At 32.7% G+C, this 126,251-nt stretch overlaps 3 protein-coding genes across 4 annotated transcripts; 1 reads left to right on the top strand and 2 right to left on the bottom strand.

Moving 5' to 3' along the window:
- Nucleotides 1-6,578: 6,578 nt before the first annotated feature.
- On the top strand, nucleotides 6,579-51,890 carry LOC143911992 (uncharacterized). Its single transcript, XM_077431097.1, has 17 exons — nucleotides 6,579-6,867; nucleotides 16,907-16,990; nucleotides 39,225-39,390; nucleotides 39,474-39,744; nucleotides 39,820-40,103; nucleotides 40,185-40,977; nucleotides 41,066-41,257; nucleotides 41,342-41,458; nucleotides 46,124-46,281; nucleotides 46,625-46,751; nucleotides 46,818-46,961; nucleotides 49,398-49,661; nucleotides 49,744-50,059; nucleotides 51,062-51,209; nucleotides 51,282-51,426; nucleotides 51,496-51,687; nucleotides 51,760-51,890. The coding sequence occupies exons 3-17, from the start codon at nucleotides 39,310-39,312 to the stop codon at nucleotides 51,888-51,890; spliced, it is 3,363 nt and encodes a 1,120-aa protein (XP_077287223.1). The 5' UTR covers nucleotides 6,579-6,867; nucleotides 16,907-16,990; nucleotides 39,225-39,309.
- A 66-nt stretch (nucleotides 51,891-51,956) lies between these two features.
- LOC143912164 (cytochrome P450 4g15-like) lies at nucleotides 51,957-57,520 on the bottom strand. Of its 2 annotated transcripts, none has more exons than XM_077431396.1 (10): nucleotides 57,044-57,520; nucleotides 56,779-56,976; nucleotides 56,525-56,707; nucleotides 53,696-53,765; nucleotides 53,482-53,608; nucleotides 53,235-53,412; nucleotides 53,054-53,166; nucleotides 52,720-52,957; nucleotides 52,454-52,639; nucleotides 51,957-52,379 (listed from the first exon to the last, which is right to left on the bottom strand). In XM_077431396.1, the coding sequence occupies exons 1-10, from the start codon at nucleotides 57,249-57,251 to the stop codon at nucleotides 52,201-52,203; spliced, it is 1,680 nt and encodes a 559-aa protein (XP_077287522.1). In that variant the 5' UTR covers nucleotides 57,252-57,520; the 3' UTR covers nucleotides 51,957-52,200. The 2 variants fall into 2 exon arrangements, with proteins under 2 accessions (XP_077287522.1, XP_077287523.1); XM_077431397.1 differs by having other exon boundaries at nucleotides 56,779-56,974; nucleotides 57,033-57,247.
- A 13,651-nt stretch (nucleotides 57,521-71,171) lies between these two features.
- On the bottom strand, nucleotides 71,172-104,034 carry LOC143911832 (uncharacterized). The gene is made up of 2 exons (XM_077430891.1): nucleotides 102,877-104,034; nucleotides 71,172-71,339 (listed from the first exon to the last, which is right to left on the bottom strand). Exon 1 carries the CDS (start codon nucleotides 104,032-104,034, stop codon nucleotides 102,880-102,882), a length of 1,155 nt encoding a protein of 384 aa, XP_077287017.1. The 3' UTR covers nucleotides 71,172-71,339; nucleotides 102,877-102,879.
- Nucleotides 104,035-126,251: the final 22,217 nt, after the last annotated feature.

Here is a 126,251-nt window from a genome sequence, read left to right as displayed (position 1 = left end):
ATAAAATTCTTTTCTGAGACCGGATTCAGGTGGGGCAAGCCGGGCATTTGCCTGGAGCGGCAGATTTGGCGGCAAAAATAAAGATGAATGGAAAATTCGGATGTGACCACGACTTTATCTATGTATTTGAGGAATATAAGAAGTATAAAAAACAAAATTAGATAATGAAACATACATACACGTTCTCACATAACGGCTATGAGAGCATTTTCGATATAAATTGAGCCCAATTGTAGGGAACTTACACACGACAAAAGTTCTACTTCCGGTTGTTGGATTTTTTTTTAAATTTGTTTATTACTTAACATCATTATAAATGTTATAAACATAAAATATCAAGAAGATTGAAATAATTTAAAAGGTAATAATGAAATATTGAAATATTGTTTTTAAAAGAAATACTTCTTCCGGTTAATGAATTCTAACCGAAACCTAATCAACTCTAAGTTAGTACATAAATAATAGAAATATAAATTTTCAGCTTGATACGTTCAGTGGTGTGGAAAAAATCACCTGTTCACAGCATCTTTGACCTTTATAATGCTGCGTACGCACCAAACCAACGAACGGCCCCCAGGCCAACTTTTTAAACCAGTAGAAATAAATAAATAAAATTCTTTGATTTTTTTTACTAACCTCTTATTCGATCTTAGTGCGTATCTTAGTAAGTCAAAACATCGAGAAATACCCGTATGTGATTGTTGATGATCTAATTTTAGCTCAATCTCGAAAATTTATTTAAATTGTGTATGTTCTGTTTTAACTTTCAATATTTTATTTTGATATTTGAATTTAATTTTAATATAATAATAATAGTTTTAATTTTGATATTTAATTTAATTTTTATTTCGATATTTTGTACGCTACTGGTTTAAAAAGTTGGCCTGGGGGCCGTTCGTTGGTTTGGTGCGTACGCAGCATAGGAGGAAGAAATCCCACTTCCGGTTTATTAAATTTTGTAATTTTTTTTTTATTTTCATTACATTGATACAAGGATTATACTTGAATTTTTTCGTGAAAAGCACACAAACTTAAAGGGTTGAAAAAAATAGTGGAAGATAAATCGAATAAGAGTAAACTGCCACTTTCGATTAACGGGTGTTCACCAAATTTTATATATACATAACTTGGTATTAAGCTTAAATTTCCAGATATGAAATTTCAGTTCAATATACTGAAAGGTTTATGAAAAAAACATAAAAATCCTCGATTATCTACAGTAAAAGATTTTATATACGTATAAAAAAATTTCAGTTGTGGAGTGGTTTGGGAGATAATTAAATCCATAAACTTGACAAACAAAAAAGATGACACCTATAAGGGGAGGTGCTATTTCCGGTGTACTTTAAATATGAAAAAGTTTTTTCTTTTTAAAAATACACAAAAATTCTTTGTCAAAAAATTATGTTTTAAAATAATAATAAATAAAGAGCGGCTAAAATAGTTTTTGCCCGGGGCGGCGAAAGAGCTGGATCGGGGCCTGTTCTTTTCGAATCAACACATTAATTTATTCTATACGAAATTTGTACGTTGGGAAAGTTTACTGCGTCATCTATTGAATAAATTTGTAACACATTTGAAAAAGAACTGGATACATTTAGAAAAGCAGAGAATGTGTTTTGCACCACAACATCGTCTTAATTCGTTACTTGTACCAGTGAAATTCTTTTTTTGGGATTAAATTTGGTACATAATTCTCTTTCAGGCTATCATTCACCTTCGGATGCCTGTAAAACAAAGCCTTTTATAAATAAATATTGCAACTCAGTTAATGTTTATTATAATTAAGTATTCAATAATTGACGACTCCCTGGGATCTATTTGTATGTTGTGATCCCACTCGAAATTGCGAACCATGGTTTAACCCCTTTGATTTAAGTAATATATGTATGTACGTACAAATGTACAATACATTTGTAAATATTCCAATTTGTATATGAAAATTTTAGCGCCTGATGTTATGTAAAATGTGTAATAAATAATAGTTTTTCAAAATTTTACATAGATGTCGCAATAAAAAAAACTGCTTTATCATTACAATTGGTAAAACAGGAAACTGTGTGCATATGTACATATTAGTGACCAAAATTATTTTATAAATAACGATATTTTTAAAATAATTTAAATATTAATGAATTAATGAATTGAATATTAATGAATTGGCCCAGTTTTTGATGTAATTTTTAGTGATGAATTGGGAACATAGTAACGGCACGCTCAGCACCTATTTATTCCCTGTTAGAAAGAGATAGAAACCAAAACAACGCGTGCTGGACAGCTGGGCATCCAACCAGTTGTCAACAACATATGGAAATCGAACTAAAGACAATTTCAATTTAGTATTGAAAATTGAACCTTGGATATAAAATGTGCAATGACAGTTTTTTAGTATTCAAATAATTTTTCTTCTAATTCTAATTGATTCATTATTAATTAATTAATTATTACGTTGATTCGCTTCAGTCGATCACATATTGCTATTCAAGGATTAACACTTGTTTGCAGACAACTCTCTCAGATTGAAAATGGAGGTTACCTAATTTATTTGTAAAAAAATAACAGTTTATATCAAATATATTTAAAAAAATATTAAATGAACACTTTTATGGTAAAGCGGTATACTAAACTTTAAATCAGTTCGGTGTTTAATATTTTTAGTACTTTAGTTTGCTTAGACTTTTGCTTATCAGATAACAAGCACACCTATGATCAAATAAGATTTTGTACATTTTAACATTTAAAAGGGACATTTTAACCTTTTGCATGGCGTAAAATGTATACACTTCCAATTCCGATTATATGTATACCAAATTTATGAGATATTATATAGATATTATATATACCTTGAGGTATAACCTCTCTATACTTTTTATTTAATATTTTAATTAAACTACTTTTTTTCGTTCAGATTGTATTTTTCAATTTGAATGTTATTATTGATATAATTTCTAATATTTTAGTAAATATGAATCTCATTTGATATTGATATTTTTTCAATTTCAATATTAAGTTTAGAGTTAAAACATTAAAAAATTCAACTGCGTAAATAAAAAAAAGTTGTTTCGATGGAATGAAACGTCATTCAATCCCTCGTTAGCAAAAATAATAACATTAACATGGAACAATTCAATATTGGTCCAAAATAAAGCCAGTAAGCTCAACGAGGAATATTTTTGCAATTAATTAGAAAAATATTGTAATCAATTACATACATATTCGATTATGAAAAATTTCAATTAAACAATTGCATTTGTCACAATACGACACTGACTTATGTTGACAATTTATTGGAGTAAATCGAACAATGATAATTCGAATATATGTAATATATGAGAATTTATATCGATATAAGAAAATCCCATTTTCTCAGTAAATAATAAGTATTAAACGCTTGAATTTTTTAGAAACACGTTATCGTATATTAAAACGAGATAAAAATGAATAATTTGGTGCCGTGCCTTATCCGTGCCTCTCTTCCAATCAATATCCCGGACAATCGAGAGCACACTCCATATGTTATAGAGCACTTTTTAAGCTATTAAATGAAACAGTACACAGTCCTCATGTTTTTAATAAATTTAAGTTTTATGCACTTAGTAAGTTCAGGGACCTGAGGAATTGTGATTTGTCTTCTCCATTTCCAATATATTGAGAGATATGTATGTCTGCTCAACCGGCCTGCTGGTGAAATTGACCTCTTCAATGTAAACTGTGCTAAACTGGTTGAGTAGTCGTTGAGCAACGCCAGTGGTTGATTTGATCTATATATACATATATAAAATTGAATGTCTGTTTGTCTGTCTGTCTCCTATAGGCTCCTAAACCACTCAACCGATTACGATGGAACTTTCAGGATTTCAGGATTTCAGGATTTGAAGCTTACTGTGAAAAAAAACAGGAGAATACCTCTTAATGATAATATTCGTAATTAAGATTTTACCAACGCGAAAGTTTGAAGTGCCATTGTGTAGTCAAGGAAATATGTTCGTTGGTAACCACGTTACCAGTTGGTTTATGACGACATGGCTTTGAAGAGACACGAGTTGAGCTCCAACCATCACTTGAAACGGGAACGGGAATTGCATGTCTTATTCTGGCATTGCAACGCATGCCAGGTCCAGCTAGTAATAATATAATATTTGATTAAACGTATCACAATACCATTGCTAGGAGTGAGCTAGTTTAAAAAAACAACCTTTTATTTTATATTCGCGTAAAAGATCTGTGTCTGTGCAAGTCTGGATTTGATTATCTTTGAAAATAAGATTTTTTATAAATAGAAAGTGAGATTGTGCTCTAGCGTTCACAAATTTCAATTCACAAACGGGAACGAGAACGGGAATTGCATGCGTTATTGTGGCATTGCAACGCATGCCGGGCTCAGCTAGTCAATTATAAATGTCAATGATTTTTCCATCAAGATATAACGGGTAGTTATTATTCTAATAATAATAATAATAATAATAGCATTTATTCCAGAGAATAGTACAATCCCCGTATTTACGGGAGAATAGTGCAATCCCCAACGCCCATATAAATAATATATAGATAATAAAAATAGTATTGACAAATAGTAAACAAAAATAAATAAATAAATAAATACGTAAATATATAAATATTACTAATAATAAATAATAATAATAATAATAAATAATAATAATAAATAATAATAATAAATAATAATAATAATAAATAATAATAATAAATAATAATAATAAATAATAATAATAAATAAATAATAAGTCTAATAATAATAAATAATAATAATTTAATGTCTATTTAAGGTGGTCGGTGGAGTAGTATTATGATTAAGGTTATTATTATTATGACGTTATGATTAAAAAGCGGACCAACAGTGCGCCGTTCATTGTTCATTGTTCGCCGTGCTTTGTTCATTTTTATGATGAACCTTTTTTTATGCTCTCTAGCTTTGTAGTTTGCCCTGTTTCCTGGAAAAAGCACGCTTTCGGTCCTACCTCTAGTTATGATTAGAGGTAGGACCAGAAGCGTGCCGTTTATTGTTCAATTGTTGTAAATCCTTTGTAAAAAAGGTTCGGCAATCCTTTCACAATGCATTTACAACATTTGAACAATAAACAGCCCCCTCATGGTCCCCGCATTAGTTATGATTAGAGCCCGGAATCTGAAGGGGCTGTTTATTGTTCAAAGATTGTAAATGCATTGTTAAAGGTTTGCCGAACCTTTTTTACAAAGCATTTACAACAATTGAACAATAGGCGGCACGTTTCCGGCCCCTTCAGACTCCGACCTCTAGTTATTTATTTATTTATTTATTTTAAACAGACCATTGTGGCATAACAGGAATTCCTAAAGCGCCACAATGGTCAAAAAATATAACACAAAAAAGAAAAAAAACAAAATAACAATTAAACATAAACATAAATACATTCATACATAAACATAAAAAATAGCATTTAATAATAACAGATAAAGTAAAAATATCAAATAAAATATAGCATAAGGAATGCCTTGCACCTACAGCCAGTTTCAATAAATATGTAAGAAACAACTACAAATACAAAACATCCCTGTAAGGCCCAAATGGAAGAGAGTTAATCAAAATTTCACTCATAAATCACAATCAATCATGAAAACAATGATGAGCGCAGACTACCAGATAAATGGGTTAGAGTAATTTCCGACAATTTACGCTTACTAAGGTGGAAAATATCACATTCAGTCTCGGCAGCAACGATTTCATTAAGAAGTCGGATAGCTCTTGGAATAGGAGCCATTCGAAAAAGGAGCCATTCTGTGCGGGCAGGAGGTACAGCCAGCAAATGATGATGTCTACCACGCACATAGTGATTAGGGACATAAAGTCCCAACTGCTCCAGCAACAACGGGCATGACGTATTACCACGTAAGAGCAGGAGAACGAAACGAATTAATGAGAAGTTTCTCCGAAGTTCAAGGGAATTATACCCAAGCATGCCCAAAAGGAAAGGAGTGGGGTAGAGATATGGGTAATACCCATATTCTTTCCTATATAGGAAACGAAGAAATGCTTTTTGCACTTTCTCAATCATCAGAGAGTAATTTGCTTCATGCGGATTCCACACAATCGCATTATACTCTAGCTTACTTCTCACAAGCGAATTGAAAAGCAAGCGAGAAGACAAAGGATTGGAGAATAATCTTGCATATCTCAAAACAAATCCAAGTCGACGAAAGGAAACGTCAGCGACTTTCTTGATATGGTTGTGAAAGGTGAGCTGAGGATCAAAAGTGATACCCAAATCGACAATAGATTCCACACGCTTCAACAAGTTATGATCGTATGCCTGGCCACAGTGACGCGTTAGAGCTCTCTGTAATGCACTGTTGCCAATATGTTAATAATAAATAAAATAAATATAACGTAACCAATCGAAGGGGAAGCTGACCGAGGAGAAGTCCTTTTTTTTGTCGAAAAATGTAAAAAGGGAGCAAAGGAGGTGGGATGGGGGGAGGGGGAGTGGGAGGGTGAGGGGGAGTGGTCGGGTGCATCGTAGGTGCACGTGGGTTCAATAAAAGGTTGACGACCCCTTAAGCACGCCGATGTGGTTTTGTGCAGTGAGTGGTGAGTGTTGGACAAGAGACAGTTAACGCAGATATGGCTGAGGGTGCGGGCTGCCCGTTCGACTCCACAGCTCTTCGCAAATCGCAACTTCTCCAGCTGGAGGTGTGGTCGGGAGTCGGAGCCGGAGTCGGAGTCGGAGTCGGAGTCGGAGTCGGAGCCGGAGCCGGAGTCGCGCAGCTGCATCACGATCTCAGGTGAAATTCGCCAACAGATCGCCAAATCCAAGCCAGCCATTATCGATCGATCGAGCGCCGCACTAGGCCGTTGCACGCCCATACATACATGTAAATATACAACACATTTTCCTTTCGATTTTCATCTCCGAATTTTCTGCCGTCGAATCAGCGAAACGCCCCACTCTCGATCTGTCCGATGTTGTGTTTCAAATTGAGTCGCTTCATTTGAGGAAAAGCGCCTTTTTATGTTTCGATGCAGTCTTTCCATTGGCAATGGAAGATTTTCATTTTCTATACTTATTGTTTAATTTTATAACAAAATTATTTTTTTAGTACATTCACATTGATATAGTAAACTGGTGGTCTTAACCAGCTTCGCTCGGTGTTTGTAATATAAACCGTTTAAAACATGGCTAATATAATAGTAAACATTTGATTAAATTTATTATATGAATAGTTTTATTTTCTTTAAATTTATTTGAATATTCATTTGTTTTTTATTAATTTGAACCATACAAACAAAGTCTCTTTCGAAATTATATGTATACATACTAGCGGTTTTACTCGGTTTCGCTCGGTATTTGAAATATAAACCGCTTAAAACATGGCTAATCTATTAGTAAACATTTGATTAAATTTATATGAATAGTTTTGTTTTATTTAAATTTATTTGAATATTCATTTGTTTTTTAATTAATTTGAACCATACAGAAAAACATACAAAGTCTCTTTCGAAATTATATGTATACATACTAGTGGTGTTACTCGGTTTCGCACGGTATTTGAAATATAAACCGCTTAAAACATGGCTAATCTAATAGTAAACGTTTGATTAAATTTAATTGAATAGTTTTATTTTCTTTAAATTTATTTGAATATTCATTTTTTTTATTAATTTAAACCATACAAAAAAACATACAAACAAAGTCTCTTTCAAAATTATATGTATACATACTAGTGGTTTTACTCGGTATTTTTTAATATAAACCAATTAAACATGGCTAATCTAATAGTAAACGTTTGATTAAATTTACTTGAATAGTTTTATTTCATTTAAATTTATTTGAATATTCATTTGTTTTTTTATTAATCTGATCCATACAAAAAAACATACAAAGTCTCTTTCGAAATTATATGTATACATACTAGCGGTTTTACTCGGTTTCGCTCGGTATTTGAAATATAAACCGCTTAAAACATGGCTAATCTAATAGTAAACATTTGATTAAATTTACTTGAATAGTTTTATTTTATTTCAATATTCATTTGTTTTTTTTTATTAATTTCAATCAAACAAACAAACATACACACAAAGTCTCTTTCGAAATTATATATTAGATAAGCTAATAAGTGATTGAAATATTAAAAGTTTTGATGCAACGAGAATTTGACGCACGATGACAAAATTAAACGATTTTTGGAACTTTTTGAAATAAAACTGATATCTTTATATACGGGAATAGTCATAATATTATTTTTTAAATTAAAATGCTGCAGCAGAAAGGCTGAAATTATGTATTTGAGCTTTATATACAGTCAACCCTACTATATTATTGTATATATAATCTGTTCCGATATGATGTATTCCGCAAGATAACGAAAAACAAGTAAAGGGCGAAAAGAAAAATGATGAAATTATAGCAAAACATGATACAGGATATTACGCCCATTTATATTTTCATTTATTTAAAATAATCTATTATTTTATTACATTTCTTAAGCCTTCTTGTCGAACCGATTCAGCGCGTTATACATTGAAGGGTTGACCGTATACATGTTTTTCTCCTGAAGTAGGTATGCGTATATTGTATTTGATTTGTTTATGTCATTATGTGTATTATTCGTCTATTTATTTATTTATTTATACTCAGTAGTAGTCGTGGAATCTCGATTTACGACAGTTCGGTCAACGCAAAGACGCTTTTATCCGTTTCGAAGTCTCGTTCGAGCCAAATCTTCCCGCTTTACGTAAAATATTTACGCCATTATGTACCGAAACTAAAAATAAAGCCTATATTCGTGATCGAATATGTTTTTTCTAGGTAAATTTAACAAAATTATTCGTTTTGTTCAATCGTGAAGTGTTCTGCCAGTTTATTAGATTGTACATACACACATATGTAGTTGGAAAATAAAGCACTCGAATGCTTATACGCTTTTATCAAGTGTAGATAATCATTATCATGAATATGTGTGTGTTTTTTTTCATTATTCTGTTTTTACGGTTGGAAGTTTATTGCTGTAATATTCAGTCGATCGATCTTCATAACGAAAATTCGGCTTTTTTTATAACTTTTCTCCGATGCACTGTCTTTATTAGTTTCAAAATTGTTTTTATATATTTTTATATCAAACCTGAGAAGCAGCTTAATGATTCGACGACCTAAAAAATATTTATCAAAAATTTCGTGACCGTCTGCCATCACGTTCATATAATGCTCTATAATGGGACTTCAGTGGAAATTTCCATTGGAGCAGGAATTCTAGGTTGTTTGTATAATATTTGTAATAAATTTTATTTTATTTATTACTTTTCGTGTTTCTATTTATACACGTGTATAAATAAGTGGATTCTTAATACAAAATTTGAATAACGAATATTTATTTATAATAAAAAATAAATAAAGTAAAAGCATCTGTAGTTGAGATGTTATTTTTTTTAAGACAAAATTAAATAAATTTATTATATTCGTAATGTACGTGCAATTGCAACGTTGAACGTTTACACGAATGCATAATAAAGTTCTTTGTATAGTAACTTGCACTTTCAGACAAAGAGCTTCCAACAAACGGAAAGGTTTTGGAAGCATTTGGCAACGTTTCAAAGGAAACTCTCAATATAACTAAACTTGCACGTGGAATTTCTCCGAATCTAATTTCGAAGAATATTCTTCACTCATAGGAGACCGAATCGATTTTGCTTCCAAATTTACAAAATCAACAGAACGAGCGAGAACATCGTACCGTCATTATGCAAATTTCATAAAACAAACATAGCATATTTAATTTTCATCTATGTACATCAAATTTAGAATGCAAGTCCTTATGCAATTTTATCTCATTCCATTACTCTTGCTATATAAATCGAATCAAAAGTAACCTCTACATGTAGACAAATAAGCTACACAAGTACATCGACGAGACTAGACTTCCGTTTCCAAGGAAATAGTGGACGTGCAATGTGGACTGTGACCTCAAGAGTCGATGGCCATGGTCAATCCTAGTCTTTGTCTCCTCTCACACACACATCACATGTATCCTACGGCTAAAAATCGATTTTTTACTCGAACAAGTATCGTCGGCATTCAATTAAAACTAGTTAAAGTATGTCACAGTACATACCAGTTAGCTGGCAGTACTGCTAATGTGACATTTTATGTGTGCGAATGGGTTTTAATGGTCAGTATTTATGTGCGATGGTTGTTGAGAGCAATTCCACTAATAAGGCTTCTGATGAATTGCAATTATTAGTTCTGAGAACATTGTCTAGCTTGGCTGTTTCGTATGCATCAGTTGCTATCAGACTTTATTTTTATAGTGAGAGTTGTGGTGTGATCGCATCGAACAAACTGTAAATCAACTCAGCCTTGCCATTTATTAAATATTTAATAACTTATTCAGTCGAAAAGAGGCGATTTTTTACATTACACGTAACATCCCTATATTAAATATTTATATAAAAGGCGATTCTGTATAGTGATGGGATAAAACAAGATGTAAATCAATTCATAGAATGCCGTTCATCAGCTATTTATTGACCTTGAAATACAGCATAGAGGCTTTGGTACAATTTTCAAACATCCGAGCGCATTTATTCCCCACATAACATCCCCACTTTAGTACAAATATTTATACGACAGTTGCCAACCAATTCTTGCTTAGAAGAGCTTAATTAAATAGTTTCAGTACATATTTGGAGTTAGGGGTTCCAAAAAACCGCCCAAAAGAAAAAGCCGGTTTTCGGTTTTTTACAAATTAAATCCGGTTGACCGGCTTTCACCGGTTTTTTTAAGTATTAAATTTTTATATCGAAAAAAAGTATGTAAATATACATATGTACATATAAATATCAGGCAAAAAAATAATTGCTTATAAATTAAATTGAGTTATAAACATTATGAACTTTCATAAGATCATTATTATATTACAGATAATAAAATTTGTATTATATATCACAGCCGTAAAATTGTAGATCCTGAATACGTACAAATAATTAAATGATTTAATTAAGTTACTACCAAGAAAATATTACAAAAAATAATGTCTTACCCCGTAGAAAAACTGTAATCGTGGAATCGTGAATAAGAACACTGCTGAGATGAATGTGTTCGAAAACGTAATGAACTATGAAATATTTCCATCTTTCAAACTTATTTTACGCATCTGTTTCAGCTTAAAACAACAACGAATCCTTACTTACGATAACGTTTTCTATACTTTTATACATGAACACGCAAAAACTATAAATGATGAAAAACCGAATATGCCGAAATTTTGAAAGTCCTTGTGTTGTAGGTTATTGAAACTACTATCAATAATATTTTATTGGTTTATGACCTGGTCTTCGTTCAATACTAAATCTCAAAGCCACCGCTAAGTGCTGTACCGTTTTTTGTTGTTCAAAGAAATATACGCCTATTCCCGAAGAAAGTTTGGATATACAAATTAATTGTTAGCTTTGAGGAAATATCATTAATTAAAGAAAAGCTGGTTGATCGAGCTATAAAAGCCGGTTTTCGGTTTTTTGAAAAATGGTCCAAAAGCCGGTTTTTCAGTTTCGGTTTAAACCGGCTTGGAAGCCCTACTTTGGAGTAATTTTGACTAAAGTAATTTCTTATGGGGTGATAATTTGAAAAATTTCCATTGTTTGACGTTCGTCCCACTTTCACTGTTTCTATGACGCGTGCCAGCTTGACGTCATTCTCAATTTGTTCACTTATCAACAGTTCCGATTTAAATTTCATATCAAGACGACGATTCAACGCCATTTTGCGAAAGTCATATCAACAGTGGCCGTATAATCGTTTTCCCCGGAAACCGCAATTCGAAATGCAATCCGCTGCAATTGCAATTCCACGCACCCGTCTATGCGATGGTGTAATCGACGATGTTAATTGATTCGTTCAATAGTGCGTGACATATTCTAATGAGATTGCAATAGTATAATCAATGCGTTCCAACATACATACATAATTACCCGACGACAGATTGGATTTCTCCGCAATTGACTAATTGTACAATTAAGTCAATCGGACCGAACACTTGACAGCTCCTCTGGGAGACGTAAAGTTGAGCTTTCGTCGAGACGTTTGCGTTTAAAAATGAGTGAAGCTTAATGAGGTTTTAACTTTGGGTGTTTTCGAGTTGAAAGATGAGCTCGATTTGCGTATTAAATCACTTAGTAATGAGGGGGCGCTATTTATCAGTTAAGGTTGAGATGATGAGTTTGAAAAATTATGCGATAAAGTCGTCCATAGATAGAGAGATTTGACGATAGATCTGTTGGTGATTTAACCTCCACAAATTCGTATAGACTTGTAAAGCTTAGATAGAGTTGGAGGCTTATTTGTTAAAAAAAAATCAAGAGATTAAATAGCGGAGCGAAAACTAATCAATCTTTATTAGGTTTGAGCCATTGAATTCGAATATGAAAATAATTTTTGTTGGCTTACTCTCATTGCAGAGGTACCAGCGTTTAAAAAAATGTGCAATTTTTATAGATTTTTGGCTTTTGCAATCTTTAATTCAAAATCTAGCATGTTTGCGCCAAAAGTGAGTATTATAATCAATAGCCAAATGTATTTTCTATTGATTGTAAATTATTATTGCTTTAAAATACGTATAATTAATTATCTAGCGAATTTTCAAAGTCAAAAATATATTTCAATAGTTGGATAGTTTTTGTATATTTTTTAATGTATATATTATAATTTATGCAATTTTTTTGTTTTATAATCTTTCACAAAACCTTTGTAATTAACTTTTTTTTATTAATATGACCTCATCTGTATATCATTGAAACTATAGATAAGCGTACCGCACCACATAGCATCCCCTTTCTAAATAATTTACATGTAATAGCCTTGCAAATGTACAGTACGTTTTTTATTATCACAGATTGAACAGCCTTACTAAATTATATATTATAATATTAAGAAAATGTATCATATATACTTATCCAAGTTGGATTAGATGCTAGGGTTGCGGTTAGCTCGCAAATCAGAGGAATACTACAACATCGCATATAATTTCCTCTAAAGAGCAACGTGAACTATAAATGGCATTTATTTATACGTAAAACATTCCGCTTATGAATTGAAAATGTCATTCGAATGCATATCATAATATACTAGTACTTTTCGAGGAATATAAAGGGATTGTAATGAAGTCAAGTCATTGATTACACCATTTGATGGCTTGAAAGGCGATAAATGTTTTATTGGTGTCATTTTGATAGTAGTACAATAAAATCGATAATGATACCCATGTATGGACGACGATCGATGCATTTTCGTTTCGTTGTCTGTTTTCTGATGTTTTATGATAATACAGCCTTGACATGGTTACGCTCTAACCTTTTCCTCGTCGATTCGCAAATGTGAGTGTTTGGTTTATTGACCTCGGCGAGTGTAGGCGCTATGCCAAAATTTGATGTATGTATGATTTGCAAAAGGAACAAAGCGAAAATGCAACAGGTCGTCTAGCCGTTGCGTGCACTCGAGTGGCCTCTGGCAAATTTGAAACATGATGGCAACAAGTGTTAATTTTGCGGATTCGCCAATCGCACGCAAACAACGGGAATTCTCTGAAAACACGTGCACATGCCGTGCGGCAGAGAAACCTGACGGTTTTCAAATTTAAATAATACAAAGAAAATTCTTTTGTTTTTAATAATTATTTATATCAACTATAGCTAAATAGCTTTCAATTGATATATTGATTGCGAAATGTAATGCTTTTATTTCAGAATTATTGCAGCGGCTTATTTATATTATGCATATATCAGCGCACATACACAGATCATACATATCACTTAGCAGATTGTACATATATGTAAAAAAAAATGCTAAAATGATTGTGCATACAAAATGCCTTCCGGTATTGTGCAAATGGTGCAAATTTAAAAAAAAATGCTGCTAGATACATTGCAATAACTTAAGCATGTATTCACATATCACTAGCGGATCCAGATAATGATCAAGGAGGAAAAATAATCGTGCAGTTATGTATATAAAATTTAATTACATATTTTATGTATGTCACATATTTTAAAAGTGATGTGTATGGATTTCAATACCGGTTTACCGGTAAATAGGTAAAATTTCGCCATCGGCAAATACCGGTAAATTTTACGGTAAAATTTGCCTTTATTTACCGTAAACCATTTAATAGTGAATTTACTACAAATACAGGAATACTATTGCATAACATTACATTAAAAATCGATACAAATGGCGTATTGTTAAATTATATTGATTAGGTGGCCTGGAATTTGTTTATTTTTGGTATTAAATGTGTCAATTTCAAATTGATAAATCCACTATCCAATAACACAGACCAATCAAATAGTAATAAATGCGATCAGACGGATGTTTCAATTACAATCGAAACTTTCAAATGGTCACGATTGGTTGTAAATGAAAAAAAAAATTATATTATTATTAAGAATTTACTTACTTACAATACATTTATTACATGAATGCATTTATTTTTATCTATTTACGATTCAATCAAAGTTAACGTTTTTAGTAATAGTAACCGCATACAGTTATTATTCATAGTAAATTGCTATCCCTACTCATTTTCATAAATTCTTAACTACATTCATATATATTTATTTAAATATTTTATTTTATTTTACATAGATATATACCAGGAAGGCCTAGCAGGTAGACCCAATGCGCCTTCCTATACAACTAAATACAAATATTGCAGTATGTTTTTATTACATAAATCGCTGTATTTCGAGAGGCTGAAGAAATTAAATAATTAATTAATTCATTGAGACATCTATGGTTTTAGACTTGAGACATATTGTACATAAATCAAATTCAGATATGTGTGACATAGCGGGTACCGTTTCAGATAAATTGGCAAACTCTGATAAGAAACGATCGACTTGGAGTCATAAATATCCAAGTCTGACCAGCAGTATTAAAGATTAGCGCGGGATCGAACCTAGTAGCCTCTCGGTGCTAAACATAAACGCAACCACCGAGACATACTGCTGGCTATTTATTTATTTTATTTATTTATTGAAAAATAAATTCATAAATTCAAATATGTATGTATATGCTGTAATTTTACTTTCAATTGCGAATATATTCGTAATAATATGCAATACATATGTATAACACAAGTAAACATTTCATGGATCACTCACTACCTAATTTCATAACATAATACCTGCACATCACATCATAATAAACCGGAAAGAATAAATTTGCACTTGACTGATTTTCAGCTAATGCTTTAATATATGCATCAAAATGCACATTCTGCTAGTGATTTAAATAAATTTACGATATTACCTTTTATTATTATTAATTAATTTATTGAAAAATCAACAGGCCTCAGATGTAGAAATTCATAAAAATAAAGGATAAATATAACAAAATAACATCTGAGCTCAATTATAGATTGCTTAAATACATAATACATATATCTAGTACGGTATACGGTATAGACGTGGTCGATAATTTTGTCTATCTGGGGTCACTCATATCTAACAACGGCGGCAGCGAATTGGAAATACGGCGCCGGATTACATTAGCAAAATCGGCAATGTCACAACTAACGAAGATTTGGAAGAATAGAGCCATTACAACTGCTGTCAAAATCTGTCTCGTGAAGAGTCTCGTTTTTTCTGTCTGCATTTATGGTGTCGAGACGTGGACCATGAAGGCGGCGGATAGACGGAGAATCGATGCCTTCGAGATGTGGTCCTGGAGACGGCTACTGCGCGTGCCTTGGACCGACAAACGCACGAATGTGTCTATTCTTGAAGAATTAAAAATCAAGGATAGACTGTCAACAATATGCTTGATACGTATATTGCAGTTCTTCGGCCACATTAGCAAGTAGCAAGTCTTCGCCTGACCGAATTTAGAACTGAATGGAGGCAGCTGGTTGACCGGACATCATAGTCACGATCCTCAGTGATGAGGGAACCGACAGCAATATATATCTAGTACATATAGACAAACAAATGAAAAATAAATAAATAAAAACTAAAATATGACTAAATAGGAAAATGCATAATCAAACATAAATTGATATAATATAATTGGATAAAGAATATATAATAGAAATAGAAATGGATCAATCAATGAAGACTCTCCTGATGGCAGTCCTGAATTGATATAAGGAAATACCGAATAGATCAACGTCATTCAGCTCCCTGTTAAGCATACGATAAAAACGCTGTATGTATGTAGATAGGAATATTTTAGGGAATTGGTTTTGAAAGGATTAAGTGAAAAGAGTGCAACGTGTCTAGAATACCTAACTGGGATCCTGAAACCAACCTCACTCAGTAAATCGGAACAATCAAGGAAACCATTTAGGAGCTTTAATAAGAATGTAGCATCAGTGAGTCGTCGCCTGACAGAAAGATTGTTAAAGGATAGGATAGTTTGTTACAGGTAGGAAAACGGTAGCGTAAGGATTTAATAAATTTTAGTTGGGACTTTTTCAATACATTTAATATGGGATAAATAAAAAGGTGACCATACTATATTTTAGTCTTGTACGTATGTATGTTGAGTTTCAAAATGTAAAATGTACATCTAATCGACCGAATGTAGACCAGAATTCAACGAATTTTAACGTGTTTACACAAATGGTGAAAATATCGCACAGGTATGGGGACGTTTTACAAAACGATACGGCTCACTTGGCACGTACAATATTGATTCAGAGAGGTCGTGTTTCAAAAGTTACCTGACTCACCAATGCCATTGTGTTTCGTAACAAAATTGTATAGAAAAAGTTACCATTTTTTTCGTCACATCTGGATTAGTTTGGCACAATCTCGCAAAACCGGTCGGATGCCGGTTTTGCACTCACTCTTCCACCACGTGCTCCTCGCCCACACCGTTACCATGCCAAACTACAAAACTTAACATGCTTGCTTTTATTGTTCCAGCGGTTTCCAAAGTCCCTGCCAAACACACGTATATATGGAGAAGCGAAGCTGATGCGTTCCAGAAGAAGTGGATGAGCTGCTGAGGTGGGTCTCTTTTGCAATTTCACGACATTCGATGATCTCAGACATTTGATGATCACTAAACCCGTTGAATTTAAATTGATCATTTCAGTATTTGTACGTGCATCCTCAATAACTCATCTTTTATTTAGCATTCGTATTACAGTTTTTAAACTTCAAATTCGTCATTTTACATATCAAATTCGTCATTTTACAAATCAAATTCGTCATTTTACAAATCAAATTTGTGGTTTTCAAAACGAATTCGTCGTTTTACAAATCAAATTCGTCGTTTTACAAATCAAATTCGTCGTTTTACAAATCAAATTCGTCATGTTGTAAATGAAATGAAACAATTGGATGTATTTTTTTAATATTCATTTTATTATCTTTTATTTAGCATTTGTATTACAGTTTTTAAACTTCAAATTCGTCATTTTACAAATCAAATTTGTGGTTTTCAAAACGAATTCGTCGTTTTACAAATCAAATTCGACATGTTGCAAATGAAATTAAACAATTCGATGTATTTTTTTAATATTCATTTTTTATCTTTTATTTAGCATTTGTATTACAGTTTTTAAACTTCAAATTCGTCATTTTACAAATCAAATTTGTGGTTTTCAAAACGAATTCGTCGTTTTACAAATCAAATTCGACATGTTGCAAATGAAATTAAACAATTCGATGTATTTTTTTAATATTCATTTTTTATCTTTTATTTAGCATTTGTATTACAGTTTTTAAACTTCAAATTCGTCATTTTACAAATCAAATTTGTGGTTTTCAAAACGAATTCGTCGTTTTACAAATCAAATTCGTCGTTTTACAAATCAAATTCGTCATGTTGTAAATGAAATGAAACAATTGGATGTATTTTTTTAATATTCATTTTATTATCTTTTATTTAGCATTTGTATTACAGTTTTTAAACTTCAAATTCGTCATTTTACAAATCAAATTTGTGGTTTTCAAAACGAATTCGTCGTTTTACAAATCAAATTCGACATGTTGCAAATGAAATTAAACAATTCGATGTATTTTTTTAATATTCATTTTTTATCTTTTATTTAGCATTTGTATTACAGTTTTTAAACTTCAAATTCGTCATTTTACAAATCAAATTTGTGGTTTTCAAAACGAATTCGTCGTTTTACAAATCAAATTCGACATGTTGCAAATGAAATTAAACAATTCGATGTATTTTTTTAATATTCATTTTTTATCTTTTATTTAGCATTTGTATTACAGTTTTTAAACTTCAAATTCGTCATTTTACAAATCAAATTTGTGGTTTTCAAAACGAATTCGTCGTTTTACAAATCAAATTCGTCGTTTTACAAATCAAATTCGTCATGTTGTAAATGAAATGAAACAATTGGATGTATTTTTTTAATATTCATTTTATTATCTTTTATTTAGCATTTGTATTACAGTTTTTAAACTTCAAATTCGTCATTTTACAAATCAAATTTGTGGTTTTCAAAACGAATTCGTCGTTTTACAAATCAAATTCGACATGTTGCAAATGAAATTAAACAATTCGATGTATTTTTTTAATATTCATTTTTTATCTTTTATTTAGCATTTGTATTACAGTTTTTAAACTTCAAATTCGTCATTTTACAAATCAAATTTGTGGTTTTCAAAACGAATTCGTCGTTTTACAAATCAAATTCGACATGTTGCAAATGAAATTAAACAATTCGATGTATTTTTTTAATATTCATTTTTTATCTTTTATTTAGCATTTGTATTACAGTTTTTAAACTTCAAATTCGTCATTTTACTAATCAAATTTGTGGTTTTCAAAACGAATTCGTCGTTTTACAAATCAAATTCGTCATGTTGTAAATGAAATTAAACAATTCGATGTATTTTTTTAATATTCATTTTTTATCTTTTATTTAGCATTTGTATTACAGTTTTTAAACTTCAAATTCGTCATTTTACAAATCGAATTTGTGGTTTTACAAATCGAATTCGTCGTTTTACAAATCAAATTCGTCATTTTACAAACAAAATTCGTCATATTGCAAATGAAATTAAACAGTTTATTTTATTATACATAGATAACTTTATAGAGAATATTATAGAGGATCCGCCAGCAATGGCGTTCTCTAACATTCTCTATGTATAATATACTAGCTGTATTACCCGGCTTCGCTCGGTATTTGTGATATAAACCGCTTAAAAATGACTAATCTAATAGTAAACATTTTATTAAATTTATTTGAATGGTTTTATTTTATTTGAATACTCAATTGATTTTTTTATTAAATTGACTGTCACGAACAAACAAACATATATAGTAGGTCTCTTATAAAAATATATATGTACACCCCCGGCGTCTGCGTTCCCTAGGGGGGCGGAGCCCTAGGGCTTCGTTCTCGGCGCCTACGCCCCCGGGGACTTCGAATCCTTTGAATAGGAAAAAAGCGAATTATTTGTTCGATGACCTCTTGGATTTCTACGAACGAAGGATACATACATATGTATATACAAAGTCTCTTTCCAAATTATATATTAGATTCTCTATACATACATATTGTATTAAATATTTTCTCTATACATAATATTCTCTATAAAGTTCTTTATGTACATATATAATAAAATTAATATTGAAAAAATACATCCAATTGTTTAATTAGATTTGCAACATGACGAATTTGATTTGTAAAATGATGAATTTGATTTGTAAAACGACGAATTCGATTTGTAAAACGACGAATTTGATTTGTAAAATGACGAATTTGAAGTTTTAAAACTGTACACATGATGGCTATCGTTTGCATCTGTATTGAAATGAATTTTAATGACGACCTTACGCTATTTTTTTTTTCAAAACTTGCTAATCAAATGTTTCGTAAACATCCAAAGTATGCGTATTGTATTATGTATTTATTTATCATATGGTTTGAAATTGGTATTTTCGATTGGACGGTCGTCGAAGCGTTTAAGTAGATATTAGCACATTGGACGATACGAAAAGTCAATGTTTACCATTTTGAGGGTAATTTCGCGTGTAAAATCGGTCACAAGGTACGTCACCACATAAAAAACATTTGCATTGCAAATTGTGTGTGCCATTAACTTACATAACCTATCTATGTGTCTATGCATACATCGATAACTTGTTATTGAATTAATTTTTGTTACTTTTCTATGTACGTAGTAACAATAGATGTTTGTGATCGTGCGAAAATTCGAGAAAAAAACTCGAGATTTTGACGGATTCGAACTCAGAATCGATCACTGATCGCGTGTTCATGATCTAGAAAAAGTGTGTATGTGTATTTTGGGGATTTTTTGAACACCGTTAGTCACATCGAACTGAAACTTAGTATCGGTGTCTGAAAAGCTAATCGATAATCGATACAATGTAATATTTTTTTTAAATTTTTAAGTTGACCGGAAATGGTACCCCTCCTTATACATAGGTGTCGTCTTTTTTTTAAGTTTTTGGATTCAATTATATCCCAAACGGCTTAACGAATTCGACTGAATTTTTTTACATGTAATAGAAATTATAAATTGTTTACAATTATAATTTTTAATTATTTTTACCTCAACCGGAAGTAGTACTTTTACTCTAGAGAAACGAGGTTTTTTATGTTTTCCTTAGAAACTGTTTGGTGTATTGAACTAAAATTTCAGATCTAGAAGTTTTAGCTTAATACCAAGTTATATATAAAATTTGGTGAGCATCCGTCAACCGGAAGTGGCAGTTTACTCTTGTTCGATTTTTTTTCCACTATTTTTTTCGACCCTTTTAACATGTGTGCCCTTCCCGAGAAAATTTGAGTATAATTCTTGTATTAATTTGATGTAAATAAAAAAAATGATTAAATTTAATAAACCGGAAGTCGGATTTTTTAGGATTTTATTAAACCGGAAGTTCGGATATTTGTCTTAAGAAAAGTCATAAATGTTTTGACTTTTGACCCTGAACGTATCAAGCTGAAAATTTATATTTGTATTTTTTAGGTGCTAATTTAGAGTTGATAAAGTTTTGGTCAGAATTCATAACCCGGAAGTTACATTTTTTTTAAAACAATATTTTATTATTTTATTTTGATCTTTTAAATTATTTCTATCGCCTTGATATGTTATCTTTATAATATTTATACTAATGTCAAGTAATTAAAAAAAATTTCACAAAATCTGACAACCGGAAGTAGAACTTTTATCTTGTGTAAGTTTCCCTACATTTGCGCTCAATTTGTATTGAACATGCATTCATAGTCGGTATGTGTGAAAGTGTATGTACGTATGATTCATTCTCGAATTTTGTATTTTCTACTTCTTTTATTCCTCAAATATATAAACACATGGGCTGCTCGCATCCGAATCTTTTTGCGTGAGATTAGAATTTTGGTTGAGTTTGCGTTGGTCGTGTTAAAAACAGCACACTTTTGATACGAAAATAGAACGTTTCAAATTGAAAATGGGCACTGTGGAAAATAAACATAAAATTGACATTGAAATGATAAAGAGGTCGTAAATATAACATTGTACATTTTTCTATGCCAAATTTTACGTTTTGCGATTTTATGTTGTTTTATACTGTATGAGAGTTTGTATAATGGGAACTAATGCTACTGCCACCACATGATTATTTTTGTAATTAAAGAATGACTAAATGTGAAAGAAGAATAATTAAGTAGTTTATTGGTTAATCGATATATGTATGTATACTTTACAAGGTTTACAATAAATTTAAATAATCTAATATAGTGATAAAATGAATGACAATGCAATATTCAAATATGAAGGCTCAAAAAATTACCGAATATTACTCTCTTTTTGTTGAGATTTTGTTGAATCATTAGATTTAGATTTTGAAGCGAATATGCAAATAGAATGTTCAGTTTTGGCAGTTTAGCATAATTTTCAATCTCAAATACTATGTAATACAATTTAAAGCATTGTCTAAATAGATTTACATAACACACGATAATAAGTGTTGCGATTAATTTTAGCGCAATTTTCTCACACTTTATGTATTTTATGACCTATTGGAATTTAAAAAGACACAGTCATCGATTGGAAATGTCTGTTTTGTTGACGTCTTTGCCATTTGAGTAAATATGTTAAGTGTTGATCGAATCGTTTATATGCATATCAGGTGTTGTTTTGAACGTTGTTTTTCTCGTGAAATTGGGAAAATCAGGGAGAATTCAATATATGTACCTACCTATATATAAAAAAAGTTGTTTTGCCACGTTTAGAATCAAATGACATACAAATTAGCATTTTGTTTAAAGATCAAAGACATCGTATGATTAGAAACTTGAACTTTAATATTTTCAATGCTTCATTTGATTCGTTTTATTAATTTTAAAAGATCAACGGATGTTAGTAACGGTTGTGGTTAACCGATTAGGTTTTATTTAAACGCTACAGATTACGACTGTAAAAGATAACGGAATTTTAATTCAAAGTGCGCTTTTATGAGTGCAATCAAACTAAAATACTTATGTAGATAGGCTTACATATATAAGGGTTTTAATATCATCATAATCTTTATTTCTATTTTGTTATATCATACTCCTATATTTGTCGTTTCGTGTATTGTATACATATAATACAAATATAAACGCCTCATTGTCTCGTCTAGTTTTTAGAAGTTCTATTAATAAAGGTCTATTAAGCTCTTTAAAAATATCTATTGTGAGTGTCTAGTCCGGTTAAGAATCAGTACGGAAAATATATTGTACAAATATGTATGTACATATATTTCTCTTTTACGTGTTAGTTTTGCATACCGAGATGTGTCGTCTTTGTTGTATTTTAACAAGAGACCTTTACTGAGGCCATGGTTGTATTATAAAACCGAACACCTTGACCCATATGTCTATCCTGGTTTCAGACTCGTCTCTCTACTATATACTTTACGATCTTTCAGTGGAATTGGACGGTTGCGCAATTTATAATACACATTTGTGTAGCGCGTACATATCGGGAAAACCGAGCTTCGATACACTTTTTGCAGCCGCTGTAAAAGTGCTATACGTATTATACTTTTTAGTGGAAATGCTCTTATCTGATATTTCGCCGGTTTTTCAATTTTCCGACTGGCCGGCTCCTCGGTGGAACCCTTTCTTTATGTGATTACATACACATTACCGTGGGAAGAAAATCGAATTTGGAACATATCCCAGAGCGATTTGATTGCGAACATCCCGTTCGACCTATAAATTAAACCGAATTTTTCTATTCTTTCATAGATTTGAGGTGGATATTCACAGACATATTTGTCAGCATATAAATCTCTGGTAGGGTATCTGCTTATGAACTTTGCCGAAGAGATGCTGCGATAGATCCTATTAAAGAAAATTCTGTTAATCTTACATATGTATTTCAAATTCAAAAATAAAAAATAATTGTCATTATTTATTATACCTGGGATCATTCTATCGATTGTATTGTCTTTTGAACAAAAGCTTTATTTTTTGGAAGACAGTATGTAGTACGACAGACATTTGCTGGAGATTTGTATACCGATTTGTCAGCAATTTAAAGACCTGAAACGGTCCATTTAAATATGTATTTATGTACATAACCAGCATCATAACTCAATGCTTTCAACTGAGTGGTCACGGGTTCATTCCCTGACCCGGTGTTGCTATCCAGACCTTGGATATATGTACATATGACTCCAGGTCGATCGTTCAGAGTTTGCCAATTTATCTGATTTCGTTGAAACGGTTCCAAAAAATTACTGATGCTGTAAAATCTTTGACAAATTTGTCTGTGATGCTCTGTAAAAATTGATTATCTATATTTTTAATTAGCTAGGAAAGCGCATTAGGGTTTATCTGTTAGGCCTTCCTGTTATACATACATATACATATATCAGTGACGCGACGTGATATATTTTTAATTTTTAAATCTGTCTTGAAGTGATGAGCAAATTATGCTTTTCGCACAAAAATGGTTCACTACTGTCAATCACGCTTTTTTATTCTCTTGCTTTGGACATTAATGGAGCGGTCTATTGTTATTTGAAAAGCACCCATCTAACGCCTAACAAAGACTAGTGATGAGTATGATTTTTCATTTTTGTGGTAATAGAAATATCCCAAGTAAAAAATATTAAAACTAAATCTTCTGAATGATTTGGCGAACGATCGATAGAGAATGCAACATTCCAAGGTCTCGTTATATGTTCTGGGGGAATCGTTTCGTGAGCCGAGTCCCTTGCCATATTGGCACTCGAGAAGTTCTGTGTAAATATGGGTTTTCTTAACAACAACTCAAATCAGAATTTTCTTAGTGATCATTCCATAAATGCTTTAACCTTCGAAGGACGGAGCGTCGAGATTAAACGAGTGTCCCGAACCGGGGTCGAGTAAGACCCCAGTATTTTTTAATCAAAACACAGCTTTTCTCAATACACGTGGGTTCAATATATATCTTATTAATCATTTTATACATCAACATAAAAAGTTTCAGTCCTTTAGCATGTTTTTGACTATTTTTGTATTAAAAAATAACGACAAGCATCAACACGCAAACGCACATAGGTAAGGCCAACAGGCGACTGCATGACTCAATAGCCACGCGCCAAAAGCGACGAAAAAATAGCTTACGAAAATACAGCTGCCCCTTTCTCTCGCATTGATTCATCGATCAACAAGAATATGCAAGCGAACAGTCAAAAACATGACTTATCGCTACCGCCTTTAAATCATACTTTGGAACGTACAAATGTATAAATGTATTTTTTTACGATGTACTCCTTTTATAAATCATACAAAATCTATTAAAATAAATTTCTTGTAGTTCATTCTAGGAATACAAGAAATATAGGGTGTATAGCTTTGAAAATCACATTGTTATTACGAAAAACGTAAAAATTGGGTTGAAAAATGTTTTGTCTTTGATGGAACGCCTATACCTACATACATAACAATTCGCCAGTACCGCGAAAGAAACAGTTGAGACCATGCAAGCGAACGACGCGGCGGACCGTACCATAGCAATACACTACCACTACCACTACCACTACTTCGGGTTGGGTCGATTCCGGTTTCTGAACTTTGCTAATCCGAGTGTCAATATCAATACGGACAACGATTTGTATTTATTTTTGAAATTTATAATACTAGACTAGAAATTGGAAGTGATTCTATGACGGCGTTCGAAATCTTTCATGTTTATTTATGGGTATATTTAGTATTCGCAACAGTGAAACTTCTCGTGCTTCCGTTAGTATGGCTTCTGAAAATCGCGTCGTCACCAGCCTTGAGCCGTTGATTATTTTTTGGTGACGTCATTGCAGTTTGAGAAGTCAATTTGAGATCCATACATTGTGCATTTACATGTGTATGTACATACATGGGGGGGGATCACGCGTGGTGAACGTGAAACGTGTGACATTCGCACGTGCACTTAACTGGCAAGTGTGACGAGTGTTAAACTTTTTTTGCAAGACCGTTATTTTAATATAAGAGAATGGTTTGTCCGCTTTCTTTATTTGAATTACACATTCACATCGGAAGAGCGAGTGTCAACGTTGAGACGGTCGGAAAATTTCGCGCGATGCTCCGACTCCACTTTTAAATACCGTTGTTTAAGTCTTCATACTCTGAGAAGAATTATTCTGTTTGTATATTTTTTATTACATACATACATAGCATATGCCATACATAGCATATTACATACATAACCTAATAGGACATAGAATAAAATAGCCAGCAGCATGGCATGGTAGTTGCGTTGGTACTAAGCACCGAGTGGGCGTCGGGTTCAATTTATTCAGAGTATAATCTTTAGTGCTGCTGGTCAGATTTGGATATTTGTAGGGCTGCCAGATTTAGTGATATCCAAACAGGGACATTTCCTATTCCTAGATATGCATCTTCTTCTTGTCTATTCCACGCTGTTAAATTTGACGCATCACTTTGCAGTCTTCTCTTCTACATCAATTGAAGAAATGGTATTGCAGAAAGCTCATATTTTAAGATAATAACCAATAAGTTGGTCCAGATCTTTACATTTTCTAAAAATTTGTATGAAAATAAATCATAAGGAAATATGCATGCTTGAAAGGACTGAGAAGGGATTGAAATACAAACACGATGATAAATTAATTGAGGAAATATTTGATAGATTCCGAAGAAATTGAGGATGTTGTATAAAGTATTGCAAATGTATTGCAGCACAAGGCTGTTGATGATGATGACGATAATGATGTTTTAAACGACTGTCAATTACTAACGAGCTGTCAGCTATATATGTATTATAAATATATATAACTAGCTGTATTACCCGGCTTCGCTCAGTGTTTATAATATAAACCGCTTAAACATGACTAAGCTAATTTAATTAAAAAAAAAAAAAAATTAAAAAAAAATTAAAAAATTAAAAAAAAAAATAAAAAAAAAATAAAAAAAAAATCAAAAAAAAAAATTAAAAAAAAAATTAAAAAAAAATTAAAAAAATTTTTTTTAAAAAATCAAAAAAAAAAATCAAATTTTTTTTTTGCCTTCTAGGGCTTCGCCCTCGGCGCCCCCCTGAGCCTTTGCCTTCTAGGGCTTCGCCCCTCCACGCCCCATGAGCAATTGCCGTTTAGGGCTTCGCCCCCCTTAGTTAATGCCTTTTAGGGCTTCGCCCCTCCGCACCCCCATGATTAAATGCCGTCTAGGGCTTCGCCCCCCTTAGTTAATGCCTTTTAGGGCTTCGCCCCCCGCGCCCCCAAGATTAATTGCCGTTTAGGGCTTCGCCCCCCTTAGTTAATGCCTTTTAGGGCTTCGCCCCTCCGCGCCCCCATGATTAAATGCCGTCTAAGGCTTCGCTCCCATGATCAGTTGCCTTTTAGGGCTTCGCCCCCCACGCCCCCAAGATTAATTGCCGTTTAGGGCTTCGCCCCCCTTAGTTAATGCCTTTTAGGGCTTCGCCCCTCCGCGCCCCCATGATTAAATGCCGTCTAAGGCTTCGCCCCCATGATCAGTTGCCTTTTAGGGCTTCGCCCCCCGCGCCCCCAAGATTAATTGCCGTTTAGGGCTTCGCCCCCCTTAGTTAATGCCTTTTAGGGCTTCGCCCCTCCGCGCCCCCATGATTAAATGCCGTCTAAGGCTTCGCCCCCATGATCAGTTGCCTTTTAGGGCTTCGCCCCCCGCGCCCCCAAGATTAATTGCCGTTTAGGGCTTCGCCCCCCTTAGTTAATGCCTTTTAGGGCTTCGCCCCTCCGCGCCCCCATGATTAAATGCCGTCTAAGGCTTCGCCCCCATGATCAGTTGCCTTTTAGGGCTTCGCCCCTCCGCGCCCCCATGATTAATTGCCGTCTAGGGCTTCGCCCCCCTTAGTTAATGCCTATTAGGGCTTGCGCCCCATGAGGCTGGGCCCCCCGGGCCCCCTTCGGGGCCCCACGGGGCTGCGCCCCTTGTGGCGCCCCCTTTTGAGCCCCATGGGGCTGCGCCCCATGAGGCTGGGCCCCCCGCGCCCCCTTCGGGGCTTCACGGGGCTGCGCCCCTTGTGGCACCCCCTTTTGAGCCCCATGGGGCTGCGCCCCATGAGGCTGGGCCCCCCGGGCCCCCACGGGGCTGCGCCCCTTGTGGCGCCCCCTTTTGAGCCCCATGGGGCTGTGCCCCATGAGGCTGGGCCCCCCGGGCCCCCTTCGGGGCCCCACGGGGCTGCGCCCCTTGTGGCGCCCCCTTTTGAGCCCCATGGGGCTGCGCCCCATGAGGCTGGGCCCCCCGGGCCCCCTTCGGGGCCCCACGGGGCTGCGCCCCTTGTGGCGCCCCCTTTTGAGCCCCATGGGGCTGCGCCCCATGAGGCTGGGCCCCCCGGGCCCCCTTCGGGGCCCCACGGGGCTGCGCCCCTTGTGGCGCCCCCTTTTGAGCCCCATGGGGCTGCGCCCCATGAGGCTGGGCCCCCCGGGCCCCCTTCGGGGCCCCACGGGGCTGCGCCCCTTGTGGCGCCCCCTTTTGAGCCTCATGGGGCTGCGCCCCATGAGGCTGGGCCCCCCGGGCCCCCTTCGGGGCCCCACGGGGCTGCGCCCCTTGTGGCGCCCCCTTTTGAGCCCCATGGGGCTGCGCCCCATGAGGCTGGGCCCCCCGCGCCCCCTTCGGGGCTTCACGGGGCTGCGCCCCTTGTGGCACCCCCTTTTGAGCCCCATGGGGCTGCGCCCCATGAGGCTGGGCCCCACGGGGCTGCGCCCCTTGTGGCGCCCCCTTTTGATCCCCATGGGGCTGCGCCCCATGAGGCTGGGGCCCCACGGGGCTGCGCCCCTTGTGGCGCCCCTGGCGGGGCCCCATGAAGCTACTCGCCTTGCGCCCCCGCGGGGGTGAATCCATTGAAACGAAAAAAACAAATCGGCGCCCATGGATCGAAAAAAAAAAATCGAATCACGTGTTCGATGACGTCACCGATCTACGGACGACGAAGACGACGACGACCAAGGATATTTACATACATACAAAGTCTCTTTCCAAATTATAGATTAGATGTACTGACTTCTGCATTTATTTTAAAGATTGTTTTAGAAGTGAAACTTCTTTGAGTGCAATTTGTCACACAATCGTTATGGTGTTGTTTCTTTTTAAGACGCTAACTTTGTAAAAGACAAAAGACTCACTGTTTCTTGACAAGTTGCACTTCAACTGTGCATAGCTTCAAATGCATCTGATTTTTTTAATATGAAGTTTGTATAATGGTGCGTACGCACTAAGCCAACGAAGGCAAATTTAGTTGGGGCAGTGGCGTACAAAATATCGAAATCAAAATTTAAATTAAATATAAAAATTACAACTGTAATTATTATATTAAAATTAAAATTAAATATAAAAATTAAAACTGTAATTATTATATTAAAATTAAAATTAAATATTGAAAGTCAATATGATCAACAATCATATACAGGTAGTCCTCGACTTGATGTTTTGACTTACGATACTTACCATACGCACTAACGTTGTGACTGTAAAAAATCAAAGATTCTCCGAAAATAATTTTTTAAAAGTTTTAAAAGCTTTTTTTATAATTTTCAATTTAATTTAATTAAATTTTAAATTTTTATTTCTCAATTATCAATTTTCAATTTTATTGTTGTTTTTTATTATTTTTTTGTGTATTTTATACAATTTAATTACTTAATGTGAACGTTTATAAAATATTTTTAATGTATTTTCTGGTCATAGTGTCGTATTAGGGTAACCTGTGAAGACACTGGTATGTTTTAAAACAAATATTTCGTCATAAATTACCGCTACTATTCTCGATTCCGCGCTCGCTTAAGTCGAAGACTACCTGTATATGAGTGTTGATGATCTAATTTGAGCTCAATCTCGAAAATCTATTTAAATTGTGTATGCTCTGTTTTAATTTTCGATATTTAATTTTAATACAATAATTATAGTTTTATTTTTTTAGATTTAATTTAAATTTTTATTTCGATATTTTGTACGCCACTGGTTCCAACTAAGTTTGCCTTCGTTGGCTTAGTGCGTACGCACCATAACAATCTATATACATGTAATATAAAATTGATTGTCTGTTTGTCTGTTTATATGTCTATCTGTCTGTCTCGTATAGGCTTCTAAACCACTCAACCGATCACGATGAAACTTTCAGGATTTGTTGTATGCATATCCGGGAAGCTTACTGTGAAAAAAAAAACGGTAAAAACCTCTTAATAATATTCGTAATTACGATTTTACCGACGCGAAAGTTTGAAGCGCCATTTTGTAGTCATGGAAATGTATTCCTTGGTAACCACGTCACCAGTTGGTTTATGACGACACGGCTTTGAAGAGACGTTATTTGAGCTCCAACCATCACTTGAAATGGGAACGGGAACGGGAATTGCATGCCTTATTCTGGCATTGCAACGCTGCCGGGTTCAGCTAGTAATAATATACGCAATATTTGATTAAGCGTATCACAATATCATTGCTAGGAGTGAGCTAAGTTTAAAAAACAACCATTTATTTTATTCTCGTGTAAAAGTTCAAGTGTCTGTGCAAGTCTGGATTTGATAAAACTTTGACAATGATATTTTTTATAAATAGAAAGTGAGATAGTGCACTCGCGTTCACAAATTGCATTACTTGAACTTCTATGACGTCACGTCTCGTGACGTTTCCGTGACGTTTCGACGTCAGCTGGCGATCAGCTGACGTAGTCTCGGAAAGGGTTACTTGCGCCTGACTAGTTGCCAATCATTGATTTTCAGTTTTTCATTCAAGATACGATACTATGCAGTTAAATTTAACCGTTGCGATACAAAGCGTCGTGACGGCCGAAAACTTGACCTTTAAAACGCGCGTATTCTGAATGTGTGTCGAGGTAATCGAATTCAAAGATTAGTCACTTTTGCCGATTTATCAGCTTGTTTATTTTTTTTTTCTACAATTCTGTGATAAGATCTTTATTGGGAAATCGCTGACAGCATCGCAACGTTGCGATTTCGATCTGCACTAGTTTTTTTTTAAGAAAATCTTATATATATTATTGAAAATGTTATCACTTATTTGTTTGTCCGTTATGTAAATGTACAGTTTTTAATTTAAAATCGCCAAATTTGATATACTGTATCATTGTACTATGACTTGTGAAGACCCTAAGCATAATATTCTTTTACTTTTATCGCAACTTTCACTCGCCTAAGCAACGCCGGGCAATTTTAATTGTTGCATTGTGATATGCGTATATGCTACGATTAAGAGGGCTGTACACCCGAAACCTTAATTTTGTTACCGTTCCTTTCTTCGATATATATATGTATGTATATATTGAGTGAATGCGACAGTTGCGCTTCTACCAGATAAACCGTATTTTAAATTGACAAAATCGAGGTTTCGTATTCTCCTATTTTCTACTCCAGAACTGGACCAATTTTTAAAAAAATTTCATCATCGGTATGAGAAAGATACTTTCTGTGCATCTATCGGCGTATTTTTTTTTTAAATCGACCGTTAAATAAGCACGCTGGACTCGTTTCATGGGTGTAAAACAGATGCGATTTTATAGATGTTTGGCGGCTCCTAGCTCCCATAAAAAATAATTAATCAAAAAAATAAAACGATAGATGCACCCCAATGGTGGATATCCATAGCATATTAAAAAAATAATTTCTCTAGTGCCATAATTGAGGAAGGGAGAAGTATAGTACGTTTGTATGGACAAGGCGCTGCTGTCCAGCCCTCTTAACGTGTGTATTTTTAATCATTACAATGCAATGCAAGTTTGCAGTGTATGAATAATACATTAATTTAATTAATTGAGAGTAATTTTAGAAGTTTTCCACTCATTTTTATTTATTTTACAATCTTATGTAATTAAACATACGCATTTGTAGACTTTACTTTCATTGCTTCAATCTATCGTCTCATGATGTAAGCCTTCTTGACTTGGATCAATGCTGTTGTTTAGTCAAATATAAATTAGACAGATTCCTGATTTACTCTGTATCATAATGAATAAATGTACCAAATATGCATACGTTTGCGTATTATGATAATGATTTCACAACAATGTCGGTGACTCATTTTTTTTTGTTTATCAGAAGTAAAATTCTCAAAAACTAGCGGATAAACCCATTTTATACAAATTAAAAACTCGTTGACTTGGTGTGTTTTAAATTTTTCGTCAAAGTACACTCGACCGTCATGTGATAATGTCATGATGCTATTGACTATTGACATATGTGATTTTCTGCCAAACGTGTAAAACATACATATTTACGCGAAAAAAGTCGCATGACGTAAAAATCAGCCGTGTTTTCAGTGCTTCGAAATATGTATTTACTCTGAAAACGAATGTGGACTTTGTATTGACGCTCTTTAAATATGTTGTGTTTATATTCCATTAGATAAAATTAACTTACATGGACTACTTCATAAATAAAAGAGTTGGGTCGACAATACTTGTGGCAAAGTGACCTTTAAACCTATAAGTCACAAACTGGTGATAACTGCTTTATTTGCATACGTGTATAATGACATTCTATAATTTTGTATTTAATTTGTATAAAATTAAACAACATAACCTAAAAATTTTGTCGCATTTTTAATAGAAAATTTTCCTGGAAACGTGACGCTACTTTTTCATCAGACATTTATTTATTTATTATATGATAAAGTTATATATAATTTTTTTCCGTTATATATATTTTAAAACGGAAGCATACTGAATGAATATAAAATTAAAATGCTTCAATATGTTTCCGTTAAGAGGGCTGGACAGCAGCGCCTAGTCCATATAAACGTACTATACTTCTCCCTTCCTCAATTATGGCAGTAGAGAAATTATTTTTTAATATGCTATGGATATCCACCATTGGGGTGCATCTATCGTTTTATTTTTTTGATTAATTATTTTTTATAGGAGCTAGGAGCCGCCAAACATCTATAAAATCGCCTCTTTTTTACACCTACGAAACGAGTCCAGTGTGCTTATTTAACGGTCGAGTTAAAAAAAAATACGCCGATAGATGCACAGAAAGTATCTTTCTCATACCGATGATGAAACTTTTTTAAAAATTGGTCCAGTTTTGGAGGAGAAAATAGGAGAATACGAAACCTCGATTTTGTCAATTTAAAATACGTTTTATCTGGTCGAAGCGCAACTGTCGCATTCACTCAATATATATATTGATATATATTGTCACATTCACTCAATATATACATACACTCAATATATATATCGAAGAAAGGAACGGTAACAAAATTAAGATTTTGGGTGTATAGCCCTCTTAAGTATGCAAACTTGCGACAAACATATGTAGATGTCGTGAAACGAAACGGTGTCACGAAAAATGTTCCCGTACAAAACATTCTTCGATGAAATGCCCCCGACAAAATGTTCACGGCGAAACGTTCACAGAAAAATTGTTCGTAGGTGTTTCAATAAATTTAATTGAGCCCAAATTTCAATCAATGTTTCGTTCGTGTGTTCGATCCGCACGCGGTCGAATTTTTTTAAAATATATTTAATTGAATATTTATATTTAATTATGTAATATAAAAAAATGCTAAAACTACCTACCTAACTACATGTAAACAATATAAAACACCAATAGAAAAATTAATTAATTAAATAAATTTTCAATAGATGGCGCCAAATGTTCAGAGACTTGGGAGCAAACAGTATATTTATTTTATTTATTTATTTATTTATTTTTTTATTTAATTTACACCAAGAAGGCCTAACAGGTAAACCCAATGCACCTTCCTGGCCAAAGACAATTATATAAACATATATGTACACCATCCATATATACACAAATTCTTACACGTATACACAAATACACATACATACATTCATAAATATAAAAATACACATATATACATATACATATATATATATATATATATATATATATATATATATATATATATATATATATATATATACATACATACATATATATATATATATATATATATATATATATATATATATATATATATATATATATATATATATATATTCACATTTACATACATATACACATACATATACATATACACATACACATACATTACATACATCCATAAACATACAAACATTATACATGCATATACACATAAACACATAAATACACATAAATAAGGATAAATTACTCATATATATATAAATAAAAAATAGCATACATATATAAATAAAGATAAAACCAACATACATACACATTATGCTAAATAATAAAATTACAAAATGAAAACAACATGTGTAAATATGTATGTAGCTAGAAGTCATTTAAAATATGCTGCCTGACAGAACTGTATGATGAAGTAAAAACATCAAGGCTCCCAGAAAGCAGGTTAAATAGTCGAATGGCTCTTGAAAGGGGTGAGTCATCAAGCACATTAGTTCTGGCCCGAATAGGCAGGAATAGAGTTCTGGAGCGAGATTCTCTCAGTTTCTCAGGTACTCTAAGTTTAAGATTACACAGAACTTCAGGAAGATGACATTCACCCCTTAGAATTTTTAGAAAAAGCTTACCAAGATGATTGTTTCTACGTGAAGCTAAGGAGTCAAAGCCCAAGGAGCCCATGACAAACTTACTGGGAAATAAGTAGGGATAGCGCCCAAACTCTCTCATGTAGAGATAGCGAAGAAATTTTCTTTGCACCCTCTCTAACATTAGCGTGTACCTTAAATGATTAGGACTCCATATGGCCGAGCCAGATTCAAGCAAACTGCGCACCAATGTAGTATACAGTAAACGCGTCACTCTGGTGCTAACCATAGAAGTTTTATATAGAAGTTTTTCTCTTTCGTTATTATATTCGTACATTTTTTTGGCAGTGTTCTAGCTAGTATATCGAGTCGAAACGACTATTATAGTACGGCGAGCGTTATCGCTGATACACACACGGACACACACACACTTGCTTGACAGTGATTGATAACGGTGTATCCCATATTTGAAGAAATTTAGGAGACCCCCCCACAGCGGGGAGCCAAGCATACAACGTGCCGTTCTTCCCTGTGTGATTTCGCCTTTAAAACTGTTTAAATAAACAAATAACATTCTTATAAATTTTTGTTAATAAACTATAATTCTTTCGCGAGGTATTATAATTAATTAATGAGCCATCAATAAATCTTAGGTTAAGTAAGGGTTAGCCCTATTAATTTAATATTGGATTGTTAGAGTTAAATGTATAGAGTTAAACATTGTAAATTCATTTTTTGATACATTTTCTCTGCTTGAATTGGTCAAAATATATTTTCACTTAAAATATACTTTCACTGTAACATATATGTACATATATAAAAATATGGATTATACCAATACATAACCGGTCGCGGTAGCATGTAATGCTTTCATACCAAGTGGTCACGAGTTCAATCTCTGCACGATGCTGCTGGCCAGACTTTGGATTTGTGACTCCAGGTCGATCGTTTCCTGATGTTTGCCTGATTTTCATTAAAACGGTTCCATATCAAATTAGCAGCCCTTCCTATCTCTCGAATATGCTTTCACTGTAACATATGTATATATAAAAATATGGATTATACCAATACATAACCAGTCGCGGTAGCATGTAAAGCTTTCATACCAAGTGGTCACGGGTTCAATCTCGGCACAATGCTGCTGGCCAGACCTTGGATTTGTGACTCCAGGTCGAACGTTTCCTGATTTTTGCCTGATTTTCATTAAAACGGTTCCATCTATGTAATTAGCAGCCCTTCCTATCTTTCGAATGTGCTTTCACTTGAAACATGCTTTCACTTGAAATATGCTTTCACTGTAACATATACATATGTAGTCAGTGCCGGCTTTACACCCGATGGTGCCCTCGGGAAATGTTTTCTAAACACCCTTAGAAATAACTTTCGCCTTTGGCGCTCTAATCTTAAAATTGTGAATGGCTTTTGGGGCTCTAATTTTAAATTTTAAAGCGCCTTTGGCTAACTTATTTGGCGCCCTCGTGCGTGGCCCGACCTAGCCCCCCCCTAAAACCGGCACTGTATGTAGTGTAGGTTTTCGGGCAGATTAAAAAATATTTAAGCATTTTATGCACTCGATTATTGTTCAACAATAGATACATTAACGACACATTTACTTGTCGATTACTCAACGTGTCGGAGTAGCCATTGTTTCAGCTCCATTGTGCACCGACTTACATATGTAGTAATATGCAAAGAGAACTCTTTTGAATGGGGTTTGTTTACTTTCGTTTCAAATTATTATGTCGTTGTGTCGTAATTGAATTCGTGTACACTGGGAATAATCGATTCGGTGGCGTTGTGTTATTAATTGGAAGTTTTCTGTGAATTTTTATATTGAATCGACTATTTTTGATGGACGTGTTTCGTGTTTGTTTTGAATAAAAAATGAGGCAAGTTTCGCGTCGTTTTATTTTCAAGTTCAACTGATTTCCGATAGTGGTCGTGTCAATTTCTGCTTTCTGATTGAGTCAACCGTGCAAGAAAGTCAACAGTTCGTCCAGTGCTTCGACGCAGTCGAGACGTTGTCGCTCGGCACGTTAACCCTTTCGGCGCGTGTGCGGTAAAATACATCTAAATTTTCATCCAAGCCCAGTGTGTAAAGGTTGCGAATAATTTGCACGTCGTTAATGAAATCGATTTAAATTAAATCGCACGGTGTGAATTTGTCATTCTACGTACATGCCCGTATTTGTCACAGTTGACAAATTTGTGTACGTAGGTACAAAAGACACGTTAGATTTGTAAAAGTGCATAATTTTACATAAATTCGCGACGATATAATGGTGTTTGATAAATGTACGTGTCGTTTGTGATTTATTGAACGTAAAAATGTGACATATCGACTCAAAGATTATCCGTCTTTGATTAATCAACACGTCTCCAATTTGACGATAAAAGGTGTCAAATTATTCTCAAAATATATACGTTCTTTACTTACTTAGGTTTTTTTTTTAATTTGCATTTAATGTTGTAAAATTAAAATGATTCGATTCGTTTAAAATTTATCTCTTTTTCATATCCTAATTAATTGTTTTTGTATAATTTCTAGCATCTTCAATACAAATCTAATCGATTAGATTGTTTGTCGGTTGATTTGATGTTGTACATATATTTGGAAATCTAATGAGTGTGTCGAATTTAGTCAGTTTTTTTTTGCTTTATTGAATGATGATGTTTTTGCCATTTTTATTTGTGTGGAATTTCACATTTTGAACGCCAATTTCTTTGGTAGATTGTGCGGAAATTAATGTAATTTTTCCTATACGAAGTTTGCATTTTCGGATATTACTTTATAATTTGTTTCCGATTCGTTTAGTTGTATCTTCTTATTATAAAAGTAATTTTCGATTCATAAAAACGACATTTTAGAAACTGCATAAGGATGGTTTAAAAATTTTCAATGACTATCTAATTTTCACTGTATATTGATGTTTTTGTTACATATTGTATGCTGACAAACTGACTCATAGTGGAATATTTACATATGTATATTAACAAGTATGAACTAACATCTATTTTTTAATTGAATGGAAAAAAAAAATTTTCATTCTTTATTATTCAGTGCTTAATAATATTACATTAACCTTTTCCACTCTGGCTTTTTTTTCCCAAAAGCAACCAGCATCTCTGGTTATAAATTTAGTCGTTTTAAATGAGATGAAAATAAGAATTTTGGTTCGTTTTCTCTGGGACGTACTATCTGATTATTTATTTTGGTACACTTCACTTAAAAATATTTACTTTATTGTATTCCTATTAATAACTAAATTAATAGGAATACGTACATATGCTCTCAATATGTTGAAATCGAAGTTGAACCGAAAAAAAATAAATAGAAAAATAGCTTATCTTTTAGTAATTTGACCTAGTTTATTTTAAATGTGTGTTTTGTTTATAAGGAAGTATTTTTTTTCTTCAAATTGCCAAATTGTAATTCGCATTGCGAACAAACACCTTTATCTAAAACGCTGTGTTTCTTATGCAAGCATATGGGTCAAGTTTTATTGAGTTTGAATAGGATTTGCATCGTTTCTCTTTCCGAATCCGGCCAGTCTTCTTCGGCGGCCATTGTGTTTCTTTCGCATTCCGTCTGACATAACCTCGAAATTACACAAATCGACGATTTTTACTCTGTGTTTCGTGTCGCTTTTGATTTATCGCCTGTGATGTTTAAACTCCGCATTGAAATGAATCGTTCTGTTTTGATTGTGGTTGTTTTTGTGGAGGTTTCGGCGAATGCAAATGGCGGTCAGAGGCGTCCCTGTCGCGCGACAATGGCGCAAACCGATTTGCATACGAGATGCGTTCGTTCCTTATTTTCATCGACACATTTCAAACGCATAAAGCGTTCCTAATGTTAACTCGGCTTTATTGCCATTTTATGACGGCAGTACACTCTGAGGCCGAGTGGTTTGAATTATGTTACGGCACAATCGAATGAAGGTTATTCCGCCATATTTGGGGACCTTGCAAATTTTGAATTTAGATAAGCGATGTTTGTCTCTCATACCAATTGGACAAATTGACGAAAGGCTGACTTAGTGAAACATATTTACACTTATGTACATACATATATTTTCTTCTGTCTATCTTCTCTATGTTCATACATACTTTTATTCTTCCATGTCTTCTTGGACAACATTTGAGCACTTCTTTTGACTATCTACCACATATTTATATATATTTTTGGACCATTATATTATATTTATATGTATATAAGGAGTGATTTTTATCTACAGTATCACATTTTTTTATTTGACCTATATTTAATTGCTCAATAATATTGTATGATTTGGTGAAAACGTTATTTTATCGGTTACTGACTGTTTAACTATTGACTATTGTAAATAAATACTCATTGAAAATAAGAGTTATCTTACTTTTTATTACGTACATATACATAGAAGATTACTGGTATTTGTATTTTTGAATTTCTGTAAAAACTGACAATTTATTGTAAGAAACTAAAATTTTAATATTTCATTATCATTGTCATTCAATGCTGGATTTAGGCCTCTCCAATTCACTTACACTATTGATAATTCTATGTGACTTTCATGTATATTTTGTTGTTGTTGTTATTACATCCTCTTTAGTAACCCTTCCTAGAATTATATTCTATATAATATGCATGTTTTTCACATCTTGTGCAATATTTTGATTAAATTTTTCTTAATTTATATGAAAAACAGCCCATTCACTTTTCTTTAATTTATTGTACATCCTCCTGAATATCATTTGAGCATATCTACATATTCACCATTGGTTATACTTTTATGTTCATCTTCCAATCATCTGTTTAATCTTAATGGAAGTTTTTCTACTAAACGTCAAAGTTTATTTAATTATACAATTTTTACATTCATTCAAAGTATTTTGATTATTCTAAAAGCGTTACCATTGCAATATGATTCCACAATTGAAATCATCTCACTTGCATTATCATTCATTATAAAACAATCATTACAATTACTCTATAAGGTAACTTTGTCTCTATTCAAATACTTGTTTACTACATATATTTGATATGCTGTTTGTATGAGATTTTGCGAAATCTCTGATAATGATCGATTGTTAATATTCAATTGGTTCATAGCCCACTTTACAATACTAGATAAATGTCATATGACATTCATTAACACTCACAATTGATCTTAATCGTGTTCATGCGATACCATTTTAATATTGAGTGATGTTGTGTGTTTGGTGGTCGTTTTAATTGACTTTTTTTCGGACCGTCATTGAATCGTGCTATAAAACTTTATTTAACGTTGTATAGTTGGTTGAGCAATTAATTTGTTTGTTGTACTCGTATTTCACCTCTCATTATTAAAGTGATAATTTGTTTCAGAACAATAGTGAATTCCAATGAATCTGTGGAGGTGACATTAGGCGTTTTGGGACCATCCAGCTCTGAGGATTGATAGAACAACATCATGAAGTATCAAGCTACTAAAAAAGTTGCCCCCGACGGGGGCTGGGCCTGGATGGTTTGCTTGGGAGTTTCTATGGTTAATGTATGTTATCCATGCAAACATTTTAAGCCATTATTAAATAAATTTACATATGTAATATGCGTACTTATAATAAATTCTTTCAGTTTTCTACCCGTTCGCTGGAACCATCGTTCGGCTTGCTCTTTGGTGATTTGTTGAAATCTTTGAAAGTTGAAACAACCGGTGCAGCCGTGATCATGAGTACACTCGACTGTATGGTTAATTTTTCTGGTTTCTTTGTTGGTCCAGTTATTAAGACATTCTCATACAGAAAAGTGTGCGTCTTTGGATCATTTATAACCGCCATTGCTCTCCTGTGTACGGCACCGGCTAATAGCATGGCTCACATTTTAACCACATACAGTATACTTGGAGGTATTTATACTAATCCTACATTCCAAAATTAGTGTTATTACAAAATATTTATTACAATTTTGAGTTTAATTTTAGGTTTCGGTGTTGGATTTGCTTCATCTTCATCGTTTGTATCTCTCAATCATTATTTTTCTAAGAAGCGAGGTCAAGCCGTAGGCTTGTCCATGGCTGGCACTGGTTTAGGATTGATGATCATGCCTCAATTAGTAAGAATTTTACTGGACGAATACGGTTTCAAAGGTTCTGTCTTGATATTGGGTGCTTTAGCGTTCCATTCCGTAGTCGGATCGTGCCTACTTCAACCGATAGAGCAACATCTAATTGAAGTGCCCATAGATGAAGAAGGACAAGTGATTCAAGTATGGAATTAATTCTCATATCTATATAATATATGTGGGATTATGGTTGATTATAATATTGATTTTATATCGTCACTGTAGGAAATGGATAGGATAGACGAGAACGAAGAAGAAGCTGAAGACAAGTACGAAGCAGATGCTTTGATGGCTGTGATTACAAAGCCGAGACCAGTTAATGGAATGCCTCGTGCAGCTACCTGTGATAAGACGTTGCGTGACATGGAACGTGCACCCGGTGGATTGTTACCCAAACGTCCAACGATGCCAACTATGCCGAGGATCACATCGTCGGCTAGCGTTAGCCAAACACTTCGTAAAAGGAAAGAGTCTGTGATTTCTAGTCTGTCGCATATGGATTTTACAGGCAGCAATTTGCATATTTATATCGACGTGAGTGTATATTTACTAAGTAACTTTCAATATTTTCCAATATTCAATGTTTTTTCATTGTCAAATAAAAAATTTCAGGCTGCTGACGATGATCAAGGTATCAATATGAACTTTGGAAGAAAGAGGAAGAAGGGAGAGATGATGATGATGAATAACAATGACATCAAAGAAGTTCAAAAGGATACTTTCTTTAAAAGATTTATTGGTCTGATGGATCTTGATCTTCTCAAAGACCTCTCGTACTTAAACTTGCTGTTTGGGCTGTCCATATTCTGGGTGGGTGAACTAAATTTCAGGATGATCACACCATTCTTCATCAGCAACATGGGCTATACCAAAACTGAAACTGCCTTTTGTCTATCCGTGACTGCTATAACTGACATTCTCGTACGGCTCATCTTACCACCGATTTTTGATCGCAAAAATATACCAAAGAAATTAGTTTTCTTCATTGCTGCTCTGTTTTTAGCCGGAACTCGAACAGGTGATTTTTATACATACATATCTTTATTCAATAAATCAATAAATTATATATTAATGTATTTTAATTTAAATACTTCCTGTGTTTCTAGTTCTTGCTTTGCAAACGGAATGGGTTCCGCTGATGATTTGGTTATCTATTTGTGGCTTCTTCCGAGGATGTTGTTTGAGTAATTTTACACTCACCATATCAGAGTGTTGCACGTTAGAAAAACTTCCCGCTGCTTTTGGTCTTCACATGGTTGCAAAAGGACTTTTTGTTTTAATTCTTGGACCCGTTGTCGGTAATTATACAATGTTTATACATTTTTTTAAATAAAATACCACTATACAAATGTGTGTTACTTACATTTATTTGATAATTATAGGTGCTATACGAGACTATACAGACAGCTATCCTTGGTGTATTATTTTCCAAAATTTCTTGATAATGTTGTGTGTTATCGCATGGGGTATTGAGTATGCATGGGCATTTTGTCGCAAAGGCAAGATCGTCGAAATCAAGTGACGTTTGTTTATTTTGTAGATTATTTCAAACAATTAGTTCAATGCATTACAACACAGTTAATCTTATTTATTAATGATTTTTGAGACGAAGCACTGAATGCAACTAGGAAAATGACAGCGAAGTGACAAACATAAATAATATTTCGCTTTGCATACATATAGATAGAGTAAAAATGTCTTAAATATTGTGTTACATATATCAATTTGGATATACAGTCAATCTATGTATTATAGAGACACAATTGAACTAGAATCAAAATACAACTTTCACATTTAAGTTGTTCATTGTACATAATTATTATTTAACTAATTCTTAAAAACCACAATTGAATTTTAATTGAATGTTTTTATGGTTTTTGTCGATGTCAAAATGTGTTATTTGAAATATGTTTGTATTAATAATGCATTTATCATACTTATGTGATAATATTGTGAAAGAAAATTTTCACAAATGAAAATGATTATTGTTTGTTTATATTGAATGTATGTATCTACTATAATTATATTAAGTTTTTACAATAATTTCAAATGTAGTTATCGTATTTTAGGTTTTTTTTTAATAACAATACTGATTGAAAGCGCATGGATATCATATCCACTTCAAAACTGATACATTATATTAACAGAAATTCATATAATTCTATATTTTCAAGAGTAAATTTTAATAACGAGACTCTTTATAGTATTATATAAACAAAATATCGTAATAGACAATATTTTTATATTCGTATACACATAATATACATACACATGTATAATATTTTATACCACTTTATCATTTCGTATTATTATTATTAAACGTTTAAGGGTTCCTTGTCGATTATTTGTAATTATGTAAATATTAGTACAATAACACGAAAATAGAATTGCGTATTGAAAGGTGTGATTGGTTTTAGTCTGTAAATAATTAACATCAGTGTGATATCATATATAGTAAACCTGAGCAGTATTTTACTATAGCATTGTTGAATTATTTTGGTATAGTACTTATGAATGTTAAGACAAAATAATAAATTGTAATAACTCGTGTCACATTTTTAACTAATCTACGTACGTATACATCGTGGTTAAGAATTAGCTAGACAAGTTTAAATTGTTGCCTTAGACGTCGAGCTGAGTATTTCAAATTATAGTTGGAGATGAGAATTTTTAGAAATTACATACTTAGACACCGTTGCTAACGGACCTATGAAGCAACTGTACTTATTATAGATGAAGAGCGATTTGATAAGTATCATTAATTGTTCATTTAGCAATTATATTTTCGAGTTATTACGATTACAAAGGCGCTAACACAAATGACTCATGATAATATTAAAAATTAGTATCTTATTCCAGTGTTGACATGCCAATGAAACGGACTACAAATTAATATTACATGGATACATGTTTTCCAATGTTAATGTGATTATTGTGACGACGACGTGAATTAATTAGATTTTTTTATTGTGTATTTTATGATGAATTGTGTTTGGCTATGTCATAACACCTCTTAAAATAAATCTAATGTGCTAAAACGTAATAGAATATAATATGTGTATTATTATATACATTTGTCAAATATAATAAATCATACAAAACGAGATTATTTTGAATTTTTTTGTTAGTTCACAACTTTTTTTTAAGAATTCTGTCCTTTTATTTATTTATTTCAGGTATAATATTCGAAAATAAAACAAGACTTTCATACGAGTCCATTATACGTGTAATAATTGGGCTGATTTGAATATGCAGTTGTTTAATTGTTTTAAGTGCGACATGATTTCACTATCATATTTGTTTACAGATTTCATTTCAGTATTTAATGTCAGTTCAATGACCATAGATTATTTCATGAATGTTTAAAAACATTTTACAGAAGCTGAAGCTAATACCGTAGTATACCGAATCTCCTACCATATATGCATTTCTAGGTATATATGTATCATAATCCAATGAGTGTCACATATTAATGATATCAAATCATTTATGTATAATCAAATTCGCTCATATAATATTATATATTTATACATCTATCATTTTTGGAATACAATAACTACTGCTATACTTAGTAGAATCCGGTATAGTAATTTTTATGTTTTATGTTCGACTTCAGATGAATGTGTTCTCATTTCTTTTCGGCCTCTATTATTGAATTGTAATTTTGGAGGTAAGTTCAGACTTTGGACTCGCATGTTGATCGAAATATCAAAACTATTAAAATAACAAAAATAAAAATAAAACAAAAACTATTTGTGTGGTGTGGTGACATTGGTAAGTACAATTTAAAAAAAAAAACAAATTTTAATTAAATTGCAATAAAAAAGTTTTATGATTTTTGAATATCTTATTGTCATTTTTTAAATATGTTCTACTATATGGGATTACTGTCCCCTTTGTAAAATTTATTATTTAAAAAAAAGTTAGGTAGCTGAAAACCTGAATTAAGGGCGCCAAATAACCCCGAGTCAGGCATGTTCACATACATGCATATATGTACATATGTATATATTTAAAAATCAGTATTCAAGATCAAACTTTGTTGATACTCCAGTGGTTCTTGTAGGATTTTATAATGCAATAAATTTTTTTTCTATTGAAAACTAGTGGTTTTACCCGGCTTCGCTTGGTATTTATTATATAAACCGCTTAAACATGGTTAATCTTATAGTAAAAATTCATTTGTATTTTATAAAATTTATCAAATTAAAGAATCGAAAAATTTAATGACAGCCAATCAGAAATGAATGTTTTTTTTTATATAAAAGTGAACTGGAACTGAAAAAATGGTCCTGATCCGGAACTGGAAAAAGGAATTCGGATCTAGAACTGAAACAGGAATCTAGATCCGGAATTGAAACAGGAATCTGGACCAGGAACTGAAACAGGAATCCAGATCCGGAACTAATGACAGCCAATCAGAAATTAATGATTTTTTTTATATAAAAGTGAACCGGAACTGAAAAAATAATCCTGAACTGAAACAGGAATCTGAATCCGTAACCGGAACTGAAAAAGGAATCAGAATTTAGAACTGAAAAAGGAATCGGGATCCGGAACTGAAACAGGAATCTAGATCCGGAATTGAAACAGGAATCTGGATCGGGAACTGAAACAGGAATCCAGATCCGGAACTAATGACAGCCAATCAGAAATTATTTTTTTTTTTTATATAAAAGTGAACCGGAACTGAAAAAATAATCCAGAACTGAAACAGGAATCGTGATACGGAACTAAAATAAATCGGAATCCGGAACTGAAACAGTAATCCAGATCCGGAATTGAAACAGTAATCGAAATCCGGAATTGAAAAAAGGCATCCGGATACGAAACTGAAACAGTTATCGGGATCTGGAACTGAAACAAATCGGGATCCGGAACTGAAAAAGTTATGGGGATCTGGAACTGAAACAGTAATCGGGATCCGGAACTGAAAAAAGGCATCTGGATACGAAACTGAAACAGTTATCGGGATCTGGAACTGAAACAAATCGGGATCCGGAACTGAAAAAGTTATGGGGATCTGGAACTGAAACAGTAATCGGGATCTGGAACTGAAACAGTTATCTGGATCCGGAATTGATAATATAACTGAAAAAGTGTTCCAGAAACAGAAATAGAAAGCGGAATTGATATCGTCGTCATACAAACTTTGATTTGTTTTCGATCTTACCAACCAACATTACATATTTACATACTTACATACTCACATACTTTGTAAGTTTCTTTCGAAAGTATATATTGGATATTACGATTCCTGAAAGGGTAACAACTTACTAACTTACAACTTACTTATGTCCAATTTACTAACTTTATTTATTTAATTTATTGCATTCTCTTAAAAATCACTTCAGAAGGTTGTTTGCAACCAAATATAATTAAAACTATTAAATTAATTTAATAGAGGGAAGATCTTATATGCACTATTTAACTCTTAACCTTTCAGGTATACATACATAGATGTGTCGATAGTTCCATGTAAGTACATATTTTATTGATCTTTATTTTTTGTTAAATATCCTTAGTTTAGAAAAAGCTAGTATTTATTTCATGAATAACTATCGAAGAATATAGCAACTTGTGAAGTATCTATGTAATTTATTTTTATTTTATTTTTTTGGTACATTTTGAGAAACAGTGGTTCAATGGATTTTATTTTTTTCTGTGAACACTGATCTTTGAATCTCCGGTGATGAGTTTTGGCGATCATTTTAATATTGGAATGCATTAAGCTAAAATGGTTGTGTCGTAGTAGAGTTTTCATTCATTTTGTAAATTATAAAAATGCACCAAGTGAGAAAATGGAATACTCAACCAATTTAATCAATGTTGAATTTCCTGAAACGTTACTATTCACAGTGAGTATTATCATATGTTATGTATCATTATGTTACCGAGATAAATGTATTATTAAACTGTAAAAATGGTTTTGTATTGTATCCTTTACAAATCTAAAGAATGTATAATATAACAAATTTTCAGAAAACTTTGTGACGAGTTTTCTAAAAATGTTGCATTTATACAAGCCAATGGGCTCTTTAAAATCCAATTAACGTAATAATCGACAATGAGTCAAATTTGTCTGTTTTTAATAAGAGAACATCGTTTAATAATGCCGTTTTTCATGTGTCATTTATTCGTCATATTGATGTCTTTTAACGTAGACGTGATTTTCAGTTCAGAAAGTATGTCAAAAGAGGACGAAGTTGATGATGATGGGATAAAAGATGAGTCTAAAACTTCGAGTGATTCGGATATGGAGTGGGTGGCACCAGAAGGAGGCTGGGGATACATGGTCTGCATTGGACTATCATTGTTATTTGTGAGTACATTATATTTGTGAAAATTTGGCAGAGATTACTGACGATAATTTGATGTGTGAAAAAAAATTGCATTTTTCATAATAATGAATGACGCAAACACATACAATGTGCTTATATACGTATATTTTTAGATTTGGTATAAAAATTATGATTTGGAACATTTTTTATTATATTGTAAAGAGATTTTTTTGCGGTTTATTTAATACTTTTAATGGAGTTATTATAATTTGTACAATTTTCAATATGAAATTGAACTTCAATCCTTAATGAAAAGTCAAATTATGCATGTCAATGAAACATTGTGTCGTTCTTTACATATTTTTTGTAAAATTTACATTTAAGATTGTCGTATCAGCTCCATCTTCGTTGTTTGGACTAATATTTAAAGACTTTTTTGAGGACATTGACGATGGAACCAGCGGAATAACTCTGGTCAATGGCGTTTATAATGCAGTAGTGTCGTTCACAGGTTTGTTTCCGTTAAAATATGTGTTTTTTCTATGATTAAAACGTCAATTAATACACTTTAATATAGGTTTTCTAACAACGAGTGCGTTCAAAAGATTTTCACTACGACAATGTGGAATTTTAGGATCTCTCGTTTTCATTTCGGGATCGATTTTGACGATTTTTGCCAAATCAATACCTTATTTAGTAATAAGCGTTGGAGTTTTAGAAGGTAATTTTTTATTCTAATATAATATTTACTTTTATATATCCGTTGGAGTTAAACTAAGCTAATCCGTGTCAAGTATAGTAATAATAAACATTCAAATCAGGGGCGGCTCGTGACTTTAAAAACAGATGGGGCACAATAAGGTTAAACCCCCCCCTCTTCCTCCTACATATATTTTTTTTCCAAAAAATTAAATTCATATACTTTTAGTGACATTGAATGCAAAGAAAATGACTTTTATTAACTAACTTTTGTTGTACCCGATGAAATATTATCGCATGGGTGTTGAAATATTAAGTTATTAAATAAAAATAAATAAAAGAAATGTCGGTCCTGTGTTCGATCCGCACGAGTTGTATTTTTTTGAAATACCTTTTAAATATATTTATTATTTAATATTTATATTTAATTATTTAATATGGAAAAATGGTAAAAACTACCTACCATATAAATAATTATTTATTTATTAATAGTTTTGGACCATTGTGGCATTACGGGAAGAACCTAATGCGCCACAATGGCCTACATTTAACAAAGATAATACAAGTAAAAAAAAAACAGAAAAATTAGAAAGCAGAATAAAAAAAATAATAATAATATAAAACACCAATAGAAAAATTAATTAATTAAATAAATTGTCAATAGATGGCGCGAAACATTGGTAGCAAATACAAGTTATAATATATAATAGAAGTTTTTTTCTTTCGTTATTATATTCGTACATTTTGTTGGCAGTGTTTTAGCTGTGACGTACATATGTATGTCGAATCGAAACGACTATTTTAGTATGGCGAGCGTTATCGCAGATACACACACAGACAGAATAGCGATATTATGTATATGGTTTTATCGACTTGGTTCATTATGTGGTCTGAAAAAGCAAAAATGAAATTAATAAAAAATATTTAATGATGAAATTGTCATATTGTGATTGACAATTTTAGCACACCTTCTAACATATAGTTGAAACGTCGAAAAACGTTGACGGTGTCGTGAATTTTTCGAATCGTATGGAGCAGAGTATCGCAACTCGAGTGACGCGGCATTTTTGCTGCCGCGAGCATCACTTCGATCGGCGGGCAAAATCACACAGCGTGGTATGCGGTATGTAGTACGTCGACAAGTTCTCCTATATTTCTTAAAACCGGTATCGATCACTGTCAAGGAAGGATAAATAATACCATACAATTTGACGTACCGGTCGATCGGCCAGCTGGCCGGACGGTCATGGTATACGTGCCAGGTATGCCACATTCTTTATATATGTTTAAAACTATCTAAAAATAAACGTCCCACATACCCTATCGCTTGCGATTTCGCCCTATCGCGTGCGAGTGAGATCACGTGTGAGGGAGAAAACATTAACTAACATCGGTTTTCTCCCTCACACGTGATCTCACTCGCACGCATTAGGCCGAAGTGCTGTTCGAGGAAGAAAATATTACCGCGGCACACATGTTAAGATGCTCTGGTATACGGTAGTACAGATATTTTTCTCTGCTTCGACCGACTGTCTACACTCTACACAGTGCCACTCGCAAGTGCCAGAGTAACAGGTAAACTGAAGCTGGCGACCACGGGACCACGGCAGATATGCTACTGCCCCGAACTGAATTACGAAGCGGTTCTGCTCACAGTTTGGTGAGCGGGATTATAGCACGTCTTGTGCTATTACGAATCAAAACCAGTGATCTCATCATCGATCCTGTACACACATGCATAACTCAAGGGCAACGTCCCCTTCGACCATTCCAGAAGAAAAAGTTCATCGCTCGATCGTAAAACGAACGAAACCCAACAGTGATGTCATCAGGATACCGTAACACGTGTCTTAAAAATACATTTACTCGTGGCACTCAACCCCATTCTCAAACGAACGACGTCCTGGCGCTGACCCCATAGCTATAAAGCACGCGCCTCGAAAATAGGTCAACACGTGTCCCCAAGACACGTGTCCTGGAAACGAAGACAAAGCATCTACACGCGGCACGCTTCAAGCCAGAACGTATATAAAGCGACGCACCAGCTCCCAACACCAGAGCGAACCTCTGTAGTTCAACCAGCTCACTTCTCCGAAGCCCAACCTCTTCGTACATACATACAATAACCATTGTAATAATTGAACAAAAATAAACGATCCTCTTTCAAACTCAACTGAGTTTCCATAGGCCGGGAAACGGTCGAAACCTTTAACCCGTCCTATAGGATAAATAAACAATAGGTTTCTCTTGACGAGAAATTAACAATATCCCAAATTTGTTGTATTTTTTTTTTTGGTTAGGAGAGATGTGTGTGGGGAAGTGCCCCAGTTGCCCTTAAAGACGAGCCGCCACTGATTCAAATACACCATAAAGTTATAATAATTTCAAAATAATACAAAAGAAGTGGCTGGAAGGATAATTTAGCAACATAGGAAAAAGTTAAAATGTATGATTTAAGGTATCGGCTTTGGCATCATGGTGCCGACAGCTATGACGAGTTTTAACAATTATTTTGTGAAGAAACGAGCTGCTTTCATGAGTCTTACATCGATTATAGTTGGGATAGGTTTCATGCTTTGTCCATACTTAATCAAATATTGTAAAGAAAATTACGGCTTAAAAGGCACACTGATGATTTTGTGTGGATTAGGCTGTCATACGTTTTTCTCGATGACCGTCATGCAACCGGCACGGTGGCATCTCGTACCCAAAAGTAAATTAGGTCATTATAATTTTATACACTGCTATTTAATTTCAGAGTATTATGTAATAGTGCGTCTACATTTTTTTTTTAATAATTTTAGTGTCAAAAAGCATTGAGAATTGTGATAATTCATTAACAGTGACCATAAATGATAATTTGGAAGGAGATGATAATGAGATTGAAATGAAATGTTCTGAAGATATTTTCAACCAGCAAAATAGAGTTTCACACGTGCAAAATATGTCACTTCTACTTAACGAACAAGAGTATTCTAAGAATTTTAGCAATTTTTGGTTGAACGACAACCATTCTGTGGAAGTTTCAAATTTGACAAAAACGTCCTCGTTGGCAAATTTCGGTAATTGGACAGGGACTGCTTTGGCAAGTGAAGTTTTGCCGGCGAAAAATGGGGCTTGGTATGTAATTAAAGGGATGCGGTGCATCCGCTCTAAAATCGCCAGACAAATTGAACGACAGATTAACGGACGGCTGCTTCAAATGCAATTCTCGTCTTCTCGAATGATAGATTGCACATCAGATGACGGGTAACCTTGACGATGTGCACAGATGCAATTATTAAAATGGTAATTATTAAAATTGACTTGGATCTTTCAGGCGAGTTTAATAAGGCAAGATTCGATAAGTTCCGAGTCTTGCCTTATTAAACTCGTCAGAAATATCCAACTCAATTTTAATAATTGCATCTGTGCACATCGAAAGGTTACTCGTCATCTGATGTGCAATCTATCATTCGAGAAAACGAGAATTAGGTTTAAAGCTGCCGTTCTGTTAATCTGGCGATTTTAGAGCGGATGCACCAAACCCAATTAGAGTTGAATAAAATAGGTTGTGGCTATTTGAAGGTACTGTATCTGCAAATTATTGGCTATTTGCAGGTACTATATCTACGAATGGTTGGCTATTTGTAGGTACTATATCTGCAACAGGCGTAAAGCCTTCTGCGCATGCGCGTGAACTGACACTGTCAGCGTGTTAACTGTTAAAATTTAGTTTTAAACCACTTAAAATTTAGTTCGAACTCGTAAAGTGAAGTAGAGTAAAAAATATATTGCAAATTAGTTGATATTATTAATTGTTAGAAAATTATTATCATATACAACGTATAATACCTACATACAAGTACAAGCCGCGAACTAGCTAAATGATATAAATCTATTATAATAACATGCGAAATTTATTTGCCTCATGTATAATGAACGATTGATTTAACAAGTCTAGCATACATTAAATGTAAGAAATTATAATCTGATTATAAGTTCACGCGCATGCGCAGAAGGCTTTGCGCCTGTCGCAAATGTAGTACCTGTATGTAAATAGCCAATAATTCGAAAATATAGTACCTGCAACCATAAAAATATAAATACGACGAGATTTCGTACTGATGTTGATTGTTTCAGGAGAACACTGCTTGATTTATTCGATTTGAAACTGTTAAAAAATCCAAAATATTCGAATATCTGTTTTGGAGTATCATTTGCATTCTTTTCAGAAATAACATTTTTCATACTAGTTCCAGTGCTGTTGTATCATTACAACTTTTCATCGGTAAATGGTTTATATTAGATACTACATACATATTAAATTATTTTAATATTATATAAACTTTCTTGATTTCAGACAGAAGTTGCATTTTGTATGACTGTTGCAGCGGCAGCAGATTTGGTATCTAGAATCATTTTGACAATGTTTTCTTTCTACTTTACAATTTCTAGTAGATTACTATTCTACAGTGGAACTTTTATCATCGTCATATTAAGATATAGTAAGTTGCTTATTTACATACTAGCACATTTGTATTTGTTAAACGATTATATGTGAAACTTTTTTTTAGTCTTTTTTCAGTTTGATGACTTTTACCACGTTACGATTCTGATTGGATTGTTGGGTTTCTTTAGGTGTTGGCTACACGTTCCATTACCTTTGGTCTTTGCTGAAAACTGTGACAAAGATAACTTTTCAACTTCATACGGTCTCTTTATGCTGTTTTCGGGAATTATTACTTTGGCGTTGAGCTTAATAGTTGGTAAGTTATACACGAATAAAAAAATATCGCATTAATGTTGGGATTTTTGATAGGTTTTGTGATGTTTTTTAGGACTTTTAGAAGATTATACCAACAATTACATGATAACATTTCATTTTTTAACTGTGTGCAGTCTACTATTAATTGTACCGTGGACATTAGAGTTTTACTTGACTTTCAGAAAGAATAAAATTCGTACATAATAGATTCATATAAGTTTGAATGTGTATTATCCATGTATTAAAAAAAAAATATATAAAACAAATAAAAAAAATTACATTTTTTTATTAATTATGAGAATACATTTAATTATATATTTATACATTTATGTCATTGCGTATGATATTTAAAATTCATATATAAATTGGAAATAACCCTCACTATTACAAATCCAACAGATGTAGAAATATTATATTTGCATGCACTTAAAATGATAATTAAATTATTACAATAGTCTTAATAAATACTTGGGTGACTTTTATCATTACTCACATGATTTTATCATTTTATTATTTACATTGATTTTGTCACCGGTTGTCTGGGTTCGATTTGAATCCTGAAACCGTCGGTGCGCTTGAGTATAATATCAGCTTGCAATTTGAAATCTTTCTCAGTGAGATCAGAATTTATGTGATATTTGCGTAAAATTGTCGACAGCATCACTTTAAGCTTCAACATGGCGTACTTTCGACCTTAAATAAGACAAAAATTGTATAGAAAACATACTTGAAAATGAAATTTGCATATGATATGTCACAAATCTTACCGACGCAGCTCCTCGGTCCTGCACTGAACGGAATGAAACCGTAATAGTGTCTGTCTTGGGTTTTTTCCGGTAAGAAATTGTCAGGATTGAATGTGTCAGGATTTGGATAAAGCTCCGGTTTCCTGTGAATCTTCAGAGTAGCTATAACTACCGTCGCACCCTTCGGCAGAACATAATTCTTTGTCACTGAAACATTTTGTTAGGAGACTTTAGAAAATATTACTTCCAATGTACATAACTAGATGTAACCTGTTTAATCTAAATACCGATTTTGACATCTTGATTCAACTTCCTGGCAATAAGAGGCACTGGTGGATACATCCTCAGAGATTCCAATATAACTCTTTCTAAATACTTCATTTCTAATGTATCTTGGAATGTTGCATCGCGGTCCGAATCCCCAAAGATGTCAATAAGTTCCTGGTACACTTTAGCTTGAACTTCTTGATGAATCCCTAAGAGACATAATACAAAACTCGATCCGGCAGCCGTAGTATCGTGCCCCTTTAATATTTTATTACGATCAAATAAAGTTTATTATTATTACTTATTTCGATATTATTTTTAAATATATACATATATATATTTATATATATATACCTCAAACATGATAGTATCAACTTCTTCTTTGATTTCATGATCAGTAATGTTTGCAGTACCACTTTGAGCTGATTCAAGCATCAGATCTAAAAATGCCAATCGTCTCTTTTCACCTGAGAGAGTAATTTTCAACATTAATAAATGTACAGCTTATGCTTTAAACTTGATTATATTTACTCACCAACGTCATTTTCATCGTTTTCATCCAAATCGTCTCTTAATCCTTTCACGGGCACTTTCGGCTTGACTTCATTTACAGTTTTTTGATCCCGACCTTCAGATATAATTTTCGTTACAGATGGCATCTCTATACCCCTTTCTTTATTCCTCAAAAATATTTCTTTCTTATTTTTAATCACCTAAAATTAAAATGAATATGAATTTTTATGAAAAATATACATAGATATAAAAATTTATTCGTTTCATACTTTGCTAGTTAATCCGTGGATGATATTCAATAGTTTGACCTGCTGTTTAGCAATTGAAGTCAAATTGAATACCCAATTTGATCTGAGCCAAAACTTGTAGTGTCTTTGATGAATTATATCACACATTCTGAAAGAGTGAAATATATAAAGGAATAATAGTTAATTAAAGGAGGCTAAATTACTATTAAGAATTACTGTATTGTATTGAAAATACTTCATGACAGCCATTGCGTAGTCAAATCCATCACTATCATGTGTTTTTCTACTGATTCCCATTGCAGTTTCTGTAAATTCAATCGATAATATACTGAAATACATTATACATAGACGTTTATCACTCTTGGACATGGAATAGTTTAATAATATAATATAGGAAATCAACAAATCATTGCACCTTTGTGTTGGTAATTCAGGTCATGTTGTCGTTGAACTTTCAGTTTTGGGGAAATGTCATTGAATATGCAAAAATGAATATGCAATGAACGAAAGTAAATATTTGAATGAATTTTCATCGTATTTTCAGTGAAGTTCATGACTATTCATTGTTCATGAAAGTGTCAAACTTTGTACCTACATATAATACATTTTGCATTGACACATTTGAATACAATAGTGTTGACATTGAATTGCGAATCAATCTCACATATTTTACGTTGTGACGTATGAATATAATACATAATGTGTATTTACGTGAGAAAAATTGTTGCAATGTAATACCGGATTATAAAATATTCATAATGATTTGTTAATACACACTCATAAGAGATTTTTAATATATTCAATCATGTTTGTCAGTTTCTTGAATATTTTATAATGATTTATGATAATTAAACCAAAATATGTGACAAAAGAAATTCAATAATATATCTACTTATTTAAAGTACTTGAATCTGAAAAGTTGACTGCGTCATATCTGTCGTAATTTTTATTCTTTGCCATTGATCTTATAATCAGATGCATATGTATGTGTCTGGTTTAAAAAGACTAAATTTTACTCATCGCTAAGTAGTATAGTTATTATTTATTAAATAACAACAATGTCACGTGTCTACTTTTTGAAATAAATAAATAATTACTATTTTTAAAATGTGGATATATAATAGTTTTAATTTTTATTCCGCATTGATCAACCCATGACTTTATCTATGTGTTTAAGGAATATAAAAAGGTCACAAAATAAAATTCGTTATTGAACCATACAGACACATTCACACATACCGGCAGCATTATGAAAAACTAATAGCTATGACAGCATTTTCGATACAAATTTAGGAAAGTTGCAATGTATGAAAACTTGCACAAGACAAAAGTTCTACTTCCGGTTGTCGGATTTTGTTCAAATTTTTTTTATTAATTAAAATCACTATCAGTATTCTACACAAAAAATATCAAGAAGATTAAAATAATTTTAAAGGTCAAAATAAAACAATGAAATATTGTTTTAAAAAAAAATACTACTTCCGGTTTACGAATTCCGACCAAAACCTTATCAGTTCTAAGTTAGTACATAAATAATACAAATATAAATTTTCAGCTTGATACGTTCAGGGGTGTGGACAGAGTAGTGGCGACAACATTTTTGACCTTTCCAAAGAGGAAAAAATCCCACTTCCGGTTTTTTAAATTTAATGATTTTTTTTTATTTTCATCAAATTAATACAAGGATTATACTTACATTTTCTCGAGAAGAGCACACATGTTAAAAGGGTCGAAAAAAATAGTGGAAGAAAAATGGAACACGAGTAAACTGCTACTTCCGATTGACGGATACTTACCAAATTTTATACATAACATGGTATTAAGCTTAAATTTTTAGATGTAAAATTTCAATTCAATAAACTAAAAGGTTTCTGAGAAAAACATAAAAACCTCAATTCTCTAGAGTAAAAGTACTACTTCCGGTTCAGATAAAAATACATATTAAGAGGGCTGTACACCCGAAACTTTAATTTTGTTACCATTCCTTTCTTCGATATATATATTGAGTGTATGTATATATTGAGTGAATGCGACAATATATATCAATATATTTATTGAGTGAATGCGACAGTTGCGCTTCGACCAGATAAAACGTATTTTAAATTGACAAAATCGAGGTTTCGTATTCTACTATTTTCTCCTCCAAAACTGGACCAATTTAAAAAAAAAATTCATCATCGGTATGAGAAAGATACTTCCTGTGCATCTATCGGCGTATTTTTTTTTAAATCGACCGTTAAATAAGCACGCTGGACTCGTTTCGTGGGTGTAAAAAAGAGGCGATTTTATAGATGTTTGGCGGCTCCTAGCTCATATAAAAAATAATTAATCAAAAAAATAAAACGATAGATGCACCCCAATAGTGGATATCCATAGCATATTAAAAAAAAAATTCTCTAGTGCAATAATTGAGGAAGGGAGAAGTATAGTACGTTTGTATGGACAAGGCGCTGCTGTCCAGCCCTCTTAAGTTATAAAGATTTTAATTTCTACTACATGTAAAAAAATTCAGTCTGATTCAGCTAGCGGTTTGAGAGATAATTGAATTCAAAAACTTAAAAAAAGAGGATACCTATAATGGGAGGTACTATTTCCGGTCAACTTAAAAATTTGAAAAAAATTTACGTAGTGTCGATAGCAATTTCAGTAACCGATAACAGTATATTTAAAATTAAAAAAATATATTTAAAATTAAAAAAATATATTTAAAATTAAAAAAATATATTTAAAATTAAAAAAATATATTTAAAATATAATTAAAATTAAACTCTTCATAAAAATAGATGCTAAAATTGAACATTTTTTATGCCAATAAAATGAAAATGCGAAAATTAACAAAAATAGATGCCCAAAATACGTGTGTCTAGTCATAACCCATGCGATGATATTTCATTGGGCACAACACTGGTTTACCAATGTTTTTGTTCTTTTTCGGAAAGCTCATTAATAAATTATAGCCGATATGACTATTTTTAAATATTATATATTTTTTAGTTTATACTAATGAAGTAAATTATTTTAATATAACTTAAAGTCTATGTAATTAATCAAAGTGCGTATTTACCTAAAAGTATATCAACAGTTACACCGCTGAGATGATCGTGGACATCAAAAGTTTTTCCAATCTCTTTTTCGAGTCTTTCACAAACTGCTTGACTGTTTGTATTGAAAACACCTATGAAGCTCTTCAAGATGTTCAAGTGGAATGTGGGAGCTATCATCTTGCGATGAGACCTCCATTTTTCACCTGCATACCAAAATAATCATCACAACAACAAAAAAATGACCCGTGAAAATTCAACTGCATTCAAAACTTACCCGAACTAATGAGCAAACCTTCCCCTAACCAAGGCTTGAAAAATCTATATTCAGTGGATTTGTCGATATGAATCTGACTGTTGAGGATGACCTCAACATCATCTGGTTCGGTCAAGAAGATGAGCAACTTGGGACCCAACCATGCCCTGATCACGGGACCGAAATTTTTTCCAATTTCCAATGCTTTCTCGACAATCTCTGCAACGATCTTAGAATAGTACACTTGTATTGGATTGAATTCTTTTAAAAACTACATTATTTGTACCGTGAGGTGTTTTTCCAAGTCCGATCAAAGCAATTCCCAAGAAAGGCAAACCGGCAGGTCCCGGTATTGAATTCCCAAGTTTCACCATGTGCGACTGTTGTTTCCACCAATGGATCAACCATAGTGTTATTGTAGTTCCTAACAATATGTAGAAAGTCGTCGAAGAGCTTACCGTGGGCTCATCGATGATTTCAGAAACGGTGGACATTTTAGAATGTATGTAATCTTTATTATATATAATATATATAAACACTTTGACACGCGAAATGCGTTCGAATTGAATTTAAGAGCACTTTCTCCAATGCATAGCATGCAGTTTGCTGCTATCGAGTGACATGTTTGGTCACCGTTTTGGCCCCTTATATATAGACAATGGCTAATTATATTCCAGCGTCAAATTTTGGTTATTGTGTCGTTTACTAATGTACATATATCGGCGATGATGTTTGATTGATTGGTGAAATTATTGACAGATAACTGGAACGGCGTATTCAATTCTTAGAACAATACAAGGTGAAGGTGTTTTGATTGAAAGATGAGGGATAAGGGAACGAAGGAATGTAAATCAGCTAATTTTTAGTTTTCATTATATATTGAATTCAAAGCTCTTTTTGTAATGTTTTAGGTTGTGGCTATTTGTAGGTACTATATCTGCGACAGGCGCAAAGCCTTCTGCGCATGCGCGTGAACTTATAATCCGATTATTATTTCTTACATTTAATGTATGCTAGACTTGTTTAATCAATCGTTCATTATTTTAATATTATATGTTTAATCAATCGTTCATACTACGTCACTTTACGAGTTCGAACTAAATTTTAAGAGGTTTAAAACAAAATTTTATCAGTAAACACGCTGACAGTGACAGTTCACGCGCATGCGCAGAAGGCTTTGAGCCTGTCGCAGATATAGTACCTGCAAATAGCCAATAATTCGCATATATAGTACCTGCAAACAGCCACAACCAATGTTTTAATGATATCTTATACTTTTAGAACCCATTATTTAGTACATATAACTTTCCTAGTACTGTCAGTATCCTCAAAACTGAATAGTGTTACATGAAATCAGATATTATAAGAACCAGTGGCGTGCGCTGAAATTCTCTCTCTTTTTGTCGTACTGCTTTACTTAATGTGCACGAACAGGATACAAGAGGAACAACCTGTTCCTCTTGTGCACATTAAATAAGGCTGTACGACAAAAGAGAGAGAATTTCAGCGCACGCCACTGATAAAAACAGTTTAGGGCCGGGCCGCACCGTGCAACTTTGTCGGCCGACTAGTTGCGCGACACGAAAAAATGTATGGAAATGTGTGCGACAAACAAGTTGACGGGTGTAGCATGTCCCATCTACCTGCATGCATTGGTCTGGTCGCCCTCAACCAAGTCGCTCGCAAGTCGCTCGCAAGTCGCACGGTGCGGCCCGGCCCTAAGGGCGATTGAAGGATGATCTCTTTAGTAATTTACTTGGGTGTAGTCTTGTTTTTGTTAAATTTAATATTTCAAAAGCTCGCTATCTCAAACAAGACAGTTCAAATAATATAATATATTTTAGGGTACATATGTATAGTTGTAGATCAGAAGCAATATAATATACTCAAGAACTTTCCAAATGGTTTGAAAGATTTTGATTGCAAAGATAGTTATTTGAGTATGTATTTAAATATATACAGGGTTAGAATGCTTCCTCCTTTTGTCTTGACCCCATTTGGTGCGTACGTGTTTACTTACCATTTTCGGCGATTACTCATCGATTTCAGTATATTTTTCCATAAGTTTATCCTCATTGTTGACTTGAAATGTTGAATAATCAACAGTGAAAAGGGTACCAATGTCAACCATTATGTGCATCCTCAACATCTCCACAAACGTACATAAAAAATAATGTACAAACAAATATAATATAGATGTGACCTACCCATGGATTTATCCATGTTATTTGAGGAATATAAAAAGGTGGCAAAACAAAATTCGATAATTAAATATACATATACGTTCACACATGGCGGTTATGAGAGTATTTTCGATACAAATTGAGTGCAAATGTAGGGAAACTTGCACAAGATAAAAGTTCTACTTTCGGTTGTTGGATTTTGTTCAATTTTTTTTTATTAATTAAAATCCCTATCAGTATTATATATAATAAACATCAAAAAAATAAAAATAATTTTAAAGGTCAAAATAAAATAATGAAATATTGTTTTAAAAAAAAATACTACTTCCGGTTTACGAATTCTGAACAAAATCTTATCAGCTCTAAGTTAGTACACTTAAAATACAAATTTAAATTTTCAGCTTGATCCAATCAGGGGTGTTGACAGAATCGTGGCCACAACATTTTTGTTCTTTCTAAGAGGAAAAAAACCCACTTCTGGTTTATTAAATTTATTGATTTTTTTTTATTTTCATCAAATTGATACAAGAATTATACTTGAATTTTTTCGTGAAGAGCACACATGTTTAAGGGGTCGAAAAAAATAGTGGAAGAAAAATCAAACAAGAGTAAACTGCCACTTCCGGTTGACGGATGGTTAGAAAATTTTGTAAATAGCTTAGTATTAAGCTTAAACTTGTAGATATGAAATTTCAGTTTAATAAACCAAAATTATTCTGAGGAAAACATAAAAATAATCGATTCTCTAGAGTAAAATTGCTACTTCCGGTTTAGGAAAAAATATTCGGGTATAAAATTTATAATTTCTATTACAATTAGCAGTTTTTTAGTCAATCGAATCGAATTTTTTCTAGATCATGAACACGTGATCAGTGATCGATTCTGAGTTCGAATCAGTCAAAATCTCAAGTTTGAATTTTCGCATGATCACAAACAGTTCACGCTTTTAAAAAATTTAAAAATTAATTTTACATATGTATGTAATTGAGTAGTAATACCTATTATGAGACATGATCGAAAAAACAATGAATTGATTCATAATAAAACTTATGCTGCAAACGCAAATGAAATGTATAATGGCGATAATACATACAAAAACACAAGTGCTTTTCCAATCAATTTTTCATGAAAAATTCTAATAAAACACTCACTTTTTTGTTTTTATTTTTTTTCAAGTGCTAACGTATAAACATAGAACCGTACATTAGCACCGAAATTGTCAATAAAACTTTTATTATTATGTGTTTATTTTTTCTAAATATACATAGCTCTAAAACATAATTCTCGCACTAAAGTTTAATCCTTTATTAAGCTTGCAGATTTACATATTTGGCAAAATTGATCCAAAATTGCTTGTTGCTAAGGTTACACAAATTGCGAGACTAGGTCAATTTCAGATTAGTGTTTTTTTGTTTATGCATACTTTTACTAAATTAGATGTGGTAATAAAAAAAAGGATGAAGATAATAGTGTTTACATTTAATTGCTTACAAATATATTTACCAATTAAATAAGCATGTGTATACATTGGCTAGTAAAATATAAAGACATTGTACATATGTATGTTTATTTTTACTGAATAAATGCATTTATTACAACATATATAAATGTATGAATGTATATTAAGATTTAAAAACCATTTAAATAGAATGAGTGCTTGAATTACAACATTGTTTTTATTGTATTGCCATTGTTTTGAATTCAAATTATATTATGGTCAGTTTAAAAAGAAATCAATTATTATTTATATTAGTAGTTTTAGCATTTTGTTATGGATGCTAAAAATTCAAAATATGTATTATACATACATATATGCTAATTTGTATGATTTATTCGCATTTATTTGCGTATAATTTTTTTTATATTACTATTTCCTAGTAATTGCCATTTTATATCGGTCAAGTTAGCTTTAAATTGTACCTAATTCATAAATTGTGTGATTAAGTATCGAGATTGATCTTAATTTTTGAAAATTATGCCTAAGATAAGTAAATATGTATGTAGATATGTACAACTTAGCACTCTGATTGCTAAAATGAAACGTGAAAGTGTTGAAATTTAAATAAAAAGATTCTTAAAAAAATACAGCTCTTTAGTTATTGAAAATAAATTCTTTTTATATAGTATAAATTTAATTGATAATAAAAAAGAAATGGTTTGGTAAAAAATCAATAGATGTCAGTCATTAAATATGTGAAAAATTTGGAAAATTTTTATCTTCGTAAATGAACTTCTTTTATAATTAACTTCGTAAACAAAACAAAGTTTCTACGACGACAATTCAATTGGTTGAATATTATATTTATTTCGATTCGAATCAATATTTACTATTAGATTCGCCATTTTTAAGCTGTTTATATTACAAACACTGAGCGAAGCCGGGTAAAACAACTAGTATTATAATATTTTAGAAATAAATTATATTATATTTAATTAATTAATATGAATAAACGATTTATTAAATTAAAACGGAAATAATTAAATTTAAATACACTAGGATTAAAATGTGTAAGACAAAGATGAAAGCATACACAGTAAAATCATACATGATTTTGAAATTTCTATTTATTTCAAAGGTACAATCATTATCAGTTAATGTGAACTGACTCAACTGTTGATCTTGGCATGCTGTTTATGAGTGACTTCAAAATTTTCGACTCATATTTCAGATATGTGCTGTAGGGCTACTAAAATGCTTGGATTTGTTTTGCGCAATGCTTACTACTTCCAAGATCCAAGTATAATGGTGTTGCTTTATTGTTCGCTTGTCCGGAACATATTAGAGTTTGGGTCTGTAATTTGGAGTCCCACTGAAATTAAATTCTCTCTCTTGATAGAAAGAGTTCAAAAAAAAGTTTCTTAGATGCCTTTATATGAGGAAATATAAATATTACCCCTATTTATTTCCCACTGCCTTTTTACAAGGTATGCTAGGCTTTGACTCACTATCTTCGAGAAGAATAAAAAGCATTTAAAAATCAAACTCAATTTACTTTTCCAACCTATTCCTGCGAAAATGTCTCCTTTTTCGTCTCTTGTAAAAGCTTTCCGGTTCCTTAAGAGGGCTGGACACCAGCGCCTTGTCCATACAAACGTATTATACTTCTCCCTTCCTCAATTATGGCACTAGAGAAATTATTTTTAATATACTATGGATATCTACCATAGGCATGTTTTTTATATTTTTATTTTTTTTTATTAGTTACTTTTTATAGGAGCTAGGAGCCGCCAAACATCTATAAAATCGCCTCTTTTGTACACCCACGAAAAGAGTCCAGTGTGCTTATTTAAGAGGGCTGTACACCCGAAACCTTAATTTTGTTACCGTTCCTTTCTTCGATATATATGTATATTGAGTGTATGTATATATTGAGTGAATGCGACAATATATATCAATATATATATATTGAGTGATAAAACGTATTTTAAATTGACAAAATCGAGGTTTCGTATTCTCCTATTTTCTCCTCCAAAACTGGACCAATTTTTAAAAAATTTCATCATCGGCATGAGAAAGATACTTTCTGTGCATCTATTGGCGTATTTTTTTTTAAATCGACCGTTAAATAAGCACGCTGGACTCGTTTCGTGGGTGTAAAAAAGAGGCGATTTTATAGATGTTTAGCGGCTCCTAGCTTCTATAAAAAATAATTAATCAAAAAAATAAAACCATAGATGCACCCCAATGGTAGATATCCATAGCATATTAAAAAATAATTTCTCTAGTGCCATAATTGAGGAAGGGAGAAGTATAATACGTTTGTATGGACAAGGCGCTGGTGTCCAGCCCTCTTAATGTGATAGATGAACATTTGGACTTGTTCAATTGTCATGTTGATGAGCTGGTCGATTTCGTGAGATTCAACACAAGTCTATTTGAATGAGATGAATGATTCGTAATTTTTATCGTTCTTTTATTTGTAAGACTGGTGTGACACTTTGTCTATAATATGCAAAAAGTAGTCGCACAGTGGCAAATCTAATACACCTGTCCACCAAATCCGCTTGAAATTTCATATCAATTATACACTAATTGTACTTTACACTAATTTAGATCATTCTTGTAACGAACTATGGGCCACAATCCGACTCGTGCCGGTATCAGATCGTAAAAGCAGATGATCCAAGTTGAAAAAGAAGTGGCTGAGCTCGTGGGCAGGCACGTGTCATCGCCGGACATGCCCCAATGGCCGGCGTGTTAACGTTTGATTAGGTTCAGGTAAGGGTATTAAAGGAAAAGACAGGTGTACGCTGGTCATTCGTCTTAGAAACCCTCAGATGCGGGTCGTCGTTCCCGAATTTCGTATGCATCACCACTTCGTATGGAAGAGGAAATGAATAATATTACATCGGCGCGTATTAATTATTTAATTTAATTAAGGGGGGGGGGGCTCGTTATCGGACACGTGCGGTGCACAATGCAGTTCCAGGATCGAACTAGTTAAATGTGCATATACAATAAAGAGCGAGGGAAAAAAAGCGTAAATAAATTATTTTTGAAGAGCAAATCGACTACGGTCGCTTTATAATTTCACGGTGGCAGTTTTCGATAATTGTGCGTGGCACGCTCGAGGAAATCGTTCTGCTCAAATAACCCTCGAAATTGTTGTGGCACACTTTGGATTTGTTTGTAATGTATTATTGTATCGATTTTAAATGCAAATGCTTCGAAAACGTTTAAATTTTCGCCTCGCCTTTTCATATGTATACTCGGATCGAGAAAATTCGAAGAAAATCATACAATAATATATTAGCATAGCTCGGACGTTAAGCTTCTGCTTACCGTCAAGAAGGTGCCGGGTTCTATCCCTGAATGAAAATGAATTTTTCAGAGTATGCTGTTGGTCAGACCTGGATTTGTGACTCCAGGTTGATCGTTTCCTATCAGAGTTTGCCAATTTTCTCTGATTTCATTGTTGAAACGGTTCCCGGAAAAAAAATTGGCTAAAAATCCTTCCTACCTACTATGTCACCACTATTTGAAATTTGATGGATGTACAATAAAAATTTATGTACAATTCATAGATGTCTCGTTAATTTGCGAGTTTTTCAGTGTCTCGCAATTCAACGACTTATAATAAAAAAATGCTGCATTTGTATTTGTAATTGGCCAGGAAGGCGCATTGGGATTTACCTGTAAGGCCTTCCTGGTATATATGTAAAATAAAAAAAAAATAAAATAAAATAAATAAATAAATTAGGACAGACTTGCGCTCATAGCTGTTACGACCTATTTCCCCCTCCATTCACTGTAATGCTCTATAAGTTGCAATGCTCACGCACAGTCAGACAGACACGTATGGTCAATCGATTCAATTCTCTTAGACGAACTGTTCACATCACCGAGCAGTTCGGAAGTACAGACACGTGAAATCAGTCAATCAATATCCATTCATACACAACGGCAGTCGTCGGCACGCACCTTATGGAGCAACAAAGGAAATTGTAGTATTTAATTACAATAAATGTAAGACAAAGAGATCCCGAAAACAATCCTGATACGGGTTTGGTGCATCCGCTCTAAAATCGCCAGATTAACAGAACGGCAGCTTTAAACGTAATTCTCGTTTTCTCGAATGATAGATTGCACATCGGATGACGAGTAACCTTTCGATGTGCACAGATGCAATTATTAAATTGAGTTGAATCTTTCTGGCGAGTTAAGGCAAGATTCGGAACTTATCGAATCTTGCCTTATTAAACTCGCCTGAAAGATCCAACTCAATTTTAATAATTGCATCTGTGCACATCGAAAGGTTACCCGTCATCTGATGTGCAATCTATCATTCGAGAAGACGAGAATTGCATTTAAAGCAGCCGTCCGTTAATCTGTCGTTCAATTTGTCTGGCGATTTTAGAGCGGATGCATCGCATCCCCTGATACATATCCGAACAATATTTTATTTTTATATAGATATATACCAGGAAGGCTTGACACAGGAAGACCCCAATGCGCCTTCCTGGACAATTAATTACAAACAATGCAGCATTTTATTATTAAATAAATCACTGTATTTCCATAAGCCGAAGAACACGACATAACAATTAATTAATTAATCAATTACATAATGAATCCATTGAGACATCTATGGATTTAGATTTCGTACATAATGTTTACAAATTATACACACAATAAATACAGAAGATTTGTGACAGCTGGAAAGATTTCAACAATGGTCCGTTTCAACAATAATCATATAAAATTGGCAAACTCTGATAAGAAACGATCGATTTGGTGTCACAAATACCCCCAAATCTAACCAGCAGTATGGCGGATAGAACCCACTGATCACTTGGTGCTAAACATATACGCTACCATTAAGCCACACTGCTGGCTAATTATTGTATAGTTTTTGTTTCAGTATTTCAGCTGACTTTCTTCTTCAGATTCAATTGTAAATAGTTTTTTAAGGTCTTGTTCCCATTATGCTGTTCATTAACATTAGAATAAATGTGTGAGGTTTGTTATATTCAAATTTGTTCTCATATTGAATGATTTTTTCAACATTCAAGAGGGCTGTACACCCGAAACCTTAATTTTGTTACCGTTCCTTTCTTCGATATATAAATTGAGTGTATGTATATATTGAGTGAATGCGAAAATATATATCAATATATATATATATATATATATATATATATATATATATATATATATATATATATATATATATATATATATATATATATATTGAGTGAATGCGACAGTTGCGCTTCGACCAGATAAAACGTATTTTAAATTGACAAAATCGAGGTTTCGTATTCTCTTATTTTCTCCTCCAAAACTGGACCAATTAAAAAAAAATTTCATCATCGGTATGAGAAAGATACTTTCTGTGCATCTATCGACGTATTTTTTTAAAAATCGACCGTTAAATAAGCACGCTGGACTCGTTTCGTGGGTGTAAAAAAGAGGCGATTTTATAGATGTTTGGCGGCTCCTAGCTCATATAAAAAATAATTAATCAAAAAAAATAAAACGATAGATGCACCCCAATGGTGGATATCCATAGCATATTAAAAAATAATTTCTCTATTGCCATAATTGAGGAAGGGAGAAGTATAATACGTTTGTATGGACAAGGCGCTGGTGTCCAGCCCTCTTAATAACACATATTACCTAAGCACAATCTGCTTTAGATCGTCGACTTTAGAGAGTCTTTAATTAATATTATGTATTAGATGTATTATGAGCATTTATAAGAATTGTAAATAGGTTTTTGATCTCTTTTTCCTATTATGCTGTACATTAACATTAGAATAATATAATACTATGATTACTAACAAAATTAAATTAAAATTGCAAAATAGAAAATGATCAGTAGATCAGTAGCTATTAAAATAGATATAAGATGTATTGTGAACATAATTTAGTAATAATAAAAAGCATTTAAAAATCAAATTAGGCTATGACTGCAATTCAGTGTTAGTTAAAGTCCATTTTCTACTGTTCGTAGATCTTGTTGAGTGTATTTTAAGTGATAAAATTGTCATTTAAGTTCAAGAAAAAATGGTTTAAATTTATAATTAATATAATAAATATGTATATCAATATATATAGTATATTTTACGTATTGTTTTTAATTAATAAATGATTTTTTCACCTCATACAAGTGCCAATATAGCGTATCGTTTGTCGGCAAAACAAATCCACGCTTCACCACGGACAAGTGAGTTCGGAAGCAGGAAAAGCACGGGGGCCAACGACTCACCTACAACCCCTCAATCACTCTTTCCACCCTCACATCTGCGAAAAAAACCTCCCACCCTCAATATGCGCAATATACAGCACCGGAAATTTAATAATACGCCACTCGGGAGGAAGCGTAATAAATAGTGTGCGTTTTGCGTGTGATTTTCTCTTTTTTCTTCGGTTAATTTCCCATCGGCGTTGACCTTTATCCGGTTCCGCTTCGGCGATGCGATTTATATTATACGGATGAGGAGATTTTTTCGGTAACAAACCGATCGATTACCGTAAAGTTTGATGGTAAAATCGTTGACCGCGGAAACGACCTCTCGACCGCCGAATATCAATTATAGTTGCGGTCGGTTTGTCGGCTTCTACTTATGTATGTACTTGTTACAAAAAAATCACAGTTTTTATCCCAGATTGAAAAAACAGAGTCGGACTAAATAGATCGACTGTTGCGGTCGAGCGAAAATTGTATCCAAAGATGGAAATTTTCAATATGGGTCTTGTAAATTTTTTATTACCTTTTATTGGGTACGTAAAGAAGTTTGTACAAGAGAAATGTTATTTATTTAATTTAATTTATTATTTCATAATAATAATAACAATAAAATAACCAGTGTGACCTGACAGGTTGCTGCTGGTTAATGCATAATTTGTATCATTTTTTTGTATCTACGATTTGTTTTGTGCGAAATCGTTTAAATTTGAAGTTTCTACATAGATCTAGATCAATTATAATTTATTTATTATTTTTATAATAATAATAATAATATGACCAATGTGACCTGACAGGTTGCCCCAAAGTGTCACACCAGTCCTACAAAATAAGAAAATAACAAAGATAAGAACAATTAAAATTACCAATCATTCATCTCATTCAAATAGACTTGTGTTGAATCTCACGAAACTGACCAGCTCATCAACATGACAATTGAACAAGTCCAAATGTTCATCTATCACATTAAGGAACCGGATAGCCTTTACAAGAGATGAGTAATTGAAAGCAGACGTTTTCGAAAGAATAGGTTGGAAAAGTAAATGATGACGCAAAGCTCTACCGCATTCAGGCGCCGAAAATTTAAATTCCAATAAAATCGAAGGGTTGTCAATTCCCTTTAATACTCCAAAGAAATATTTGGAAATTCTTCTCAAAGATAGTGAGTCAAAGTCAAGCATATCTTGTAAAAAGGCAGTGGGAAATAAACAGGGGTAATATTTATATTTCTTCATATAAAGGCATCTAAGAAACTTTTTTTGAACTCTTTCTATCCAGAGAGAGAATTTAATTTCAGTAGGATTCCAAATTACAGACCCAAACTCCAATATACTCCGGACAAGCGAACAATAAAGTAACACCATTATACTTGGATCTTAGAAGTAGTGAGAATTGCACAAAACAAATTCAAGCACATATCAGAAATATGAGTCGAATATGAGTTATAACAATAGTGCCCTTACGAACAAATTAATTATAACAATATTACGCGATACGTCTCCATAACTACGCTAAAACGCACGGAATACAATCAGGGTCATCACATATTCACTACAGAAATTAAAGTTTTGTTTTGATATAGATTTATTTACAATTTGAGTATATGGTGCTGTTGGGCGTTGGTAGACTCAGTACTGATATAACGGATAGTGCGATAAAATGTGTGAGGTTTGTTATATTCAAATTTTTCTCATATTGAATGATCTTTTCACCATTTAATAACACAGATTACTTAAACACAATCTGCTTTAGATCGTCGACTTGAGAGTCTTTAATTATTATTATGTACATTGATAACTGGCTTACCTCGATAAAATAAACGAATTTTTGTTATTAATCCACAAGAATAGTAGAAATATGATTTTTCTTAGTGGAATTTTATTTAATTTTCATATAAAGATAATTTAATATATTATCCCTATTAATTCAATTCAGATTCGTGTACATACGAGTAAACACTAGTACGAGCTTTTTGCTCGCAATTTTACCGATTTAAAGTTCAGCACACTTCCAATTAACCCTTTTAAACGAAAACAAAAAATAATGTGGTCAGAACACTATCTCAATAAACATGTTTCAATAGAAAACACTCAATATAAAATAGTAATAACAGTGGGAAAAAATTGAAAATTGAAAATTGAAAAAGTGAAAATACGTACTTTTGACTTTTGATTTGAACTGGATGACTACTTAGAGAGATTTGAAAGCTGAAAAGTACTACAAATAGAAGATAAAATACCCGACTATAGATTCCAATATTCATTTTGAACAGGAAATTGACAGATTTTGAGATATCGACCGAACAACACCAAGATATAGAAAAATCGCGCGTTTTATAAAACACATATATCTCCGAATCTCGAGCCAATCAACATTTTTTATTACCAGATTCGTGTTCACTGGGCATAGATCTATAAGAAAAGTCATATCTCGTCTCTGAACCATTTTTCGTGTCGAACAGTGTTATTATTAGAAGTAGGATAGTCACAGTGATATCCATTGTTCGGCAAACCTTTAACAATGCATTTACAACCTTTGAACAATACACGGCCCCCTCAGGCTCCGGTGACTAGTTATTATTATGTATTAGATGTATTATGAGCATTTATAAGAATTGTATACCGTATAATTGTAACCATACTAACACACTTGTGAAGAGTCTCGGTGATTACAATAAAATGTCTATATCCTTCAGGTATAAACACAGATTACCTAAACACAATCTGCTTTAGGTCATCGACTTTAGAGAGTCTTTAATTAATATTATGTATTAGATGTATTATGATCATTTATAAGAATTGTAAATAGGTTTTTGAGCTCTTTTTCCTATTATGCTTTACGTGAACATTAGAATAATGATTACTAACAAAATTAAATTAAAATTGTAAAATAGAAAATGATCAGTAGATCAGTGGCTATTTAAATAGATATTAAGATGTATTGTGAACATAATTTAGTAATAATAAAAAGCATTTAAAAATCAAAAACCAATTTAAAAAACGAAGAACTTCCGAATAATATTTAATACACACCTTCCATTTTTCAATTTAATGATCGCAAATTTCACTCAGTTTTATTGAAGCTAATATTATACTAAATTAAATAAAACAAAGTTAAATGGGCGGTGCTATAAAAGTTATATGGTTTTATTATATATTGTCCTGTAATTTCAATATCAAACATTCTGGATTATAAAATTAAAGGATCGTTTCATTTTTGCAATAAATCGTTTACTTGAAACATAGTATTAAAATTTCTTCGGAGACAATAATATTTACTTTTCTGCTTTTTTTTATCTGAATTCCAGAAATGAGCATTTTACATTCGAAATGTGCGTCCCACATATCAAATGTGTGTAGTTTGGAGATGAACGAGGAAGCTGGGTTGTTTGCGAAGCATCAGAAATGCAGGAAGTGCGACACGTGTTGCACTTCTTCTTTCCAGATTCACGTGCATGCACGTGTCGATATTATGCACGAGGAGATCAACTTCTAGAAGACAGGCGGGCGGATGTGCTAATTGATGTCTTTCCATAACATTCGACTACTGGTCTATATATAAATAATGACAATTCAAACTCCCCAAGTCCCAAATCAAACGATGACTTTGTAGTTTCAACGGTTTCGTCTAATAAAATAGGACTAATTGCGCAGGTGACTTAATGAGCCAGTCATATTTCCTGGTAATTTCCATAATATAAGCTTCGCATTTACTGAATAAGCCACTTCTGGGTACTAGGAACAAAAGTTTGAATGGTTTCAGGGGGTTGTACGACAAACACACCCCATTCATACATTAACGGTTTTAGGATTTAAAAAACATTCGAGCTTCTTACGAGGCATGTTAGCGCCCTTTGGGGGGTAGTTTGGTAATAAGGTCCTGTGGCGTGTGGGATAAAAGAGTTTTTTTTTTATTTATTTTTTTTACAAAATCCAGCAGCCAGCCTATCCAAATTTTGTGGGGTGAAAGAGGTAGGTTTTTTACGTGATTTTTAAGAACCTCTTCTACTTTTTTTTACCTCAAAAGAAATTTAAGGACGTTCAAGTTTCGGGGGTTGCACACAAAAAACAAGAGTGCTGGAATATAATGGTAATTTACATTCAACGAAAAATTCACATATAAAAGCATGCATATAAAAAAATAAGTATGTAAATATAAATAAGAAGAAAAAATAAACAATATTTTCAATAATAAATTTATTTTAATTGTATACTCGTCAGAAACAATAACATTTTATAATTTACTAGGCGTACAGTTACTCGTATTAAATAATCACTTATTAATTAGTTGTTTTGTACAAAAATGTTTTTCTTATAAATAGAATATCTTATTGGTTTAAAGGCACTGGCACATTTCTCACTAAGCTTCGTATTATTTACAAATATCGTTTATATTATTATAATTCGACTATAATCTTAATAATAAATAAATATGTATCGAAAAATAATCAAAAGGCAATTATTTACAAAATTTGCTATTTTACTTGACGGTGCACTTTGAATGGATTTAATTTGTAGAAAGTTCTTTTTATTTTTTTTTTATATAATTTCACTCCTATTTCAATTCATTTTATATAACAAATTAATCCACCAAAGAAAAGTTCAGTAATCCATGAAAAATAGTTGAAAAATGACCGTTGTTTCGGATCAGTGTAACGGTCAAGGTTCACAAGCGTCCATTTTCACTTTGATATTCACGCTCTGGATATCTGGAAAGATTAAAAAAAGCATTATTAGAAATTATCAATCAGAATTTATTAGTCTAAATCAAAAAAAAATGCATTGAAGTATAGATACAAGTATATGCAAGCACATATGTAGTACTTACATTATAAGTAAGTATAGTATTTTGATTATTTAAATTTTATTTATTATTACTAAATTATATTCATAATACATCTTATATCTATTTGAGTAGCTACTGATCTACTGATCATTTTCTATTTTACAATTTAAATTTCTTTTTGTTAGTAATCATAGTATTATATTACTCTAATGTTAATGTACAGCATAATAGGAAAAAGAGCTCAAAAACCTATTTACAATTCTTATAAACGCTTATAATACATCTAATACATAATATTAATTAAAGACTCTTAAAGTCGACGATCTAAAGCAGATTGTCTTTAAGTAATCTGTGTGTTATACCTGAAGGTATAGACATTTTGTTGTAATCACCGAGACTCTTCACAAGTGTATTAGTATGGTTTTTAATGATTCTGTCATAGAATCTACTGGTTAGTTTGTTAGTAATGTCTATAACTAACGGAATATTCTTCATGACATGCAGTTTATTCAAGTTAGTATATATGGGTGGGTTATAAATTATTTTTACGGATTTATTTTGTATTATTTGGAGCTTGGAAAGGTTAGTATTCGAGGCGTTATTCCATAGTATAAATATTAATATCAGGACAGTATTTTTTTGATGAAATGTTAGTATATGTACATAGGTAGGGTTTGGTTTGATAAATTGAATTTGAACTGAATTAAATTTAGGTGTTTGAGAAGCTGGAGACAATTACGAAAGCACACACAAGTCAATGTGCGAGGCGAGACGCGATAACAGTTCACAAACGAGAGCATTTAGCCGACAAGTGAATCAATTCACAGCATGAATGAAAGCTTGATTGGCCAAGATGTCTCTTCGGTGGAAGAGCTTATTATCATCACTGTCCGAGGCTCAATTATACAGAGTGCTCCCTAAGCCGAACAATTAAAACACTTGGCCTCTCAATTGCGCCACGTGAATCACTCGACCCGACTCGTTATTATAAAAAACTCATATACTTCATTTCTATTGGCTGGTCAAAATTCACCGTCATTTCAATTTATCGGCTATTCGGTAAAACTACCGGTTTCTGGATTCCTAATATTAAAAAATAAAAATAAAAAATATAAGAATATTCGTTTTTTGTGTCTTCCAGGCAAAACATTGTTAAAACAGTGTAAAAATCAAATTGCATTCATAATACATACATATGTAGTCAAAAAGGACAAAGGTTAATGTTAATCAAATTCGTGTATGATTTTCAAACATTGTGGTATTACATTATTCTACTACATCATCATCATCATCATCATTTACAGCTATTCACAATCCACTGCTGGATCAAGGCCTCTCCAACACGCTTCTACTCGTCTCTGATTTGCGCAACTCTCATCCATCTCACTCCACACTTTTTCTTAATTTCATCTCCCCATCTTCCCTGCAGTCTTCCTTTTAACCTTTAGCATTCTCTCGGGTACCATTCTAGCACTTCTTTTGTCCACCTTTAATCCATTCTTCTAGACACGTTGCCCGCCCATTGCCATTTCAATCTCTTTAGTCTATCCATTATATCCACTATCTTTGTCATACTTCTCACCCACGTATTCCGTTTCCTACCTTTCCTCGTTTATACTTAGCATAGAACGTTTCATACTTCTTTGAGTGTATTGGATTTTGTGTATCAACTTGGCATTCAATGTCCAAGTTCCACATCCATACGTCATCACTGGCAAAATACATTGATCGAATATCTTTTTAATCAGGAAATGTGGCATTTTTGATTTAAACATGCAAAAATGTATGTCATTTATCCATATACGTCTCTAATTGTTATCGATATTTGTAATTGGCTAGGAAGGCTCATTAGGGTCTACCTGATAGGCCTTTTTGTATTTATGTACATACATATATGTTTAAAAATAAAAATAAAATATATAATATGAACAATTGCACTTCATCATTGATAATGAATTGATATTTCTTGTGTTTGACGTTCATATACATGAATATGTAGAATATAGCAATGTTTGAGATTTTACCACTCTAAAAAGCTTCCCCATACACTATTCTAACTTAATATTCGTCTACCCATCTTCCCTGCGGTCTCTCTTTTACCCATTTGCATTCTCTCGGGTACCATTCTAGCACTTCTTTAGTCCACTTTTCGTCCATTCTTCTAGCTATATCCACTACTCTTGGTGGGTCACATGGTACACGTGTAATGTACGTGATACACGTGGTCAGTGTGTAATGCTTCAGCTGACCGGTCATGGGTTCATTCCCTGTCCCAGTGCTTCAGTAAATATATTTTATGCCAAGGTTTCGGCGATAAGGCAAAATAATACATAAATTTGGTATGTGATTTTTCAGATTTTGATCACTAAATATACACAGCTACATCTAGTTTTACAGTATATGTAGTATTGCGGATTTACCAATAGAAGTACTAATTTACCGGTCCATTTTTGGAATTCGTAAGTGTCCCAATCAGTAACGGTAATAATAAAAATATACGAGTGATAAAAAAATATATTAAAAATAATCGACGACATAATCATGTGAGCTTTAATGTCCTGACGAAGCCGGTCCTTGCAAAGGTAACTGGTCCAGGATGGGAGACCCTGACAGACCGTTAACGTTCAAATTAAGGGCGTTTATGTTTTTATATTTATACATACATATTCATATACAATGGTAAAAATTCGATAAATAAATTATATTGGAAAAATTACCACTCAAATCGCACCCCGTTTTATTGCCCATTCGTTAAATACATGGTGCGTTTCGTGAGATGTCAATTATAAATGAAAAAAGAAGTGAAAATTATTAAGAGGGCTTAGATCTGCCCCCCCACCGTATAATTTGAAATTTTTTCGATATTTTTCATTGAAATTATTTGAGTTTTATTAATTATTTGGTCTTTTTGTCAAAATCCCCACCGGCAATGCGTTTTTTATTGTTCAAAAGTTTTTTTTAATTCGAGGTTTATTTTATAGTCTTCCACGATTATGACCTGAGATTGCGAACCTTTAAATAATTGTGATTGTAAAATATATGTACATATGTATATAACATAATAACATCAATTTTTTCGCAAAATTTAATTTTTAAATCGTAAAAAAATGTTTATACATTTTCGCCTTATTATATTTTTATTAATTTTAAACGTAATGGATGGTGCATAAATATGTATATGTGGTAAATTTGCTCAATGCGATTAATATTAATAAATTTTAACTTATTCAATGTAACTAAACCCTTTCTAATCTGATTAATTAATCGGTAATTATTAACAAGAGGCAGTTTATTTAAATAAAACATCGATATAAACAGTATTGTTCTTACAGTCTTTTATGAGATTATTTATTTTTAATATGTATATCTTTACTTTTACACATATATTTGTATGTATTTATGAAAATTCTTGTATGTACGTCAAATCTGGAGTCTATAAAGTATGCATTTACAAATTTTAAACAATATATTATATACAACATACATATGTTTAGATGCACCGAAGCATGGCCCTGAATTATAATTAAAATATATATATATATAAATAAATTGTCTATATAAATCAATTTTATGAATTTTATAAGTTCATACACGACCTTGGGCTATTAATTACAAACTGATACCGACCGTACAATATTGACCATTCACATGAAATACTGATCATTACGAACTTCAACATACTCGCCACTTAATGACTAAATAAATATGCGCGAATGACTGTAAATAATATATAAATTTATTTATAAAATTGAGTTTTATATATTTATAATTAATATATGCACATAATTATTAGCCTGGAGTCATGATTCGGTGCGTTTGTACTTGGTTCAGACATACGTGAAGAAATACTGATAAATCTGTCGACATTTCTAGATGCGTTTTCAGGATTAGCTCTCCTGAAGGATGCGGTCATTTCACATCATCCTGAATGATTGCTATCATTTTTAAACGGCTGCACTTCCTTATGCGATTTTTGCTGACTGGCGGCGCATATTTCCGAAAAGTGGCACTCTTTTCCTCGCAGAACTTTACGAACTGGTTTTTACTCGATTTGCATTGCACTCGATGACATTAAAAGTGCACAGCTGCAACAGCGCCTCTTTTAATTGAGAAAATATGAAAATAATTGTAGGCGCTCGTGTGCGGGTCGCGTGCCACTCGTAAAAGTTAACGATCGACATTATCATCATGCATATTATTGCAAGTTGGATTAATGCTCATTTAACGAACTGCAGGAGCTATTCTTCAATGCGAATCTTGGACTTGAGATGTGGGGTGTTTGTTCGTTTTTTTCCATGACTGCTACTGTACGTATGTATGTAGCCTTGAGCAAATACGTTTTGAATTGTTTGAGCTTTGCTATGTATGTATATTCTACTATACTTGTTTGAACTTTCAAATTGAACCATTATAGTGGAGACGATTGATGCAATTTTTAATTTGATTGACGAAAGGTGGACTAAAGAAGTGCTTGAATGGTACCCGAGAGAATGCAAATGGGTAAAAGAGAGACCGCAGGGAAGATGGATAGACGAATATTAAGTTAGAATAGTATATAGGGAAGCTGTTTAGAGTGGTAAAATCTCAAACATTGCTTGCTATATTCTACATATTCATTTATATGTATGTACGTCAAATAGAAGGAAAATCAATTCATTGTGAATGATTTTAAGTGGAATTGTTCGTATTATATATTTTATTTTTATTTTTAGACATATATGTATGTATGTATGTACATAAATACAGGAAGGCCTATCAAGTAGACCCTAATGAGCTCTCCTAGCCAATTAGAAATATCGATAACAATTATAGACATCTACCTATTGATAAATGACATACATTTTTGCATGTTTAAATCAAAAATGACACTATTCCTGAAGAAAAAGTTCTTCGATCAATGTGTTTTGCCAGTGATGACGTATGGATGTGGAACTTGGACATTGAATGCCAAGTTACTACACAAAGTCCAATCCACTCAAAGAAGTATGAAACGTTCTATGCTTGGTATAAACGAGGAAAGGTAGGAAACGGAATACGTGGGTGAGAAGTATGACAAAGGTAGTGGATATAATGGAAAGACTAAAGAGATTGAAATGGCAATGGGCGGGCAACGTGTCTAGAAGAATGGATGAAAGGTGGACAAAATAAGTGCTAGAATGGTATCCGAGAGAATGCAAAAGGTAAAAGGAAGATCGCAGGGAAGATGGGTAGACGAATGTTTGGGGTGATGGATGAGAGTTGCGCAAAACAGAGATGAGTGTAAACGTGTTGTAGAGGCCTTCATCCAGCAGTGAATGCTTGTAGATGATGATGATGTAGATATCAAAAAGTTTCGAAATGTCATAAACTTGAATTTTTGCGAGAGATAGGAAGGTCTTCTACATAATTTGATGGAACTGTTTTAATGAAAATCAGGAAACGATCGACCTGGAGTCACAAATCCAAGGTCTAGCCAGCAGCATCGGGCAGGGATTGAACCCGTGACCACTTGGTATGAAATCGCGACTGGTTATTAATTAGTATAATCCATATTTTTATATATATGTATGTACATACATGTAGGGGATAGTTTTGAACGTGCAAAGCGAGCAGCTAGCGAACGTCCCCAGTGTGTTTGGACGGAGTGTTTTGTGTACCTAGCGGGCAACCGTGTATGGGTCACTTGCCCTTTGGCAGGCCGAACGTTCAGACGCATATTAAATGCCGTTTGATCTATCATTTAGAACTTCTCACACCCTGATCTTACATTTTTGTATATAAGCCGTTATTGAATTGAAAGTGTCATAAGTCCACTTTTCTTCATTTCGAGAAATATCTCACAAAACATTAAATATAACGTTCAGACGCATATTAAACGCCGTTTGATCTGTCATTTAGAACTTTTCACATCCTGATCCTACATACATATATAATATATTAGCCGTTATAATAGAAAGTGGCATAAATCCACTTTTCTTCATTTCGAGAAATATCTCACAAAACATTAAATATAACGTTCAGACGCATATTAAACGCCGTTTGATCTGTCATTTAGAACTTGTCACATCCTGATCCTACATACATATATAATATATTAGCCGTTATAATAGAAAGTGGCATAAATCCACTTTTCTTCATTTCGAGAAATATCTCACAAAACATTAAATATAACGTTCAGACGCATATTAAACGCCGTTTGATCTGTCATTTAGAACTTGTCACATCCTGATCCTACATACATATATAATATATTAGCCGTTATAATAGAAAGTGGCATAAATCCACTTTTCTTCATTTCGAGAAATATCTCACAAAACATTAAATATAACGTTCAGACGCATATTAAACGCCGTTTGATCTGTCATTTAGAACTTGTTACATCCTGATCCTACATATATAATATATTAGCCGTTATAATAGAAAGTGGTATAAGTCCACTTTTCTTCATTTCGAGAAATATCTCACAAAACAATAAATATAACGGTCAGACGCATATTAGACGCTGTTTTTTTACTGTTATTTAGAACTCCTCACATCCTGATCGTACATATACATATATGTACATATTAGCCGTTATAATAGAAAGTGGCATAAATCCACTTTTCTTCATTTCGAGAAATATCTCACAAAACATTAAATATAACGTTCAGACGCATATTAAACGCCGTTTGATCTGTCATTTAGAACTTGTCACATCCTGATCCTACATACATATATAATATATTAGCCGTTATAATAGAAAGTGGCATAAATCCACTTTTCTTCATTTCGAGAAATATCTCACAAAACATTAAATATAACGTTCAGACGCATATTAAACGCCGTTTGATCTGTCATTTAGAACTTGTTACATCCTGATCCTACATATATAATATATTAGCCGTTATAATAGAAAGTGGTATAAGTCCACTTTTCTTCATTTCGAGAAATATCTCACAAAACAATAAATATAACGGTCAGACGCATATTAGACGCTGTTTTTTTACTGTTATTTAGAACTCCTCACATCCTGATCGTACATATACATATATGTACATATTAGCCGTTATAATTAAAAGTGGCATAATTCCACTTTTCTTCATTTCGAGAAATATCTCGCAAAGCATTAAATATAACGTTCAGACGCATATTAAACGCCGTTTGATCTGTCATTTAGAACTCCTCACATCTTGATCCTACATTTATGTACACATATAAGCCGTTATAATTGAAATAAGTCCACTTTTCTTCATTTCGAGAAATATCTCGCAAAACATTAAATATAATGTTTTGAATTTAACAATTATGTATATCAGAAATACTTATCATGTATTATTACAGTGCGCAATATTCAATTGATAAAATTATATTTACACTTGCAACAACAGTTACGAAATATAACACGTATCCTCACAAGTTCCAGTTACAAAAATAACATCGATACATCAACACTGGACTAACCGAGAGAAAAAAAAACGATTCGCACACTTGACTGAAATTTCATATGTTTTGACATGAGCATCCGATGCCTCGGTGATTTATATAGGGTGACAAAAGTTTCTAGAAAAAAGTTGTACCACTCGTCATTTACTTGGATATATGAATATATCTAGTTGATTAAATTTTATGAATGAAGTGGGCACTCGGTACAGGAAATGGCGACCCTCTCTGGCCTGGTCCTGCAGCATCCAGACGGGTCATTAGCGCATCTTCACATTCCACTATATCTATACATATATATATTATACTTAAATACATATATACGAACTCGTATCTTGTTTCGGAGACGCATTAAAACCTACTCCTGCGCAATATATCAACACGGGACACTTTGGGAGCCCTCTGGTTCTCAAAGCGCGATCAATTACCGCGATGATATCCAAATTGGAACGATTCATTGCAGTAATATGACCCTTCAGTAACCGAATCACAAACTTATGAAATTTTAATTAAATTATTGCATTACTATGAAAAAGTGTTGGTTTGTTTGACACAGTCAAATGTTGCCTTCAATATGTTCATAAATCTGATTCTATTTCATACATATGTATGTAGTAATGATAACTCTTTTTTTCAATAATTATTAGTTGGCTTGGTGATGTACAGTAAGATCACAGTATGCATCAAATTTATGCAAAAATATTGTTCATATATTTATTATAAATCACTACTGCAATTGTCTTATGATTAACAAAAACATTCACCTGATATTTTATACTTTCAGACTCCAAAAATATATTTTTACAAAAAAAAACGAATAAACAAATTGATTTTAATTAAAGTACAAGAAAATTATGGTAACCATTAAATAAAAGCAGCAACTCTGATATTTTCTTTTCATTATCAAATGGTTTTACATTTAAAAATGACGGGTGAAATCTTTGGTTCTGTTAATTTTTTCGCAAAAGATTTGTCATTGATTTCATATTGTCGATATTTTTTATTTAATTTTGCACTTCTCAATTCAATATAGTATTATATTAAATAATAAAATAAATCATTTAAAATATTAATCCAAATAAATAAAAATAAATGCTGCCGGTTAACATCGCATTTTAAATCAGTAACGTTTAAGTTAAAATGACGTCAGTAGTGCAATCATTGTCGGATCAAAGTCAAATCTTTTCTCAATTGTTGACGATACTATCATGTTTTTATATTTCAAACATTATATTATTAAAGTTTGGATTTAAATAAATGAAAAATTATTTATTGACAACTTTTGTTGTCAGTGTTATAAAAACGTTTGTATATATGTTGGGGTTTAGTATTTTTTTTAAGTAGTAGGTGTATTTTTTATTGCGTTTTTAGCCTTTAAATATGATTTGTAAAGATATGGGGGAAATGTTAAGAATTTTTATAAAGGAATTATAATTGGTTTTGGTATGAATTTTGTATGGGGATACGGGCACGCGCTCGCATTCTTTCCGTGCACGCGACTCGGAGACCAACTCCATCCAGGAAAAGGAAACGGAAGTGCAACAGCGATGACATCAGGCCAAGGGCGACCCAAAGTCCTCCCCTTGATACCCTCAACCACCATATGTCTCAAACTGCACCCTATCGTATGTCAATCGGCCGCCAAGCAACAGGTAACGCATCACCATAAAGGTCAATCCATACAAAAAGCTCACATTCATATATGATTTACGGAGTGAAAGATTACGTACAGCGAGGCGTGGTCACCGACACGCTCCATTGAACGTACACGTGTCTTACACACGTGTCGCCAATTAAATTCGGAATATATTCGAATTACACTGTGCGCCACTGGAAGGCGTGAGCGCCGTAAGATGATACGAGATGAAACCTTATTATGATTTAAATTCGTGTAGGTAATAAGATGCGCCACTTATGTGCGAAAAAAAATGCGTGCTCATTCCAGGAATATTTTACATATGAATTTAGTAAAAAAAATGTTGAAATTCTTCAAATTTTGTATTATTAAATTACTGCGATTCAAATAAAATGCGAACATTAATTAAAATCACGACTTTATTTATGTATTTGAGGAAAATAAAGAGATCACAAAACAAAATTAGATATTGAACCGTACTAACATATTCACACATACCGGCAGCATTATGAAATACTAATAGCTATAACAACATTTTCGATACAAATTGAGCGCAAAAGTATGGAAACTTGCACAAGACAAAAGTTCTACTTCCGGTTGGCGCATTTTGTTCAATTTTTTTTTATTAATTAAAATCACTATCAGTATTATACATAATAAATATCAATAAGATTAAAATAATTTAAAAGGTAAAAATAAAACAATGAAATATTGTTTTTAAAAAAATACTACTTCCGGTTTACAAATTCTGACCAAAACCTTATCAGCTCTAAGTTGGTACATAAATAATACAAATATAAATTTCAGCTTGATACGTTCAGGGGTGTGGACAGAGAAGTGGCGACAATATTTTTGACCTTTCTAAGAGGAAAAAATTCCACTTCCGGTTTATAAAATTTAATGATTTTTTTTTTATTTTCATCACATTGATACAAGAATTATACTTGAATTTTTTGAAGGGTTCGAAAAATATATTTGAATACACGCAAAATGAACATGCACGATGAAAAATGATAAATTTCGTGCATAATTAAAAGCTCAATTTTTTTACTATAATTGACTTTCGAACAATCGTTTAACGAAACTGTTCATGCATAAAATATTAAGTAATATGGTACATTTCCGCGGCACGTTTGCCAAATGCCTTTGGGTAAATTGGATTGCACTTCCTGTATCACTTGAAAGTTTGCCGTTAAACCGTGCAAGGGATGTATTAATTTCACAGTCTGTTGTTGCATAAAATTGATTTTAAAACAGGCCTTTAAGCTACAAACAAGTACACGATTGTCATGCGTTAAAAGAATACACATATTATATTATAAAATATGTCGTGTGCATCAAAATACAATTATGGCGATACTTTTATAGTCTTCAACAATCGCAGAATATCGGTCCGGTTTTTTGCGAGCGCAATAATTAAAAATTACGGAATTCCTAGCAGCATTTCGTGAGACTCGACCAGTTTTTAGCGTGGTTTATGTGTTCTGTAAACGCCATTATCCGTCGGGCAGATATAGCCATTAAAGGGATATTGTTTTATTTATCAGTTTCCCATATGGCTTGCGCCGACTTTAACATCTTCTCACCGATGCTGTTACCAGTTATCGGATCGATATCGACATCATCTGCACTGAGCAATGCTTAATATGTTATAAAAGTCTGAAATTTAATATCGAATCTATTTTCCTGTGTTTATCTTTTGAAGGAATAATCCATATTGGTTTATATTTTTAATCTGACTGAATTTGTTTCAGACATTACTAACAAACTAACCAGTAGATTCTATGACAGAATCACTAATAACCATACTAACACACTTGTGAAGAGTCTCGGTGATTACAACTAAATGTCTATACCCTTCAGGTATAAACACAGATGACCTAAACACAATCTGCTTTAGATCATCGACTTTAGAGAGTCTTTAATTAATATTATGTATTAGATGTATTCTGATTATTTATAATAATTGTAAATAGGTTTTTGAGCTCTTTTTCCTATTATGCTGTAGATTAACATTAGAATAATATAACACTATGATTACTAACAAAATTAAATTAAAATTGTAAAATAGAAAATGATCAGTAGATCAGTAGCTATTAAAATATATATAAGATGTATTGTGGACATAATTTAGTAATAATAAAAAGCATTTAAAAATGAAAAATCAATCTGGCTGAATCTAATTAGAAAGCAAAAACAAATTTAACATCTTATAGGATTTTTTCTTTGAAAATTTATAGAAAATGTCTATTCTATTGTACTTTGTAACTTCGATTCATATTTTGACTGTTATTATTTTGTTTATTCAAAAAAATTATCAATCAGTCAATGAACTCTTGACGTATATTCCAGTCACAAAAACTTCAAAGTTGAAAAAAAATACACATTTAAAAATATGAAAACGTAATCAAGGTTCGATATAAATGAGTCAAAATCACAAAGTCAAGTTTTCTCACAATCACTGTTTGGTAATTAATCGATTGTTACATTGTATAGCCAATAGTATGGCTCGGTGGTTGCGTCTATGTTTAGCACCGAGAGGCTACCGGGTTCGATACCGTGCTAATCGTTAATGCTGCTGGTCAGACTTGGAAATTTGTGACTCCAAGTCGATCGCTACTTATCAGAATTTGCCAATTTATCTGATTTCATTGTTGAAATGGTTCCTCGATCAAATTGGCAAAAATCATCCTGCCCGCTATATCACACACATCTGAATTTGATTTATATACATTATGTAAAATTTGTGTACAAGTCTAAATCCAAAGTTGTATCTATGGATTAATTAATTAAATAATTAATTGTTAATTTCATGTTCTTCAGCCTCTAGAAATACAACGATTTAATGTAATAATAATGCTGCAATGTTTGTAATTAATTGTCTAGGAAAGCGAATTTGGGTTTACCTGTTAGGCCTTGCTGGTATATTTCTACATATGTAATGTAAAAATAAAATAAAATATAAATTTATATACATAAAGTAAAAACAAACGGTTTTAAGGATTACACATTTCTTTTAAACATATGTATATTTACAGAATTATTTTTTTATTGAGCCATTTCCAAACTTTAACCCTTTTATTAGTTTAAACCTAGAAAATGAATTTAAGATTATTCCTATAGAAGCTTAAGAATGGACTTTTTAGATGGGCGTTTTTATGACACACTTCCTCAATTTTAAACAAACATATTGAATACATTTAGCTATTATAAACCAGTTTGACAGATTTCGTTATAGATTTAGCAAGTCATACATTTAAATCATCGTTCTTTAGAGTACATAGGTACGTAGCATATTTTACTAAAAGATTTCAAAGAAATTGAAAATTGAATGTTAAAACATATACCCATTCTTATTCAATATATAATATTGTTATATATTGATTTTATTATTTTTATTTATGTAAATTTTAGCTTAAAGGTACCGTGATTTAACATTACTGACGCACTTGACGAAATTTACCCTCCACACACAATATGTTTATAGCCTACATATAACCTACTGTCTATTCTGTATTTTAAATATTGCAATTTTGAATGCATTTGATTTTCAATATTTGTTTCTATTTAGAAGAATTACGTTTATTTGATGTAGCAAACGGTAATACGATAGCAGTAATGTCGTGAGAAGCGACCCGTATTAGGGCAGACGCCGTACTTCGCGGTGGGAACCTTTAAGGGCGGATTCGTGAGAGACAATTGGACAAACCACGGTTTGTTTATATTGAAATTGAAGCACTATATCTTTGTGAGTTTCTTTCAATATAGATTTAAAAAAAATTAAAAACTTTCGCCCAGAAAAGTCACACTTCTTGACAGGAACAACGCTTTGCACTTTGCACCCATTTTAACAGCCTAAAGTTCAATCGATTCCAATTGTACTTATACACAGTTTTATCGAAGCAAATGTTCGTTTTTTTCCTTGCTCACATTGTACACGTTTTTATTCATTCATTATGCGGTGTGCCAGATGCTGTTCGTGTTGTGTAGAACTGTCTGAGTTTAGTGTTGTTGGGTTTCATTCCCTTATGGCACTTCATGGTCTGCATAATGGCATGATGTCGAAGAACATATGGAACCCTGTCTTCTTCTTAATAGCGACAGCATAAGTGCACCCTTAAGGGCTAAGCAACAGTTGCCGCTTCGAAGAATTCAGTTACATTTCAATTCCTGCACAGTTGAATTGTCAAAAAAGTTTAAATCAGAACTTGGAATATGCTCATACAATGAGGTGGGCTCTAAGCTAGAATATAATAGCAGGACACACTTTTTCACTATCAAATACAGCTTGACAACTTGGAGACCTGTGTCGGCTTTCAATAGTCAAAACTTACTGTATTTATATAAATCAAAACGCATCTCAAAGAAAAATAAACCCTTTTATTATATTTGTTGCTCGCTCCGATGTTGCACAATGCGAACAGCGATCGTAAACGTTTTACGTCTTAATGCACATACATTCATAATATTTTGACGTTAAGATGCTCCATATTTTGTGCAGTCGCATTGAGATGCATATGAGCTTCATTCGTATACGTAAATGTATATTATAATATGTTTTGAACCGAACACAAATGTAGGCGTTACGAGGGCGATCATTTTTACGATCTTCGAAACTGAATCGGAAAAAGTGCATATAAATAACAACACAAACACCGTTCAAAAACCGTTTAGAGAATCCAATTGAGACAATGATATTGTTAATTAAATAGACTTTTAAAAAGAGTGCATATGTACCTACTATATAAACTAGGCGCTCTTTGTATGTATGCATTGAAATGAACTCAAAATGCATATATGGCGGTGCATAATTGCCACTAGACTCGACGTATTATCTTGATAACATCTCGAAAGGCAATTATGAATAATAATGAACGCACTTCGGCAAAGTATAGTCGCATTAAACATATTCATGGTTATCCCGTATCTTTCGGATTTATGCTGGTGCACTTGTTCCTATCTGGTATACACAAGTTCGAGCCACTCGAATGCGGTGATTGAAAACATGTTACTTACATGACAAAAAGGGAAAAAAAGCCACTCAAAACCTGCATGTATATATATACATATATTTTAGTTTATTTTGATTTAGTATATTTTTCCGGTTGTATCAAATGATGAATGTTGAATTAAAAGGAATCGTTTTTACGAGTATTCGAATGTTCCATATGGCGCCATAAGTGTGCCGTGCACTTTAGTTTTTTGTGTGTGTTTACAACTCGTCCTTATGTTACCTTTCGTGACTTATATTTTCTTTTCGGTCAAAGGGAAAAATGCATTTGCCATATTGTTAATACGGAAGCCGAACAAATACGAATGCACGTCAGCTGTTTAGCAAAAATGGCGTGTAGCTTTTTCCGAACGATCATTTGGATCATTTGGCAGGCCTAATTTAATTATTAAGATAATTAGGAACATGAGCTAAACGTTCTAAAGTATACCTCTAGAGATTTATATTTCAAATGTTGCGAAATAAAATATGTAGATATGCACCAGAATTGATTGATATTGTGTATCGTTACTCTATCTTGAATATCTTAAAATCTGAATCTTGAAAATCTTGTTGATTCAATTTGGGATCAAAAGCCCAATTTTGATGTTATCTTTAAAAACTCTTCAAAATTCGAAACTATTCCAAACATTCTGTGTATAATTTTAAGACTATCACTGTAAAAATAAAAGATAAAACTGATGCAATATAAAAATGGATCAAACAATTCCCAATTCTCCTCTGTACAAAATGTGATTTTAGATTTACAAAGTTTACAAGCTAGTCTAACGATTATGTAGAATAAAAATGAGTTTCATCTTATAAAAGTATTTGTACTATTGTTATATACGCGATTCCATACACAGTTATTAACTAGTTAATTTTTATTAAATTAAACTGGGGTATTTGTCTATTTTTCATTCAAGTTTTGACATAATTTCTAACAATTTGTAACATTTAAGTATATAAGATATTAATTATTAGTGTATATTTCTAAAATATTTAAAAAAAATGAATTAAATATATAGAATAAACGCTTTTTATAACGAATCTTTTATGTTATGATTCAATCTGCCATTGAATTATGAACTTTTCAGGCCATAATTAGGACAGTCATATTTAAATTTTCATATCATCATCATTTACAACCGTTCACCATATATTATAGAACTGGATAAAGGCCTCTCCAACACGCTTCCACTTGTTTCTTTTTTGCAAATCTCATCCATCTCACCCTATAAATTTATATAATTCCCTTCATTGGCCTTCTTTTCACCTTTTTACGTTCTCTCTGGTAGCATTCCAGCACTTATTTTGTCCAGTTTTCTTCTATTCTTAAGATAATTAATGGCTCGGTAGTTTTTGACGTCGCTTTCCTCTTACATATTTTTTTGTATCACATGTTATGTCAAGAAAATAAGAAAATATATGTACTATTTTGAAGATTTGCGTAACTTAATTGAAAATATTTATTTGTTCTGCAAACAGTCATATAAAAGACACTTCAAAATGTTTGCAAAGGCATCTATATAGTCTACAAGTCTTCATCGCAAATTAAATAATCGAAATCCAATGAATTCGTCGTCAGTTTATGAAACCGTTCGCATTAATTCAGCGTGCATAATACGCAACTTAAATCTGAATAGCACAGATGAGAACGAGATAAAATACCGGTGGGACGATATCGCCTAGCTATTCAATACATTTCGAAATTTAAAAGACTTAGAAAGTGTCTCGTTTCAACTGTCGCAACTTAAAAGGACTTTGCGAGTGCGTTTACGACTTTTCAGATATGTGGAAGATATTAGTATGTGCGGGCATGGCGACAGATTCCCTCTCGAGATACTCGTGTGTAGGTATAATATAGAGACGGTGCACGAGTTTTAATATAATAATATATAATATAGGTATATTGGAAGTATGTACCTGAGGCTCGTGGTGACTTTGGCCACCGGTAAAAATCCACGTAATAAAATGTCCGAAATTATTATAACCGGGCGCGTCACTCGATCCCTTTTTATTGGGTATGAAAGTCGTCGGCTATCTGCTTTCGTTTATTTATGGGTGCGCGCGCCTCACATGTTTGCCACCGTTGGAATGATGCTGTGGTTGTTAACCTTCGGGACGTTTTTTGATTATATATATATATATGTATATGTATGTATGTATGGTTTATATCCATCAGGATTGTGGTGAAAATTTAAGATTTTGGTTTTTTTATTTGAAATTATATGCAAATCTGTAGTTAGGTGTTGTTCAAGGTCATTGTTTTATTTTTGAGGGAATTTTTATTGGTTTATATTTAAACATTGAAGTCTTGATATGCAATCAAATGTATTAAAACTTTGATAAAAAAAAATTTTTGGATGCAAAAGTTATTTTTACTGAAATAATATATGTATGTTGGTTTATTTTGAATACATTTTTTTTTTAACAACTTTTGATTTTTTTCCTATTATTTGCTGTATACACTGACATTGAAATAAAATAATAATATAAACTCAAACTTGAAAAATAGTGTTTAAAATATGTAGATAATGATAACTGCATCAGTAGCTATGAGATTTTGCCTAATATGTATTGTGAACATATTTTTTTAGCAATAAAAAGAATTTAAAAATAAAAATAAAATCTTTGGAATTAACTATTATATTAGTATTGAAATTTAGCAAAATTTGTTGCAGAAAATAATCAAAAATAGATCTAATAGTTCAAAAAACTACATATGTATATAGATAGCATTTTGGGATATAAAAATATATACCTGTCTATTTTTGGGCTTGAATATACCTTATTTTATTTTGTTAACCTAATTTTGATTATAAAATCAAATATATGTATTACATAAATATATAAGGTAGTTTTTGTTGGTAATTTTTGTTATGCAAATCTACAGTTTTCAAATTAAAACCATTAATTTGGAATACCCCATGCTATTTTAACTTATTTTTTAACGTTGAACTACATAATTTCCTGAAAAAATATATTTTTTACTTTCCCTCGCTTGAGCAACGCCGGACAAACAGTATTAATAAAAGCAATAAATAATCCTTTTAATTCAATACTTTAAAAGTATATGTAAATATTCATAATATAAATAATTAAAACATTAATAAAGCTAACTATAATGATTTTATATATTTCGTTATTTACATAAATATTTTTGTTAGTATCTATTATTGTTAAATTCACCTTGTATTAATGAGGAATAAATTTAATTCAATAAATAAATTATAATACATATATCCTACAGTTGACGATTCCGTTGAATGAAATGTGGATAAAAGTAAACAGACAGAATTCAACATTCCTAGTAATTTTTCGAAAGGAAAAAGCGCTCAAATTCCTTCGAATTTTTAGAGTTATCCCGTCGAATTTTTAAAATAATTTAACACCAATTAGACGGAAAAACTATCGAACGCATTCTTTTGGAAGCCCCCATTGTAAAATATCGATATTTATTCGTGTGCATACAAAAGTAAGCTTCGGTATGTACACAATGTACATATGTAGGTAGATCCAGCCGACTAATTCTCGTAATATAATAATTCATCACGTGGATGCGCGTCTTTTGAATAGGTCGAAAATTACATAAAAGAAAAAATAAATAAACACAAAATGCATTCAACGCGATGCACCGCCCGTAATATCTCTGAATACCGTCATCAAATTTGTTTACGTTTTCTCATATGGAAATTATGACTTTATCAAAAGCTCGTAACCTCGCGGTGAGCTTTTTTCATCTCAATGAAATATCTACATATGTATATTTCTGTAAGAATGTTTGTATGTATATATGTGAGTCGAACTGATGCATAAATTAATTATTCTGTCGTAAAATGTTTGTCGATGGAATAAAATCGGATCCATCCTACAAAGTGTGGCTATAAATTCTTTATATATAAGTTTGTTTACCTTAGGATAGATGTAGGCTTTTGTGTAGAAATTTATATATTTTCGGTCAATTTTATATATATATATATAAAAAATGGGCAGATGTTTTCATTCATAGATTCAAAAGTCATCGTATGTAAATATATATATATGTAGGTACAATATATGTATGTGAAAGCTTTTAAGTCAGAGTTAAAATCGTAATTATATTTTCATTTGAAGGTTAAGTTCGGATGATAATTAAGTCTTAAAAATAACTTAGCTTATTATTGCACTTATGCCTTCAATGATATGCAATATTGGACTTGACGTTTTCAATATTTTAATAGTTTAAGGACGGCTTCAGTTGGAATGTCCTTTTTATGACTTTATCGAGTGGTATAAACTTGTTCCGCAAGGGACCAAACTGTGCGAATTATGGACCGAGTTTTCAGTTAATTTTTTTTCATGACTTTCATAAATTCATCGGGTTATTATTCGGAAAATGATTACGACGCAATTGCACAAGAAAATTTAATTTTCCGAAACCACCTGCGACGTATCGTTTCATTTGTAATTGATTGGCGCTCATGTGTGGGCCTTGTTTTTTTTTAATTTTTCCCTTTCACGATGCCGTCTTAGTTAAAAAATCAATATTAGCAACGCATCGTATGGATTTTTAGCAATAAAAGGACTTAAAATAATTATAATTTTATTTGACTGTTTGTTGGTATCTTGTAATAATTTTTTGACCAACTTAAACCGGACCAATTCCTTTTAATAATTTGCACACATATTATATCAACATTTGTTATGACCTTAATACAAGTTATTTACAAAGTCTTTGAATCATCAATAAGAGTTAATAGAAGCTACACGTATTAGATAAAAAGTACATGATTATTAAATTAATAAATACATTACATTATATGTAAAAGTGTGTGAATGCATTTTTCCGATAGTCAAAAGGAGTAAAAAACATGCTGTAAAATTTATAAAAAAAATATGTTTATTTAAAATTGAACAATAATTTGAATAATATATTGGCATTGGTGTTGAATGTAACTTGATTTTCAATGCTAGTAAAAATGTGTATACAATAAAATATCACCTCTAGCCCTAATTCGCCATTTTGTCATTGAAAAAAATTCGCATACACAATTCCGAATAAATAATTCGCCATTGAAGCGAAAAGCGGTTCCCAGAGTGCACGGCGTAATTAAAATGTGCATAGTAAAGTGCAACAAAGGCATTGTCGCGTCATTGTAATGCAACGATTCCGATCTTTTCGCCCGTACGATCGAATCTATTAAAAGGTATTTCTCTTCCTGAATAATTTATCATAAGTTTACGTATGATAATGACTCGCCCCTGAATTCACCGGTAGGTTAAAATATGCATATTTTAGTTGGATAGGTAATGGATCGACTCACTTTTTACCCTAGATTTTACGACCCTTTTTAAATTGTTTATAAAATCAAATCTACAAACACTCATAATGTGCATATCGACCTGATCATACTTTTTTAATTTATTATTTTTAATAGGTATATCGTGGGAATCTTTTGAGAAATTCGGTCGTTTTTTTTTTTGCTTTTTAATTGTCATCGAACTGAAATTTATTCTGATTTTAATTTTAATCCGAATTTATTATAAAATTCGAAAGGGAGCTAACTATTGTGCACATAACAATATTGGCTGCTGTTGTGAGTGATTTATCATTCGAAATTCCGGTACATTACATATATATGGATCAAATGCAAAAATATGACCGTATTATTTATGCATGGAATTTAGATCATAGTACATACGACTGAATTTCTTACAAAATTTATTCAAAATAAAAATTATTCTAAAATCAAATAGGAACATAACAATGCATAGTTTTCGTTACGATCAACTTTTCTTTTTATTTTTATATTATGAAAATCTACAGTTTTCAGCTTTGAAACACCAAATTTTGTATACTAACTCGTCTGAATGTGTACTAATATTTGAAATTCCGGTACATTATATATATATATATAGATCAAATGCAAAAATATGACCGTATTATTTATGCATGGAATTTAGATCATAATACATACGACTGAATTTCTTACAAAATTTATCCAAAATAAAAATTATTCTAAAATCAAATAGGAACATAAAAATGCATCGTTTTCGTTACGATCAACTTTTCTTTTTATTTTTATATTATGAAAATCTACAGTTTTCAGTTTAGAACCACCAAATTTTGTATATGTATACTAACTAGTTTGAATGTGTGCTAATATTAAACTCCGGAAAATTTGACTTTCTTTACTTACATATACATATTTAAAATTATTATCGAAACATTGAATGCCAATAGTCAAACACAGCAGAGCCAATACTTTAGGTATCGATTGTGTGAACTCTAACGACCTGGCTTAAGACGATCACATGGCCGACGAACCGTTATACCAGTTCCACGTTTCAATACACAAAAGCTTATAGTTAGTTTCATTATCAGACCGAAGGTCGCCAAGGAACGGCGACAACAATGCGCAACTTTTGGGAATATCCATCTTTTTTTGTGCGGGGTCTCTTATTATGGATCGTTGACGTATGTATGTGCGTGCGCTCACTTTTGTTATACCGTTTTCACTTTATATTATACATATATATTTTTTTCGGTAGGTTTTCACTTCTTCTTCGGCACTACCGGGCGCCTATTGTCTGACGGCGAGGATCTCGTGGGAAACACCTTCGGCCCTTGGGTACATCGATTTCGGGCACAAAGGACCCCGGCACAAATAATAAATAATCCCAACTGGTAGTACGATATCTACAATATGTACCTAGGCGATGGAAATGGGTCGATACACCAGTTCAACGGGTCTTCCGATTGCGCGACTTCTTTTTCGATGGGTAATTGACATCAATTAGAAGTGGTCTTTGCGAGTTTTCATGGCGATTTTCCATTTTCGACGTGGAGGACAATGGTTCAGGTCTTCAAATTGCTAATTGGTGGCGTTCCTTCGACTCTCCTAACGTAACATTACGTTGACGTTTGATGAATATGTATTATATATTTTATGTAATAAAATTCTTCAGATGTCAAGCACGCTAAATATGGCAAACTTGTTTCATTTTCGCAAACAATATGATGAGAAAAAAGCTTAGTAAAAACACTCATCTGAGAGGTCATTCCCTCAAACTCCAAAACGTAAAAAAATCAAAACGGAAAAGTGCCTTAATTTTTAGAGGAATCTAAATAAATTGGCAAACTTAGAAAATAGATAAGTTTTGTTTGGAAAAGGCTGATCTTATCTATTTCTACATATATACATATATGTATGTACCTACCTATCTTTCCAATTTATTTTGGCTTTAACTTTAACTTTCTTGATAATCTGGTTTTATTTTCCCACTAATATGTAGCCATTAATTAATACGAATATACGATATCGAAATTATAATATACTGTTCAGTGGTGTCATACCAACTTCGGAACAACGGGTTTCCGATATATATATTTATATAAATTATAATTAAAGTAAGTCATAAAACGAACAAGCTAATTCGAGAGTTACCATCAAAAGACACGCGAAATCAGTCCATACAAGTATTAAAGATATAGCATCTTAAATTTTATATAAAATTTAAATCTACCTAGATAAGTCTAAATCTATAAATTTTAATATATATAAATGAAAATAAAGTCTAACAATTCAATCGAGTAAAGCCAAAATAAAAATACTTCCGTTTTGAATCGAAGAATATGTCGAAATGAGAGATGCAGAAAGTTTGCACGTTAGAAAAAAAGTGTCGACTTTCGGCTTCCTTTGGGTATTTCCAGTTCTAGGCAATAAAGTTTATGACTTTTTACTTAAAAATATATCAAGTGTGATTGTTTAGTTCACATAGAATGTCTAATAGTTAATTTTGATATTGCATAACATAAAAGAATATCCTTCCTTATACCTGATATGTATTCGATTACGAATACAACAATATTTTTGAAGTTGTTTGAAAATTTTAACAAAAATGACATGAATTTTTGATTTCAAACAACGGGAAACCAATATAATGACACCACTGAATTTCTGTTTGATTATATGAAGTGACTATGATATTTTTTATTGATCTTTTCGTTTTGCGGATAATATCAATTTGATCTATCAAGTTATTTGGTGAATAGAGTTTAATGAATATTAATATACTAGTTCAATATATTAATGTTTAGTATGAACTAAAAGAAATTCAGTACGTGTCTAGGCATTTCCGAAAATTTTTAGCCTGATTTCAAACCATGACGTTCCATTTACATATGAATGAATTCATTCTGAAAAGTTTTAACAATGCGAAGAGATTCCCTGAGAGATCTTCGGTAGCATTTTCATCCCCAGGTAAAGAAGACAGGAGCTCCTTTTGTAACAAGATATTCCCTGGTGAGTATCGCGTTTCAATTGTGTTTTAAAGCGTTTTAATGGCGCTCGCCGATCACAACAACATACAAGTAAAACGATACAGTGGCCTGAGGACGATGACAGCTCAGTGATGTTAATGGCCCCAATAATGAATGTCAGACAGCAGTTTGATGACGATTCGAGCTGACGCGGAACCAATTCCAGAAAACCAGTAAACTTAAATTTAATGCATCGATTAAAAAAAAAAGTTGTTACGATTCCATAGCAATTAACTGTCTTGAATATCTCTATATACTGCTAAGCTTATTTCTTCGTTTAATGTGAAATTTTAATATTGAACCGAAGGGCGTTCGCTTCCTGCGCTTACATATACCATTTAATTAAATGCATTATTCGATTTTTGAAAATTCGCATGAAATTTTCAATAGACCTGTGGACTATTGTGTTTTTGAATAACGGTAGCCGATTAGTAAAAATCCGTTTAGGAAGCTTTCTACATAAGTAAATGGGTACAAGATTCTTGCGGTTCGTATACAAAGTCGCATCCTACTTAAATATTTCACGGATGATTCGACAGGGTGTGATTTTGGGGGCTGGCTCATCGATTAATTGAATTATGATCCAAGGGGAAGGATTTGAAGGCTTCAAAGGGTTTTAAGGGTGCCTTTAAAGCCTAACCGGACCTGTCAAGATGATTTTGATTGTGTAACTTAACCGCTTTCTTTGTATAGTTTGTTTGCGCGGGCTGCGGTAGCTAACGAGAAATTCTTAAGACGTTTATTTTTATTTATTTTTTGTACTGTAATGTGAATAAAAAAATAAAAATTCGTCTGGTATGATTTAATATATACTTGTATTATTTATTTATTTTAAAATGGAATTTTTAAATTGAGTTTTTATTACTAGAAAAGCTCAGCTTGTTGTCCTTGTATTGCATTCTGAATGCACAGAAAAGGAATTGGTTCGTAACGGTTTTTCATTTTCGAGCACAGCTTGAAATGTCTAGAAATATTTATAAGAGCGATTGATTTGATTCGAAAGTAAGTCTCAATTGGTTTACAATGGTTTTCAATCTATTTGAATTTGTCTGGTACGTGTCAATATAATATGAATTCACCCCCTGAAGAGTGAACATGCGAATGAACAAATAGGCATGGGGAGACGCACATAGATTTGATATAATACACAGAACATTCCGATGTATATTTTTTGGGTTTCTGAAGAAAGTGAATGCTTCTTCGTTGTAAAAAATACATATATAAATTATTTTTTATACGGTTCAAAAAAATGTTTTCCGACGTTGTCCTTGTCGCTTGAACTCAGACTCTCCATCCGGAAGAAATCTCGAAAAAGGGACTCGGTTTTTTTTAGCAAAACCCTATTCAAATGTGCACAGTGCGACACAAAGGGTGTCTGGCTGGTCCTTAAAAGCCAGTTCAACGTTCAACCTTGTGGGACAATTAAAAATAATTCAGACTTTCGCTATAAGTGGATCGTTTTTCATTCGTCAAATTCTCACTGGTACAAGACCTTTCGCAAATTCAATTGTTTCCGCACAACAAAAGTCCAGACTGTTGCAAAAAAATTGCAGAAGTAAAGGATTGCTTTTACTATTATGTTTTCAACTCGATATGTATGTATGTACTTACATATATTACAATCGCTACTAGTTACAATGGTAAATTGCTAGAAATGTTTCATGCATTTTTTGCTTACTTATCACTGAATTGATAAATATGCTAATTATTTTAGAATTGTCGTTGTGTTGCGGAATTAAAATAACATTCGAGTTTTTCTTCGTTTTACCCTCGTCAACAATCGTAGGTTCTCGAAATAATATGCACATTTGTATTATATTTAACCTACTTATGTACATATATATTCACATTTGAGATGGTACATACGATTTTTATTTTTGCTTTTGAGTCGGACATAATTTTTAATTATTTATTTATTTAAACTTAAAGTAAAGAATTCATGATGAAATTTTCACGAAGGGACATATTTATTACTATGAAATTAAGCAAAGTGTGTAGCAATCTAACGTGCAAATGTATATACGTAACAAACGTGCTCATGAACTCCCCCCTCACGAGAGCTGTTCGATTCCTTAACTTACTGGCACATTCCTTGGATTTCTCCAATGCCAGTTATGTTGAGTTAGTCGAACATATCCTACTTATATAGCATGATATAATAATCATTCATATTTCTTTGTTTTTTATTATACATATTTCTTACATGCTTTATATTTTTTTATTATTCTTGTTTTATATGTTTATTTTTAGTATATAAACACAGTGACGCTCTGGGGTTACCTGTAAAGTCACTGTAGTATTGATTTTTTAAAATAAAATAAAAGAAAAGAAACAAAATACATATAACATAAAAAAAGTTGCTTTCGAATCTCAAATCTACATCGTTTTAAAAATTTTACCCGTTTTATTCATAAGCATACCAGTATTTTTTTTACACTCAAATTATAAGATATAAATTTATATTATTGAATTATATACGTATTGAATATTCAATCACTTACAAATCATAAGCATGTTTTTTGAGTATTCATTCACTATGACAACAAATTTGTATTGAACGAAATTAAATTAACGAAAAATATTAAAAAATTACTTATACAAAGTAAAGCTTTAGTCCCTTTCTACAATAAAATGAAAAAAAATCAATTCATTTGAGGAGTGATTGAATATTAAATAAGTATTTCATTGAATATTCAATCACTGACAAATCATAAGCATTTTTTTTTTTTTAGTATTTATTCACTATGACAACTTTGTATTGAACGAAATTAAATTAACGAAAAATATTGAAAAATTACTTATACAAAGTAAAACTTCAGTCCCTTTCTACAATAAAATGAAAGGAGTGTTTGAATATTCAAAAAGTATATTATTGAATATTCAATCACTTACAAATTGTAAGCATGTTTTTTGAGTATTTAGTCACTATGCCAACATCTTTATATTGAAAGAAATTAAATTAATGAAAAATATTGAAAATTTACTTTTACAAAGTAAAACTTCAGTCCCTCTCTATAATAAAATGAAAAGAAATCAATTAATTTTATAGAAAATTATGAAATTACAAACAATTTAATCCAACGAGTGCTATAACGATTTGAGCTACAACTCGTTTGATTCAATGACACTCAATTCAACCATGGGATTAGCTTTAACAAATTTTGACCGATGTACCACAAAACACGCATTCCCAAAACAAATTCCCAGTTCAAAAACGTTGACAACCACTACCGTTTACAACGGTTATCGCCATTGACGAGTCGAAACCGGTGTCGGAGCCACTTTGAACAATTACCGTGGCGAGTGGTCTGAAAACGCGATATGTGAGTTTGATATACGAACTCGCTTACGCATTTTCTAACACGTTATCCTGTACAGAATTAAAAAGCCGATGTTAAATACGGATGCACCCGTCATAATCGTCAATGGCGTAATCTCACCAGTTCGACGTGCGATTAATTAAAATTCGAATTACACGGTTCAGGAGGATGGGTTAGAGGGAAGGATGCACTTTAATGCACTTCTCCCGTATCTCGCGAAAGCTCCCGAAAGCTCCTCGTCCCGGCAATTAAAGCTCTCAGGTGATCCTTCATCGACAGATGGACTTGAAGCGATGCTTTTAATTTAAGTCAATTTACGAGGCTTTGACGCGAGCCGCATCGATATCGACGGACGAACCGGAACGCTGGGACACACACGCGAACGAATAAGATTAAACTCGGTCGCAATTACTTAATGACGCTTTTAAATTGCCAATTTCAACCTCTTAGATGTTAATTTCAAATATTAAATGCCATTTTTCAAATCAACTTTTTTATGGATGTAAAAGCTTCCTTCTTTATTTCATGCTACTGTGATATTGATGTTCAATCGATGAAAAAGTTCAAACCCAAGCCTTAGTTTAACATTGAAGGATTAAAAAACAGCCGACTTAATTTTCGGTAGGTTCAATGGAATATATTATACATATCTTGGGTACGGTTAATTCAATTTAAGAGCACTATATGAAGGTATGGTTAATACATGCACACAGCGGATAGTTAGATAACTTAACATGGACTTAAATACAAAAATATTTTAACTAAAAATAGTAAAAAATGATATTGAAGGGTGTTGTGATTGTAAAGATATTTTGATAAGAAACTTTATATATACAGGGTGTTTGGTAGCTCAATACAAAGCCTTTAAGGGTTGATAGCTTACATAATCAACAACATTTTGAGCCAAACATACCTCAGTCCAAAGTCTTACGGTTTTTTTTTATTGTATTGTATTAAAATTATGAAACAAAAATTTGTATTGTAAATATGATATTATATTCGAAACCAAGTCAAAATTTGATTATTCGGATTATCCGCGTTTTTCACTTATCCGTGCCCTTCCTCCCCAGCATTAGCCCGGATAATCGAGAGTGTACTGTATGTACTCATTATCATCGAATCTGGTCGGCATTTATTATTTACAATTTCGCCGTAGTGACATTACAGATTAGCTCCAGGTCGTCACTATGGCTAATTTATTACAAGACATTGCTCATAATTAACGAGATATCTAAATACAGAATTATTACATACATGCACATGTACATAAATCGAAACAATACCTGACATCTATGGTCAGATGTCAGAACAATACGAATTTTTACATTCGATATAAACAACCACAGAAACATCTATGGTGAGAAATCTGTCGAAACATGTAATATAACAATAACTCAAGATTTGCAACAGAAAATTGGGAAGGAAAAGCCAATTGTACAGGAACCGTTTCAATGAAAATCAGAAAAAATGGTAAATTCTGATAAGAAACGATCGACCTCGACAAACCAAGGTCTGGCCAACAACGAGACTCATAGTGGGAATCGAACCCGTGACATCAAGCACGAAATAATTCAATACTCACCACTAGACCACGCTGCTGGTTATTGTATAATGTGTATCATTTTTTTTTGTCTACTATTTGTTTTGTGCTGAATCGTTTATATATTTTTTTGCATTATTTACATACATATATACAAATATACCAGGAAGGCTTAACAGGTAAACCCCAAATGCACCTTCCTGGTCCACATAATTATTACATATGTAGATACACGTAAATCTAAACAATATCTGACATCTATCGTCAGATATTACAAATATCGTATTAATACGATAAATAACGATGAATAACTTTCATGTAACAATACGAATTTTATATTCGATAAACAACCACAGAGACATATATGGTGAGCAATATGGCGAAACCTAAGATATAACAATAACTAAAGGTTCGCAACAGAAAATTGGGAAGGAAACGCCAATTTTACAGGAATCGTTTCAATGAAAATCAGAAAAATTGGCAAATTCTGATAAGAAACGATCGACCTTGACAAATCAAGGTCTGGCCGATAGCGAGACTTGGCGGGAATCGAACTCGTAACATCAAGTACGAGATAATTCAACATTCACCACTAGACCACGCTTCTGGTTATTTGATATATATTTGAAGTTTCTACATAGATCTAGATCATTTATAATTTATTTATAATTTTTATAATAATAATAATATGACCAATGTGACCTGATTGCCCCAAAGTGTCATACTAGTCTTACAAAAAAAGAAAAGAACAATAAAAATTACCCGTGGAATCGAACCCGTGACCACGCTGCTGGTTAACATTTGAACATACGACCTATTTTTACATACCTCCTTTGCATTTCACATGGTTTTTGTGTTAGTGGTCATTTTTTATATCTCTTATCTCTTATCCGATCGTTTTCATACTTTGCCATATTGCTCATTTTGGTCATCAATATACGTTAATGTATCGTATACAACGCGTTTTAAAAACGGGGCCCGTAGACCTTCCTGACGTTTAAAAAGCGTTCGTCCCGTGTCTTCAAACCTGTTCGCCTTGATATGGCCATATCAGATTTTAATTGTTTGGACGCCTATAATTCACTCTATATTTTATAAAACTTGCTCTATAGGTTCTCGTTATCTCTAATATTTAAATATTTATAGTTTTAACTCTCATATGTATATATAAATTTCAAATTTGGCGTCTAGCTTCATGTAATGTAATACACGATATATATTGATTTTTGGCCAAATATGTCAGATCTGACATTTCACGGCTAAAAGTATATCTCTTCACGGAGTCTTATCTGCGAGATAAGTATTCAATAAGAATTTATGTTGTATCTAATTGTTAATATGATTTACAATAAGCTTACATACATTTAGTTTCTTACTATAAGCTTAAATATATACATCACATACAATTATTTTTTGTTATCAGCTGATTTATTGAAACTATACGGTGGCTTATGTTGATAAAGATCACATCCAACAATGATGGGAGTTTGAGGAGTATCTTTTTGCAAACGCAGACAGACAGTAGTATCGTTTGAAATAAATGACTTTGTCACTTGAATAAAAAGGAGTAAAATAGAATGTCGCCATTAAGTTTCAGCACCGGTCTGAGCATCTTGGAAGTTTGTCACAAATAAACACAATTTCGTCAGATCGTCGTAATTGAGCTAAAAGCCGGCGAGTACGTCAGAAGAGTATCGAGAGCAGCGATCGACGACCGTTTGGCGTGCGATCCGACAGACAGATACGACGATTATATCAGTTGTTCCCAAACTGTTTTTTTCACCAGGGGAGAATTTCGCGCCGTAAATTGGACGAAGCCGACGTTAAGTTTTTCGTCAGTCGTTTTATCAGATTGTCGTCCGGCGCGAAATTGGTTCGACGTTTTCCAAACGGATGAAATCGATCTGGCTTTTGCGAAAAAATCGTTAGGCCACGCTCGAAATGCCACTTTTTCGTCGTCCTTTCGCGTTTACCTCTCTCGTCAGTTTCCGGAGAAAGCTCCGACGAAATGTCGTATGTGTTTATTTATTACTACGCGACTGCAATACGTATGCGCTCGAACGGGCAAATTGAATACACTAATTGAATACAAATATGATAATCGAAATGTCGATTTACAATGTCGTACAACGCATCGATTGCTGCCGAATTGGTTTCGATGACGATTTGCAAAAAATGGTAAAATTATGGGAACTCATTACACTATTCGACACGAAAAATTAATAATAATATATTATCCCTATTAAGATTCGTGTAAATACGAGTAAATACTAATACGAGTTTTTAGCTCGCAATTTTACCGATTCAGCACACTTCCAATTAATCCTTTTAAACGAAAACAAAAAATAGTGTGGCCAGAACATTATCCCAATAAAGATGTTTCAATAGAAAATACTCAATATAAAATAGTATTAACAGTGGGAAAAAATCCAAGTGAAAATACGTACTTTTGACTTTTGATTTGAACTGGACGACTACTTAGAGAGATTTGAAAGCTTAAAAGTACTACAAATGAAAGATAAAATACTTTACTAAAGATTCCAATATTCATTTTGAACAATAAATTGACAGATTTCGAGACATCGACCGAACAATATGAAGATATAGAAAAATCACGCGATTTAAAAAACACGTCACACGTCCGAATCTCGTCAAAATATGAATATGAATTTCGTCAAAATAAAAGTCAAACTTTAATCGATCGAGTAAAAAAACGTTTGAATATTATATTTGAATACGTTATATTATATTATATTAATATGTTATATTATATTATAAGTATTAGATGATTGCATAAGTTTATGCCCGTTTACCGTTGAAAAACGCTTACTGAAAATCGGGCATTAAGAATTGTAATACCGGTATACCGGTTTACCGGTAAAGCGGCAAAATTTCACCATCAGTAAATAGCGGTAATTTTTAAAATATACCGGTAATTACCGGAAACTTTTTCACCAATTATGTATATAATTGCATAATATTACATTAAATATCGATGAAATGGCGTATTGTGGATTAGGTTGTCTGGAATTTGTTTATTTTCAGTGTTACATACATAAATGTGTCAATTTAAAATTGATAGATTCACTGGCAACACAGAGCAACCAAGTCGTAATGAAAGCGATCAGACAGTTGTTTCAATTATGATCGAAACTTTCAAACGGTCCAAAGGTATTAAAAAAATAAAATTTACATATTATTACGAATTAACTTCAATGCATTTACATATATGAAATTATTATTTATTTTTAATTATTTACGACTCAAATTAGGTTAACGTTTTTAGAAAAATTAATCACATACAGTTATCTAATCCACAAAACAATCCTTTTCCATTTACCGGTAAATACCGGGATAGCGATAGTTGGAAAAATCACTCATCGTTTACCAATTTATGAAATTTGACGGTAAATTGCAATCCCTATCGGGGTTGAACTTATGCAATCATTCAATATTGAGTATTAATACATAATGGAAAGGTTACTCAAAATATATATCTACTTCCGGTTGACGGGTGTTCACCAAATTTTATATAGGTATATAACTTGGTATTAAACTTAAACTTCTAGATATGAAATTTCAGTTCAACACACTACAAGGTTTCTGAAGTAAGCCTTGAATCTCTAGAGTAAAAATAATACTTCCGGTTGAATAAAAAATATTAATGCATAAAATTTATAATTTATATAACATGTAAAAAATTTCAGCCTGATTCGTTTAGCGGTTTGGGATATAATTGAATCCAAAAAATTAAAAAAAGAAGACATCTCCAATAAGGTGACGCACCATTTCCGGACTTAAAAATTTGAAAAAAAAAGGATATCTTATCAGAAATCGAAGACCATTTTTAAATGATGATTTTGATTAATAAAAAGGATATGTATACATACATAGGAACATAATTATATATACTTATTGTAAATAGGTTTTTGAGCCCTTTTTCCTATTACGCTGTACATATTAACATTATAATAATATAATACTATGATCACTAACAAAATTAATTTTAAATTGTAAAATAGAAAATGATCAGTAGATCAGTAGCTATTAAAATAGATATAAGATGTATTGTGAACATAATTTCGTAATAATGAAAAGCATTAAAAAATCAAAAAAAATATATATTTATAAAATACTAGGAGTTTTGAATGAACTTAAAAAATAGAGGGAAGAATTTGAAAAGTGTATTCAAACACGTGATGTTTAATGGCATTTTCATTACAGTTGTGACTAGTTAGTATGAAAGTAAATTTTATGCAATGCTTACTCACTTGTCATTGCGATTGATCCTCTCGACTGCCTTCAGCCTCCCACCAGTTGATCATGTCATCAACGTTTTCGTCAGTGTCGATATCGTGCTGAAAGCTTCCGTCGAGTTCGTCAGGTTCCTGTTTCATCTCATCGTCGCTGTTCGGATCGAAAACGATCTTGTTGTGCAAAAGTTCATCAACCGGCACTGGGATTTTATCATCCTTCAATCGGTCCAGGGGCAAAACCACCGGCACGCCTGTCGTCGACTGCGAGTAAATCGTCTGGTAATAAATTTGACCGGGCTGCGCCGCGTACTTGACATCGACAAATTCGTTATTCGGCGAAGAAGAGCTTTCACTGTAGAAATGAACACCCAAATCTTGCGCCTGGACAAAGTCCACGTTCGGAATGTGAGACACCATCAGCATCTCCTCTTGAGGTATCAAATCTGAATTTGGAGTCATAGGATGAATGTTCTCCTCGTCTTCGTATATGAGAGGAGCATGGCCCGGAATCAGCTGGAAAGCGTTCGTTCCAGGTATTCTAGAATAGTGATGAGTCGAAACAGGAGGTAGTGGAGTAGGCGGATCTGAATCTTCATCTTCAAGCATCGGAGATTGCAATGAAAAGTAGCCTTGTTCAAAAGCGGAGCCGTTTTGAAGCGATTCTGAAGAAGCTGGAGATGGAAACGAAGCTAGTGATATGTTTGGATTTTCTTTAGCGTCATTTTCGTTGAACGACAACAAGTTTTCTAAGCTTCTTATATATTCCACTGCCATTCTGAGGGTTTCAACTTTGCTCAGCTTCTTGTTAGCAGCTCTGTTGTTATTAGCATTTTCGAATATTTCAGCTATTTCATTCGGAATGTGCTGCCTCAGTGTGGCGAATCCGTTGTTGACTTGTTTGACTCGGTTCCTTTCTCGAGCATTTCTTCTGGCGACTGCAGTAGGGGGTGGATTCACTTTGGTCTCCTTAACCTTTTGCGGCTTCTTTCTTGGTTGTGGCGATTGTAAGATCAGATTGGTGACTGGTATTGCTTGTTTCTGTTTCTTCTTTAGTGCCAGGATTTCTTGCTTGTCTGCCTTGATGACGTTGTCGTTGTTGATGGATTCTTGGAGTACGTGGATCTTGGAATGTGGAGATGCGTTCCTGAAGGCTACCACGCCCAGTGTGGCCATGGTTGTGTGGTTTCAGGTGGATCGGTCGGTTTACATTGTCGACTGGTGGGTGTTGAGGTGTTTGATAAGACCGGAAGTGTGATAAGAGGACTCGGCGGAGCGAGACTATGGACTGGTTGACTTGGCGCGTGCCACGACCTCAAAGGGAATGAGCTGAGAGCAGCTCAAAAAGCCCACCTGGTTGAGGGACGAGGGGCGCCCTTGTCGGGGCGCCCTTTTTCCCAACGGCGAATGAAAACTCGCGCGATTTGACGAATCGCGGGGTTGGCGAACACTGCGACGGCACACATTAGGTCAAATTCGTTTCGAATGCGTCCAATGAATCATAAAATTTTTACTAAATTTAATTTATCGTAGGTGTATTTTTAGCCTCAATGAGGATTTGTAATTATATCATGAATTTAGGGCAAGTTATAAAAAAGTTTTGTCTTATGTATCATATATACATATGTATGTTTGCTAACATCATTTACTTTTATTGTATTATAATTTATATTTTTTAGTTATTATATGACGGGGTTGAATTTTCGTGGGAAAGGTTAGTGCTAGCGTATCAAAATGAAACGTCGCACGACTCTGCAATTCGAAATTGACGGGTAAAATGTGTAGCGGTACGTGATGCCACTATGTTTCGAAATAGTACGAATTATTTATTTACGATTTTTATGCTTTCCGTATGAATTTCTGTATGAATATGAACTATTGAATTTTTGTAAAAGAAAGTAAAAATTAGGTTGAAATTATAGTATTTTTAAGCGAATTATAAATTACATATTATTAATGTATTCAGTTTTACACAAAAATTTTATTCAATTTAATTCGATTTTTTTGCAATTAAAATATGATAAACCTAAACATATATCAAATTTCATCACAAAAAAATAAATTTAAAATTAAAAAAAATAATATGAACGAAAAAATTACATATTTTTTTTATTTCCATCAATATTAAGCTATTATTCCTTATATGTTATATCACAACTTCTTATAAACATACATTGTATGTAGTGTAAAATTTTGTAGGCATATTTTTTAATATAAATAAATAAATATACATATGTAAATACATACATATATATATATATATATATATATATATATATATATATATATATATATATATATATATATATATATATATATATATATATATATATATATATATAATATTCTTTTCTTTTTCATTTGTTTTCCTTATATTTATCTTTTTCGTTTTTTTGTTATAATTTTTGTAAAAATCTGTTATTGGACTCGGATGTTACATATATTATATATTTACTATTTGTTTTTTATGCATATCTACATCCTTTTGTGTGTTGATTTTTCAATAAATAAAATAAAAAACATTTTTTTTATTTAATTTAAAGCATATGATTTTTTATCTTAGTGTTCATATATAATTTGATGAAATTTAGCTTCATTGGCTACTGTCTTCTCCCAAACCCTCTTTCGTCTTATCAAATCATTTCGTCTAACCTCTTACCCTCTTTTCAAATCATTTAGTTTTTAATGAATATTAATTTTGAATATATGAGCCACTATATTTAAAACTGGTGGAAGTTCAATTTTCAGTACCGAAAACACTATTGCTGTTAGATTAATTCAAAAATTTCTATCACTTCTTTTAATTGGATATTTCCAGAATCTCGGAAAGGCAGAATTAACTTATTTTTACATTACATATTGTTAAATGCAAAACATTATATTTAATACTTTGTAATATTTCTCGAAATGAATATAACGAATCATACATATGTATGTTTGTAATCAATAAATAGCATACAAAAGTCACATATCCTCACTCTACGCCAATGAAATAACTGCTAACATTGCCACATGGTATGTATGTACTACGTTAGATCTACTTTAGTGTGCGACAGGAACAAAAGATAATACAAAACGGAAGAAAATGTACCGACGCGAGCTTTGTGTGAGCGAGATGGTTACACGGCATGTGCCAACACGACAGCTGTAAACCAAATTTCTATATATTTTTATTCTCGTGACATGTAGCCACTGAAGTACCATTACTGTTAAACCAGAGAACGTCAACCTTTATATTTTTCACACACTTCCATAAAAAAATACATGTTTTCAATATTAAAAAAATTGTACAAATTGTGAAAGGAGAGTTAGTATCATTATTTTAAGCTCGGATCCATGTTATATATGTATGTATGTAAATGGGTTTTTAATTATTTTTAGACTTCTTTAGATTCAGACATTCCAATCGACAAGTTAATGAAGAATATCTATGAAAATTTTTGGAATTAATTGCTTCAGTACGACCTGGAGTTTTTGAAGAAAAACTATATTTAATGTATCCAAAATATTCTGCCATTCACTGTCTTGTAATTACAAGGTTTAATATTACAAAAAATGAAATGATGTTTATAAAAATTGTCTTCGATTAAATGTTATAAAAAAAATACAATCGTATCAAAAGATTGAAGACCCCTAGTTGGATAGGGGCTTTAATAGACCCTTGTTAATGCAGGATGCGGTAAGAGGCGGATAAAAACATATCATAAACATACGGAAAAAATGCACATTACTGCACCAATGCGAATTTATTGCATATATCGAAAGTCATGTTAATTTTTACGGAAATGAATCTGATTAAATTAACACATCCTTGCAGTGATGTGCGTATGTATTATATTACAACTTCCTGACGGGTTGAGTAAAAAATTGGTGAATGAAGTTAATAACTGGTAGACCCTCTCCTAAGTTTCGGAATTGGGTTACTGACACAGAACCCACTTAAAATGGATAAAAAGCCTCGGTTTAAAATAAACGAGAGGAACACCATATGGTTCATGCGTCAGTATACGCCGACAATATGGTGTTTTCGGATGCTGTGATTCCTAAATTACAGGTAAAGTATGTTTGTGTGGACACTTCTGGGAAGATTGAGGATAATTATTATCATTTTATTTGGATAAAGTATAATATAATACTGTAAACAATATGCGGAGGAGAAAAAAAGGATGTGAAACAAGTTTCTAGCCTTGAAAATAAAAATTCTATAGATATAGAATAAAAGCCATCGGAAATATCACTCAATTTCTTACAAATATAATATAACCAAATTCATCAAACACAGATGTCTATACAATTCCGTCTTAAAATACATGCATTCATACATATATGAAAAGTTGTATTCATCAATGCGCAAAATTTTCCTATGATTTTTCTCTATACGCGTACAGCGTTTTCACAGACTTATATATTTGGCTTATCCTTGATCTGTCATTCATCCGACCATTTAAAGTAATCTCGATTTGGTCCTTTTGAAGTTTTCAAATCTGTGCGCAGAATCAAAATGCATAATTCACCTCCGGTCTCGCCCCTTACTAATTGGGCGTGCATCCAAATGGTATCCAAATGCTATGTGCGAGCATATGCTATGCACTTTTTCCCAAGACAACATCAGGTTTCTCGCATAAGACGAATGCAGTTTGACTGATTGCGAACATGTGGCGGGTGAGTGCATTTTTTCACAATATCGATGCGCACGGATTTTTTTCTCAGCGTCTCGCATGCACCTCCAGAAATGCATCGCACAAAAAATCAGGTGAATAAACCTATTTTAGATAGTACGAAAGCGTCTCGAAAGGGAGAAGTGGCCTTGGATATGAGATTTTCCTTATGCATCCGAAAGTATAGATACATATGTAGACTTTGTGTCTATTTTTAATATGGATTTTGTAGCCCGAAGTTCATTTTGAACCATATATTTATTTAAACACTTTATAACAGAAGCACACAGTTGACAAAATAAAAAATAAAATTGGGAAATAAAAAGATTTCTTTAAAAGGTACATATAATAAGGAACTAAACGATGAAAAGGAGTAATAAAAATGAGTAAACGTGGCCAAGAATGTTAATAAATGAAGAGCGGAGTCTGAGAATGATTCAGAATTGCACTCAAAGTAGTATGAATATGAGGCATAACGAATAGATATAGAAAACGGAATACGTGGGTTAAAAGTATGACAAGGTGTTTGATGGTAAATAGATTAAAATGGCAATGGGTGGGTAACGTATCTAGAAGAACGGACGATAGATGGGCGAAGAAAGTGCTCGATTGGTACCCTTGAGAATGTAAAAGGGTGCAACTAAGGTCGCAGGGGAAATAGGTGGATGAAATCAGAAAAATGTGTGGCACGAGATGTATGTATGGATGAGTGATTTCCAAAACAGAGACGAATGTAAGCATGTTGGAGAGGCCTTCATCCTGCAGTGGATGGTGATTGATGATGATGATGAATCAGAATTGTTACTATGTTTCAATTCAAGTAAGATAATAATATAAATAAAAACAAGAAAATCAGTAGCTATTAGACCTAAGATGTATTGTGAAGATACAATAAACAAAACATTATATGATTCTAATAGTAATTGTTAAATAGGTGAAGTATGGAACGCTGTATGTTTGGAATAACGAGGACAGACAGAAAGCGGAATATGTGGGTGAGAAGTATGACAATAGTGGTGGATATAGTGGATAGACTGAAGATATTGAAATGGCAATGAGCAGGCCACGTAGCTAGGCTAATGGATGAAAGGTGGATAAAAGAAGTGCTAGAATAGTACCTGAGATAATGCAAAAGGGTAAAAGAGAGACCGCAGGGAAGATTGGTAAACGAAATTTGGAAAATGTGCGGGAGGAGATGGATGAAAGTTGTTTGCAAAATAGAGACGAATGGAAGCGGTTTGGAGAGGTTTTTAACCAGTAGTGGATGGTGAATGGCTGTAGATGGTGATATAAAATTTGCACACAAAAATTTATTGCTATAAATTCTTTTCTTATTTATTTTCCTTCTAAAATTACTTAGATAACAGATTTTTATAGCAATATCATAATGCAAAACCCTTTACAAATAAATATTATAAAAACAAAATAATATTAAAAGTGTAGAAGCAATATTTGAAATCGAAAGTGAAAAATTCTGATAGGTTTCCACTTTGAACTTCAATTTTGTTCTAAATAGTTCGAAACCTTTACTTTGGTAATTTACATTACAATTGAGTACCTTTTAACGGAAAATTCAATACGTTGAATATATTAAATCATTATATTTTTACTATTATGTCAGATTGTTCATAGAAACTAGTTCGGTATGTAATTTCAGACCAAGTTTGTTTGGTTTCATACAAAAATCCATTCAATATATGTACATATGTAGTCCATAAAAAAATCATAAATATGTATATGTTACTAGTGTTTTTACCCGGCTTCGCTCGGTATTTGTAATATAAACCACTTAAACATGGCCAATCAAATAGTAAACATTTCATTAAATTTATTTCAATAGTTTTATTTTATTTAAATTTATTTGAATAATCATTTGTTCGATGACGGCACGGATTTACAAACCAACATTACATATTTTCTTACATATGTACTTAGAAATTCTCTTTCGAAATTATATATTAGATTAAATATAAATGATTCAATACGGAATGATGTAATATTAAACCGAGGCCCCAAAATACAATCGATTAATGGGATTAACAGAGACCAAGTTTATGGCCGTCTAGGAGTCAATATCAAGGCCAAACGTGAGAGTCATAATGAAACAGCTTCTGTGTGTGTGTGTGTAGGTAGTTACCCGATAAAACGATGATTCCTTTGAAATGACGAATAAAGGGCACGTGCTCTTGAATAGGGCCACTCCCATTCGTATGCCAGCAATACGGTTAACTCGGCACATTCGATTCAATAACGCCAAAAGTCATAAGCGACGTAAAAAAATACGAAAAAAATAGTAAATTGAACTAGGAATATATTTAATTTTTTTTATATAATAATTGGATCGATTTTCTTAAGCAATTATGCAATTTTATTGTGGAAGTGTGATTGTTTAGTAACGTAACCGTTCATTATGTTGCAAGACTCTTTCGTCCTTCCGAGTCGTTATTGAATTCGAGTCCTTTGTGAACTAACGGGTGACCCTTGAAGGGCATACTTGTCCTGCCCAATAATTTTCTTTTTGTGCCTTTATTATTCTACTAGCGTTTTCTTTTCACGGACACGTACCGTGCCGTTTAACCCCTTTTGTAACACGTCGCGAAAAATAGTTGCGGCTTCTATGTGTATTTATTCACATAATGGTAGAATAATTGCACGTATTTGCATATAAATTGTATAATATAGTGGGTCGTGAGTCTAGAGTTTCCAATTATTCGACTTCATCAACTATTCGAATATCGAATAGTAAAATTCGAAACATTCGAATAGTTTTAAACAAAAGAAAACAGTGTGAAATATTAATTAAAAATTATTAAAATGAGTGGCGTCCACATACATTAAAAAGAAAAAGTAAATTTATCATCATACATATGTACATATGTACATAAACTTAATTTTAATTTTAAAAATACATATTAATAAAAAAAGATAAAGTAAAAATAATGGGTTAAGTGTTTCAAAATTTAATCTCGATCTTAATTTTGTTTTTAATAGTTTTAATAACACTCTTTCGGTAGCATTTGACGTAGTCTTAATTGTTAATAAAGTTTTTAGAAGGATATCTAAAGCTTCGGTTCGTTTTTTAAAGTTATCCAAGTACTTGAAATCCTTTTTTAACCTTTTGGATTTATCTTATAACGTCCGGGTATGATTTGAGAAAACATACCCGGATCGATTATGTATCACTGCGAACTCCAAAACACAACTGAAGTTCAAAACAACATAAATGAAACGAAATATTTCTGATTATTCATAAAAATTGCTTTCCTATATTTTCGTTTCCATTTCACATAAACGCTGCAATAAGTTCTCTTTCCTAAAACACATATGTTAAATTTCTAAAGCGAGGAATTCCAATGTCAAATTCTATGAATCCATTGCACTGAGGCGATAAAATGAGAATGAGTCGACGACTAATACGTCTTTCACACAATACACTGTTGCATTACACATTTCGAGTCAAAAATAAAATTGTATTACGTTAAAAAAATTTAAGTTTGTAAAAAAAATATTTTATTAAAATTTAATTAAAAAAATTCACGAATATTATTCGAATAATTGCTCAAATATTCGAATAACGAATAGTTCAAAATAGGCCGAATATATTCGAACATCGAATATTCAGATTGGAAACTCTACTCGTGACTTCATATTTTAATTTTTTTACGCTGAAATTGTTCGAGTCTCGTAAAATTAAATTCTTAAGATCGAGTACTCCATAAATTTTATATTTTCTTAGTATATATATAATCGAAAAACTTTTAGGTAAGGATATTCTGTAGTCTATATTCAACAAAGCGATGATTTCCCGTTGCCTTTGAACCTTTGATCGAACAAGTGTCCCTAACCGGGGTCGAGTAGAACCCCAGTATTTTTTAATCAAAATACAGCTTTTCTCAATACAAATGGGTTCGATATATATCTTATTAATCATTTTATACATCAACATAAAAAAGTTTTAGTCCTATAGCATGTTTTTGACTATTTTTGTATTAATAAATAACGACAAGTATCAACATGCAAACGCACATAGGTACGGCCAACAGGCGACTGCATGACTCAATAGCCACGCGCCAAAAGCGACGAAAACAATAGCTTACGAAAATATAACAGCCTCTTTCTCTCGCATTGATTCATCGATCAACAAGAATATGCAAGCGAAATTCAAATGACATGCCTTATCGCTACCGCCTTTAAATCGTACTTTGGAACGTAGAAATGTATAAATGTATTTTTTACGATGTACCCCTTTTCTAAATCATACAAAATCTATTAAAATAAATGTATTGTAGTTCATTCTAGAAATACAAGAAATACAGGGTGTATAGATTTGAAAACCACATAGTTATTATGAAAAACGTAAAAATTGGGGCACTTGCATACCCCACTTCGGTGGTTAATATGAAACAAACAATTTTAATATGTTTTTATGCAAGTTAGTGCAACCTAATGCAATTTTGGACAAGTTTGAACATGTACCCGGACATTTATAAATACTTGGTTCAGAATATTCAACACTAGTCGGCGAAGCCCTGTATTTAAGTGCCTCGATTTTTTTATAGTACGAATTTTCAACCCTTTATGGCGCGGTGCAGTCGAGGAACAAAGGGCGAATTCAGGTGGTTTGTATGTGCCGAACTCAAATGTATACTCACGCACAATGAACCGGAAAAATAATAGCTTCCATTAACCATAGCTTCCGATAAATTGTGTCTGGAGCTTTCATCTCGCGAGACGGTCATTGAAAGCTCCCGACGACCGGCTGCCGTCAGTGTTAGTGACCTTCTCGCCAAAGGGTTAACAATTGCACATAATATTATACGAGCATAAAACATTATATGGTTGCAATTACCTCGATTGTGTCGCACCTCTTATATAAATATATTCTGTATTTTTTTTTCTCGGCAAAATAAACATCCCCTTTTCGCTGGCCGTATCGCAATAATCCCGTTTCAATGGTTTTGGGTTTTAATTACCCACCCCTGATTCGGTGACGTTGCATCAAATTTCCAGCTCAAAGAGAGGTTTTTATTACAATCGTGTAAATCTCTTCACAATGCAATACAATGGATGCTGAATAGTACAATGCGAACCGATGACTGCAATTCGGCAAAATTCGAAATGAAAGCTCGTATTGCTAAAATTTTAATTTAGAACCACATATTTATGATTCTTTTTAAATTCTCAGTTATTTGAAACTAATTTTGGATACTTAAAGAAACTCATACATCGGAGATGAATTTTTAAGGATATGGAAGGGATGACATCAAAAATGTAGAGATTAAAAGTTTTATTAAAATTAAATTCGTTGAAAGATTTCAATTTGAATTAAGCTATTTAGAACTATTTCGTAAGATAAAATTTCAATGGGATCATAATATTGTGGAGAATCATTTTGGGAAGTAAGGAAAGGATGATAATTTCATGGGCTTATATGTATTCTTAAATAAGTACAAGACAGGCTCTTTCAAGGAGGATATCCTTTTTACAAGGCTTTTTGAATAATCAGATTTAAATTGAATTAAAGATACCTATCTTGCTTGAAAACCACATTTTTCTCAATACATTGGTAATATAATTACTAATCATAGGTATATTTTGATCAAATTAAGAAATATGAAAGAACAAAACTCTATTAATAAATCAGTTTAGCCAAATCAAGAACTCTCCTTTGTACTTGCTCCAAGAATGCGATGTTTTCAATTGAATTTTATTAAATAATGATGCATTTGCAAAATATCACGTCAAAAGTATAGAAAACATAGGTGAGCTCAATCAAGGTTAGGTCAAAGAATGAGAGACTTTGTAAGTTTGAAATTATGTAAGTTGACTGAAGCATTTTCTACATGATCCATGAAAGAAAGCTTCTAAAGACAATTTCAGAACTATTCCAAAAAGAAAATTGCTATTGGGGTGTCTTACTTAATAGTACTTCGAAGTCAAACGAGATGATGATTTCATAGATTTATATTTTGGAAGCAGCACTGAATAAGTAAGAAAGAAAGTGACACATATCGAAATTTGATTTGTAAACGTCAATATGCAATACTGCGGCTCATTACGGGGTAGTTTGTCGCTTTTGGAAAAGCTCTGAAAGCACGTTCGTGGGGATTACCATGAGTGAATACCATATCGCATATCTACACATTAGTGCATATTCACCATTATTTCACTTTTGCGACTTTTGTGCTTCTCAGAATAATGGGGGTCGCGTGGAATAAGCGTGTCTGCAGCCTCGCCCCCTCACCATCCCTATTGCCACCTCACCCTCTTGCATCCCCCGTGGCAGGTCATTCTCTATCCCTCTCTGTAGCGTTTGAATGGAGTTCTGGTGCAAGAGGGATGGTGAGTGTAGGACGCACGTGTGTTGGTATGAAACATCTGCCGTTTACCCCCCCCCCCTACCTTCATCATTCGGACCAACATCAAAATTTTATTATTTCTTTATATCAGGTATTGTGTTATTGTGCAGGGGATCGTTTGAATTCAGTCATGTTGGTAGTGCTATTTTTATTTTGAATTAAATTTTCAGTGATAAATTTTTTTAAATAGGTTTTTACCTGATAGCATTTCATTAGATGATAAAATAGTAGAAGCAGTAAATAATTATTTATATTTAGGTGAAATAATTGACATGTCCGGTAGTAAAGAAGAAGAAATAAAGATACGTATTAAATAAGAATGGAGTGCACTTGGACGAATGAATGTTGTTTTTAAATGAAAAATGTCACTCTGCCTGAAGGAAAATATTTTTGATCAATGCAAAATGCCAGTGATGACGAATGAATGCGAAACGTGGACATTGAACGCTGGACATAGTGAATATAGTAAAGAGATTGAAATGACAATGGGCGGGCTACGTGGCATGATAAATGGACGTAAGGTGGAAAAAAGAAGTGCTTGAATGGTACCCGAGAGAATACAAAAGGGTAAAAGGAAGACCGCAGGGGAAGATGGGTAGACGAATATTAAGTTAGATGCCAGTGATGACGTAGAATGTGGAACTTGGACATTGAATGCCAAGTTGTTACACAAAATCCAATGCAATCAAAGAAATATGGAGCGCTGTATGCTAGGCATAACGAGGAAAGATAGTAAACCAAATACGTGGGTGAGAAGTATGACAAAATAAGTGGATATAGTGGATAGAGCGAAGAAATTGAAATGGCAATGGGCGGGCCACTTTGCTAGAAGAATGGACGAAATGTGGACAAAAGAAGTGCTAGAATGGTACCCGAGAGAATGCAAAAGGGTAAAAAGGAAGATTGGTAAACGAAATTTGGAAAATGTGCGGGAGGAGATGGATGAAAGTTGTTTGCAAAGGTTTGGAGAGGTTTTTAACCAGTAGTGGATGGTGAATGGCTGTAGATGATGGTGACGATTTTATTATATATATGTACCTATGATTTAAAATACCCGAAAACCCTAAACAAATTATAAAACTGCGGTTCGGAATCGTTGTATAGAATTTCAACTAAATCGCATCCCCTACAAGCAGAGGGCTTGAAGTGCCCGAGCTTTTCGTAATCCGATGGATGCACCGAGTTGCAAAACTAGCTAGGAAGTCGCAATACCGGTCTAGGACCCAACAACCTACAGCTCACGATTTATAGAACCCAAATCTTTGTTCATACCTGACAATATCATGTATATAAAAAAATCACGATAAATAAAAACGATGACGTTCCATTGTGATCACTCAAACGTGCATGACGCGTATGATTGATATGTGCAATCGAAAATTTCATAACCCGAGGACAATTTTGACGACTTGATCCACTCGATTTGAATCTGAATATTCCTCTGATGGCATTTCAAAAAGAGGATTTTTAAAAATTACAGCTCTTTTGTTGGGTTCACGTTGGAAATTTAATCGAGATTTCTCTTTTTAAAAGTGGGGTAGGTATGAAAGTATCGCAAAAGCACAATTGATGTTCGGATTTCGATTCTAAGGTCGACATTTTTTTTGACCCTGCAGTAACGGACTCTCCCTTTATAAAATAGGGGACCCTCTCTGTTTCGCGAGCTCATTGTTCATTTTCGGCACGGATCCGAAACTCACGGTTCAAATATTTGCAAATCGATTTAAAAGCGACAATAATAATTTGTCGTCTTATTCCTTCAACTCCCCCCTCTCTTATATTATATATCCCATTCAAACACTACTTTTGTCGTTTTCATTTGAGCGAAACATCAAACAAGCGTGATGTCTTTGGATCGTTGTATTTATTTTTGATATTAACTCCCCTACCGGGGACAGTTTCGAAAGAAAAATTTCATCCAGGACTTACTATCTGCCATAAATTTAAAAGTCTAAAAGAAAAATTGTTATTTTCTGAGATAATATTTCATGAATGCGAAAAAAATTTAATCCGAATCGCGCTCGCATCAAAAATCTACAACAAAGCTCACCTTTTTTCATTGACCCAGCGAAAAGCTCAAAAAACACGTGCAATAAATTCTATGCATTTTTTTTGCATTGCATTACTATCGTACCGTTATGTGCCTAGTTTTTTTATGACAATAGTGCATTTTTTTGGGGAAAAATTCGACTTTTTATGAGCATTAACTGCAAAAAGTGCGAGAATGCACGACCCCTCCTTTTATATCTGCACTATTGTGAACCTATTTTTTCCAACGCAAAAAAAACTTACCTGATCGTAAACTTTTGATGAAAAAAAGAACGTAGTTCATGTGCCTTTTTTACAACTGTTGCATATGTAAAATATTATATAAGTTTTTTAGATTAAAAAACTGTTAATGGCCTTTGTAAAACGTCTACAGATACATATGTACTTTTAAAAGTCTTTTCTACTAAACCATCCAATTTATTATTGTATGTACATTTTATTTTATACATATGACCTTGAACATATATAATATAATATCCTACATTCAAAAATTTCAAACGTATTTTTAATATGCACTATTTGATTTTTCCATTCCTTTATATCTTACGAAAGTGTTTATCTTTCTGTATCTTCTTTTTTAAAGATTGCAATACACTCCATGCAAACTGTTTGAAAGTTTGTTATATACATAAATTAGATATTTGCAAGTTTATATATATATATATATTCCTGACATAACGAATGGATTTTACAGCTAACAAGAACAGACACATGGTATTGAATAAAACTAGAATAAAGTTGATATAGTGGAGCAGAGAAATGTTATAAATACATTGTCAGTTTAAAGTGATTGAAATGGACGGGTCATGTAGCTACATAGAAGAATAGGAAAATGATGTGCTCAAAATGGTACCCAAAGGGAGTGCTAAAGAGCCAGGAGTGAGATAGTGGCACACAAAAAGGAAAACCTGTGAAGTAAGGTAGAATGGTTTTGCCCCGAACACAGTTGAAGATCATTGAAGCTAGTTGTAGAAGTCTTATGAGAATGGCTGTAAATGATTATGATGACAATTTTTGGTTACCAAGTACACTGCTGGCGAGATCTTGTCGTTATTAAAAAAAACACAGATTGATTTTTCAGTATCAGAAATCAGTATCTTCCCTCAGTTTCTCGCAAATTTGAGTTATTAGCATCTCCAATTTGCTGAAAAATATGCTATTTACAAAACATATTTCTCGTGAATTCGCTGTGTATCAAAAACTTTATTGGCTGTCCATAGATGTCTCTATTGTATTATAATGTACCGTTATATTTGAATGAGTGAAGTAAAAATATATATGAGAGATAATGAGAGCCTATACTGGAAATTTTGTAAGATATAGTGTGAAAAAGATAAAGTTATAGGCGTTTAAACAATTAAAATCTGACAAAGGCAGATAAGTACGGCAACTTACCATTAGACGTTAATATGGTCAAAATTGTAGCATTTTTTAGACTTGTCTATTACGATTATTTTTCACCATCGTACTGGCGGATTTGATTTGAATATATATTGTTGACCAAACCGCGCAAAATGGCAAAGTTTCAAAACGATCGGAAGAATGTAGAATATCAAATCCAAATGTTGTCAGACGAACGAGCGAAGGCAAGCTTAGAAGAGGCACATTGTTAGTACTTGTACAAAATAATCGAACTATAATATATGTGCCATCTTACGGTAAGCCCTGTCATGGTACATATTATGTATGTATTTAATAAATATATATAAAAATGTAATCAAAGCGTACTGGAGGATGATTTTGAGTGCAGAATCAAGTCCTCACCTTTGAAGATTCGTTATGCAAAAGCGTCAGAATCGAAGATAATATTGGACAATCGAGCAAAGGAAGTCGTAGCTTTATTTCCCAGGATCGAGCAGGGGTATTCAAGTTTCACGGTAGCGGTCGCGATTAAAGCTATGTCGAACACACTGGAAGAACATTCGCGCTATCGGAGGCCATCCATTTTGTCAACATTCTCATTGGAATAAATACATTAAGAGTGAGCTTAAAAGCTCCGCAAGATCGCTCTCCAAACTGTGGCTCGAGACTGCTGCATTTGCGACTTTTTCATTGATGACTTTATTCCAACGAGTTGTTACGATCAGCGTCGATCAGCAGTGTCCCAGAATTCCCGACATTCCGTCAATATACATACGTACATATTTAATTCATTTTTTATACTGACATAGAACTGCATGTGTATTTATGATGGTATGTAGTAAAAAAATATTTATATTTAGGTCAAATAATTGATAAGCCGGAGTAAATATCAACGGTCGCTTCTTGAGTCACCTTCGGTTCGCAGACGATATAGTTTTAATAACTCGTGATCCAGCTGACCTCCTTAACAGACTAACACATCTGGACAGGGAAAGTAGAAAAGTAGGATTAAAAATTAACGTATGTAGATAAGACCAAACTAATGTTCAATAGTTATTGCATGCCGGGTAGCATCTCATTAGATGATAAACCAGTAGAAGTAGTAAATAATTATTTATATTTAGATCAAATAATTGATATGCCCGGTAGTAAAGATGAAGAGATAAAGACACGTATTAAATTAGAATGGAGTGCATTTAGACGAATGATTGTGGTTTTAAATCAAAAATGCCCCTCTGTCTGAAGAAAAAGATCTTCGATCAATGCGCTTTGCCAGTGATGACGTATGGATGTGAAACTTGGACACTGAACGCCAAGATGCTACACAAAGTTCAATGCACTCAAATAAATATGGAACGCTGTATGCTCAGCATATCGAGGAAAGACAGGAAGCGGAACACGTCTTTGAGAAGTATGACAAGGGTAGTGGACATAGATAGAGTAAAGAGATTAAAATGGCAATGGGCGGGCCACGTGGCTAGAAGAATGACCGAAAGGTGGACAAAATAAGTGCATGAATGGTACCCGAGAGAATGCAAAAGGGTAAAAGGAAGACCGCAGGGAAGATGGGTAGGCGAATATTAAGTTAGATGCCAGTGATGACGTATGAATGTGGAACTTGGACATTGAATGCCAAGTTGCTAGACAAAGTCCAATGCACTCAAAGAAGTATGAAACGTTGTAAGCTTGGCATAAACGAGGAAAAGCAGGAAACGGAATACGTGGGTGAGAAGTATGACAAAGGTAGTGGATATAATGGATAGACTTAAGAGATTGAAATGTCAATGGGCGGGCCATGTGTCTAGAAGAATCGATGAAAGGTGGAAAAAAGAAATGCTAGAATGGTACCCGAGAGAATGCAAAAGGGTAAAAGGAAGACCGTAGGGAATATGGATAGACGAAATTAGGAAAATGTGTGGGGTGAGATGGATGAGTGTGGCGCAAAACAGAGATGAGTGGAAGCGTGTTGGAGAGGCTTTCATCCAGCAGTGGATGGTGAATGCTGGTTGCATTTATGTATATTTAGCACTGAGAGGTTACCGGGTTCAATCCTGTGCTAGTCTTTAATACTGCTGGTCAGATTTGGATATTTGTCGATAGTTTATTATCAAAGTATGCCAATTTATCTGATTTCATTGTTGAAACGGTTCCTCCATCAAATTGGCAAAAATAATCCTACCCATTGTGTCACAAATATTTGAATTTTACTTATGTACAATATGTCAAAATTTATGTTCAAATCTAAATCCATAGATGTCTCTATGGATTAATTGATTGTTAATTTTGTGTTCTTCAGAATCTCAAAATACAGCGATTTATGTAATAAAAAAGCTGCAATTTTTGTAATTTAATGTCTAGAAAGGCGCATTGGGGTCTACCTGTTAGGCCTATCTGGTATATATCTATGAAAAAATAAAATTAAGTACTAGAGTGAAGCAAAACTGACGATTGTATCAGTAACAAGTAGTTGATCTGTTGACTTATTATAAAATTTGACACGAAATAAATGACTAAGAATATAATGAAAACAACGAAGAAAATGAATTTTCAGCAATTCTTGTATTTTCGATTCATTAAAAAGTCTCCAGGTAGAGCTTATGTTTAAATACTGAGATTAAATTCAATTTTTATTACGACTATGTACTTATATAGAGTTCAAAAATATGTATATATGTACGTATTTCATAATTTTATGCTGTTTATATTTATTTTGAACGTTTGCTGCATACTTTGCGTATTATTAATATAAATTAAATCTATAGTTTTGCGAAATGCTGGCGATATTACATTTATTTATTTTTCTTGCGCGACATGTCGACTACTGGATTACTTCTTATAGGATTCCATTAGCAGGCAGTCGCTATTAAACTGATTGCAATGTTAATTAAGCACTGAAAGAATGTTTGTTTCCTTCTTATCCATAAATAAAAAGACCTGTTAAGTGATCGGTGTGCCGTATAAATTCACGTCGTCGATTCGTTTCATTAACTTTTCCCATTCGGAAAAATTGAGATACGATACGTTTCACTTTTTACACACTTGAAAATTATTTTCGGAGACATATCGGTGTCTCTTTTCCGTCATATTTTGTCATTTGTCAGTCGTTAAGTATTGTGACAGCTAAGAAAACAGCGATCTTCTATAAAAAGCGATCCCCAGTTTGTTTTCGTTAGTCGTCTAAAAAGTTCTAATGTGAATTTTTGCTAACTGGATGCTTCCTGCTTTGGTACCCCTTATTAAAACATCATTTCGCTCCTCGTTTTGACTTTTTTCGACAGACCATAACGAGTATATAAACGCTTCATCGGTGATTTGTGCGGTAAAGAAGTCATTACGATGTAAAATCAGCTTTGGCTAAACAAGTTTGCGGAAACGGATCCAAATTAAAGACTAAAATTCGTCCCAGATATTTAAGATGTCATCATATTGCAGCCACTACTGAATATACGTAACTGCTGGTTGATAATTATGATGATATATATACATATATATATTTACATACCACCCAGTGAGCTTAGGATGTTTGAATGCTATCGTTTTTTTAACGGATTGATTCGTCGCGGTTAAACGCATTTATTTCAAGGCACGTTTACTTGTTTAATTGGTGGATCAACCCTTTTCGATCCCTCGACAAAGGACTTTTTTGAATTGTTAAGTCGAATTTGAAAAAAATAAAACAAATTCAAGTTAAATATTATATCTTGTTCTCATTGACGTTCAATTTTTTTTTTCACTTCGACGCCGATTTTCAGACTACACTTACCTATCGTTAGTAATTTGTATTTATATCACTTAATTACTCTATATTTTACTATTATATTAATATATTATATGTATTCTATTATATATATTATATTATTTCATCTCAGTGTTTAAATAACCATGCCGGGTGCTGAAGAAAATGTTGTCGTGGAACCTATAGCTGAAAACAAGCGTAAAAGGACCAGGTCAAGGGCCAATACCCCATCAAGAGGTCGTAGTCAATCCAGTAGAAGTGTTCAATCTAAAAGAGGTTCATCCAAAAGAAGAAAATCTACGGCATCAAAACGTTCCAAGTCATCTAAAAGAAAATGACCTGATTGGATGACGCGTCGAAGAAAAATTAGAGATAGATACATATAAATTGTTGTGAAGAATTAAAAATGTTTAATGTACTATATTGAATTTAATATTAATTTAATTGGAGTATTACATATAGTAATAAATGTCATAAAAACTTATCGCAAATAAAAAATCTTTGGAAAAAAAAACAAAGGAATATTTTCAATTTTTATTTGTATTCATATTCACTTTGATTTTGATTCTTAAATGCTTTTTATTATTACTAAATTATGCCCACAATACATCATATATCTATTTTAATAGCTACTGATCTACTGATCATTTTCTATTTAGAATTTTTATTTAATTTTGTTAGTAATCATAGTGTTATATTATTATAATGTTGATGTACAGCATAATAGGAAAAATTGCTCAAAAACCTATTTACAATTCTTATAAATGATCATAATACATCTAATACATAATATTAATTAAAGACACTCTAATGTCGATGACCTAAAGCAGATTGTGTTTAGGTAATCTGTGTGTTATACCTGAAGGGTATAGACATTTTGATGTAATCACCGAGACTCTTCACAAGTGTGTTAGTATGGTTATTAGAGATTCTGTCATAAAATCTACTGGTTAGTATTTTAGTAATGTCTGTAACAAACGGAATATTATTTATGGCATGTAGTTTTTTCAAGTTAGTATATATGGGTGTATTATTCACTTGCATCAACTTGTATGTATCAAATTGACTCTTGTTTAAAATTAAAGTTTTATAATGTGTCATTTTTCATCCCTATGCTAGGTATATACCTATTTGAAAAACCCAGCATTGATATAGATATTCACATACAATATAAGTATTGATTAATTGATATAGTAACCAAGTAAATATGGAGATACAATATTGCATAGTATGCAAAATTTAAAGAAAACTGGCTCGTTGAGTCAAAATATTATTATAAACATACATAGTATGTGCGTATGTAGTTGCAAAAAACCAATCTCTTGATAACAACAACGAAACAGGCTATTTATTTTCTGTGAAACATTATCGAAGTTGTATTCAAATATGTTTATTATTTTTTATTTATCACTTTATTTGTTCTCAGGATGTTCTCGACCAGATTTAACAGTTTTTACCATCTGTTAGATCAAAGAAAAACCCAAATAATTGATTTGTCGAGGCTACCATGCAAAACCCACTTACGCATCGACTTATCCACGCTTCCTTTACTTCTGATTCCCCATAGGGCAAAAAAAATCAACGGAAGAATCCTATGATGATTAAAAGAAACAAATGTCAAATTTAATGGGAAGCTTTTAAAACAATGTTGAATGGAATTATGTATAAAAGTATTGACTCTTTCATATAAGAGTGATTTTCAAATACACACATACTTATGTATCTTAACAAGATTATTAAGAAATACAATTGTCTTAATGAATGTTTCGTAGTTTAAGTTTTTTCTTTAATATACAATGTATGTATGTATGTACATAGAACAAATATAGTTTTTTTTTGAATTTTATGTCTCAAACTTAAGGGTCACGATATTTTTTCACGTTATTTAAATAGTCAAGCCAATTTTTTTAGATATTTTATGCTTATTAGGAAACAATCTCACAATCAGAAAACTTTTGATTATGTATGTATATGTATACCTATAGATAAATTAAATAAAAAATAAGTAACTATTTAAATGTTTGTAGTATTTAAAAAAAATTTAGTTTGTTGAATGTTACATAGATGTCACGACGATTAAAATTGGTTCGGTTCCGAGGAAATTAAATTAAATTCTATAAATAAGTATTCAAATCTTTCTTTATTCCGAATACGTTTATATAAATTTTCATTCAAATTGTTCCGTTTAAATATATTCAAAACCTACAATTTCGTATAAATTCTCACTACGATCTCGCACGAATTCGAAAAATTTCCCATCGGCAATAAAATTTGATTAGGGTGTGGAAATTTAATTGCCGGTGTCTTATCGGTGGAATTCCGAGTCTGAGGAAGCCAACATTTACAGATTTGATTTTATTGCGGTCGTGGGAATTACCATAAGCTACCGCGACCTTCAAACGGGAGGGGGCCGTCATCTAAATTACGGGGATGTCCATCTCGAGGGGTTGCTCGGTGACAACTGAATGTCACCCCTGTGGCCGGCCCTCGACAAAAACAAACAAGAATTATTGTTATGAGCTTTTAAAAACCACGATGCGACCGACAGATACGAATTTCTATAAAGCAACGAAAGGTAAGACAAATAAAAAAATCTGATTTGTGTAATTGCTCGGACGCCTACACGCCAAAATATACTTTTGATTTAATATTATCGCCCTTCAGATCCAAATTATGAGATAGATTCCAGGAGCTGATATTCGAGAAGTATCATGATTTGATTGTTATTGTTTGAAGAATATTCATATATTTTATATATTATATACATAGTAAAATTATAAAGCGTGACGTTATTATTATATATTATACTAGGTCAGCTATTCCCAACCAAGTTATTTTAGGGTAGACATAATGTAGAAATTAATAGCGAAAGATTCATACAAATCAAAACATTACGTTCATTGTTTTGTCAAACGAACAAATATTCGTTTCATGTTATATACATACATAGGTAGAAACTCTTTATTACATTTGAATCATTAACGTAAAAAATAAATTTAGTGATTTTTTTTTATTATTTTTAATTAAAATCACTATCTTTATTATACACAATAAATATCAAGAAGATTAAAATAATTTAAAAGGTCAAAATAAAATAATGAAATATTGTTTTAAAAAAAAATACTACTTCCGGTGTACGAATTCTTACCAAAAAGTTAGCAGTTCTAAGTTATTACATAAAGAATACAAATATAAATTTTCAGCTTAATACGTTCAGGGGTGTGGACAGAATCCAGGCGACAACATTTTTGACCTTTCTAAGAGGAAAAAATTCCACTTCCGGTTTATTAAATGTAGTGATTTTTTTTTATTTTCATCACATTGATACAAGAATTATACTTGAATTTTTTCGTGAAGAACATACATGTTTAAGGGGTCGAAAAAAATGGTGAAAGAAAAATCGAACAAGAGTGAACTGTCACTTCCGGTTGAGGGATGCTTACCAAATTTTATACATAACTTAGTATTACGCTTAAACTTCTAGATATGCAATTTCAGTTCAATAACCCCAAAAGGTTTCTGAGAAAAACATAAAAAACCTCGATTCTCTAGATTAAAAGTACTACTTCCGGTTCAGATAAAAATATTTAAAAACTATAAAGTTATAAAGATTATTATTTCTATTACACGTAAAAAAATTCAGTCCGATTTAGTTAGCAGTTTGGGAGATAATTGAATTCAAAAACTTAAAAAAAAGAGGACACCTATAAGGGGAGGTACCATTTCCGGTCAATTTAAAAATTTGAAAAAAATTTACGTCGTATCGATAAGAATTTCAGTAACCGATACTAAGTTTCAGTTCGATAGGACTAACGGTGTTCAAAAAAATACACAGACGCACACACATTTTTTCTAGATCATGAAATCAGTAATCGATTCTGAGTTCGAATCAGTCAAAATCTCGAGTTGGAATTTTCACATGATCACAAAACTTCATCTATTGTTACTACGTACATAGATAAAGTAAAAATACGAAACTGTCTCCACATTATTGAAAAAATTTATCCCAAAGTTAATTTATGGAAATGAGTTAAGTATTAAGTATCTTTTTAAAAAACAATTAAGTTTGTTTAAAGATTCGACTCTTTTAAAACTGATTGCGACAATTCGCATAATTCGTGAACAATTTTCGTAATTTTAAAATCAAATTAAACACGTTTCATTATTGCGTATTTTTCACTTGCGTTGATTTTATGTCTCGCTGAGGGGGATGTTTAATTTTTTTAAGTATGAAAAAAACATGTATTTTTTGTACATTTTGAGATAATTGGAGTGTGTTGCAGAAATGCATTGAAAAATCATCGACATGTAACGAAACTCTTCCTTCCTGTGCAGTTTAGTTGCAGCTGTTTTTACTAGCTGTAACCAAACGCTTCCCGTGAAATATCCCGATAGAATTCGTGTATGAGTGTTTTTTTTATTATTATTATTTAAAAAATGATTTTGCCCCCTGTGCACTTTTATAAAGAATAAAAACACACAATCTTTCCGATCTGGGATCCTCTCCCAGCGTGAGGCAGTCTCATCACCTCAGCGAGAGTCGATGAAAACGAACAAAAAAACAGCGTCTACCCACAAAAAGGGCTACTTACTACCTTTAGGGCTTCCTTAAAAACTGTTGTTTCACTAAACGACTTCACCTCTTTCGATCCAAAGGTCGAACGCATTAAAATCAATACGCAACTACTGAAAAGATTGATCGTTACAACTGGAGGAGTTATTCACGTGCCTTCTCCATCTCCACCGTGCTCTCTTCAATTTGTACATTTAAAAATACATTTCAAAAGAGTATGTAAAACAAGGTTTTGTATTTATTTTATTGTATTTTTCGTCCTTATGTGGCGGTCGAATGTAGGTTAGCAAATTGTCGGAGAAGAGAGTAATGAATGGCCACACTTTGGAATCTCCCATTTTGTTGTACGAACATAAACACATCACGGGACTATTTCAGGAAGTTGTCTGAACATTACCGAGATTCCTCTGAAAACGGCAACGAAACGTACGAGGGATCTGTAGCTCGTAAAACACTTGTTTTTGCAGACACAGAAGCAGAAACTCGGGGAATCCGTGTTGTTCTTCTCGGAATCGAGACCTCTCCACAGAAAAAGAGACTTTTTAATCCACATACATACATATGCATAGTCAAAATCACATCTACTCTCATACTCTCACATACAAGATAATACAATCTAATTTAATATTCAATTGGTGTTTGATTACAAAAACCGA

The sequence above is a fragment of the Arctopsyche grandis genome, chromosome 5, assembly GCF_051622035.1.
Source record: "Arctopsyche grandis isolate Sample6627 chromosome 5, ASM5162203v2, whole genome shotgun sequence".
In the NCBI taxonomy this organism is placed as follows: Eukaryota; Metazoa; Arthropoda; class Insecta; order Trichoptera; family Hydropsychidae; genus Arctopsyche; species Arctopsyche grandis.
This window is presented reverse-complemented; position numbering and strand designations above follow the sequence as displayed.

Excerpts from the sequence above, each read along its gene's own strand:
- LOC143911992 (XM_077431097.1), top strand. The coding sequence starts at position 39,310 with ATGAAGTATCAAGCTACTAAAAAAGTTGCCCCCGACGGGGGCTGGGCC. Across the intron at positions 46,282-46,624 it reads TTGGACTATCATTGTTATTT|ATTGTCGTATCAGCTCCATC; the intron begins GTGAGTACATTA and ends TTTACATTTAAG. Across the intron at positions 50,060-51,061 it reads CCGGCGAAAAATGGGGCTTG|GAGAACACTGCTTGATTTAT; the intron begins GTATGTAATTAA and ends TGATTGTTTCAG.
- LOC143912164 (XM_077431396.1), bottom strand. The coding sequence starts at position 57,251 with ATGTCCACCGTTTCTGAAATCATCGATGAGCCCACGGTAAGCTCTTCG. Across the intron at positions 53,413-53,481 it reads TCCACGGATTAACTAGCAAA|GTGATTAAAAATAAGAAAGA; the intron begins GTATGAAACGAA and ends TTTTAATTTTAG. Across the intron at positions 52,958-53,053 it reads TTGATACTATCATGTTTGAG|GGGCACGATACTACGGCTGC; the intron begins GTATATATATAT and ends AAAATATTAAAG.
- LOC143911832 (XM_077430891.1), bottom strand. The coding sequence starts at position 104,034 with ATGGCCACACTGGGCGTGGTAGCCTTCAGGAACGCATCTCCACATTCC.